Consider the following 130,223-nt stretch of genomic DNA (forward strand, 5'->3'; position numbering starts at 1 on the left):
ACATAGGATTAAGAAAATGGAAAACGAAACAGAAATATTCTAGAAGTGATTACTTTCGCTAAGAACAGTAAGATGAATAGATGAAAATCAAAGAACCTTAATCAGCATTTCAACATCATGTGTATCATGCATTGATGACTTGTGTAGCACTAAATAAGGTAGAGAAACCAACATTCCTCAATGTCAAGCTGGCCTTCATACAATTGAAAATATTGAAGCATAAGTTAAGATGAAACGCGTGATTAATTAGCAGGTGAAGACTTGTTCAGTGTTTTCCAACCATTGGTGGAACCGTAACTGAATTAGTCACCTTTAGAAGAAACAACGTTATCCCATAAGAAGAACCATGTTCCTTGGACTAAGATAACATAACATAACACAACACAACACAACACGCACCACTATAGCAGTATTGCAAGAAAACTGGATTCCAATATTTGTGGGTTTAGCATAAGAAAGGTCCACGCGTCGTTGCTTAGTTGGACTTATTTCTTGACTTCTTCACAATCACACACGCTTTCTGTCTTTATTTTTTACAGCTACTTTTACTTTTACTTATTCTTTCTTAGCTCTGTTTATAAATCTGAATGTGATCGAGGAATATATATATATAGTACAGAACCTTTAAGCAAGAAAAGCCAAAATTAAGTAGGAACAACAAATCAAAGATTTTCGAATTAAAGGATATGGTTGTAAAGCTTGGCGTAAAGTTGAATCAAATTAGTCCAGATACAGTGCCCGAATCAGAGGAAAAATCACTGATTGGAAACAGCTTTATATGCCATGAAAATAAACAATTAACTTGCTAAAAACACTGTGGAGTTTGTAGAGAACACCAACTTAATTTTATTGTAACTAATCATCAGATATGAGAAACAGAAAAGTTACACAAAAAAAATTCAGTGTGTAGCTGTAGGTTTCTGAAGCAAAGCAAAGCACACAAATTTCCACAAATAGAAGTGACATCTTTTCCATATCCTGCTCCCTCATGGTCATGGGATTCTCCTATAACGAATTATTTAATCTTTTCAGTTTCACATTTTTTGCTAGAAAAGTTACTATATAAACAAATTATGGTTGGATAGCACTTGTATGTATGCAGTGTCCTGCCCCCATTTCCCATGATGCCATTATCTCTATCTGGTTTCATACGAGAGGTTTGTGAGATTATGCGAAGGAAAAAATTGGATCTTTATCGTGTAGAAGTAAAAGGGTGTGAGCAGAATAAGATTGCAGGTTTGGATAAGAGTGATTGAGAATTGGGATGAATGATGGAAGGACTTTAATGCAGTAGTAGTACTGATAAAGATTGGGTTGGTTAAAGCAGAGGAATGATTGGGTTGTGATGCCTTGAGCACTAGGTCAAACAATAAGACAGTGTACCTTAAAATGGATATTAAAATTAAAAATGATGGTGAGAGAATATTAGTGCAGTTGGAAGCAAAGGAAGTAGGGCTTGATGTTAGGGCATATTGGAGACACTGATGCTCACTTTAAAATTATTTAGAAGCTTTCTGAGAAAGGGTTTTCCAAGTGGGAGAGTGTTGGTGTCCCCAGTTTGACAAACTCTAGATTCTCTTCTTTCTCATTCTGCATATTGTTCTCATTAACAATCTCTCCCTGTCCACATGAAATTAATTATAACATCTAAATATCTTTTTTGTGGGACACAAGGCAGAATCTAAAACATAATGTCATTCATTGTGTTGCTAATTAAACAATTCTAACATCTTAATCATTCATTTTACTGCATACTTACCCTCAAAAAACGTGCTGCAATGTTGGTGTTTGTGTTGTGGATATATGATATGTACGTAGAGATTGAGAAAGAAATAATGAAAGGGTTCATTCATCTGATGATAAACGGGAGAGAGAGAGAGAGAGAGAGAGAGAGAGAGAAATGAGTGATTCCAACCACAAGTTTATAAATGATTACCGACATTAAGTAGCTTTTTCCCTTTCTTACAAAGGAAGTGAACCTAAATCATTGAAGGTTATAAAAAGAGGTTAAAGTTTATAAATTTGCAAGCCAGAAAGCCCAATATTCTGGGTTTGTGATTGCTTGCAAATGCTAAATGATTCAAGATTTGTGTCTGATTACTGGGTCCAAAAATAATATTCCATCGGAATCTAATAACAGTGATTTGAGCCCCAAATAAAGCATCGTACATAAAATTTTGCCACTTTTTTCCTATTAAAGGTTGCCATACCTCATTAAAGGCCCAAACTAATCCAGCTTTTCTCTGTAATGAAAATCATTAACATAAACAATTAAATATGCAGAAGAAAGAGCAAAGTTTAGCTTTCGGATGGCAATGGACTATCATCAAAAGTATCTATCTCATGGATGATGATGGATGCTCTTATAACTAATTTTGTCACATCAAATCAAAACACTTGACTACTTAAAGGCCTAAAGGGAAAGCTAGGGAGTTAAGATTCCAAATGAAGTGTTCTTGGCATAAATGAGGGAAAACTTTATACATAAACAACAGAAAAAGAATAAAGATTCCTTTTTTCATCCATTCTTTCACCATCTGTTTTTTTTCTTTCCCTTGTTTATCATCATCCACTGTTCCATTATATCCTTCTCATTGATTTAATGTGTATTTTGGATATATCATATATCAGTTTTCAACTTGGTTTTCGCACATTTTTAATCAGAATTGATATGATCTCATGCTACACAGCCAGAAACAGATCATTGTGATTCTGTTTTAGAGAAGTAATAACTTTTGTGAGCTAGCTTCTAGAAAGGACTTAACAAAATTTTCAAAATTAATCCTAACCTAACGTGCTAGTTACCATTTTTACCTTCTGCAGTTGCATTTCACAATAACATGCAAGAAGAGAATAATGATTATCAATAATTAATCAACTTTTACCTCATCTCTTTGTACCTCAACAATTCCCAAGGAATCTAAATTTCTACCTGCCTCCCAAACGTTGTTTTAGGATGCAAACCCCACCAACAACTGAGTTCAACAGTTAAAAAGTAAAGTTGGATGAAAAATAATAACTTTATGTTCAATTTTAACCGAGTTTAAGATATTGGTTCGGTTAAATTTGTAACCTCTTCTCGGTTCTAGATATCCTAGTAAATTCACATTTTTGAGGTTTTACCAGTGAAATGATAATGTTTCTAAGGTAAGTTGGACCACCTTAATAAAGAGTGATTTCTAAAAGAGAACAATATATATAAAAACAATGAAGTTTACTATGTATTATGTGAGAGTTTATGCATATTATTAACTGATGTGTAGATTAATTTTAATTTATGAAAAAGTTTATTTAACTTTATTTTAGAAGTTCTCATGAAGAAAGTTGTCCAAATCTAATCTTAATATTTACCTGGCTGAAATTATTCAATTCGGACTAACCCAATTTCTTTATTAGTTTGGACTATACTCCATATGCACCGCGCCTACTATTAAGGAATTGAGACAAAAAATTAATTTTGAGAAAGTCACTTGCGTAGTTGCAAGACGGCCATTTCTCTCTACATTTCCATAATTTTATCCGGTGTTTCTATAATTTTTTTTATAATTTTTTTATAGGTTTAATTAGTAATTTAATTTTTATTTTTAAATCTTTGATTCATTATGGTTGCTATGTTTTTTTTTCTTAGTCAAATCTCTATTTTTTTAAAAAAAATACTTGATTGAATTTTTATTTTTGTAAAATAAACTTAATATAGTCTCTTAGATTAAATTGATATTAACGACATTTTAAAATGTCGTAGATCACATGTCAAAATCAGAATTTCAAAGCATAAAGTAATCCAGATATTTTTAAACAGAGCAGACAAAGATTTTGTATATGAACGTTAATTTTACATAAGAGATCACATTAAAATTCTTACTCAATTAAATAATATATATAAAACATGTTTTGTAGTAACCAAAACTGTTGCAATAATGGTATAATTACACTAATTCAGGGTCCCCCTTTCTAGCATACACTTATTATCCTGGTCATAGTAATATCTGATGCCTTGTAGTAACTTCTAACATCATCATCATCCCCTAGATTATTAAGATCATGCAAAACGTAGTCTTCAAGTGATTGGTTTGTTATGGGAATAAGGATATTACCCAAGCAAACTCAGTTAAGCCTCTTTTACTACATTTTGCAGGAAAAACTTGTGAAACCATGATATCAAAATGAGCATGCTAACTTGTATACATGATATATTTGAACATAAAAACATGTTTAAGCAAAATGTTCAAAACATCAACGACAGAATTTAAAATAAAGAATCCTCCAAGCCTTGTCTACAGTTGCTGAAAATATTTACCAACCACGTTTATAAATTTATTTAGACAGTTAGTGATTAACATAGCAATCAGGGTGAGAAATATAAAACGAAGCATCATATTAGTTAATCATAAGAATAAAACAGTCATCATTTAGTATGCATAATAAAATGCTTGAGCAGTGAATATCATAAGTACATAACGATGTGTACTTTCATAGCTAAACGACCACCAAAATGGTCGTTTACAATTATATTTTTACATCAGTAATATTGTGAAAAAGACATCAACAAGGCAGGCAAAACCATATATAGTTAAACAATAAAAAAAAAGCTTAAAATTTCTCTTAAATATTTCTTCCAAAACCCCATGTTAAATTCCTTTCCATTTAGGTATATGGGAATAGATGAAGACCCTGGTATAAGTTAACAATTCAACTAAACGCAAGGCTCAAAATACTGTAAAGCGAAAGAACAAATTGAGATAGACAGGCATGAAGTGAAGATAAAAATAAGATTCTGTACAAATTTAGAAAACCATAAATAATTATTTCAATTAAGTAAACAAAACAAATAATGATTAAACACTAATTTTTAACCTAATGACAGTAAGAGGTGGTGTTATAATTAAAGAGTGCATATATCAGTTCTTGTTTCAAAGAAACAAGTTTAGGCTACAAAAGAGTAAGCCGAAAGACAAGCCCAATATAGTCAAAGAGGAAATCAAATTTAGAAATATTGGTCCAACATGATCCAGCAGAGTGACATAAATCAGCAAGAAGACACGAGCAAGTGAATTTAATATGGTAAAATAATTGGCAATATACATTGATAAAAGTTATAACTTATAGGCCAACAAAATTGTCACTGATCAAAGAAGGAAAAAATTTAAAAAGTTGCTGGCAATACCAAGCAGCGGTTCAAAGAAAACCATGTTTTTGATCCATTCCAAATAATGCAATCAGACACACAAAAAGTGTTTCACATGCACCTTATGGTTAGAAATGAAGTATTAAAGCCAAAGCATATAAAATTGAGTGAGTCTTCAAAGAAATAATTTCAATTCAATTATTTACATAGATTGGATCCAGTTATGGGAGCGTTTGGAAGAACTCATGGAGTTTCTTCGGGTTTTTAAAAGTAGTCTATGACCATACAAACTCCAATTTAGCTTATGCAAATTCACAATTAAACTTAGGATACGAGCCTTCGAATTATATACCTATTGAATAAGTACTAATTAAGTTGTTTACCTAAACACACCCTATGACTTATTAACTTCTTGTCATGGAAGAAGGAAACAGTATGAGTAGTACAGTGAAACTGATAAAATTAAATTCCAAAATGCTGCACAAAATCAGATGCACAAACTACAACGGGAATGCCTGTCAGCATTTTACTCACATGTGAACATCAAAATTAGGGATCAGTTTTCAAACACATAGAAGTTCTCTCCTTTAACTTCTAAAAGAACTAAAGCGCAGAGATAGATTTCAGCTTACGGAAGAAAATTCAATTGTTTCCTTCCCTTATAAGTATATATGAAAAACTTTATCCAAACAGGGCCTATGGCCTTCTTATAAGTTCTTTTTAAGCTTATGTGAGTAACTCATGATACAGGCTCTTGTGATAAACTCATTAAAAAGTATTAATTAAATTGTTTACCTAAACACATCATATGTATTATCAACCTCTTCTTGTCACACATTTAACAGTAAATCAGGATACGTATATGGTAGTATAGGGAAACTGATAAACCCAATTCACATTCAATATATTGCACCAAAATCAGATGCAAAAACTACAACAGTAGTGCCCTTTTCGGCATTTTATCCACATATAAGCATAATTAGAACTAAGTTTCAACAAGTTTCACAGCAACAGCAACAGCAACTACATGACAGATTTGATGAAAACAGTGATATGTTAATGATTTGGGATGTTAGAAATTTTTTATTTTATTCTCATATGTGCTTCATCAATTTAGAGATATAATTCTTAAGAAAGTAGAATGTAAACCAAATTCAACATTGCAAACTTGCTTGGTAAGTTGAGGTTTAACCTACCTATACACTATAAGTTGGTCTTATCTCTAATTGTTGTAGGTTCTTCAACATACTTCATTACAATGAGGACTGAAAATTTCAGGCATAGGACTAAGCGGAACCCAATGATGGGTGACACAAAGTCTAACAAACTTGACCAGGATAGGTTCTAAATGACTCTCTAGTTGATATGGTCTCTTTGGCAATAATAAAAAATTTAACTTTATGCATCAATTCTGCACAAAGATCAAGAATGAAGAAGTTCACATCACTTAAGCGTAAAGAAAGAAATGCAAAGTCACCACTATAATCACTAGATTCACAAACAGAAGTGAAGGACATTTACACTGAAACTACATAACTTTTTTAGATTAGCAAATGTTAGCTTTTGTTAGCCTTTGTTAGCCGAGAGGGGTAGCTCAAACGAACCCAAGACTGTCCCTTTCTCTCTTCCACTTTTACTACCAAGTCAACCTTACATCTCTCCCTTCAGATAAGGAACAATATGTCTGAAACTGCATAATAACATAACAGAACAATATTTTATCAGCAAGCAATCAAACTCTCACAGGTACTAGTACAAATAAAACCAGGAACTAAATTAACATGAGAAGAACAAAGTTGAAGGGAGGGTCTTGATGTGAAATATGCTATGACAATTTGAATCTCCACTAATGTCATAGAGAATTCAACACTCTTAACATACTCAAAAAATCCTTTGTGCTGATTAACTAATTCTGGGAATTTACAGAATAAACAAACGCTATCTTTTGGCAGAACAAGTTAGAAGCCTTCTCTCACAACCTTTACTTACAAAATATATACCTCGCATATGACTCAACCCTGGGTGCCCCCTCATACTTACACCGTAGTCCACAATTTAACTCCCTGTACCTTCCACATACTTCCCCCTTACCACAAAAAATAAGATCCCACTACAGGTCTCGTTAAAAAATCAGACATAAATTAGAAGACTTACATGAAATTATTCAGTTTCATCATAACAGCACCTCTACAAGTGCTTCAGCATTATGGGCATTCCAAATCCAATGCCATCATAAATACATAGCCAATTTATTGTTTCAATTTGGTTGGGCAACCTTGGATACGCTTTTTCGCCTCTTCAAAAACCCATCCATTAACTTGATATACGTATATTTATTTAAACCAATTCCCTTCTCTTCTGACTCTTGAAATAGTTTCATTGCCTCCTTGTACTTTCCCTGGGTACACAAATCACTTATTTGCTCTGAGTACATAATATCACCTGAAGCATCAAGCTCTTGGGAAGTTTCATGAGGTTTCACATCTTGCCCTGCCTCTAAAAGTTTTGACATGAATTTCTCAGCTTCCTCAGTCCTACCGGCATGAGTAAGCGCATTAACAATGGCATTATATGTATACCGGTTAGGCTCCAATTTTTTCCCTTCCATTTCAGTTATAAGATCAAATGCTTCCTCCAGTCTCCCTTCTTTGCAAACTGCTGATATCAATGTGTTGTATGTAACTACATCAACGGAAGCCTCTTTGGAAACCAATGAGTTAAAGAGTTTAAAAGCTTTCTCCAGCATGCCCTCTCTGCAGAGTCCTCGAAGGAGAATATTACGTGTAAAGATATCTGGTTTGAAGGACTTCCCTATCATTTTGTTATGGAACTCAAACGCTTTCTCTACCATTCCCTCCCAGCAGTAACCATGAATAACGATGTTACATGTAGACTCGTCAGGGACCAAACCCTTCTCCAAAAGCTCATTCAATTTATCCACTGCTTGATCAGTTTTCCAAGACAGGCATAACCCTCTGATTAGAGTGTTGTAAGTGACAACACTAGGAAGAATCCCTCTTCCCTTCATCTCCTCCCAAAGCTTCAACGCTTTGTCTTCCTGCTCAGCCTTAAAGTACCCCATGATCAGAGTTCCATAGGTCACCTCATCAAGAATATAACCCCGCTTCCCAGCCTGCACAGTTAACTCATACGCCTCTTCAAGCTTCTTCTCCATACACAAAGTATGTAACACACTGTTAAGAGTAAAAACATCTGGCTTCAAACCCTTCCTTGCCATCTCATCCATCATCTTAAACGCCTCTCCCAACTTCCCTGCTTTACAATAACCATTAATCATAGTATTATAAGTAAAACGATCGGGATAAACCCCACTCTCCACCATCCGCACCACAGCATCACTCGCCTCATCAATCTTACCTTCCTTACATAACCACTTAACCACTATATTGTGAGTCACCACATTCATCTCAACCCCCCTCAACTTCATCTCCTCAATCAACCTAAACCCCTCAACGCTGCCACACCACTTAAAACACCCATCAATCAAAGTATTATAAGTAACAACATCCGGTATCAACTTCAAACTCACCATCTCATCTCTAACCCTAATAGCCTCATCAATCTTCCCCTCATCACACAACCCCCTAACCAAGGTATTATAAGTCCAAATGTCCGGCAAGACACCATCTTTAGTCATCAAGTCAATAACTTCAGCAGCCTCCTTCAACCACTTCAACCTGCAATACCCATGAACAAGGATATTATAAGTATTCCTATTGGGAACCAATCCGACATTCTTCATTTCCGTAAGCACATCCCTCACTTTACTCAACTGACCTTTCTTGCACAGGGCATCTAAAATGGTGTTGTAGGTGACGTTATCAGGGAAACACCCGAATTCGGGCATTTGCTGAACAAGCGCAAGGGCGTGATCAAACTTTTTATGGCGGCAGTAACCGTAGATGAGGATGTTGAAAGTGTTGGTGTTGGGCTTGACGCCGAGGGCGACGGCGTCGTGGAAGATGCCGGAGGCGAGAAGGGTGGAGTGGGAGGAAAGGGAGCGGACGAGGGAGTTGAGGAGGGTGTTGCAGGTGAGGAGGTTGGGAGTAAAACGCAATCGTTTCATTTTTTGGAAGAGGAGATAGGCGTGGTGGGTGTGGCCGGTGTGGACGTAGGCGCCGAGGGCGGTGTCAAGAAGGGGTTTGGAGAGGGAGCGGCGGGGGCGGAGGAGGAGCGCGTGGAGGGCGTGGGTGCGGTCGGATGAGATGAAGGAGATGAGGAGGGACTTGGCGTCGGAGAATTTGCGGCGGAGGAGGAGGGGAGGGAGAATGGAGAGAAGCGCGTGAGGGGAGGAGCGTAGCGGAGGTGGAGCGTGGGTTTGGAGGCAATTGAAGAAAGAGAGGAGCGTGGTGGGATTGGAGCAGAGAGTGTTGCATGAGAGAATGGAGTCGATGAGAGTGGGAGTGAGGTGAGGGATGAAACGTTGAAGTTTCTCTGATTCCAATTCTCCATTCTCCTTCTTCTGTTGCAGAATCCTCGTCACGCCTTCCACCACCTCTTCCTCCCTCATCTTCTCTTTCTCTCTGCCCGGGGTTTAGTTTAGGGTTTTTCCTCTGCATAACATCATAAACAACAACAAAGAGAAAACCTCATTTAATTTTACTAAATTTTACATCCACGGATTTTTTTGTTCTTTTTAATTTTTTGTAAGTGGAGATGTAGTTTATATTTTGTCTCGTCTATTATTATTGACGTACCTCTATATTATTAAAAATAAATATTTTTTTGTGATTTTATATTTAATTTAAATTATGATATTGAATTTAATATAAAATATTATTAGTTTTTATTGTTTTGATAACTATTTATTATTGATTTTTATTATTTTATTTTTTAAATAATAAAGCATTCTCGTGTAGTAAATGGTAATATGAAGAACAATTAAAGAATATAGCACTAATAGTAAAAAATTTAATAGAAAACACTTAAAATTTAATTATACTTTGTTTACTAACTGAGATTGTCTTTGATTAGGGAGATGTTGATAAAGAAAGACTCTAAACTAAACCATAAATTCATTATCTTGAAAAAATAATAATTGCATCACTTAATTAATAAAAAAAGTTAAATAATATTACAAAATGTTAAAATTTTAAATATTAATTTTTTTAAAAAAGAATACTTTAAAATATATAAGTTTATAATAAGTTTAGCAGTCAGCACAATTCATGGTATTTCTATTTAAACAAAGATCATTCCAAAAAAATTTGAACCGAACAAATAATACAAATTTTAAAATTCTGGCAAAAATAGAGAATAGAAAAGAGATAGCAGCGATTCTTACTCATCCCCAATTGTTGCGTGTGAGGCGGTGGTGAGTACGCAGACATAATCTGGAATGGAAGCGACGAAGGTAGTAACAGTGAAAGCAATGGAAGCAACTCCGTTAACTTTCAAAGACTACGGCCAGGTCGTCGAGGCTTCGCCGGACGGCGATGAATTTGGTCCACACGACGCTCAACTCGACCTTACCCATGGAACTCCCAGGTTTCATCTTTCATTCAACCTTCAATTTTTAGGGCTTTTCTCACCCTCCCTCTGTTTTTTGCCTCTTGTTAATTCCACTCGTATTATTATAGAATTGAATTTTAATGCCATCCAATAGGTGCAACTTACAGGTAAATTGAATGTCTTAAGTTGAAAAAAAAAAAAAAAAAACATACATGGACATTGAAATTTTTCTTACCAACTGTTATCAGTATCTGCGTAACTCCAAACAATCATGAAGTAGTTAGTAACTCGAATTCAGATGAGGTACTTTCCTTATAAACGGTAGAGTTGAACTAGTTATGCCACCGTTAAAATCAATGCTTCACATGTATAGAGTAATAAAAGCAACCTTGAATGCCAAAATAACCTTGGTTTCTCAATACTTTTTCCTCCAAACATGCAAAAGGGTTTGTTTCAGAGGAAAAAAAGTGAGAGTTACGTGCTCTCCCGGGTTATAATACTCAGTGCAATAGGGGTGAAAGCAAACCGTCTGGTAAATTCAGGGACCACTTTTCAAGTGCGGGATATTTTGGGGAGTAAATTGCTATTTTGGTCTTTTCTGAAGTGTAAAAGCCGCAGTCTGGTCATTAATGCCAGTATCACTAGGACTTATAATTGGTTTGTTGGGTTACATTTAATATTTTATTGATTAGTCTATGCTTTTGCCATATATAGTTTTGTAGAGATTAGTTGATTGTTTTATTTAGTGTTGCAGTATCATCTCTGCTGTTAGGATTATATTTCCTTTTTCTTCTTTCTTTTTGTATTCGTAGATAAATTTGAGGTATCTTGTGCTCTAACTAGCCAACATAATCTGGTTACCCCTGTAAACCTATAAATCAAAATTCATTGGCATAGAAACCATGGAATTCATTGTGGAATCTTTGCAAAAACAGCGTCAAATATGATTTTCTGTGCATATTTTGTCAGCTTTATTAAGCTTGTATAATTACTCAACTCTCTTATTTGGATTGGTATAAAGCTTATGTATTTGATAGGTTCTACATTATGCATCTTGAGAATCGCCCGCTCAAGTTTTCTAGTATTACACATCATGCAAGCGTGACTCAGTGCCTCGGATCTGTTGGTGGGCATGCCTGGTATCTTGGAGTGGCAAAGTCATCCATTGTTGATTCAAATGAAACAAAGGATGACACGGGCAAGAAGATTGTGCAGTCCCGTTGCGGTCATTCATACGTGCCTCCTGACATTGATGGTGTCCAAGTTTTCAAGGTTTCAGGTTCCAAATTTCTTAAGCTTAACCGAGGAACGTGGCATGCTGGCCCTCTATTTAAGGCAGATGCAATGGACTTCTACAATCTAGAGTTGAGCAATACAAACGTGAGTTCTTCTCCTATCTTTTTTCCAGGATAATTTGGCAGCTGTATGCATCCTAGTTCATTTGTAAGATTTTATGTTTTAGTGGATGTTGCTCTGGCTCACATGGCCTTTTATTCTACGAACAGGTGATTGATCATACCCAACACAACTTTAAGGACAATGGAGTGGTCTTTTTAGTTGAGGAGTAACTTCAGAATTTTATCTAGTTTCCAGCATTTCAACTATTTCTGTATATTGTTGGTCAATAAATGACAAATGTCATTTGTATATAATTTCTGGGAAGTTCAGCGTTCTGCATCATGTGTAAAAATTTCATGCAGTTTGAACAAAAAATACAACATTCATCTTCTGCATGTTTGAACAAAATATATCTAATGGCTTATTAGTAGAGTAAAAGGGGAACCACTAATTTCGGACCTAATGGTGGTGGGGTTTAGTTAGTTTACACAAAGTCCTAAACTGTAACTTTGGCAACTTCTTCTTGCACCTCCGTACATTTCTCCTTGCAACCCCATACATTTCTCCTTGCAACCCCATACATTTCTCCTTGCAACTCCACAGGTTAAGTGAAAAGACATTTTTGCCCTTATCTTCCTCCATCTTCATATATTCACTAGCATCCCTTCTTCTTCCTTCACCTCCACCTCCACCTCCACCGGCACCCATATCTTCTTCCTCCACCTTTACCAGCCGGCTCCACTCATCACCTTCCTCAGAAAGACATTTCAGATTGTGCAACATCAAATGCAAAATAAAAAATAATTGTGTTTTGAAATGTATAAGCTGAAATATATATTTAATTTTGTATTTCAGAATATGTAATTGGAATATAACATTTAAATTTCAGATTGTACATTTTAAAATATACTTAAAATATAGTTTTTATACATTTTAGATTATATTTAAAATGTATAAAATATAGATTTTTGTATTTTAAATTATACATTCCAAAATTAAAAATGAAAAGAAAGTAAAATTAAAATTTTTAAATGTATGAAGGTCTGGAAAGAAATTGTGGAGGTGCAGAATGGAAGTTGCCTGTAACTTTTAAGAGCTATATGATCTAAAAGTTAATTGAGAGTTATGTTTTAAATTAAGTAAATAAAATGAATTCAGTTTTTTTATTTATTTTATTTTAAACATTCATTTTATTCTATGTGAATGTTTAATAAACAAAATTATGATGAATGTATGGTGCTGATAAAAAAAAATGATGAATGTATGGCATGCAGTAATTTTGGAAGCTTAAAATACAAATGTGCTGAATAAATTTAAAAGATTTTATGACTTGAGGTTAGTTTCAATGAAAATTTTAATGTTTCAATTGATAGTTTCGAACAAATTTGGATAGCGTAATTGATTCAGTTCATAAAACTTTTGCGCAAAGGAAAATTTGACGGTTGGGTAGAATAAAAAGTCAAATGTGGAAGAGGACCTTAGTGGTTCCCCTTTTACTCTACTAATAAGCCATTAGATATATTTTGTTCAAACATACAGAAGATGAATAAATTCATTGATTTTATGGGTTTTAAAAAGAACTTCGGATGCGGCGTCCATTTATAGTATTGATCAAATGAAAAATTCAACAGGAAAAGTTTTGGTTCTCTGCAAGTCATTCCAACCTCGATTTTGCCAGAAAACGAAAAGCTAATAACAGTAATTTTACATAATTTTTTTCTTGAAAAGGGTACTACTTAACAAAATTTTGTTAAAAGCAATTTACAAATCATGAGATAACACAGACTTTGATCGATGAGGTGAAAAAATAAATTCAGAAGTATTTGACTGTTCTGTCGGAGTGGTTGATGTATCTCCGTATTGATTATCATTACTCAGCTCCCATCAACTGCATGAGGAATTAGCACAGAACTTAATTCATTGAGATTCTTATAAAACAGGTGGTTGGTTAATATTTGAACTGCAGAAAAGCATGAGTAGTCACCTTGAATATATCTCCAAACATCCCCATGGGGTTCTTTCGCTGTACTCCAAAGAACCTCTCCGCAGTATCATCTAGCATCTGAATCACAGTTTGTCACATCAAATGCAGCACATGGCTTGAAATTACAGTTTCGTGCAAAAACAAAAATAACCTCAATATAATCACAGAACAGTAGTTAGAATTTTCATTGGACAATACGGATACGCCCATATATTCATTTGCTACCAACAACAGAGAGGAAAACAGATCATGACTTGGTCTGGTAAGTTATCTGACCTCATTGAACGCAGGTTCCCTTTCAATGCTTGGCCTAAAATTTACTCTTAGCATATTAAAAAGTGGTAGAGCATCTCTCTCCAACCTGGCATAACAGAAAAAAAAGGCATTATTGGTTTGCAACAAAAATGGAGCTCTAGATATTTGAAACTACAATAATAGAATCCATTAAAAACATAATCAAGTAGTCTCCCTAAATATGATTCCTATTAAGTGGTAACCAATTAATTATGTCTCTGTTCCTGTCCTTACAGCACAATAAGGTAATTTTAGTTTGATTTCTTTTGTTCCTATCCATTGTCCATAACAAAGTGAAGTTTTCAAATCCTGTCATAGATGAAATTTAGAAACAAATAAAATACTAAATAATCTTGGAACTGAATCGCTTCCGGTCCCCTTAAAACCCTTAAAATTAAAGTAATGCAAAATGCCCCTTTTGTGTGTCAGCATTTAGAACAGAAATTGATCAATTTTTTTGTTTAAGTTGAACAACATAAAAAACTTACGTTCGCAGAAGATAATTAATGAATTGCATCAACTCTGACTTAGGAAACGTAGCCTCAGCTGATTCGACTTGCGTCTTTATCTCTTCCATTAGTATGCTCGCGTCTCTCAAATTGCCTACAGATAAATACCTATAGTGCAAGAAATGAGCAATTCATCAGTTTGAAACATTGTTTAAATAAGCAGGGAATTACAGCTGAAAGACACTAACCAAACAAAACATGGACTTTAAATTTAGGCTTAATTAGTCGGATGGTACCAACTTTTGTTCAGATATGTCAGTTTGGTACCTATTTTTAAAAAGATATCAATCGAGTCCCAACTTTTGAAAAAATGTCTCAAAATTAGGTCTCTTTCAGAAAAAAATTATTAATGCCGTTAATTTTATTCATGACTTTTACCACTAAATATTAATATAAATATCAATACTTAATTTTGTAAGTCATTTTAAATATCAATATCGTTAACAGTGGTAATATTTTTTTTTTTTCTGAGAGGGACCTAATTGAAACATCTTTTCAAAAGTTGGGACTCAATTGACACCTTTTTAAAAGCAGATACCAAACTGACACATCCGAAGAAGAGTGAGTACTATCCGACTAATTAAACCTTAAATTTAATAAGCATGTTAACATCATCGAAAACAGTGGATTCACGTCTTTACACTTCAATTGTCACATAGGATGCCCACCGAAAGGGCATTGGTAGAGAGGTCATGGGGTTAAGTAACTATGCATACATCAATGATGATTAGTAAAACTGAAGTGAAAATTTGCTTCATTATCGCTTAAACTAGAGATACCAAAACATGGAGTGGAGGATAGCTTTAAACTGATTCTATTATCGGTTTCTTTTAAGTTTGTTTTTATTAGCAAGAAACAATATCCTAATCTTACATTCTGTGATCTGAATAGGAAGTGGTTTTTTTGACAATAAAGTAGATGAAAACTTAGCGATAATACATACTGCCAGATACAAGAGAAATATCTATGCACTACAGTTGTAATGAAATAAGAAAAACATAAATTTCATCATGGTATAAATGCATGTATTCAGTAGTCAGAAACATAACTAGAGAGAATTACATACTAAAATGCTTTTACCTTAAAACTGCCCGAGCAATGGCCAAATCGTCTTCACCAGGGTAACACTACAACATTTGAAAAAACAATCAGTTTATCCTTCCCAAAACTATACCATAAGAAAAAAGTAAATTCATCAGCTATCTCCTCCATTTAAGTTTGAGAATAAAAATAATATAACAGTCATAAGCATAAATAAACATCAGAAAAGTCGATCAAAGCTTTAGCAGAAAAGTAGATCAAAATCGTCGGTATGCCTCCCACACAATATTGGAAAGCTGAGCCAAATAACAAGGAATAAAAACCTTAGGAGGCTGACCTTGCCCAAAAAACTGACGAGAGTAGTAGCAAACTTCTTTGGATTATTTCCTTTCACGTAATGATATGTAACTTTAGCCATATCCTGCATGTAAAATGCAAATGGAATTCACTCGCTACATAAAAATCATAAAATTTAAATCTTTTAAAGTCAAGCAAAGCTTCAAAGCATAAAGCTATTTCCATAGCAGCCCCAAAATTCAGATATATCACTTGATCCAAACAATCTATGCAACAATGTACTCTAACTTAAGTTTTTTTTCTTTTTTTTATCAAAAGTTCATGTTAGGCATCACTATATTCTTTGACATCTCAGTTATATTGACATCCCAAACACATCTATGATGGTCATCATCACATGAAAAATATTATTAAAAAATAAACAATCATGGGGCCAAACCAAACCCATGATCAAAGAATACATGGCACACTTTAAACCAAAACTAAGCTCCCCTATACATTGGAAGTTTATATCTGTTATGAAAAAATTCAAACTAATACTAGAATGTAAAACAGAATACCATTTAAATTTCTCTATTTACCAAATCCATATTAGCCAACTTATTAATATAATGATCTTTTTCCCTAAAAATACGTAAAACTTTAAACTATGTATCTCTACAAAGAGTTAGACATTTCCTCCATCTTCCTCTAAGAATCCAAGGAACTATATTTTAATTATCAAAAGTTTTACACACCAAACTGAGTCACGTTCCAACCAAAGATGTGGGAACTTCTCCTTCTGAGCACACTCTATAGCATAGATAACTCCCATAAGTTCCGCATGAAGACAATTTTGCAGGCCCAAAAAATCAGAAAAACTACTAACATATTCCCCTTTACTACCTCTAAAAATACCACCACAAGCAGCCATCAATATTTACTTTGATCAAATGTACTTTTGGGAATTCCCAAATCACTGAGATTAAAGGAGAAGGGGTATAAAGACCAAGTCGGAATATCAAAAAATTTTAACACCTTAAAATCAGATATATTATAAATAGATTTAAACAAAGAAGAACCAAATTTTATATCAGCATTGCCTAGTCTCATGTAAACTGAGATAAATTCAAGGAAATTAAGGGTACATATAAGATTAAAAAAGGAGGTCCCTTTACCCAGCCCTTAAAAGTATCAGCTTAAAACAGCTACCACTAGAGCAAACAAGAGAAATAAGGAGTCTCCAAGCCTGACCTCCAGCATATCTTTAAAACAAACATTTGCGACTAAAATCACTGAAAAAGTAGTAGCTGAGAGACATCCGATAATTTCATCATCTCTATCTAGTGCCTAACCCTTTCTAACAATAACACTGGTCTAGAAGCCATAGCTAACTCAAGCTTTTTCAAAACCAATTTGAAAATAAATCAAACGTTTTCAGAGAAATGAGAGGACCTGCTACAATTTGCAATTTATCCAATTCTAAACCCAGAGAACGTTGGCAATTTCTTCTCATCTCAGCCAATTTTCTATAATTTTAACAGCTACCTAATTTATATTCCACCTCAATAACTAACAATTTAATTTTCCAAACATTCATGACATGGCTTCCGAATTCTCTGTATCCTAATAGACACAATGCACCCAAAAATACCTAAATTTAGCCAACTAATCAATGTTTATGTTAATTTGTTAAACGTTGATCCAGAAAAGCTTTTACATATCTACACTCGTGTTTTTCTTCCACATAAAAATCAAAGATAAGATTCAAGAAAAAAGAGTGTGAAACTTACCACCTCCGGACTTTCAGAAAATATGTATTCAGCTAGCATGATGTGCAGCTCTGGAGATCCATTAATACCTGCTCCATTTTCGGCAGACCACCTGAGTAGAATAGCAGCAAAGAGAGAAGATATCAAACAAACAAATTATCATAATCTAGAATTTTTCCCAACAAGTAATTTAAATTTCTGCACACTCATTATAATTATGAGCACAAAAGTCTTATTAACAATAGATTTGGGAAATACGAATGCTTTTTCTTCTGTAATATTTCCATTTCAGAAATAATACACACTTCGTTTCCATTACTGAGATATGTTTTCCCTTTTAATCACAACTGATATTTCTGCTAAAATATTGGGAACTAAATCAACAAGCTAAATAATTTTGAAGTCAGCACCTGGATTTGAGATATGATGAGGATCAATCAAGTCAGAAACATAGATGAGAGGATCAATCATAAATCCTTTCACATCTTACGCCCTCAATTAACATTAGAAATTCTTAGTACTGATCAGTTAATTCAACAAACAAACAAAAAAAAAAACATAAATGCATGTGCAGGCAGAACAAGTCAAAACACTTTCCTCATATAGGATATTGCAAACTTTTCTCTAATATAGCTTGTAAATTGAAACAGATAAAAGTCACCTCGACTTATGATAAAATAGATTCTCAGTTAAAAATATTAATAAGATATCTAAATGCATTAATATCTTTCTGTAAACTGAACAATGAATTAAACTACATCTTTTAAGATAAACACAACAGTATTTGACCTTAATTCGCAAAGAAAAGAGACAGGAGAGTGTTAAATGTTAAATATAATCTAGAGAATTTTAATGTGTTGAGTCTCACCTGATAGCAGCTTTTAAGAATGAGGAACAGCCCTCAACACGTGTCTTTGCACTTCCAATGCTTTCAGAAAGCTGCTGCATGTCATCAACATCCCACAGGTGTTGTGGCAATGGAACCCGTGGAAATGACTTATAGATTTTCTTGAGACGTTCTACCATTAACATTTAAAAATAGTTAGTAATAAGAACCACTGTTTCATGGTTAAATAATATATGAATAGAATGAATGCTTATATGCAAGTCCATGATTAAGTAATAATTAAGAACAATTTACATCGCATCACAAATAAACCCACAAAAGAAATAATGACCCAAAAATAAAACTACATAAGAAAGGATAAAGAACGAACCAAGAATCTCCTCATCATATGGAACTTTCCCTTTTCCTAATATCTCCACAAACGATAAAGCTAATTCTGCTCCACAGGTTACCTTCGATGAATAGGAAATAACTGTTAAACTTTTCTGTTTGACAGGTCTACTGAATGTTTTAAATATAATGGAAAGGATCCTCTCTTTTTTTTCTGTTAGATATTCACTACTAACACTCTAAATGAATTTTTTAATCTTTTTAAATGCATGTGAAGAGAGAAATGGTATACATTTATGAGATGCAATCCTCTCATATCAATTAATACAGATACGAACATATATACATACAAACATAGGGATGGGCCTAAGCCCATATACAAAAAAGTATCTAACAGCATTTCAGATGTCTCAGATAGGCAAAAATACATGATCTAGATAGGAAAAGTAGCCAATCATGTTATATAATTCAAAGCCCAGCTCACATAACAGCAGACAAAGGAAAAATGAGGCAGAGACATGGTCTTTGAAGCCATCACAGCTCCTCCAGCCCCCCACCCACCCACAGAAAAAAGGCTGATAGTAGAACAGTAGAAATGAACAATATAAATTACAATAATATAACACTATAAAAATTATAAAACTGATAAATGCGTATCTTTAAAGACATTGAAATAGAAAATGTAGAACCTGCCCATTTGACAATTGAATGCACGTTCCTGAATGTAGGATATCTAATGCTTCGGAGTACCTCTGAGCAGATACATATCTGCAGCAAAGCATGTATGCTACATTAATGACTACACCTTATCTGATTAGTATGGATTAGCAAATGGAGTTGTAGACCAAAATAGTAAAGCTTGAACAAAAGAAAACCAAGGTTCATAACAAGATTGACCAAAAAAAGGGAAAGCATATTTACAGATAAATTAATTTGAATAGAGAACCAAAAAAGATGTTCCAATTTCAAGAGCAGAGGGTAAGATGCACCATAAAAGAAACCAGAAAATACAAACTAAAATGAAATAGCATTTAAAAAAGAATCCCATATGTTCTACACTAGAAAATATAACCTTGCCTTCTTTGCTCATAAAACTCAAGGGTGTGTTAGATAGAACAGCAAGAACAACTCAGGACAACCAATTAATTCAGAGCACAACTTTCTATCCTGTACGTTGTTTGATGAACAATGAATAAAACAAATTTAATAACACAGAGGACTTAGTCCTTCCAATGTGATTTTGGTTTGGGTTTTCATCTTCCGGTGAAATCTCATTGACCATGACAACTATGCCCTCCCAAGAACTCCTTTAGCAACCTCACACAATGTTCTCTTTTGAATATCCTTAACCACCTCTTTTTCTTCAATCTGTTACATTTCCTTTATATTTCTTTTTGTTTTTAATTGAATTATGCTCAACAACTAAGTTTTTCTAATTGGTATTTTAGTAGAATATTCACTACTCCCCTTTCTTAGTTTCTTATGTTGAAGATTGTGCCTCTTGACAACTTCATCTTGGCACTCTAACCCTTGAATTCAACTTTGTTAAAAAGGTGAGTAGGAGTGAACAGATGGGATAAGGATATGCGGGGAGAGACAGTGAGAAAGTTACATGCCAAAGGGAGTGGATTCCTTTTTGTTAAACTATATTTAAGACACACATTAAACTAAAACCATGTGTTTCTATGGCAGCATGAATGTTTCATTACATTGAGAAAACAAAATCAATATAATAAATTGAGGAATTTGATATCCTCTAAGAATAAAGATATGATACGAAAATAAATAAAAATATTCCTAATAATACGTGTATAATCTAGATATTCTTCAATATATAGGATTTCTATAATTATAATACTCCCCCCTCAAACTGGAGCATAAAAGTCTTATGTGCCTAGTTTGCTTCAAAATATGGTCGATCTTTAGTCAGCTTAGAGACTTATTGAATATGTCAGTCAACTCTTCACTAGCGGTGGTTTCTCCAAACTCCATTTTTTTCTCATATGAAACAACAATCTATCTCAATATGTTTGATCCTACCGTCTAAGACAACATTAGAGACATAGCACTTTTGAATAAAATATTTATTTTTGCGGGATAATACCGTCCTTACCATACATATGATAACAATGTCATCCACGTATGTAATGTGATAGATAAATATTTGGAGAGAATGATACTACGACAAACAATAAGTAACATAATTTGTATCATTCTAAATTGATAGATGACCATTCGAAAACATCCAAACCATGCATGGAGTGATTGCTTGAGACCATATGGAAACCTATGTAGATGACATATCATATCAAAATGACTCTCCCTATGAAACAAATTCAAGAGGATGCTCCATTTAAACTTCCTCATCTAGATCATCATGTAGAAATGCATTTTTTATGTCAAGCTGAAATAGAGTCAAATGATGAATGGCTACAATGGAAAAGAGAAGTCAAATAGACGTAATTTTGGCAACAGGAGATACAGTGCCATTAACCTTGGCCATAGATTTGTGTATCCTTAGGCAACCAAGCTAGCTTTATAGTGCTCACATTTTATCATTAGGTATCGTTTTAAGAGTATACAACCACCGATACCCAACAATTGATTGGCCAACTAGAAGAGGAACCAAGTCCCAGTACCACTACTTTGAAAGACACATCTCATTGACCATTGTTTGTCGCCACTCTGGGTGAGTTAAAGCTTCACCTGGAGACTTAGGATTAGTATGTATGTTGTATTATCCCTTACATTTTAGCAAATTAAACAGACCTTAAATCTATACAAACTTGGAATTCACCAAAACAAAACATTGCTTTAGATTACACTATCCAGCAACCCCAAAAAATAAGTATGTTATGAAAATTTATGGTATTGCTATCCTCTTCATCAATGATAAAAATTCCTTTTCAACAGCCCCAAATGATGAATGATGCCTCGCTATTTTAGTACTCTGTTATCCCTAGCTTGTAACTTCTACTACATAAACTAGTTTCGTAAAAAATGCACTAGTAGACGAAAGAAATAGCTATGCAAAAATTAATTACTTGCGCTTTAAAGTAGCAGTTCACGTTGAAGATCGCATAAAGAATATAAGGTAGACGGTGTACATTTCTCTTGAAGAATAAGTAACAAGAAGACACTGTACGAACCTGGCACTAATGGATTTGTACATTTGCTGAGCACCATAATAATTTCCCTCGTTCACAACCTTCTCCAATTTTTCAATATTCTGCACGTTGCAAACGCAAGAAACTTGATATGATACAAAAAAAAATGTAATGAAGCATAGAAAGAAAAAATTTCAGAAAGAAACCTCAAAAATAAAAAACAAATCAAAAGGAATAGAGAGTATAACCGTTAATTTTCAGACAATGCAACCGTTCATCGTCCAGGAAAAAAAAACATACAGTTTATTTATTATGAAAAATGAAAAATAAAAAAGATTTCGTTAAGAGGAATCTTGAAAAGGCAGAAGCAAAAAATCGAAGAATCGCAGATTTTGCTTACCTCTTGAGCGGGAGGTAGTTCGACTCTTCTGGATCTCTGTCGCGACATGACGACGACGCACTCTTCGTGCTTTTGCCAATGAAAAACTAAAATTGGGAAAAAGGAAAAAAAAAATGAGTATTTATAAAAGGACTATTAGGAGAATTTTGAGTTTCTCTAGGGACTAAAGTGAAAATAGAAAGTTTTGTTAAACAACCTTGGTGGTTAAGGGATAAGGAATAATAGGAAAATTGCGGTGTGAGGAAGATGAGTTGCAGAGGGTTTGTGAGAGGAGCTTCGTTAACTGCAAATGCAGTGTGGCATCGAAGAAGTTTCTTCCCAACGGTAACGGTTAGCGTCCACCACCGGAAGTTGTTAAAGTTTCAGAGCTTCTCTTCAACCACCACTTGTTCCTCTCTTCCGCCTCCGGATTTGCCTCGTTTGGCAAAAACTGCTCAAATTTCACTTACCCCAAACGAGGTTTTGCTTTGTTTTCTGTTATTTCATTTCCTTTCTAACTGTAAATATACTTTTCATCTGAATTTCAAACGTTAAAAAAATATGTTATTGCAGGTTGAAGAAATTGCCCCCAAAATTCAACAAGTTGTAGACTGGTAAGTCGAAACCCTCTATTTTGTAACAATATTTAATTGTATATTTCACTTCATATTAAGGAGATTCATTAGTAATTTTATGGCATTTAGTAAATTTTGATTGATAATATAGAATAACACTGATAGTTAAAAAGAATGTGATAGAGAGTGTGTTGCGAACCGGAAATTTGGATTCTGGAGGCTTTTTAGTTGGTTTTTGAGGACTAGCTGTTTGTTTCTAACTGCATATTTTGTTGTATTTGTGGAGATTATGCTTGCAGTGAACAAAACTTTTGAATTTGGATTGACTTGTATTGTGTGGCAGGTTTGGACAACTACAGGGTGTTGATCTTGAAAACGTTGAACCCTCCATCAGAGCAGGTTCTTTGTGAATACTTATCATTGCTTTCATCATCTATCCATGATTTCATATCCTTACATTGGATTTTCGGTACTGTTTGATTGCACCATATCTGGATGCCAAAAAAATGTTTCGAAATGCATAAGGCAAGTTCTTTCATCTTCCTTTTTTGTTGTGGATTTGGGAGGGTTGTTAATTGTGATTGCATTACATTCTTTCAGTAGAAAATGCATTGCATTGTTAGAGTGTTTTAGTTTGATAAAGTATGAGACCAGAATGAATGTGACAATGATATTGCTACCTTGTACTAAAGCTAATCAATACCTTGGCAAATGAACGGTATTATCCACTTTCTAGTCATTGATGTCTTATACTTCAACTTGGTCATGCTAGTCTCTTCAAATAATTGTGCTAATTGCCTGGGGTGGTTGTCTTTTGTCTATAACTTTTCATGAACAACCAGGAGGAAAACGCTATATCAATTGACATGTTAAAGTGATTTTCAGTTAATGTGTTTTCTACAACTTGTTATGTTCATTGGTTCTTTTACATGACTCGCAGAAAGCATCGTTTGCTCATTGGTTTGACTTCGCATTTTTTATTTGCTAATTATTTTTGTGTTATCTGTGTAGAAACTGAAAACAATTTGCGTGATAATGCTCCTGAAACATTTGACCATAGGTGAGTGGGTTGTTGTTCTTGTTCAGTATATGCCAATTGGACATAACTGGAAAACTAACGGTTCTAGCATGGTGTGTGCTTGACAGGGACGCCATGATCGCTTCTGTCCCGAGCTATGAAGAGCCTTATATCAAAGTTCCGAGGGTCTTAAGCATGGACTAAAGTTAAAATTGCTTACTTGAGTTATTTGGTATAAGGAAAAACACATTAAAATTGCTTTTTCTGTACTTTGAATCTCTTGGTTTCTTATTTGACCCAACTTTTCTTTTGGATTTTTCGAGAGAATTTAGTTCGGCCTGTGAACTCTGCACCTGCACTGAGTTAAAGTTATAGTCATGTGACTAGAATAAATATACTTATCCCATACCTACATGTATACTAATATACATTTACATTCATGTACAAATATAATTCCTTATACATGTAGGTTTTCAAAACAAAACAATGTATAACATGTTTATACCAGTAAATAGCTGGAGATACAGCATTTGATAAACATCTCCAAGAAAATACATCTCTAAGTCTAGCACTCTGTCTATCCAACATATGTATTATCATTGCTTGTTGTGTCAAAAATATTATCATTATTATAATTCAAACAATGACTCAAACATAACTAATCACTTTTAATTTTTCTTTCGAATTAGGTTTTTTTGTTTACAAAACTCAAACATAATACTTTAGTTAAAGAAATCAAAACCACTATCATCGAACTAAAGACTTGTTTATTTAATTATTACTTAATGTATTGACTAAATTTAGCCTCTAGAGTAAGATTTTTGAATACATTTAGGATCAAGAAAATGTAAAACACAAATGATGGTTTTTAATGAATTTCAATGATAAATACAAAATAAAGTAGTATATCAAATGAAAAGTGTTTGGGACGAAAAGATATGTTATTCATATATAGGATGTTTATGAAACATTTGAAAGAAAGAAAGAAATAATTAATTTGAATATGTTTGAAAGAAAAAAAGTTGTCCCTAAAGCATATTCTTTACTGATCTTCATTGGCTCTGTAAGTTTGAAAATATAAATTTTTCTTTCTTTTTTTCCCATACAATATTTTGTGATAATCTCTTTGGAAGAGAAAGTACCTTTCGTACTGCTATTTGCAAGCATTAGCTTCAAAGAAACATAAATGGCTGCTCCAATATAATCTTCATGCTTGAGAAGGACTCTAGTGATTGCAGATATTTGTAGTGCATTTCTGTGTGACAAAGTTTTCGATCATCACTTACTATAGTGCTATTGAACCGTCTTCTTCAATCACAATGATGCCTTTCACTCAACCAGAGTTAATATTCCATTAAAGTTTATTTCATAATTCTTTTTTAATTTTACTTACTGCATTTTTTTTTAGCAATTTTTACTTATTAGTGACATGATGGCTCAAGCTTTGTTTATGACCTATTGAACTCTTATTCTGTGATTATCAATGAAACTAAAATTGTGTCTTCAACTTAATAACAACTAAATCAACAGTATTTGTATTTATCTGTCTATAAAATGTTTTTTCGAGTAAGAAATGATGTTAATGTCAGCGCCAATTGATGATAGTGTCAATTTCTATTAGAGACTTATCTGCAACTGTAATGATGAAAAAAGGTGTAAGTATAATTTTAAAAAAATCCAAGAAATCTCATTCTATCTTAATCTTATCTTTTAATGGATGCTGATAAGAAGACTTTTGCATCTATTAGCTAAAGTTTTGTTTTTTATACAAAAAAAAAAGTATTTTTAATAAAATAAGTATTTATTATCACTTAAACTTATTAAAAAAAACAGAGTTTTGTGTTTTCTTTAGAAACAACTTAAAGTTGCTTCTCATAAAAGATCACATGAGTGAGAGATAAAATTTTAATCTAAAAAAAAAAAAAACTTTTTTCACGATCACAAATATCATTTGTTGCCCAAATAAAATGATGTAGAAATAAACAATTTTTAACCATCATTTATACTTTTAACATCAACAAGGAGACTCATTTTTCTGACTAAGACACAATCATCCATAATGCATCATCTTTCAAACAAAGATATCTTAATGAACATTTACATCTCTAAAGTTTTTTTTTTTTTATCTTTAGAATATTTTGAAACAAATAGATTATGTGTATTATTATATTAATGGCTTTAACGGAAAATTAGGTGTATGTTGGTAATGATAAAATGGAGGTGAGAACATAGATTTGTTTGGCAATAAGTTAGTGGGGAGTTAGTGGAAAGATATATGGCTAAAAATGATTCATGGCATGGCCATTTAAGATTTAAAAGTTGGAGTTCCTTGACTTAGTTATATATGCTGAAAGTGATTGCCATGATCGCTAAGATGAAGGAGAAACAATGATGCTTCTGTCTTTTTATGTTACAGAAAAAACGCCAAACCTAAACCTATGACATCGTGTGCTTTCTATAAAGCACTATACCATGAACGAAAGGGACAACATGTGAACATAATTTTTTCTTTCAGAAATTTAGTAAAGCCTATAACTGGATTTATCTTAATGTAGGATATTTTAATCAAATTGCAATAAAACTATGTGTATGGTGGTATTAATAATATATAGTACAAAAAATAAATCATTGAATGGCACGAGTTTATAAACTAAAAGTTATAGATATCTAAAATATCTTTATTATTAATAAAAAATTGTAAATCAAAATTTAAATTATTTTCTAACATTAAATAATAAGATTTTAGTTGCTTACTATTATTATAGTATAAATTAGCCTCTAAATTAGAAATGAACTAAGACTCTAATAATAATAAATATCTAATACATCAGTAACTACTATGTTAGAGACCTATTAATAATTTTGTTTAAAAATAATATTTAACTCAGTTAATATAGTATCTAATTATCTTTTATTTCAAAATTAGTTTCTGTTTAATGATTTTCTTGTAATAATGTATAAAAATATTAGTAAGAAAAAATTTATAATTGTAACATCTAATATAACACTAATTAATCTCTCATATATTGAACAAAATATTAAATAATTATTCTAAATGGAATATATGATATAATTTTAACTTGTGTTATTTCAAAAGTGTTATTAGACCTCTAAAAGAAATATTTTTTGTTTTCTTTAACGAACACTAAAGACAAAATATAATTATTTAAAATTTTGAGATAAAAAAAAAAGATTTCACATTTTATAAGAGTAAATGGAAGGATTTTTTAAGGATAAAGAATAAATAATTTTTTTAATGGGAACCAAAAATCAAAATCTCCTAATCTTGCTCATTAAGTTCGGTCTATTTTTACATTTTGTAAGAAATAATTTTGTTTGGAGAACTATAATCACACAACACAGATCTTATTTGAACATTTTTTTTTCCAACAAAAGATCAAATGTTTGATTTATCATTTGGTGATTCGTTAGATCCAATTTCCTTCGTCATCTATTTAATCTGTTTATTCATTTCTATTTTCTGACTTTTTTATGAAACATATGCTTATTGACATCGCTAAAGCATGTAGATAAATTTATCACTAATGAATAAATTTTAAAAAATCAGGAAAAAATTGATGGCCGTGATATATACAGATGAAATTATACGTCTAAGAAATAAAGATCATCGTTAGAATAAACTTTTTAAATATTATTTTAATATTATATTAAGGAGTGAACTTTAAATTTAATTTAACTCTCATAAAATTGTGAAGTTTGCATCTTTATTTATATATTTTAAAATTATTTTTTAATTTTTAATCAATATAAGACTTCCAAAATTAAAAGAGTGACGTAAAAGATTATAACAAATTTAGAAAGTAAAAACATAAAGAAAATTAATTGGTGTTGTGGAATTGAATTGAAGTAAGTTCCAATAAAGTTATTCTCTGTAGCATGCATCATGATCAGTTAGTTCCATGCAGTTTAATTTCTTATATTTACTAACAACAAAACACAGACAACACATCAAATTCATAAGCAAACCATGTCTAAAGAAAATAAACCATTTTATTTAACAAAAAGTTTTGCATCTTAAACTTCTACACTCACAACCTCTTAACCTCACACCATTAATTTTTTTTTTTCATATACCATAGTAACTATAGATATAGTAATGTTATAATATCACACTATGATGAAAGACACACATAGCTAGCTATATATTTCTTTATATATATAGCTCCATGTTACAATAATTTACCCATGGCTGTTTTTGCTCTTAGATGCTGATGGCATCCGATTATTATCACCGCCACCATTTCCTCCACCGTAGCCACCACCACCAGAGTTCCCAGCGCCACTTCCCGACCCATAACCACCGCCACGAGCACCACCACTACCCCATCCATATCCATACCCGGTACCAGACCCAGAACCGGATCCATATCCATATCCATATCCTCTGCCAAAACCAGTTGGAGAACGACCCGAGCCTGATCCAAACCCATAGCCGGTGCCGGGTCCGGAGCCCCACCCCCAGCTGTATTCCCAATTTGCACCACGGCCAGAACCACTTCCCCCTGTTGGGTTTCCGGAGGACGGTGCACCGCCGGTTGACATGTCGAAAAGGAGCTTCCTTCCGCCGGTTGCCGCTGTGGTGGAAGTGACGAAGAAGAAAAGAAAGAGAAGAAAGTGCTTCAGACTGTGATTGTGTGTTAACATTTTTGGGGTGGTGTTGTGTTATATGGTGTGATTAGGAGAAGTTTTTTTTTTTTTTTTTGTGGAGAAGTCTCTTGTTCTCTCACATCTACCTTAGAACTGTTTTTTATCAAGAAAGTGAGGTTAGGGTAGAGAAAGAGTGAGGGAATGTGATTCTTGTGAGGTTTGACGCGGGAATGCATTGTGCATGAAAGTGCTTATATAATGGGTTTCAAGAAGATGATGATGATGATGATGTTCTTAAATGAGATATGAGTCACAAGACTCACAACCCGTGATCTTCACTTAGTGCATTCTTTCACTTTTTCTTTTTATTTGCTTTTCGTTTTTTATTCAAGAGACAACAACTTTTTTCTTCGTTTATCTGAATATTGCAGTAACAATAATACACAGTGTGAGGAAAAAAACTGAGTGGTTGAAAAGGAGAAACATGAGGAGATTTCCACCACCGACTTTCGGGTAATTGATGATTCTAAATACAAGTTGTGGACGCTACCATTAGTGTTATATATATCGGAAAACCTGCATCATCTTTTTCAACCTTTTTCCCTTTCTATTCTGCTTCTGGTATATGGTATTTAGATGGCTACCAAAATCATCTTTTTTCATCTGTTTCAAATGTTAATCGTTGAATTTGACCTAATCAAGTGAAGATTGTCATTCCAATTACTTATGTTTGGCCACTTGCGCAAACTTCTTTTTATAGGCTAAGTGATGACATTGTGAAGCAGGTTTTGGTGGATGGGATCATTGCCAAATCTCAATCACTTTCAACTTTATTCTAACCAGTCATGCCATTTCAAACACAATCATGCTGTCAATTAAATTTTTTAAATCACTTTGTTAAGTTATTTTCTCTGTTCAAAGGATCATTTCTTTATTCCTGTTTTATAAATTAAGCAAAGATGTTGGTGGGACACTATTTATAAGATTTTCTTCAATCACAAAAATTACATAGAACTATATCACGTGTGTCAATTGTCTAAATAACAAATTGTTAATTTTGTTATACATACATATAATACTTTTTATTTATATTTTTCAACATATTTATTAATAAACCAAATATATGCTTTGCACAAGCCACCAATTGCATGGATTAGTTTTTATATAATGTGAAATTTTAAGTATTTGATCTGCTTTAAGAATTAAGTTTAATATATATAAGGGTATTTAATATGTTAGATTACTCTATGATTCAACCCAATTATATTTTGAGATTTATTTATAATTCAGACAAATTTTTGAACTAATCAAATCTAAATTAACTCAAATTTACGGGAGTTGATTGATAGATTTAGTATGGATGGTCTAATACTAATTACATATTCACTTTTATGATTTTATACTATGTACAAATTAAATCATTTTGTTTTATTATTTTTCTTTTATATCTTGGATTATTTTAAACAAATATGACTTATTAAATTACCTAAAAATTTTGAAAACATTGAATATTTTGATATAAAAAAAATGATATTATGACTTTCATTTTTTTTACTCTCACAAAAAAATGTACATAGGAAATGATTTTAGATAGAAAAGAGTGTGGTTAAGAAGTATTTTGATCCAAAAACAAAGACATCCTTGTCTTAAAAAGATAAAAGGTGATTTGAAAATCCTCTGACCCCTCAAACTTTATTATACCTTAAAATGAGAGTGTTGCTTTCTTCCTTTAATTGTTTTGTGAATTGTTGTGATCTTCTCAGGTTGGGTTGGAGGGATGTTATCCTTTGCATATAGGGCATGATGGCTACATGTAAATATGTTTGGACCCTCTCATATTATTCACACACTGCAAGTGCTAAATATCTGGTTAGAGACAGTTTAGATTTGTTTCTGGGTGGAGTTGTGGGGATACCCTTTATAGACGTGTTCCACCCACCACTACTGTCTCATAAATATCTGCTTCTGCTTACGCAACCATGTCCCAGTTTATTAGGCTAACTCACTATTTTCCAACATCTATGTTACATTTCGAATAAATAATGTTTTAGAGGATATAAGTGACTTCAAAATTAATCAACTCCAAATCCTCAGGTGCACTAATGTAACTTTAATGATCTTACCTTCTTCGAACTAGGTTAAATATATAACGAGGTTAAATAAGAGATTATGTAAGTAGAGACGAGAATGTGGAAAAGTCGGGCAGCCTCCTAAGAAAAAGTGCGGGTGAACTGAATTTTTAAATTTATTAGTTGTTTGTTTTGGTCTGTCTCGCATAATTTGCAATTTACAAAAATCTAACTATAACGTAGGCAGGTTGGGTCGGGCAGACCAACCAATATAAATTTAAATTATAAAGAAAAATTATATATATTTAATACTAAATGGAACGACAAATATTTTATTATGTAATTATTTATAATCATTAAGTGTGTGTATAAATATAAGGATTATTAATTAAATATTCATATTGATCTCTAACTATTAATAAATAAATTAATTAGAGATAACACTTCCCTACTAGATGATCTTAATTAGGAATGACAATGTGGAACAAGTCTTGTATACTCCTAAAAAAAAGTATGAGTGGACTAAAATTTTAAATTTGTTAGTTTGTTTTGACCTATCTCGCATAATCGGCAGGAGTCAATTATAGCACAGGACGGGTCAGCCAACATAAATTTAAATTACAAAAAGAATTATGTATGTTTAATATTAAATGAAAAAGTAAATAATTCATTATACAATAAGAGTGACTTGTAATCATTAAATGTGTGTATAAATATAAGGGTTATTAATCAAGTATTCAGATTAATCTCTAATTATTATGGTTAATAATGCTTACAAATGAAAAAATATATAATTATTATTTTGTTTTTAACAAATATTTCATTTGTTACATTTAAACTACTTTTTGTTTTATTCCTTTGAACGAATGTATTATGCTTCTTAATTTAAAATAAAAAAATTAAAAAAGCATGATGTTAGCTTGTATTTATTATGTGGGGTGACCTGCTTTAATCCACTTTGATGTTAGCTAAAATAAGACGGATCGACTTACATTTACATTGTCATTAATATATTTATAAAAGCATGATGTATAAATATAAGATTAATTTTTTAAAACTTTAATATCTAAAAAATATACTTGTCAAATAGATGAAAATGAAAACTTTTATGAGTTTTTTATAAGACGTTACTCAAGACTAGATCCAATTATCGTTGGTGTATGTTCTGTATACACATTGTAGTGTTTATTTTTTAATATATATTTTTTTATTTAGTGAGTGAGTGCCTATTGGTCACATGGAAGCATGTGAGCGACAAAGTTGGGCTACTTTTTTGAGACAGGCCCACTTTAACAAGTTGATCCATGTTTTGACTTTTAGGTGTCCTTGGGCCCATTTCCACTGCCAAGTGCAACAACTTACTTATGCCAGTTGCAAGATTCTTCAATCCACTCCCCAAGTGGACCCAGATGGAGAACATGGCCCAAACCACGTGCACCAGTTCAAGATATTTTCTAAGGGAACGTTACTTCAGAAGATGTCTTAAATTTTTTTTTTCACTACTTCCTGCTTTTGACGAAATAATTCACATTTACTATATTGAAAATAATTAATATCTATTATTAACATAAAATTGTCAGAATTCATAACTACTACTTTTAGAAATTTGGAAAAGACTATTCACAATTAAGAAATAAAAAAAATTATTATTACTTATATTTTTTCTAATTTTCTATGAAAATGAATGTTTCTAAAAGTATTTATTTTCTATTGTTTTACGTGATTTCACTCTATCAAATAAATAAGTATTCTTTTTTTAAACTACTTTTTATTTATTTATTGGAAATTAAACATACTATAGTTTTGGATAGGATACATAAGAGTCATGTCGGTGATGATTGGCACATTTGTGGCACTTGCCCATGATTCACAACATGTGTGCATTGTGGTGTATGGGAATGTATTGGTTTGATTCGTGAAATGGTTAAAGGTGGAAATAAAAGATAAATTAATGATACTAAAATATCTTTAAAGATTTAGATTCATGATAAAATAATATTTAATTAAAAATACAATTCATGTGTAATTTTCCAATGTGAAAAGGGAAAAGTAAAAAGTAATTCATAGACCCGTATTAAGTTTGTTCTTGAACCCTAGAATAATGGAGCACTAAACTATTTGTATAATATTCCTAAATGTATTTGGATGATTATCATCATCTTATAATTGAAGTAACCAACATGTGTTAGTCTTTTTTATGGTTTGAAACTCGAGATTCATGAAATTAAAATTAAAAGATTCAATAGAATTATAAGGCAGTTGCTAAAAGTTGGAGATTTTAATTAGCTTTTTCTTTAATCAATCTTTGTCGGTGGTCGAATCTTAATTCTTTAAAGCTCAAAATATCAAATCCATGTTTAATTTCGGAACCTAAAAAAAAATTAAGGAATCAAATTATATTTGTTCAAATTCATTATATGTAATTCTTAAAATTTTATATAATTGTTTTTTGTAGTTTTTAATTTTTTTATTTTCATAAAACTTTTCAAGTTTAATTGATGTACATGCATCACAGGTCTCTTCTTAAAAAAAATCAATTATTGTATTATTTATCATAATTTTTTTAATATAAATTTATTTAGAGAAATATGAATTTGTCACCACCTAACGGTACATTTCTATTCTTTATCATAATTTTTCTAATATAAATTTATCACATTTCATCTATTTAAAAAAAATATGAATTTGTCACCACCTAACGATATTCAATAAATAAGTTTATCACATGTAAGAGAAAAATAAATATTTAAAAAATTCAAAAGAATAAATTAATTGATTTAAAATATTTTTTAACTCATCAATTTTATGGTGGTGCAATTTTACTTAGAAAAAAAAGTGATATTGAAGATAAAAATTAAAATAAAAAAGAAGAGATGAAAATACAAAAAAAAAAGAGAAAATATGTATGAGATTTAAAAAAAAACTTAAAAAGATTAATATAATAATATATAAATAATTTAAATATATAAAAAATTAAATGAAAAAAAAGGAGTGTGGTAACTCCCATGTGTCATTGAAAAGATCTGCCACTATCCTATTAGATGGAAATTTTACATCCACAAAATTATGTTTAGATAAAAAATTTCAAGTAAATTTTGTAAATGTTAAATAAATTTAAATGAGTTTATTGATAAATTATTTTATAAAGGAATTATATAGTTTTTTTTAACATGTGTATAAACTTAATCTAGCTTATGAAAAAATATGCCTTTTTTTACTAAAAGTTCGTGTTAACGAACTTTAAAGCTTTAATATTAGAAAATCAAATCGAAGGAGATTAGTTAAGATATTCATTATAAAGATAAAATTAAAATTCAAAATGGGATAATAACGCTTACGAACATTATTTATGTGAAATTAATAGTTTTAAAAATGATGGTTTAGTAAATAACGTTAACATTTCTGGTATCTATTTAAAAAGAAAATTAAAAATTAATTACGTTTAAGAATTAAACTTAAAAGTTGCGTATTTATAAATGAAATAGAATTTGAAGATCAGTTCAAATTTCTTAAGAAAAAAGTGAAATTAAATACTTCCCTTTTCAAAGTAATTTTTCATTCATTTTTATTCTTTTTCATATTTTGATGTTATTTAATAATTTAAAAAGTTTCATTTAAAAAATATATAATTTATTATTGAAAAAACCAAGTTCATTTATCCAGTAATTTTTTTTTAAATATCATTATAATTGAAAAGAACTTTAGGAAAATAAAGCAAAGCTGTGTTAGGTTTGTGTATCTCCATAACTTTCTACCTTCACTCCCATGAAGGTTGCTTCTTCCTGCACTTCCATAATTTATTCCTGCACCTGTATACATTTTAAAATTTTAACTTTACTCTTTGAAATCCAGGTAAATATTTATACCATACGAAGAGTATATAGATTATAGATTTTAAAATATAAATTTGATTTAATTATGTTTCAGATATATGATAAATTTAGAAGCTTTTTTCATAAATTTTGTAGTGTATATTGAGTATTTAATAAATTTTAATATTTCAATTAAATCAGTATTATGTTAATTTAACATATGAATGTTATGATGAGATAAGTTGTCGCCACATAATTTTATTATTTTAAAATTTTATAAATTAAAATTTTATAACTTTATAATTTTATAAATTTATAATTTTAAACTTTTACAGTTTAATAATTTTAAGATTTTAAAATTTCATAGTTTTTTATTATTCTACCTGACATTAATAATAAGTATCGTCTATATTTGTTACCATTCACGATACATATATTTGTATAAATTAAATTTGAGATACTTAAGTAAGTTTTATGTTAAATTTTATTCGATTCAGTATTGTACGCTCAAATTTTACTAAAGTCTAATTGCACACTGAAATTGAAAAATTTAAATTTTTTGAAAAATTTAACTTTTATTAATACCAATAAACTATAAAAATTTATTATATCCAAAATAAAAATTACATTTTAAATACAAAATTTATATTCTTAATTATATATCCTAAGTATAAAATTTGTATTTTGAATTATTTGATTTAAAATATATTTTTATTTTATATTTCAAATTACATAATTTAGAATTCAAAATTTATATTTCAAATTACATAATTCATGATACAAATTTTATATTTCAAAATATATAATCTAAAGAAACACATTCAAAAATTGTATAATACAAAATGCTTATTCATGAAGAAAATAATATTTCAGTGAAAGAAAAGAGGTAGGGTAAACATTCTAAAGTTTTTAGATTATATAACTTGGAAATCAAAATGATTTCTAAATTGTTAACAAGATGTGAAGGAAAAAAAAAAATGCAATACCAGTTCTTTGTCCACACCTTCATTTCGGCACCTCCCAAAAAAAAGTTTAAAACACTTCTTAGATGAGGGAGGTATGAATTCTACATTAAATCGCATGTAAAGAAAGAGAAAATTAGATCTACATTAAATCTCAAATCTCTCTGAACTACATTAAATCTCTGAACGGTTCAAACAGAAAAATTACATCGCAATTATTAAGATCTCACTCTACCACTGAACTAATAGCCGTGCAGACCTCTGTCAGGCTCGTTATGTCAAAAGCAAGAAATTAAAGAAAAAATATACAATTAAAAAGAAACACAAATATTAATACGAAATTATACCAGTTTCTAAAACCATATGTGGACTGAGGTTATAACATTAGATCCAAAAACATAATTATACCAGTTTCTAAAATTTTCAGTTTAAATTTTCATGTTTTTTAATTAGCTAAATTGATTGACACTTCAATAAACTACAAATTTATTTGCCTAACAATAAACCTACTTCCTTAAAAAATACATTAAAATTGCTTCATGTTAAATGTTACAAAGCAAAATTTGTTTGGCCCCATAAATGGCAAAACAATAATAAATGAAAAAAGCTCCTAAACAAAATAAAAACAAAAAAAATATATAATTGAAAGTGCATCGTCTACACGAAAAATTGGTAAAAACAATCACAATTTACCATATTTCTTAGCAATGAGAAGGTAGACCTAAAGTTCCATAAAGAAAAACTAATACTTAGTGTTCTAGGCTCTTTTTGATGAAAGGAGCATTATTGACAACTACGAGGGAAAGACATTAATATAATGAAGAATGTTTGATACTCTTTCTTATCTTACTAATAAAATCCCAGGCAACATGTGGGACGGTAGCATTGAACTTAGCAAACATGAATTGAAGGGTCTTTTTACTTATTTGGGAAGAGCATGATGCCAGTCTCAGCAACAGCCATTTTACACAAGCCAAACTTTTAATCAAGCCTACGAGGAAGGGAATCACCAAGAATAGTGCCGTGAATTGAAACAACAATCTCATCTTCTAAGCTTTTTTCTATTCGTTTTTTATACTATTTATCTATCACCTGAAGTGTTTTAGCAAGTCCAAGAAGACGATCTTTTAATAACTGGTTTCATTTGTTTGTCTTCTTCAAGAGAAATCATCCCCAAGTGAGACGGGTCCTCCAGCATCATCTTTGCCACCAGATAACCTGCGATAGACCATGTTTGGTATTTTCTTGCCTGTTTCCCAATATATCTTCCAAGTTTACCGTCGTAATATTCAGGCCACCCATCCTTCAGTAAACGATTCTCTGCAAGCTCAATTGCACGTCTTGCTATCTGCGGTCTCCCCGTTTTGATGCAAGCAGCTGTTACTAGCCAAAGGAGCACTGCATTCCAGCCCCAAACATACCAAAGTGAATAGTTAAAAAAGAAAAAAGAACACCAAATTAAGTTTATAACTTACTTCTTAAAAGTCATTTCTTTTTAAATATGATCAATCTTTAGAAAAAACATATTTCAGAAGCTATTTTGAATGCTTTCTTTGGAAGAAAAATGGTGTAGTTACACTACTTGTCTTTTTTTTTTTCTTTTAACTATAACTAAAAAAATTGCTTTTAATGAAATCCCTACAAAAATAAATCAACTACTATGCATCATTAAATCTCTCTTTTTCAAAATCTCAAATAAACGAGCACCAACACATTTGTAAAGTTACCAACATTCAAACAAAAGAGTGTTCCACACATCCTGCCTTTCTGTTGTTGATGACAGACATATTATCATCGTAAATATGGCGACACAAAAGGTGTATATCCGTTTGAAAATTGAGCTACTAAGCTCTATGAGGGTATATATTTTTGAAACCTGTGGTATTTGTGGCAAAATCTTAGTCGATGCCTAAAGCACACCTAGTGAGGTTACCCAATTAACTGGCATGTATATCAGAAGTATAACCACTACCAAACCCCATTATAAATGCATTATGAAGTTTGAATAAATAAGCAGAAAGGAAGAACCTGGCCAAGATCCTCCGTTATGGTAACTCCATCTGGTATTTTTGGGATCACAGCCAGTAACTATTCGCCATTCGTGGCTCTCTATTGCTGGATAAGATATTTTTAAGGGCATTTCTCCAACTAACTCATCCCAACGAGCTTCAATAAGATCCATGATAGCCATCGATTGCTCTGGAGTTGCCAAAGAAGATAAAATTGCAACACAATTGCCTAAAGCAAACCATCGAAAATCCATCCTAGCTGGACTGACATTTCCAATAAAGTAGCCCCCACGATTTGGCATAAACTCAAATACCCAATCTGGGATAGAATCAGGAATAACATTAAACTTATTTACTGCAGTATGTGAGTACTCTTCAGTCTTATACCGATAAATGTCATTTAGTTGTTGGAAGTCAAGCCAAAAGTAACTTCTCATGTGATAACTTAGTGCGTGCAATCGTTTCACAATGCGCTCTACACATTCTTTCCCTTCGGCATCATCCTGTTTCAGCATTGACAAAGCAGACCTCAATGCCATAAAGAAAAGTGCTTGTATCTCTATAGGATAACCATAAATACCCTGCAAGAAAAAAGAAAGGAAGAAGAAACAATTAATACAGTATTACAGTTCTTCAAAATCAACTAAATACGAATGAATCTTAACTAAATGGACTTGAGAGTAAACTTCAGAAAATTTTTTAAATGTGATAACTGATCAGTGTAAAAACATACTTGTCCGTGTAAGAAAAAAATTCAACACTACCCATCAATACCATTCTTATACAAGCTGGATAACAGAAGCAACATTAATTATCTTAACATAATGAGAAACAACCACAAATATGTCTTACCATTCTTCGGTCAACCATGCAGCATCCATCAGCACAAAGCAGAGTTGGAAATGTATCAAACCCCTCTGACAAGCATAGAGTCAATATAAGTTTCATTCCCTTTTGACAAGATGCTGATTCAGCCAGAGATAAATCTCCTGTAGACTTTGTGTAAGCACGAAGCAAAATGATCCACCAGAATCCAGAGTCAACTGGAGCAACTCTTCCAATAGCACTCTCACCAAAATCTGCAATAAGCGTATCTGTTTTCCTAATGGGATCATGGAGGACTTTGAAACTAGCTGGCATCACACCTTCCCCAAGCTTAAATCGATCTACCCTTTTTTCCCACCCCTGAAGATGAAGTGTCTTCAACAAGAAGTTCTTAACTATATCTGGTTCACCGTTCATCAAAAAGGCTAGAGCACTGGGCACAAAATCTCGAACAAAAACCTGTAAAAAGAATATTTAATTATATCCATTCGTAGATGATTACCATCAGTGTGACGATAAAAATAGCTTTCAGGATTATGGGGAGAGGGGAACTATTAACACAAAACCTCAGATTCTTCTCTTAATCAATAACCTTTCAAAGGAAAAGAATAGATTTGCATGTTTAGACTAATAAGGCCTAAAAAAGTAACTATAAGTCTAATTGCTAAAAATAAATGACACCTATAGGAACATGAAATTAAGGTCGTTGAGAACTAATGTCTTAAGGTGCCCAAACTGTATGCAACTACATTTATCAAGCCAGTTTGGTTCTTTGCATAGCAAGATTTTTCATTAATATTCATCCAAGCATTGTCATTACCAAACTGTATGTAAAACAAATGAATTGTCCGGCACAATCAAACATTCAACATCAACAACATTCATTTCTGTAAATTTTAAGGAATGACGGGACTTCCAAAATATTGTCAACTCAAGAGTTCAGTGGAAATACAATAGAGAATCTGTTTTATATGTCGCAGTACTATTAAATTCATTCCGTTCAAGCTCTTTAATAAATATAGTCCAAACAAATGGTATCATGTTTCGTTATCATAGACCAGATGTCTCATAAATTTTGCGGTAACCACAAAATTGTTTGATGTTTCAAGTTCAAATTGCCTCAGAAAACTAGTAAATAATAAAAGGGTTTTCGGTAGTTTGAAATTAAATGTACGTTGCACGCAAATGTGCTGGAGTATTTCTATTTTCAAATCAAAGTAATAAAGAAGTATGTTAATGACAACTTAATTCATAACAGTTCTATAGCACACAATAAGTTTCCATAGCTTGCGCATTTAAAAAAGATCTGTACACACCCCAAGAACGGAATGACATTTCCGTATTGTTTGAGGAGTTCACCTGGTCATAGTTTAGAACTTCCTCTGATTGATGATCAACAGCTGCAATTGTGCCAACCGGTTGACCTCTGAAGTGGACAAGAGATTTTCTGAGGGATTCCCAGGCATCAGCAACCATGGGATGGGGCTCAAATGAATTCCGCGTAGATGAAGCAGGTGTGTTAAAGCCAGATCTTCCACCAGGCGAATAAGTGTCATAGTTTTCCAAGCCAGCTCTCCCAAGACCAATGGACAGTTCACTGAGTGACCTCTCGTCAAATGATCTCTGTCTCTCAATATTCAATCTTGGTTTGTCAAGCAGACGTGAGAGATCAAAGTCATCCATCTCGGATATGGAGCAGTGAGAGCTGATTTTCCTCATTCCCAAATGGCCGTCCATTTTCTCAACTTCTCTAATAACCCAACGAATGTATCAGAAACGGATACCACTACACAACCAGAAAAACAATGTTCTAAGGTAAAAACCGAAACAAGCATATTCCTACAACCAAATCGGAAAAAAACCAAGTGTATATATAAAAAACACATGGCGAATGACGGAATCAGAACCACAGAGCACAATCACAAGTCACAATCAAAACAATCAAATTGATTAAAACTATAATATAATCAACCCTCCGTAAAGATTAAAATCCAGAAATAGGAAGAGAACCAGAATATAAATTTTAAAAAATATCTCAGTACAAATTCAGCAACACGAAAAATCACCTTCACCTCCACCAATTGCATCATCAATTTCGAAAAGCCGGACACAATTTCGAAAAGACAAGTGGCGCATTAAAGAAATATAAGTAACAGATCAAGATCCTGGGAATAAAAAACGGAGGAATCACCATTATTAAACGATTTAAACAAGACACTAAACCCAAAAAATAAATCAGGCACGCGAGGTAAATTCAGAAGGTGTGAGTTGGAAATGAGGAGAATTCATGGTTGCACAGAAAAAGAGACAGATCTGAGAGGAAGAAAGGGAAATAAACGACGTCGAGATGTGAAGCAAGGAGAAAACCTGAGGGAGAGAGAACGGCGCCGCGAAGAGATATTGCCCGGCAGAAACGACGGTTACTAGCCGGCGACTTCGCCGGAAAACAGTGATAAAAGAGAATGGCGAAGAAGAGAGAAAGAGAAAAGAAAAAATGAGGCGGAGGTGGATAGGCGATATTTATAGAGGGGGACGAACGGTATAAAGCGAGTCCCGGAGTAAGTGGAAACAACGGACCGTACCGTCCTACCCCGTTTTTCTTTTTCCTTTTTTATTATTTTTTATTCCTAACAATTTGATTCCGTGATAGAGCGTTACCGGAAGCAGCCGGTGGTAGGGCGAGGGGTTTAGGAGGAGTGTCCACGTGGCCGAAACGTTGCCGTTTGTGGCGTTGAGATCTCTCCCACACCTTCTCTTCCTCTTTCCTCTGTTCCCGTGAATTCAAAATTGGAAATGGGAAGATTGAGTTGTATCTTATCGTAGCATGTGTATTTATATTTTCTCACGAGATATTATTTTATTATTTTATAATTTATTAATTGGGTAGGTGGGTTGATTTGGGGATTTTCTTTTCTCTCTTCCGAGATAGCTACATTTCAACTTCAATTTCACTTTTCCTTCTTCTAAAATAAATAAATGCGGAAACAAATTGACTTTTGATATAGGAATTCGGATGTTAAGGTGTGATGCTGTGCATCATGCTGTAACAATATTCAAAACAAGTTTATACCATCTTATATCATACTAATTACAATTAAATATATTAATAATTGTGGCTCATTATTAAATTAATATTTTTTTTAATCCTCCCTCTCGTCATAATAGGTTGTTTCACGTACATGAAAAAAACTAATATTTTAACATATGCATATTTTTTTAAAATATTTAAGTTAATTTATACAACTTGAAATATATAAACATATTTAATACATTTGTATTTCAAATTTATGTTTAAAAAATTATATTGTGATGTGTTGTTACTTTTAATAATTACCCATTTCTTATAAATATGAATAATTAAAATTGATAAAGAGATAAGAACATTTAAGAATTTTTATTAAGAAAACTTTTAAAAGCCCCCATCGAAAATTAATTCGAAAAATTCAAAGATCGAGAAACTTTTTACCATATGTAATGAATGCTAAAGTTAATGTTAAATAGTACTCCCTCTAATCACCATTATATACGATATTTTACAGTTTTAATGAGCTTGAGTATTTTTCATAATATGTCTATTAAATATATGACTATTTCTGTTGCTGATGATAAATAATGAAAAAAAAATAATTTAAAAATCAGTATGAAAGTCAAAATTTTGGAAAATATCAAATGAATTAATTATTTTTCTTAATCCGTGTCATTTTTTTCCAAGCGTGTTACAATAATGACCGTATTTTTCAACCTATGTCGAGATACACAAATGTATACCTGGAATTTTTTTCAAAACATAAACTATTTAATTTTTATAGATACATATATTTTGCTTCATGCAAATGCTAGGTGGCAACATCTCATCTACTTTTTCTATTACGATCTAAATTACGAGTTGGGTTGAAATAATGCAAAATTCATTGAAATATATTTGGAAATAATTAAATTAAGATTATTCTTTTTCTTTCTTTTTTTCTCTAGATAACCAAGTTTAATATTGTTTTTTTCAACAAGATCGAACCATTAAAAATTATAGTAAATAATAATGTCTCTTCCGTCACTCATCTCGGCGAATTACCTCTTTTCATTTAATAAATGAAATATTAGAATGATGATAGCCATGCTAGGTGCACTATTCATTTTTTAATATAATATATAACAAGTTTTAATGTCTGCTTCTTAAAACCTTCACTGTATAAATACTTCACTTCACACCATTTGCAATGTTCTATTTTATTCTTAGTTTTAAATGTGTAGTGATTTTTTTTTTTCATTTTCATTGAAAACGAGAAAAAAAAAACAAAGCCGTTCAAATTTAACATTTTTAAATTTCATTGAAGCTATAAAATGATCTATCAAACACAAAATGAAGATAAATGTGGGGACAAATACTTTATAAATATGTATATAGAGGCATGAAAATATTATTATTGATGAAATTTTGAACCATTCATTTCGCAATTTGTCCATAAAGATATTGTAAGTCAAGAATGAAAATCATAACCCATAAGTTATTTCAATTTAAATCATGTAAATAAGTCATAAAATAAAATGATGAAGTTTTGTAGTTTTTTTACTATGATTGAAAAGGACAATTAGATTGATAGAGGAAGTTGATAAGATGTGTTTCGTATATCTTGAAGGGTTCTTAATTATCTAAATAACTCGCGTGATTGTCTTACGCATACGCATTGTCTCTGAGTGACACAAATATTGTTTTATTCTTCCAGGCACATTATTATAAATATAAAAATGTGACTCAAATAACTCTTTTTATATTATTATTATTAATTATTATTCACTTTTACCACGTTTTCCATCTGCTGCTAATCTCTGGTTTCATGAAAGACCATTTTGCAAACAGTAAAAATCGTTGAATAAAATTTTGGAGTTTATGTTAAATCTAACATATATTGATCCTTGTTTCAACGTTCCGTGTCATTGAGAGATCAATTTGGTGTATCATAATATTAAATCAATGTATTTATTTGAAAAAACTCTTTAATTAATTAACATGCATAACACGAGAATGAAACTTGAAGAAGTAGATAATTCCAAAGGTTTTAAAGTAGCACGAGATTCTTGATACAGTGTGTTAATATTACATTGCCAGAGAATCATTTAATACTTGTAGATTTTCTGGTTGACAATTTTTGGTTAAAAATATGTGCATGTAAAATATTTTTTCAAAAATAACGTCTAGATCTTTCTTAAATTTCCGCTGTAAATACATGTGAATTTTCCCCTATAAAATTATCAATAAAAAAAATTTAAATAGTTTTAAAATTACCTATGTATATATCAGATTTATAATTATATAATTCATTTTAAACATACAATAAAAAACATTAAAAATTACAAATATTTTTAGCAAATTTTCTTTGTAAATATGAATCTGCAGATAAAAATGCAGTTTTTTTTTTTTAAATATTCTCCACATATATAAAATTTGTGTGAAATATTTTATTAATAAATATATAAAATTGAAATAAATTAAATAATATAATTTTTCTCTCAATTAAATTTTAAGAGTTTATAAAATGTTTTGTTCTAGTAATGTGTTTCACTCTTACTCTTAGTTTCTTTCTTTTTCTTGTTTGATTGAATTCTAATTTTCCTCATACTTTTTCTTGCTTTCTCGTACATAATATCTTTTGTAGTTATTGTGTTTGTAAATAGGAATGTCAATGGACGGGTAAGGTACGGGTAGTAACATCCCGTACCCTACCCGTTAGATAAATATTTATCTCGTACATGTATTCGTATCTGTACGGATATACATTATGTGGGTACACGCATATTTTTTTAATATTCATGGATACTCGTAGGTATTTACAAAAGCAAATTTTAATATTTAACAACATATTTCAACCATAAATTCAAATAAAAATACAATGCAAAAATTTATAAATTTCAAACAAAGCGCAAATAACCTATTTGAATAGTGTTGAATGACAATTAATCAAGAAATGAAGATTTTTTAAAATCAATGGATAAAAAATAACTCATTCAAAATCAATGGGTTAATATTTTAGTCATTTTTTTTAATTTAAATTAGAGTATAGCATATACGAGTATCCATGGGTACGAATACTATGATACCCGTACTCGTCCCGTTAACATACAGATATAAAAAATACCCGTACCCGTTATCCGTGGATAACCATTTACAATATTTATTTCCTAACTGTTACAGATTTTATCTGCAGATACCCGCGAATATGGATTTTTTTCACATCCTTACTTGTAAATCACATTAGTATTGGTTGCGATTTTCATAGACTTGGTAGGAGTTTTTATTTGTTTTTTGTTTTCAATTTTACTTTTTATTTTATTTTTTATTTTGTGTGTATATTTAGTCTTTGGGGGACACAAGTTCTAAGGTTACTCTATTAATTAAACACTGTTACTTTTCTCAGGTGCATTTGTAATTTTGTATATATGAAGAACATCGTGTATTGAGTTAATTAATATTTTATGCGTAAGATGGACTTGAGTTGTGTGATGTTTACTACTTTGGTCATGTCTAATTCAATAGAGTAGAGAGTCTTTAATATTAAACTTAAAACTTTGGCGTGATTCAACTGCAAATTTAGTTACGTGAATATGACCATATAGAATAAAAGGATAAATTGAATTTCAGGTTCTACATTATTGAAGTATAAGAAATTTGCAATTGTGATTCAATATGCATCTAATTAAGTCTATAAGCAATTGAAGGCATAAGTTGTGTTTGCGATGAACTGAAGTTGCTTCATATGTTTTTATCCTTTTGTAAATGTATACATCAAATTATTTTTGTTACATAATTATTGTTTTGAGGAAAATAAATTACCTTTAATCACTATCTATTTATTTGTTTACATGTATGTGACTATTATTGTTGTAGAAGATGTAATAAGTGAACTCACCTAAATTTATTTTTGTTTACATATCTTATTGTTTGTACTTTTTTAGGGTGAGTTTAGATTGGGGAGAGGATTTGAGAAAGAGTGAGTAGATGAATTTGAAGAAATAGTGTGATTTGTTTGGATTAAGAGAAAAATTGTGTGATTTGAGTGGATTTAAGATGAAAGTTTGTGTAAGATGTAATGAGTATGATAGATTAAAAAAATATTTTAATAGATAAAATTAGATAAATACCATTTTATCCTTAAAGATAAATGTAATATAAATTTAAATGTAAGTAGTAAAAATGATATTAAAAATTGAAATTACTATTTAAAATTACAAAAATATAATTTTTTATTATTATTATAATAATAACAATAATTATTATAATAATAATAATTAATACAATTAATATAATAATAATTATTATTATTATTATTATACATTATATATTATATTAAATATTATATTAAGCAGCTTTTTCCACTCATGTGTTCTTGTTCATCCTTCGGTTTACAAATCAGGATTCCACTAGGACACCTCCACCACGAAGCATCATCAAGGCGCCTCCCTCACCAATGTCCACGCACCACACTCACCTAGCAGGAGTGACCAAACCAAAGCAAAGGGCATTTTGTAATTTACATCTTCATCCTCTCAAATCTTCTCAATTTTGAGAGGATGTTTCTTACCCTTCCTCCCGCAAACCAGCATCCACAATCTCTTACAAACCAATTGAAACAAATAGGAGTCATCCACTCTTCTACTTTCTTGCCAACCGTACTTATCCTGATATATATATATATATATATATATTTGTAAACCCAAAATATGAAACTAAAAAACTTTAATTCATTACTTAATAATAATATTAATATTCTAAGTCTCATACATGTCCGTGTAGAATAAGTTTAAAGGTTATTAGAATCCTTTAACAATATATTTCAAAATAACATTTTTTAAACATCTCAAAATTTTAGAGTATGATATATAAGTTCGATACAAATTTTTAAAAGAAAGATAAAAATTTTATTTTCTAAACTATCATTATCCCAAACTATCAAAATTTTAGAGTATGATATATAAGTTCGATACAAATTTTTAAAAGAAAGATAAAAATTTTATTTTCTAAACTATCATTATCCCAAACTATCATGACTGGTTCTAATTCCCGAACTACTAGTTCTACTCACATATTAATATATAATCATTGCATACAAAAATAACAAACAACACAAGACATCACACAGAACACAAGAGTAAGCTAATGCATTTAAAATAAGTGTAGAAAAAAGTAAATCATATTATAAAAGGTATGAGAATAATTTTAAAAGTCAAACATGTAATAAAGTTTAAACAAAAAATAACTTTCATATGCTTATATGAAGACCAAAAATTTTGTGTACAATTGAATTTTGTACAACTTGAAAATTATACACTATTAATTTTGTTAGATGCTTACACAGTTTTTTAAAAAAAAAACAAGTGTATTATTGAATGGACTCGTAAAAGTCTATATTTGTCATGCTTACTCCCAAGTCCTCAAATAATTTTCTAACTTTTAAGACCAAATGACTTAAACCAAACCATGACAGGATTAATTCCACTAGCTCCATAAATATGATCATCTTTCATGTCATGGCATTTGTCTTGTGGAGCCTACTTCGACTCACACGACCTAGATATCACACTCTATGATGTGAGTGAGATACTAGTTGAGTCAGGATACTCTCATCCCCGAAATCCCCTTTCAATACATTTTGACATCCTAAACAATATTATTTTCCCTTAAAAATAGCTACTGAGAACCAAACTTATTATTTCAAAGCTAAACTAAACATAAACAATTTAAACATAATATCATATTCAACTTATCAACTCTATTATTTACAAGAATATCAACCTCTTAAAGTTTTCACTTTTCAACAATTTCAACATCACATCTAAATATCACAATTGGTTGTAATCAACACAAAAACCCAGAAAAGCTTAACATAGAGTTTTTTTTTATCAATTCAATGTTTCTCATTCTACGACAAGGAATTCATACAACTATCCTTTCACCAAGAGTCATTTTCTTCAAGATATGTTTGCCCCATATTTTTTTATTTATTTTTAAAAATTACCATCTCACCAACATCATTACTACAACACATAGCACCAAAACTCTCACAATTTCACTAAATCAAATTTCACCAAATCATTTACATGTTCTCCAATTATCAATTCTCATTTTAAAGGAATTTTAAATTATCAGTTTCCTTACTATAAGGATTCTTATCACAACACTTATCTTCTCACAACTTCACCACTTATCATCCTATTTTCAAAGATCAAACATAGTTTAAGGAAATGACTATATGAAAATGTCTCTATATAACAAAAAAGCTACATGTAGCTAAGGACAATTGCATGCACCGAAACAAAATCACATTTACTCTCTAAAAAGAGTATATTTGAAGCTACCAAAATAATTAAATTTATCTAAATGTATAGTAAGATTCTTCGCAATAATTGTTTCTATGATTTTGGATCTTCAAAAATTAAAGAAGGAGATCAAACCTACTTAAAGAAGTTGTGTAAATAACATCTGATTTTGTAAAAAAAAAAAACCTCTTTTAAAACCTTTGACTTTTATAATACATTCATAATAAAAAAACATATATATATATATATATATATATATATATATATATATATAATTTTCTTACTCAAGAAAAATCCGTAAGATCTTTTAGGGAATAAAATATTTTACAAAACAATTTTAACTTAGGCATCGGTTAAACATTGGTTAAAGTAGAATAATTATATGAATATTCTAATTTTAAGTTATAAACGAACATTTTTTTTTTTTGTCTGAATGTATGTATAAAAAAACGTGTTTAAACCTACTTCTAAAATAAGCATGACTATTTCTTTTGTTTTTTTTTTCCTTGTATTTTTGTTTATCTTTAAGTTACCTCTTATGGGTTAATTGACGTATGATGTCTTCTTAATCTATTTAATCGTTAAAAAAGACTTGAATTACAATAACTTGATTCACTTGAATTTCTTTTTATTTTAATATTAATATCATTATCACCAGAATTATTAATTATCACTACTGTTCTTTCCATATATATGTATGATGCGTTAATTGAAGTGAGACACCTAATTAACTTAATATATCAAATTGAGACATTTAAGTAATGACAAGTTGTGGTTCTTAATTTCTTTTCTTGACGACAATACTATTTATTATCAAAACTAATAATAATTATTTTATTAAAATTATTCATAGAGACAAGATTAACCGAAATACCATGACTTATTAATAAATAAATTAATTAGAGACAACACTTCCCTACTAGATGATCTTAATTTCTTTTTTAAATCAAATTAGTATTGTTTTTCAAAATAAAACAAAATTAATTTAGGTATTATACTTCATCAATGCAACATTTTAATGAGTCAAGCCCAAGTCATAAAAATTGACATCATTATAGTATTTCTGAATTTGAGTTCTTATGCTTTAGCATAAACAATAATAATAAAAATTAAATAAATTAATCTACCACGCAAACAACAGGCTACAAGCTATGTTTCTTAGTGATTGTTTTTAGCACTTTCCGAATAATGAATCTATAATGCACTGTTAGTTACTTAATATATCAATATTTTAACACTAAATGGTTTGAATGGTCTTCGTTTCATCACCAACTTTTTTTTTCTATGATTATTTATGCGGTAATTATTATTTGAAGCCGCTCCATAATCAATTTTCGGTAGCAAATTATAAATGCTACAACATTATTGACTTGAAAATGAAGCAGCCACATGTGTGTTAACTTTGACTAATTAAAAAGATTGCAAGAGATTCTTCGACCACTGTGCCTCAAACTTTTACATTTATCTATTGCTGCCGATCAATCAATGGAATAGCGTCGCAGAAGATGTCTCTGAAATCTGATATATAAAACTTTTGTTCTTAAAAAAACTAAAAATTTATCCTTCCAAAACACTAAATAGAAAACAGCTAAAAAACATTTGGTGGCTTCTGGTTAAGCTATGGTGTCACCAACTTTTATATTACAAATTGCTACCAATAAATTAATTACTGAAAAAAGTGATGCAGAAATTGTCTCCGAAACATTACATATAAGTTTAGTGCCATGAAACACTCAAAAGGTATCATCCCCGAGAAAAAAAAAATAGAAAACATTTGTGGCTTTACAATAAGTTAAGGGTGTCACCTAATGTGATCTATATTCACATCAATCAAGCAATATGTCGACAAATGTGTTTAATCCAAGTACATGAATGTATTGAACATCAATGAATAGAATTATTTCAGATTTTTTTATCTTATCTTTAGCTTCTTTGTTAACATCAATGAAATCGATTGGAATAAAAAAAATAGGAAAGAAAATACAAAGGAGTGTTTAAGTTTACTTGAATTAAATCCAAAAGATAATATAAAAAAAACATAAATACTAAACTTTAATGTTTTAGATTGAGTATAGGGTTATAATATTTTATATGGACAATTTATACACAACAATCATGAGACATGAGTCTAACCCACACATAAGAGATTGACATCATAATTTTATTGGTTCTTCTCAATGTGAAACTTACACTCACACTTGGACTCATAACTCACTATCAGAAAAACTTTCAATACAAGATTTCGTTTAAGTCGGCCACCACATAAACCAGGCTCTGATACTACCGTTGGATCTTGATCTTTATATGATGCTCAACTTTCTCAGTTTTACTTAATGTGAGACTTAGACTCACACTTAGATTTCAAACATAACTCAATCTCACAAAATCGTCTTGTAAAGTGAGATTTGTCTTAATTTATATACTATGAAATCACCTTATCATTAGTCAATGTGAGACTTTCAACAAATATAAAAATTCAATGTAATGATTATATTATTTAGTTATAATTAGTGATTTAGTCTTCTAATTTATTGGTTTAGTTTATTTAGGTCCCTTATTATTTTTAGGTTCAATTTAGTCCTCAAACCTTTTTGAAAGGTTCAATTTGGTCCTCTAATTTAAAAAGGTTAAAATTTTTAAAATTTTTTGATTTAATCTCTCTATTTAAAATTTTGATTCAATTTAGTTCTTTTATTTTTTAAGATGTTGATTCAATATTAAAAAAACAAAATTATTCAATATTAAAAAAAATCAATTTATTCTCTTTATTTAAGATGTTGATTCAATTTAGTATTCTTATTTTCTAAAACAATTTAATTTTGCTCTTCCTAATTTGAGAACAAATTAGTAATTAAACTTTATTACTGCTTATATATACATGTTATTTTTTTTTATAATTCATACATCAAATCATTCTTCCTAACTACTAAAATTATTTAATTTTTTACCCTCGGTTTAAATATTCAATTTTTTTTTTCATTTAGGTGGAGTGATTTGATATATAAATTCTAAAAAAAAATGTATATATAAGTTGTAATTAAGTTTAATTACTAATTTGATCTCAAATTAGGAAGAGCAAAATTAAATTGTTTTAGAAGATAAGAATACTAAATTGAATCAACATCTTAAATAAAGAGAATAAATTGATTTTTTTTTTACATTGAACCTTTTTAAAAATTTGATCACCAAATTTAATCTTTTTTAAAAATTGAAGGACTAAATTAAATCAAAAATAATAGGGAGACCAAAATTAACCAAACCAATAAATTAAATGACTAAATACTTGATTATACCTATTGTTTAATTCCTCTTAGTATTGCACTCGTAATTCATATCTCCTTTTTCACATTAATCTTCTCAATATATTGCAAATTATTCTATCTCATGAGTTTTGTGCACATACAACACTTTTCACGGGATTTTTTTATCAGCAATAAAGAATATGAATTGAAAAAGAGGATAATAAAGTCCTCAACCCTCATACAAAAAAAAAATACTTCTTTCCACTTTCAAAACGAACCTGCAATAGCAAGCTTTAAAACACTAGAAAAATGTGTTGTTTTGTATCAACCCTTATCCGTTAAACAAACGAAGAAACTCAGAGCATCATTCACCATTTTCTTGTTTTGCTTATTTAAAGGATGAGTAGACATTTAAAGAATGAGTAGACATTTAAAAAATGAGCAGGCATGTGATTATTGGATCACAATGAATATCAATTATTGGATCAATCAATCCAGTATATATCTTTATAAGAATCAGTAAGTAACTCGAAAAATTTAGATATTGACGAGTCTTACTAAATAAATACTTTGAAAAGACAGTTTCAAAATAATATTTTTCTTAGTATTTTTTTAATTTCATTTTAATCAAACTATTTATTGCTTTTATTTCTTAATCAATTTGTTCTACTTTCCACTCTCTATATATTTCCTCTTTTATTTATTTTTTTCGTTACAGAGTTAGTTTTACAATACACGGTTTTAGTTTTATAATAATTATTAGATTTGAATAATCTTTTTATTTCTTAACTATGAAAATATTTTAATTTTATTTTTTATTTTGAACGATATCAATTGAATTATATTAAAAAAATAAAATATAATCATTTACATCAAATTTGTATTAATATGATTGCAAATATCATATATTTATTTACATTATGAATTATATTTATTAACAAATAAATTTTGAACGATAAAATGTCATTTGAATAATATTGTTAATATTATATCTAATAAAAATACTATATTATTTTATTTTAAAGTAAAGTGCATCAAGTTAGCAGCATTCAAACACAACATTTAAAAGAAAACCCATCATGACAGTGAAAAAAAAAAACATAACCCATAATTATAAAAAAAATAAAACATTCAACTCTTTTTTCTAATAATATGATATTGTTATTTAATTTTTATATTTATATATAGAGATGGTATTTTTGTTGGTTTTATAAGGAGGAAACAAAAAGGGGTTGTGAGTGATCCAATCCAAGGTTGTTGGAGTAGCACAGTTTGTACATGTTGGCAAAGCACAGCAGTAGTAGCTGTAAGGAAAACGTGTCCTTTTCAATCACACACTGCAATTAATATGCCAACTTGGCAACAGTACAATTACCGGTTGCATTCTGTACTAACCGGTAACCTAACTTAAAAATCTTTTTTTTAATATTTTTTAATTCACCAACTTGCAATAAACTTTACTTCACTGTCATTTTTGGACTGGACTTAAAATAGGTTTTTAATAGGAAACATTTTTAAGCTGTTATTTTAGAGTTTGTTTTCATGAATTACAATAATTTTATATTTAATAGAAAGAGTTTGATGTGAATCAAGTAATTGACTCATTAAGCTAAAATTAAAATTTTAACAAATTTATTATTTACAGAGAAGATATGAACTTGTGTTCATGGTGTGGATTTAGAATTGGTGATTTTTCGTAGTTTGGTAAAAAAGTTTAGTGGACTTCATACTGTAAGTCGTTATCCTTAAATTGTGGAGATATGTGAAGAAAATCAAATATAACGTTCTGATTGTTGCTCGACACACACCGGATGGGTCACTAAAGTTGAAGCTCGATGCACCACGAATTTGTAGTGGATTCATATGCCTATGAATGTTTTGCTTTATTAGATTATTTTATATATTTATTGTAGTATAATTAAAATAAATTGACTTAACTTTATTTTAAAACAGTATAATTAAAGCGTTTATATATTTTATCCAATATTATTGTAAAGATATGGATAATTATTGATTTGCTTTCTAAATTTGTTGAGTATGATTAATTTGGTCTCTGAGATTTTGAAAGTTTTAATTTGGTATCCATATTTGTTAAAGTCGATCGTTTTAGTACCTCCCGTTATATTCTAGTTAATGCCGTTTGTATAATGGTGAACTGTCATTGTGCAACAAATTAAACAACTCATCTTAATACCATACTGAATACACTTGATTAAGGAAACATTAAAAGAGATACTAGAAAGATGTTAACTACATCCAACAAACAAACTAACACAATCAACAACTTCACCCACGTTTCTATTGCATAGTGACAACTCACCGGTACACAAACAATATTAACTGTAATATAACGGGAGATATTAAACTGAACCACTTTAAAAAATAAGGGTACCAAATTGAACCTTCAAAAAACTCGGGGACCAAATTAAACCTTGTAAAAACTTGGGGACCAAATTGAACCAACTCAAAAAATTGGGAGACCAAATCAATAATTATACCTATAAAGATATTAGTTGAAAATTAAAGTATGGTTTAACATAATTAGACAAATGTGGTGGTAGGTCCAAAACCGATTGAGTTATTGGACCAAAAGATGTTCAAGTTTTAGGTTTTAATCTGATTGGATCATTGAACTTATGATGTGTTTGGATCTGCATGAATACTTTTCATGCAGATGGAAAGTGAGTTGCAGACGTGTTTGGTTCTACTGATTTGCACTGATTTGAGAGCGCAAATTTGCACGAGCTGCAGATTTTAACACTCTCTAAAATGAAAAAAATGTAGAAAAAGATAACTCATCGTGTTAAAATGACTTCATTGTCCACGTGTTTAACAATTTAATTTAATTTACTTATATTTACTACTATCTTATATATATATATATATATATATATATATATATATATATATATATATATATTGACAAGACTTTTTCAATGACATAGGACAGCCATGACTCCCCCTTTTCTTCATTTAAATTTTCACACACACACACACACACGCACACGCACACGCACACACACACACACACGCACGCCCGCGCACGTGCGCGCACACACACACACGCGTGCACGTGCGCACGCACACACATATATATAAATTTAAATTATTTATTTATATATTATTATATTATTTATATTAACTTTTTAAGATTTTTTTTTAAATCTCATATATACTTTCTCCTCTTTTTTTTTTTTTTCATTTCTCTATTTTGTATTTCCATCTCTTTTTTAACTCTTCCTTTTTATCTCAATTTTTACCTTCAATATCACTTTTTTTTCAAAATAAAATTGCACCATGGTAAAATTGATGAGTTAAAGAACATTTTAGATTAATTAATTTATTCTTCTGAATTGGTTTATTTTGTACCTTTTTTTAAAACATATGTTTTCCTCTTACATGTAGTAACTTTTACTGTGTACCGCTAGGCGATGAGAAGTTCATATTTTTCTTAATAGGTGAGAGGTGATAAATTTATATTAGAAAAAATATGATAAGAGTAAATGTGTTCTACTAGATGGTGACAAATTCATATTTTTTTTCTAAATAAGTGAGATGTGAAATTTATATTAAAAAAATTATGATAAAGAGTAAAATAATTTTTTTTTTCAAGAAGAAAACTTGTGCTGCAAGTACATCAATTAAACTTGAAAAATTTCATGAGAATCCAAAAATTAAAGACTACGAAAAACAACTATCTAAAGTTCTTAGAATTATATATAATGAATTTGAAAAATATAATTTGACATCTCTAAATTTTTTTCCAATTCTGCCAAAATATATATATATATATATATATATATATATATATATATATATAATAATCATATATTAATTATATATAATAATAATAATTATACGTATATATAAATAATAACTATAATAATAATTATTATTATATAATAGAATATATATAATAATTATATATTAATTATACGTATATTATGATAAACCGTATATTATAATATAATTACATATATATATATATATATGTATATTTATATATATATATATATATATATATTATAATAATTATACATATATATTTAATTACTATTTTTTAAATATTAATAATAATTATTATAATTATTATAATAATTAGTATTTTATAATAATAATAATAATATTATTATTATTTAAATAAATATCTTTTGTAAATGAATTAATTATATAAAATAAAAAAATTTAAATAAATGTGAAGATATCAATTAAATTGTCTATATTATAAATTATTTTAAGTTATCATTGAGAATAATAATAATTTATTTAAGTTATTAATGATAATATTAATAAATTATATTTTCTAATTTTAAATAACATTTTTAATTTTATTTTAATACTATTTTTTTATTTAGGGTAAAGTGGTAATCATACAATTTATTAAATTTTATGAATTATGCCGTGTTTGGATCTGCATGAATATTTTACATGCAGATGGAAAGTGAGTTGCATACGTGTTTGGTTATATTGATTTGCACTGATTTGAGAGCGCAAATTTGCACGAGTTGCAAATTTTAACACTCTCTAAAATAAAATAAAAATGCATGAAAAGATAACTCATCGTGTTAAAATGACTTCATTATCCATCTGTTTAACAATTTAATTTAATTTACTTATATTTATTACTTTCTTTTATATATATATATTGACAAGACTTTTTCAATGACATAGGAGAGTCACGATTCCCCCTTTTTTTCATTTAAATTTTCATATATATATATATATAAATTTAAATTATTTATTTATATATTATTATATTATTTATATTAAGTTTTTAAGGTTTTTTTTAAATCTCATACATATTTTCTCCTCTTTTTCTCTTTTTTTTTTCATTTCTCTATTTTGTATCTCCATCTCTTTTTTAACTCTTCCTTTTTATCTCAATTTTTACTTTCAATATCACTTCTTTTTCAAAATAAAATTGCACCTTAGTAAAATTGATGAGTTAAAGAATATTTTAGATTAATTAATTTATTCTTTTCAATTGGTTTATTTTGTACCCTTTTTTAAAGCATATGTTTTTCTCTTACATGTGGTAACTTTTAATGTGTACCGCTAGGCGATGAGAAGTTCATATTTTTCTTAATAGGTGGCAGGTGGCGAATTTATATTAGAAAAATTATGAAAATTATGATAAAGAGTAAATGTGTACTGCTAGATGGTGACAAATTATTTTTTTTAAAAATAAGTGAGATGTGGTAATTTATATTAGAAAAAATATGATAAAGAGTAAAATAATTTTTTTTTCAAGAAAAAGACTTGTGCTGCAAGTACATCAATTAAACTTTTCATGAGAATCCAAAAATTAAAGACTATGAAAAATAACTATCTAAAGTTCTTAGAATTACATATAATGAATTTGAAAAAATATAATTTGACATCTCTAAATTTTTTTCCAATTCTGATATATATATATATATATATATATATATATATATATATATATATATATATATATATATATATATATATAATAATTATATATTAATTATATCTTATAATAATAATAATTATACGTATATATAAATAATAACTATAATTATAATAATAATAATAATTATTATTATTATATAATAGAATATTAATAATAAATATATATTAATTATACGTATATTATGATAAACCGTATATTATAATATATATATATATATATATATATATATATATTATAATAATTATACATATATATTTAATTACTATTTTTTTAAATATTAATAATTATTATTATAATTATTATAATAATTAGTATTTTATAATAATAATAATATTATTATTATTTAAATAAATATCTTTTGTAAATGAATTAATTATATAAAATAAAATAAATTTAAATAAATGTGAAGATATCAATTAAATAGTCTATATTATAAATTATTTTAAGTTATCATTGAGAATAATAATAATTTATTTAAGTTATTAATGATAATATTAATAAATTATATTTTCTAATTTTAAATAACATTTTTAATTTAATTTTAATAATATTTTTTTATTTAGGGTAAAGAAGTAATCATACAATTTATTTTATTAAAAATTATAATTTATTAAATTTTATGAATTATATCATACATAAACTTTTATGAATTTTTACATATATTCATCCAAATCATACCATCTTTCCCTTAATCCAAACAATCTCATTTTTACCTACAAATTAACTAAAATCAATCCAAATTCACTCTACTAAATTCACACATCACTCCAAACACAACATTAAAGACCTTAGAGAGCATAAAGATTGCACATAAATACACATTTAAAGTGAGACATTGGATTTAATAAAAGCATTAAAGAGGGAAGAGAGCTTTAAAGAAACTTAAAAGTTGACAGATTGGAAACTAGAGAAGGGACCAACCTACATAAAGAAATAAAAACTAATGATACTCAATCCAAACACAACATTAAAGACTTTAGAGAGCATAAAGATCGCATATGAATATGCATTTAAAGTGAGACATTGGATTTAATGAAAACATTAAAAGAGAGAAGAGATCTTTAAAGAAACTTAAAAGTTGGCAGGTTGAAAACTACGGAAGGAGCCAACCAACCTACATAAAGAAATAAGAACTGATGATAAAGAGAGATCACATTGAATACTAATACTCGTTGAGAGGTCTCCTACCTCCTAGCTAAAATAATAAACAAATAAATTAAACATTAAAACTATTCAAACATCATTATAGTATTTAAAAAGATTAAATTGTCCACTAATACAGTTTTTTTTTTTGGAATAACAATAACAAATAAAATTTAAGGGAGACAATAGCAACTAACAAATGGTCGTTGTTGGTGGATTGTGAGTTGACTACCTAAACCCAGCTCGAATCCATTTAACTTGATTAAGTAAATTAAATTTGACTAAAATTTAAAAAAAAAGGTTTAATTACTCTTTTGGTTTATATTTTTTCCAAAAATATTACGTTGATGCTTTAGTTTTTTTCTGTCTCGATTTGGTCTTAATTTTTGAAAAATCGATACAATTTGATCATTTTTGGTAAATTTTTTGAAGCGATTCAAGAATTTTTCATCAAAATTGACACTAGGATTACATTAATTACACCAACAAAAAAAATAATATTTATTAACAACTTTAATTTTGATGAAAAAAAAAATCATAATTCGATTTAAAAAATTCAACAAAAATATTAAATTGCATTAATTTTTCATAAATAAAAAACTAATTAAAGCTAAAAAAAAAGTTAGAAACCAACTCGAATATAATATAAAAATAAGATTCTTAACTCTATTATCTTAAAATTTTAGGACTATCACGATTAATGTTTTTATTTTAAATTTGAATGTATTAATCATAATTATATGTTTTCTTAAAACGTACTTATCTGGATGGACCAAATGGTGTCTCCTTTTGATTTTAAAAAAACTATGAACATAAATTGTACACAGAGACCAAACCAACTAAGAGTATATTCCGTATCCCCAAAAACACGCGTAAGCAAGCTTCATTTTCCAACGTAAGGATGATGTTTTGATTTTGTTGAAAAAGGGGGAGTTGGAGTTCTTATCCATTGATGATTCATTAGTGCGTGGCAAATAGGTATTATGATATGAGCATGTCTCTCAATTCTTCAACACCCAAAATGAAGCGTTTAAGAAAGGGCAAAAGTTAGGGAAAAATAAGCTTTGAGTATACGAAAGTGTTGACTTTTGCTTTGATCGGAAAAGAAAAGGAAGGAACGTGGGTATGTATTTTTGGGTACCCCACTTGGTGTACCATCCTTGAATGGAATGGTTCAACAAAGGTGACCCACTGTTGAATAATTTGTGTGTGTGTTTGTGTTTGAGTAAGTCTCACATCATTGCACGTTTTATGAAGTATGTTTATATAATGTCTTGTGACTTGTGAGCAACTACTGCTCATTTTGCAACTTTGCATGTGTGCCCCATCATCAGGTACCCTCCCACTACACAAAACAAGTCATAGATTAATCTTTATGTTGTTGGGGTACACGGAGTTTTCATTTGTATATAAATAGAATTACACATCAATGCTTTGTTTTGGATTCTGATTAGAGCCCAACAAAGAAGGGGAAAATAGTGAAAAGTAGACTTTTTAGATGAGAGAGAAGAAAGTAAGAAAGAAAGGAGAGTAAGTAAAATGTTTGTAATTGATTTTGTTGATGTAGTAAAATAAATTGTTTTATTTATTTATTATAATATTTTATAGTAATTATTTATTATATTATAATGGAAAAACGTAAACATTTTATTATATTTACTATATATATTGTTAATTTTATCTTATACATAAATATATTTTTTTAAAATCTTTTCAAAAAAATAGTGTCAAATGTTTTTTTATTTTAAAGTTGTTTTCTGGAATTTTTTTCTTCATTTTTGGCTTATCATGTCCTCCTAATTCCTCATTTGGAAAGAAATAACATAAATGTATTGATGTGGTAGATTGCCGATGTTAGTGGATCCTTAATGGACTGAATGGTGTGTCTTAAGTCAGGGGGCTTTCTTCATGCATTTTCAAAACTTTTCTGTTTCTCCAAAAAATTTTTCAAATTCCAAAAATATACTTTATATATATATATATATATATATATATATATATATATATATATATATATATATATATATATATATATATATTCCGGTCTGGTTATATAATTTTTTTAATTGGATTTGATATCCAGTACTATCACTTTTAAGAGTGCAGACCCTAAACTTTTATACAGGTCAAAGTTAAAAGGGTATTTTAGATAATTTTTAAAATTTGAGGGTCTAAAGAAATTGTTGGCGGTGCAGGAAAAAACAGCCGAAGTTAATTATTTACTTCGGGTAAGATCTTTCGCATTCAATTGGTTTTTGTGAATATAAAGTAAAAATAAAATTATGACAAATAAGTTAGGTGGATCTTCACTAGAGAAATTATATATGTTAAATTTTACATGTTAATTAGAAATTATGATCAGTAATAAGATATGTAACAAACTTTATACACTGATGAGGGAAATATATATTGTGCAGAGATTGAGTTAATCCAATATCAGGGTTATGAATCTTGCTTAAGTCCAATTTATAACAATCAGTGAATGATTTTTGGAAGGTTAGACAAAATACATAATATTTGAATCAATATTTAAATATACAATACTAGTTATGATTTTTTTAAGTTCATGAAATCCTTTAATTAATTGTAAATCTATACAAATCCTTTTAAAAATTAAAATTTCATATATAATAAAAAAATTTAACATTTAAATAACAAAAATATTAATTATAAAAGACTTCTTTAAAAGGGATGTTATATATATATATATATATATATATATATATATATATATATATATATATATATATATATATATATTTTTACAAAAATTTTCAAAATTTATCTTTTTTTCATGTAAGTTTCTAAAATAGTCCCACTTAAATACATAATATTTGAAATGGGATATTTTTATATTATAAATTTTTTAGGAAATAATTATTAAATATTCTTTTGAAACATAACCGACATTGAAAAATGAACAAACGAAAATACAGAAGTTGAAAACAGTGAAAGAGCAGCACGACAATGGTAACAGATTTGTATTAGTGGCAACATTTAAAACTAATTTAGAAAATGTTTTCAGCGAGCAATTTGAAAAAAGACCAGATCAACAACACAACAAAATCGAAGGAAATATATATATATATATATATATATATATATATATATATATATATATATATATATATATATATATATATTTCCAACTTCTGTTATTGTATTAAAACAATTATAATAGGATATACTCATAAGCATAAAATAAAATAAAAATGAAAAAATTATGATTATATATTTAATGACAAATTTATATAGAAATAATTCTACTGCTATAGAAAACGTCATGACATTCACATGACAAATATAAGAAATGCTATTTATTTAATTAATTTATTAATAATTATAAAAACTCAAATTTTACTTTATTATCCTTTTCAATTATTTATGCAAAAAAAAAACAGCAAAATTATTTGCAACACTTACACAGTGTTAAAAATTAAAAAATTAAAGCAATAAAACAACATTTTAACAAATATTAACAAAAGGATAAAAGAATATTTTCTCAAGCTAAACATATCTTTCCGCGCTTTCTTTGGGGTAAAATTCTGAAGCTAAATTGTTTCTTCTGCCATTCATATTTACTCTGCAAAAGAAACAAATCAGATAATGCATAATTTTGTAATCAAACTGCAAATGAGATGTGCACCATAGGAATGTGGGAGTTCAAATAAAACTCACTCATGGGACAGAAATACACAACGACCCTTTCCTTCTTTTAGCATAAATCAGGTAAGAGAACAAAGGCACCTTGCAACTTTTTTGGGTTGAAATCCTCATTTCTAATGCAATGAAGAAAGTAAAATAAAGTTACTGGCACTAATGAGCCAATAGTCGTGGTGCAGTGGACCTTCTCAGCATGGCAAAACAATGTGAGCACCCAAGAACATACAAATCAAAATTGATTCCCTTCAAGAATCCCACAATTTAAAAGAGTAAAAACGTAACAAACCATAATACTAGATCCCAAGTGAGTAAAAACATTCCAAAATGAAAATAGTGTTCCATCACGGAAAGTTTTTTAGTTTCCGTGTTGTGTCAATCTGCGTAGCTTACATACGAACAAAATTACAAATTTCATTGGCATAAAGGAAAACCAAGTAACAGTTTGCTTCTATTCGTAAGGAAACAATCAATACAGAAATTTAGATGATGAAATGTTACAAACCACATCACACTACAACCAAAGCTGAAAGAAATGCAAGCGAAAAGATAGCACTAGTTGATTTGAGTTCAACCTACAGAACTAAATATTTCCTCACTACTGAGAAAACTACAAACATTAAGTTCACAAGCACCAACCCACCTTGAGAGTGAAATAAATAGGTATACGTACAACAATGGCATTTTTTGAAGCATATCTATTCTACTAAATATTGAATATTTCCCATTTACATTCTATTATCGCTTATGACTAATATTTAATCAAAGATTAGTCTGTCACTTCACTGATCTTCGGAAATATTTAGTAATATGGGTAAGAGATTGGGCTACTTCTATCAAAGCGGCGTGACCTATTACGGCTAATGCTATCCAATGTTGCCCCAAAAGCTCTCCTGCTGTATTCATAATTGTTGCCACTATAGTGAGATCCATTCCCACTAGTTACACGAATAGGAGGAACTGGCATTGGAATTAAAACAAAAAACAAAATTGCTCAGCAAAAGTTATGTTTTAGTAACATTCTTCTACTGTCAGTAAAATATCAATCTAGGCGTGAAATTTTTTTAGCAGGTTAGTAAGACTACAATACACTACCTTGGGAATAATTTACTGCATAATCTGAATATCGGTCAGAAGTTGATAGCCTGGCAGGGTGCTGAAAATTTTCTGAATTATTTATTGGGGCTGCATGTGGCCTTGGTCTTTGAGAAGAATTTGATGTGGGGGTAGTTGCTGTAGAGCCATTAAGGGTAGTTTTGTCTCTACCAGATATCTGTTTATAGGCGGACAGTGCATGTCATAAACAAAGCTAAATACCAGGACAAAATTTACGGGTAAAAGAAAACAAAAACATGAAATGTGCAAGGAAAACATCCAAACTCTGAAAAAATTGGAATATTTCATTAATCAGTAAAAAGAGCCATGGAAGCTTGTGCGAAGAAATGTTTGAAAATAAAAAAGAACCAGGAAAAAAATGCACGCGAACAAAAAATAAGATATGGTAGAGATTTAATGGTTAGAGCATCCATTTAACCTAAAGAGGGCATCCATTTAACCAAAAGACCTACTGTAACAAAATGTAGAAATAAGGGACCAACGGAAAGGAAATTAAGTTGATGGCGTCTATTGCCCATAAAGCTTAGAATGAATGTACACACAATTTCCTATGTTATTTTGAAAGAACAAAACACAGAATAAATCCATGTTTCCATACCATTCAAACACATCTACCAAATACACCCAAAAAGTTAAAAGAGGTGCATCCATGATCCTATAAACCCAGTTACAGCCAAATACTACAAGGCTGCATATTTTGCAAACTTCCACTCAATGCTAAATTTTCAATTAACAATTTAAAATTAAGACTAAAACATAAATAGTTCTTAACAGGCTGAAAGCAAAGATGTTGAGAACATACTGCAAACTTGAGTGTTCTGTTATAGAGAGTCACAAGGCCCGAGAAAAGTCGGACAGCATAGTCTGCACTCTCCTCAGTTTCATATTCTGCAAAGGCATAGCCTTTCGGTTTCTCAGTTTCCTTATCTTTAGGAATGTGCAAATCTACCACTCGTCCTGCTTGGATTAATATATCATACAAGACCCTCTCTGTCACCCTCTCATCTAGATTGCCTGAGTCAAATAGAAGTAACCAAATCAGCACCCTGCTATTATCTATATACTTGTGCATAAATCCAGTTATCCAGAAGCAATTAAAAACTTATATTTACAAAAATAATAAACATCTAAATCAACCGAATTGAAATCCAGTTAAAGAATCCCCTGATAATAATAACATAAATGCCAGTTTGGATAGACAAGTAAAAGTACAACTTTAGGCTGTAAAGACAACTGAGAGTAAAATGAAATACAATCTACCATGGTAGTAGTGAAACATCAGATCATGTTAATATTACTACGCACATTTATCAAAGAATAACTTCTATCAATTAAACCTTCCACAAAAAAGAGATTATCATGTAGTACTTTCCTTCTTTCCTCTTCAATTTAAGTTTTATATTCAATTAGAATAAAAGCTATTGGTAGAATGCTTTATTTGTTGGTGTATGATGTCCCCAGTAGCTAGAAAGAAATGTTCAAGCTTTCAAGGGAGTACCTGAACTCGCAGGTATGCTTTGGGCCATATCATTAGTTAATTTCTACATTCTACAGTGTAGTCACATCGGTAGATTTAGAATAAGTATAGTAATATTTTTAACTGATGATATTGTTCGATTCCCTTTATTTCCTTAGTTAATTATCCCTATAAATTAGTCTAAGGTCTTTCTTTTCCTTCCTATGTACACTCCTTGACTTTCCTTCCAACAAAATCTTCTACCACAACAAAAAATCCTATCAGTACATGTTCTCTAAAATAATATAGCATACAGAAAATGTGATGAATCAACTTAATCTTCAACTTCTCCCCCTTCAAAAACATATCACCATACAAAGTATCACAATTCACTCTATTTCTCACAAAATTTAAACATAACCTTTGTTTCAAACAAGTTAAGAACACATCATACGTATCAACCACTTTGTTTCAAACACATGTGAAAGATATTGAAAACGGCAAATATGTTCTGCAATGCTCCTAATACATTCAATACTCTTCCCAAACTACAAACGAAGAAAATTGCTTTACTCCAGTTAAGGTAACAGAAAATCTTCAATGGTGACTACAATCAGCAGTACAAGTTGTAACATGCTACCCAAAAACACAGACCGAGGAAAGCAGGAGAAAGCAAAACAAAAGATTTTGAAAAAATAAAAAATTAAAGATACCCTAAACGAAATTCTAAACCACTCACAATTTCCACTAAAGTTGACATTTGACATGTTAATTCGCGACAAACTGAAGTAGACCTTTCTATGACATGCATAAGCTATAAACATCACACACAAAATACAGACACTGAGAATCACATGCTAAAACCCTAATTTATCTCTCTTAGTTGGCGAATGCCTCCTTAAAATGTTTAAATTCAGGTCATCTAATTGAATATTTCAGAGAAAACACATAACTATGTAACAATATTGAATAGACAAAAAAACTGTACAAAACTCTAAAGAGACTGAAAGTAAAAAAAAGTGAGTTTACCTATGTAAACACTGCAATTGGAGTTGCCAGACATAGTCGTATCTGGATCTGACGAAGTTCAATCCCCAGAGGACGGTGCAGAAAGTCTTCTTCAACTTCCGGGGAGGAAGATCAAGTTAACGAGAAAGAGAGAAAGGTTTGTGCTCTGACTACAGCAAGCACGGGTAGTTGAAGAGAGAAGGGATTAGAGCAAATAAAAACACTTATCTCAAAATTGGTGGTGAATTGGTGAAGCCCATGCCAGAAATTATTCAATAATCTAAGATAATAATTTCAGATTTATTAAAATGGTAAATTGGGTGATATGCACAATTATCTAAAATATATTATTCAATCACTAATTATTTTCAAACCATGTGTGATTGATGAGAAACACTGGGGAGAATAAATTCTTAAATATCTCTTACTAATTTATCTAAATTTCAGTAGATGTTTTTTTATCTATATTTATTATAAAGATTAGGACTAATGAAAATAATACATGTCATTCAGTAAAATATGATAAAAAGATTGAATGATACTTTATGATTTCTTTTTATATTTTTTATTTATTTTATAATTTATAACATATTCATTTATATATATATATATATATATATATATATATATATATATATATATATATATAAACACAAGTACTGTATACGTGTGTTATATTTGTTAATTGTAAATAAATAATTAATTTAATTTTTAAAAATAACTAAATTAAAATAATTAATGATTTAAAATAGTAATTGTCTGTTCTTTTGTGCAGATAAATTTACATGAAGAGATTTGTGATATTTTAATTGTTCTTTTCTAACAATTTGTGAATGAGTGAGCAAGAAAATTTACGGATAAACTTTTTATCAAATGAAAAGATTTATGGGACTAAACAGAATTTTTATCATAATATCTCTAATTTCAAATTCACGTGCTACATTCTAACAAATTCATGTATCATATATTTGTTTCTAAATAATAATTAAGCAAAGGATAGTAAAACTTTGACATTGCCAATTTTTTTTTAATTCCATTTAACACTTAAAAAACTATTATTTTATTATAAAAGTCAAAATTAAAAAGGTGTCAAAATAACTTTTTTTTCTTAAGTAAATCAGTATATATATATATATATATATATATATATATATATATATATATATATATTAATAATAATAATAATGTAATGATTGTATTAAATAATAAGAATAATATAATAAATATAATATATAATAGTAATAATAATATGATTAAATATAATAATAAATAATAAAATCATATATAGTAAATAATAATATTTTTAAATAATAGAAATTATTATAAAAATAATAAAATTTAATAAAATTTATTTATTTTATTAAAATTTATTAAATAATATTTTTAAAATTTGATATTTTTAACAAATCCAAAAATCATTTAATATATTTTTATCATCAAGAGTTTTAGTAACTTTCAAATTTTATTTATCACAAATTTTTATAAATTAGCAAGACAAGTTATTTCGATATAATTTATTGTTATTTACCGATGATCAGCGGCAAAAAATTATGTAGCTAATTTGCAAGTAAAATTAGCGAGAGAAATTATTTTTCACTAATTTGTCACAATTTAATGAGAGATCAACAACAAAAATAATCTATAACAAATTTATGAAGGTAATTAATGAGACAAACTATTTCTCACTAATTTCTCCCTATTTAGTGAGGTATCAATAACAAAAAAAATTCGTAGTTAATTAGTGATGACAAAACTTTTTTAAAATATTCTTAATCTTAAAAGTTTATTTAATAAAAATTATATAACCTTGCATTATATTTTAAATATTTCTACTAAAAATGATCATAAACTATAAAATTTGTTATGACTCAATTAGAGATTAGTTAGAGATAAAATTTGTTAAGGATCAATTAAGTATTAGTTAGGGATAAAATTAATTGTAAATTAACTAGGGATCACCAAGGAAACAAGTTTGATAGGAATCAACAAAGAATAAAATTTGCTATGGATCAGTTAAGGATTAACTATGGATAAAATTTGTTATGAATAACCCAAAAATTAACTAGGAATATCAACGAGGGAATTTCTCTCACAATTTAACTACCTATAATATAACTATGTAAAACTACTTAACTAATTCATTGAATTAGTGAGGGTAACTAGAAAATGTAAAACTACTTAACTAATCCACTGAATCAGTAAGGGTAACTAGAAATTTTTTCGTCACAAATACATTATTTATACATTATTTTCTTGTAATGTGTGTTTTTTTCTTAACGTTAAAGTCAAAACATTAATGGAATGTTTAGAAAAAGAAACTAATTAAGTCTTACAAATCATTATAATAAATACATAATTATGATCAACATTAAACGAAAAAAAAATCTTTAATGACATGAAAAGAAGTTATGATAAAAAAATACTGCCACTATTAATTAAAAAAGTTATCAATATTTCTATTTCTAAGTCATTATCAATTTTTTCCCATTTGGCATTAATTAAAATATTTGCATCTTTTATTGATTAAAAGTGACTACTACTATTGATTAAAACAGTTTTTATTCTAAAATTAGGATAAAATAAGCTAACTCTTTAATTTCCAATTTGCAGCTTGCGGATCAACTTAGTCTTATAGCCTTTTACTCTTCAATCAATTAAATTAATTAAATATTGTTTAAGATCATATAAATTCATACTAATTTTTTTTATCAGCAAATAATTATATAAAAACACTTGTACTCTGATCCTTTTACAAAAAAGGAACTTAACTTGTATAATAAAATTTAAAAGTTTAACATTAAAACAGGAAATAAAAAAAAAAAAAAAACTCATTCATATTAGAAAAATATCCTTAATGAACAGGCGTCTGAACTAACAGCAACAAAAGCCAGAACCTCTTCTGCAATGTCATTATTACAGCATAACCAGAACATAGGCATAGATATGAACTAAGCAAAAGAGAATGCAATGATTATACATTAAGACAAAAGAAATACTAATGTCGTTATATATATATATATATTAGTTTTACTTTTGAAAGAGAATATATATATATGCACACGTTACATCATCACATGAAAATGGAAAGTGGACAAGAAAGTGGTACCCACACCTCACATGAAGGTCTTTAATGTTTGATCTCCACACTTTTATCTTAAAATCGTGCACTATTATTAACCTACTTGTAGAATTCCATCACTCCCGGCCCAGAGGAGGCACGACAAGCAACATGGAAATTTGAAAAACCAGCGAGCTTGCACAAATTCTCGTACTGTTTCTCAGTTCTTTCCTTTCCACCTGCTGTGATAAACATAAGGTTGTCCAGGGACGAAAAAAGCTGAGATTCTTCGGTTGCTTCTGGTTCTTCTGGCATTATGATCTCCAGAACAATCACTTTCCCATTTCGAGACAGTGCTTTGTGACAATTGCTTAAAATTTCTACGCACTTCTCATCAGACCAGTTGTGCAACACAACCTAAACCAACATCATAAAACACAGAAAAAGATTTAGAATCTTATTAAATTATTTACAAGACTAATTTATTTATTTTAAAATTTTAAAATTCTTTTAAAGAAAATAATATGTTTGGATGAGAAAAAAATGAAATTGAGAAATTTTAAAAAAGTATTTTAAATAACTAAAATAGTAGAATTTGAAATTTATTAAGAAGAAAATTGAAATAAGTTACATAATTTATTCGTTAGCACAAAAAGAGTCTACACGTCCAAAAAGTTGAATTGGGTCGAGCATAAGGTCAAACTGAGTTAAAGGACAAGTCAGGCCAGTACGGACTAAAGTTGAACCGTGCCAATTCGGGTCAAAAGTCGAGTCGTGCCTACACATGCCAAAAGTCAAGCCAGGCATACTAGGCCAAACCAAAGGTCGAGTAGGGCCAAGTTAGGTCTTGCCAAAGGTCGAGTCGGGCCAATTCAGATCGGGCTAAAGGTCGAGCCAGATCGAAAGTTAAACCAGGTTGGCCCGAGAATGTCGTACCGAATCAAACTAGTTTGAAGGTTGAGCTAGACCAAGTCGGATCAAAGGTCCAACAGGACCGACCTAAGTTAGGCCAAAGGTCAAGATAGACCAGGCTCCGCCAAAGGTCAAGCTAAACCGAAGGTGAAGCGGGTCAAACCTCGACTTAAATCGAAAGTCAAGATGAGTTGTACTGAATTAAAGGTCAAACTAAGTTAAGTTGGACTCAAAAATATAATTGAGTTCTTCTTATAATAGAAATGGAATACTTTATAAAAAAATTAAAAATTAAAATATTTTAATTACTTTATCAAAACTAATTATTTAATAAATTAGAAAAATTAAATTATAAATAGTTCAATTATCCGGTATTAAATTTCTTAAAATTATTGAAAGGTAAAAATGAAATTAGATTAATTCAATATTTGTATATAGTAACCTTTAGTGTCATGGCGTCACCCTCTGGAACTCTTGCAAACATATCTCCTCCAACATGCTCAAGCCCTTAACAAAACTTGGAAGTTTAGAATGGAAATTATATCATTCTATAACCCTTTTGATATATGACAAAACATTGAATATGTCAGGCTACCTGATAGCAGTGGTGCATTCTCAATGACTTGGGGCAGATCAAAATTAATTCCTTTAATGGAAGGGTATTTGGAGATTATCATTTTGAGGTTTTGTCCATTTCCACCTCCTACATCAACCAACCTTGATATTCCCTCAAATCCAGTATACATTTCAAGTACTCTAATCATATCTGTTGCACACAAATCTGCCATTGCCCTGATAAACATTTGGTTCATTTTTGGATCCTTTTCCATGTACTGGTACGTTGTTACCCCATGAACTTTCTTGAACAAATCAACGTCTGCATCAACCACTGCTTCCTTGAAATTCGACCTGAGAACAAGAGTTAAAACCATTGGAGCAAAGTCAGCTTTCGTTCTTATTATTTAGAGTTTATGAAAAAAGTGTATAATATTTACCAAAGTTGTGAGAGTGCAGGGCAAGAGAGATAGGATGCGAACGAAGCGAAGTAGCCCGTAGTTGCACCAGTGGCATAGTATTGTCCAATATGTGAGAGTCCATAAACTGTCTCTGTGGCACCATGCTGTGTGGTGCGTGTTGAACTGGTAAGAAGAGAGTAACTAGCAAGCAAACGCAGCATGCGATCGAGCCTATCAGGCAAATCAGGGTGCTGGTTTGGGAGCTTGGAAGCGATTTCATGAGATGACATGAACGAACCATGTGGTGTTACCTTGGCTATGATCTCAAACAGGTTGAGCTCAATAGCAGCATTCAGAACTGCAGGGTACACCACAGCAGTACTAAGCAGCATTGCAGATACACGAGCACCTTCATCACTTAGTTTAGGAGAAGTTGTAATGAGGTTATTATTGGTAACAACATTGGATTCACCCATTCTTGATAATCTTTGGTTTTTGGTTTGGTTACAATGTGTCTGCTTAATTGGTATGAGTGTGCTCTTTTTATAGCTGTTTGTAGTGTAGATGGAAGACTTTGCCTTGTCCACTTGTAATTTTTCTTTGGGGCAACGGAATATTGACCCGGTTTCCATTCATTTGACATCATTTTTTTATAATGAAAAAAGTAAACAATAACGAGTCTTTGTCTTGTTGGTTTAATTTTTTAGCGTGGTGTGTGCATATAAGCAAGGCTGTTAGGAGAAATTCATTTAAATCAATTTCCTTATTCATTATACATGCTTTCAAACAGGAAAAAAAAAATTAAACACATTTTGTTAAGGAGTTGAGTATGCATATATATATATATATATATATATATATATATATATATATATATATATATATATATATATACCTTTGTCCCCGGCCTTATTCAGGTATCAAATTTGTATCTGTTTTTATTTTAAATTGTTAAAACATTTATAATCAAAATACTTATAATAAATTTTCTTTACACTTTATTTTCGTAACTTAGTTACAGTACGTACATTTAATTATATTTACTCTTTTTATAATTAATTGACCTTCAAAAATTATCATTTAATATTTATATACTTTAAATATAATATTAAATATTTGATAAAATTAATTTTTTATTGTGTTTTTTATTTTTGATAAAAAAATTATTTAATAAATATTTAAGTTCAAATATTCTATTTGTTATATTTTTGTACCAAAATTTCAAATAGGACTCCAAATCTTGATTAGTCTCAATTGAATCCATATTTTAGAAAATAAATTATAATTAGATCATTTCTGTTAATAGGATACTAACAATGTTAAATATATATCATGTCTCAACTCCTCATTCTTTTTATTTTTTATTTTTTTATTTTTATTTTAATTTTAAAATTTTAAAAATTTAGGGACCTATTTGAAATTTTAATAAAAAATATATCAAAGAGTATTTTAACAAAATATTTAAAAGAGTAATTATATATGTATAGATGCATATCAAAGTTTATTAGTTGACGATGCAAATTGACAAAAGAAGTTTTATTCGTTATATATAAAAATGGAACCATGACGAAGAATTCTTAATTCTTAATATGGAATTGACATAATCAAAGATGCATCCCTCTCCACCATTTGTCATCCTGCAAATGAGTTATTTTAATAAGTAAAAATAGGTATTTTAAAATAAGCAGTTTTGTATACTTTATAATTATTTACTCTTATTTTAGGAGTGAAAAACAAATTAATCCGTCCATGATTAATTCGTCAAAAACAATGTAGAATGGACCGGTCATTGTAGTAAAACGATACGAAACTCATGCATGATTCATCCTGTAATTTTTATTTTTCGGTTTTTAACTTATATATATATATATATATATATATATATATATATATATATATATATAATATTTAATCATTGTTTTTTTTAAGTAACAATACAAATAGATACTTGCATAATTAAAATAATAGAATAAAAAATATATTTTAAATTATTTTATATTTTAATGTTTAATTAAATAAATTATTAATCTATTTTAATTTAACCTGATTCTGGCCAAGCGGTTGTAAACTTGACTAATACCAAAATATTATTTGTTTGATAAGGCTTGACTGTAGTAATTTTAATATATTTTTATAAATATTAGCGAAGGTTTTTTTTTTTTTTTATATTAAAGTACATCATGTTTATTTTCTAACGGATTGGTATTAGACTAAAATTATTTTCCCATTAACACTAGTTAGGTTTCTTTTGTCAATTTTAAAAATATTTATCGGAGTAATGTTGAACAATTCCTTTTCAATTTATTAGTTAAAATTATTTTAGGATAAGTTAATTATAATTTGTTCAACTAATACCAATTAGATATATTGTTTTCGGTAACGTAAGTTAGAATTTTTTTTTAGTAATGTTACTTAAGATTTTTCTATTTTTTGACTGATATTGATTAGAGTTTCTTTGATAATATTGATGAAAATTATTATTTTTATTTATAGTATTATAATTATTTTTATTGTTGTTGTTCTTTTATTAAACCAAATTGTCCTAAGAAGTCTTGTTTATTTATGCTGAAATGTCTGAGATATCCTTGAACCTACTCCTTGATTAGATAGAATGAGGTGGTACCTGTAGTTGCTCAAATGTTCAAGTTAGTGATGAAAAAACATATAATGATTTTAATAAGAATAGATTTCTTAATATACCCTTTACGTAAATATATTTGAGTTATCTTTATAGTTATTTTAGAAACAAATTCTTAGCAACATTTTTATAGTTTTATAAGTTTGTATATTTATTTATAATAAATTACTATATTAAAAATTTATAATTTTTTATAAACTCATGTGGATATAAATTTAATTTAATATTTATAAGTTAATGGGGAATAAAAAATTCGAAAAGTGATAATAGTAAATAAGTTAATTTAAATATATTGTAATTATGATAATAGAAAAATTATCATAATAAAATATTAAAATTATTGTTATTTTTTGTAAAATTAATTTTGATATGTGTATATTTATTTGGTTAACATATTTTATATAATAATTTTTCGTGTAATAAGTTAGAAATTAAAATAAAATAATAATATGATCTTAGGTGGATATATTTTGACATGTTTTTATAAGTACTCTTTCCACTAGAGATGTAAAAGTGGGTTCCAATCCATAAACTAATTCGGTTCACCACAGGTTCGAGTCAGGTTGGGTTGATAAAATTTTATTTTTTTAGAAAGTGGGTTTAGTTGGACCCGGTTCACATAGCTCACAAGTTAAATGGGTTCGAGTCAGGTTGAAGGTGGATTGACCCACTTAACCCACCAACCATTTCTTACAATTTTTTTAATTTTCTTTTGTTATAATTATTTACTACTTATAATTATAATATAGGTTCACAATTTCATATTTTTAAATACTACAATATTGTTCTATAATTGTTTGATTGTTTGATTTATTTGTCTGTGAAATTATATACATTGATACTTTAATAACTACTATATTTATAATAATACTTCGAGCATTAAGTGGACACTTTGATTCCACTATTATACAAAATAAATTGAGTTGATTCACTCTCATTATTAGGAATGTTAACGGGGTAGGTAGGGTACAGATAGTAACTCCCTCGTACCCTATCCATTGGATAAATATCCGCTCTGCACTCGTACCTATATCTGTTTAGGGTATCCGTTCTACGGGTATCCGCATATTTTTTTAATATTCACATATATCCACGAGTACCCGTGGATATTTACAAAAAGAAAAAAAATTAATTTAACAACAAATTTTAATCATAAATTCAAATAAAAATACAATGCATAACATTTATAAATTTCAAACAAAGTGCAAATAACCCATTTAAAGTGTTGAATGACAGTTTACAAATAAATGGGGATTTTTTAAAACCAATTGATAAAAAATAACTCATTCAAAACCAATATGTTAATGTTTTAATCATTTTTTTAATTTTTAATTTAAATTAGAGTGTAGTGGGTACGAGTATCCACGTGTACGGATACTATGATACTTGTACCCCTCGTTAACATGCGGGTATAAACAATACCCGTATCCATTTTAAATATTCATTTCCTACCTGTTATGGGTTGTATCTGCAGATACAAATTTTTTTTACATCCCTACTTTTTATAATGCAATAAATTTTATAAAATAAGTTGTAAAAAAAAATCGTAAGTGAGCTAACTAATTAACCCACTAATATGTGATAAATTGGACTCAATTACAAAAAAGTAAGCCCAATTGAATTGTTCTTTTTTTTAACTCAATCCATAATGGACTAACCGTGTGAGCCGAATTGACTCATTTTGACCCCTACTTTCCACCGATAATCACATATATAACACTTTATGCTAGAATATTATTCCATGCAATCGATTATGACCTGTTTTTTTTTTTTTTTTCAAGTTTAAAAGTGAAGAAAAATATTGTTATATGTATACAAGAAAAAACAATATTTATATTTACGGTTTAATATTATAAAGTAATACATTCTAAATTTATGTTTATTTAGATGAAGTACATTATTTATTTATTTAAAAATATAAATATTTATAAGATGAATATATATTTTAAAAAATAATGTTTTATTAAAATTAATTAAGATAAAAATAATAAAAAATAATTAAGAATTGTTTTATTTGCAATTTTATTCATAAGAGTCAACACCCAAATTTGTCTCCTTAAATATAATTTGTTAAACAAAACTTCAATAGTAGACTCTAAACAAAAAATTTGAGATAAAAAATTAAAAAAATCAAAAGAAAATAAAAATAAAAAGTAAAAATTTATTAACTTTTTTCAAATTTTTTTTTATTAATTAGTAATTCTTTTTCTAATTATTAACTTTAATTTAAGTAACAAACAACTTCAACAAATAATTATCTAATTTGAATTTAAATTTAAATTTGAATTTTTGAATTTTATACTTTTTTATTTTAAATGTTTTATAAAATTCTATTAAAAATTTATATATATATATATATATATATATATATATATATATATACTTTTTCAATATTTTTTAAAATAATATTTTTACAAATAAATATAAATGTTTTACATTCATATTACTAATATTCAAATTTACATTAAATTTCTTTCCAATTATTTTCATTTGTAACCATGTTATTATTTAATTTTATTTTTCTAACTTATTGCACACAAAAAATGATTACATAAATTATTTTAACCCAGTAAATATACATTTAATAAAATTAATGTTAAAAAAGAAGTCAGAATTGCAATATTTTATTATGATAATATTTATATTACCATAATTATAATATATTTAAATTATTCTTTTTATTATAATCATTATTAAAACATTTTATTTCTAATTAATTTTTAAATTTTAAATTAAATATATTTTTAAATTTATATTCACATGAGTTTATAAAAAATTATAATTTTTTAATGAAGTAATTTATTATAAATAGATATAAAAATCCATAAAATTAGAAGAAAATATTGCTAAAAATTTGTTGATCAAAGAACAGAATTCATGCAGCAAACAGCATGCAAAATTATAAAAAACATTATGAGAATTTAGTCTTTCGCAAAAAGAAATTGTACTTAACAATAAAATACTTTTTTTGGTTTAATTAATCGTATAGTACCTAGTTTGAGGCTAGTGTGTCAAATAGGTACCCGGTTTTAAAAAAATGTCAATTGCATTCCAACTTTTGAAAATTGCTTCAATTAGGTCCCTTTCAGACAGAGTTGACTAATACCATTAGTCAACGTGCCACGTGTCAATCTGTGGTTTTTTTGATTTTTTTTTTAAATTTTTAAATTTTTTTGAAAAAAAATTAAAAATGCCACGTGTCAAGTCCTTGTGTGTGTCACGTGGTATTGCCAGTGCCACGTGACATTGTAATGCCACGTGTCAGTGTCACTATTAGATGTCATTGTGTTGATTTCGATTTAGTCCCCCATATGTCTTTTTGTTTCAATTTAGTACCTAAGTATGTGTATCTGATTCAATTTTGTCCCAATTTTTTTTTAATAATTAAAATATTTTGGTAATCCATTTTTTATAAGATTAAAAATAATTAAGTATAAATATTTTTACAAAATTAAGTACTAATATTTATAATGCTTCTCTCAATTTCAGACCAAATTTATTATTTGTATAAATGTTATACTAATATTTTTTTATTAAAAACGACTTTTTAACATATTACTTTATTAATTATTTTTTTATTAAGTACTCATGTTTTGTTTTTTTTTTCAAAATAGAACAATATTGTCTCTTACTAATTTTAAATCAAAATTTCTATTGGTATGAATGTTATGCTATTTTTTTATTAAAAATGACTTAATAAAAAATGACTTTTACCACTAAATTTTAATATAAATATCAAATACTTAATTTTTTTAAAACTTTTATACTTAATTACTTTTAATTTTATTAAAAAATATTTTAATTATTAAAAATTATTAGGTCAAAATTGAATCAAATACACATAAGTAGGTACTAAATTGAAACGAAAAAAGATAAATGGGGATTAAATTGAATGTTTGTTTATGTGATTTGAATGTTTTGCTAACGAGGTTGAGATAAAAAAATATTTAAATTTTGCTAGGGATTGTCAAACTATTTATTAGAAGGGAAATACTAAAATGAATTGGTATAAAAATGGGTTATTTATAAGAATACTGTAATTTTTCATGTCGTGGTTTGTAAGAGGATTAATGCAGGAGATATTTTTAAGCTGTGTCATGATTATAAAGTTATCTCTTATCCAAATATGATTGAAGATTCTATTTTGTCTTTTTGTACTAATATTCATCTTCTAGTTATTAGTCTATTGTTGCTTCTTATATTCTTTTTCTAGTCACTGATGATGTAAATAATTTTTTGATTAAATGGTCTGATCTTGATGAGGTAAAACATGCAATTTTTCCTCTTAATGATGATAGAGCTTGTGGTCTAGATGGCTTTGGTGGATGTTTTTATCATTCTTTTTGGGATATTGTTGGTGTTGATTTTTGTCAAGTTGTACAACAATTATTTCGGCAAGGTTAAATCCTCCCTAGTATGAATTTGAATATTATTTCTATTATTCCTAAAGTTAATGGGGTAGAACATATAACTTATTTTTGTCCTACAACAATGGTTAATTTTTGTTTCAAAATCACTACAAAAGATTTAACTGATAGACTAAGTGATGATTTCTAGTAGGATTATTTTCCTTAATCAAAATGGTTTCATTAAAAGTAGAAGTGTTAAATATTATATTAGTTATGAAGTTCTTATATCTAAAGAGGTTAAGGATGGTAATGTAGCCATCAAGATTGATATAACCAAGGCTCTTGATATCATCAATTGACATTTCTTAATTCAAGTGTTGCACTGTATTGGTTTTCATGAATGTTGATAATGTTCATAATAAACTTGCTTCTTGGAAAGAGAAGTTGTGTAATATGATGGAAAAAATTTAGCTAGTAAATTCAGTAATTGTTGACTTATTGTCTTATAGTTTCAAGGTTTACAAATGGTCTATTAAGCTTCATCTTGAGGTGCAATAAGGATTCCGAATTTTGTTTAGAATGGAGAAACACAAAAATGGGGATTGTTTACTATTAAATGATCTATATTATGTGATTTTAAGGTGAATGGTGGTTTATAGGTTACTAATATTCAAACGGAGAACAAAACCTATATGCTACGTTTAGCTTGGGATTTTGCTTATGGCAAAATGACTTGAACCGAACTCAAGCATATTCAGTTTCTTAAGTATGAGTATAAGAAATATATGTTATTTAAATCGTCATCAATTTGGCATAGTATTTGTCACAATCGAGGTCGCAGTGGGACGATGAAAATAATTTGAAAAGTACAGAGGAGTCGTCACCATAGTTTATCATGGAAAAATATAGAAAAACCTTAAAAAAGAATGGTCTTCAAAACCAAATTTATATTTGGGGGTTGGTTACGTGTGGGGAAGGTATTAACACCCTGCAGTGCAATGCCCGTCTTAAGACAGTTCTCTCTTTAATTAAGTGTGCAAGATAGGAGTTGATGTTTAAAATATTTGTTGTCCCAAAAAATCAAACAAAATAAAAAAAGAAAACACATACAGAAATAATAAATATTAAAAACAAAATTATTTTTTTATTTTTTTTGACCCGACGATGATTGTACCTCGCTCCTATGGAAAATCATGGATAACGTAGTTCTTTATAAAAATATTTGTTGTTTGATATTATTTTTATTTTTTAAAATTTTAATTTTTAATATATATATATATATATATATATATATATATTTATTAATATCAAGAGAATCTGAGATTCAACATGATAAAAGATCTAATTATCAAGCAAATTCGAGACTTGACATGATATTCAAAAATAACTTTATAATTTTTATTTTTTATTATTATTATTTTTAATAAAAAAATTAAAAGCCTATGAATGAGTGTTATGATTATCAAGCAAGTCCAAGACTTGATATGATATTCAATACTTATATAAAAATAATAATATCATTTTTATTTTTTATTTATTTTTATAATTATAATTACCAAAATAATGGCATCCTAAATAAAAGAAAAGAGAAAGGTTGGACATATCAATGACGAACCCAAATCCAAAATCACCTAACATTCAAATCCCAAACACATTTAGCCATATGAGTTAATCAATCATACATTTGTTATTATAGCAGAATCTTAACAGGACATGAATAACATTAGGAGCAAAGAATTTAGAATTTACCTTTCAGGGTCACGAATAGAGCGAAACCGATTTAAAGGATAATAAGGTGACCCACTTTTGCGTGTGTGCTATAGTAATAAAAAAGGAAAGATATTTTTTTATTTTTTTTTGTCTGTGTCTTGCATGGGAGAGGTTTGTGCTTATATAGACACCTTGGGATATCACTGAAATCCTAGTCAATTATAATAAAATATACAAGGAAGGAATGATCCCGATGAAACATATTATAGAAATTAAATCGTCGCATAATATATAGGATATTGATTATAATTATTGTTAACAAAATATTGCTTGTAATTACTATAATCATATATTTACCGGTACATGAAGATCCTGATCAAATCATAAAATATTATTCATATAATTGATTCTAATTATTACCAAGAATATTCTCTTCCAATTATTAAAAATCGTACCGTTCTCTAAAAAACATTATTATCGGGAATATTTGCTTCTAATTATTAAAATAATATCTTCTCTGAATGAAAAAACTCGATGAGACACATCACATAACCATAAATTCAAGATATTTATTCGACTTATTACGAAGAATATTGCTTCTAATATTATACGCTCCTCTAAAAACAGAGATTATAAAATGTCCTTCCCTAACATGTCATATGTGGAGTGTAAATAGCAAACAATGGGGAAAAGGATGTACAAAACTTTTGGGCTAATGAAAAGGGTGTGATAATTAAAGACATATTAGATTCTCTCCTCTTTTTTTTTACTATGGTAGAATTATAAAGTTAAAATACCTACCATCAATCAAAAACATATTTTTGTTATTTTTTATTTTTTATTTTATTTTATTTATTTTTTATTTATTTTTTTTTAACAAAACAAATGTATTCACCCGGACGAAATTAGGTGTTGATAGTATTAAGGATGCATATAATGTCGTTCTTGAAAATACTTTTTGGACACTAGGTAAGAGTGATTGTATTAATTTTTGGAATGATTGTTGGTGTTCTGACATTTGTATATCTAAATTGGTTAGAACTCCTTATTTTGACAAAGTAAAGTTATACTATGTTGTTAGTTCGGCCTAAGAGGTACTCATTGAAACTTTCCTTATTTTGTTGCTAGTCTATGTAAATTTTCTACTTTAATGGTTAATGAAGATGATGATGTACCTAATACGATCCTGTATGATACTGGTGTGCTTTCTCAAAAAGTTGCAAAAGAGATTTATGCTTTTTGTATGGAATGTATGGATTGGGGAAAATTGATTTGGTTGGATGAGGTGTCACCAACTAAAACTTTGGTTTTTGGAAATTGTTGTATGATCGTTTACATATTGCTTTGAAGATTCAAAAGAAAGAGGTGGTTTTATGCTCTATGTGTTCTTTGTGTGGTAATAATATTGAATATTTCTCTCATTTGTTGTTTCATTATTCTATTGTTATATAGTTGTGAGCATGGTTGAAGGAAGCTTTTTAAGATTTGTAGTTTTCTTCTTTGGATTTATTGTTCAATTTATGAAATCTTCTTGTTGTCCTTTTCTTAAAATGATTAAAGTGGTTGTCATTACTATAATTATTTGAATGATTTGGAGGATGATATATTAGAGTATATTTCAGGATCCAATTACGATTCCTTTTACTATTTTTCAAATCAAGGAGTTAGTGCGTATGACGGAAAATAAATCTAAGAAGTATATGAGTAATAGTGTGTCTGTTTTTTTTTTTTGTTGAAAATTTTCAATATTCAAACTAGGGAAGGTAGTGTGATCTCATTTATGGAAGTAATATGACAAGTTCCATTTGTCAATTGGCTTAAGGTGAATATTGATGGAGTCGTTAGGGGTTGTTTTGATTTAGCTTCATGTGCTAGTATTTTCAAAGGAAGACAAAGTAGTTTTTCAGCTTTTCGAGTGCACAAACTTCTATTATGCCAAATTTATGGGTCTCATTTATGTATTGGAGCATGCTTGGAGGAAGGGATATAAAGACTTTTGTTGGAGAGTGATTCACATTTAGCGTGTCATGATTTTTGAATCAATGAGTGGTTCCTTGAAGTCTTAGAGGGAGATAACGTCAATACTTCATTTTTGTGGGCATATGGAGTTCAAAATTTCTCATGTTTTTCTAGAAGGAAATCATTGTGCTGAGCTTTGATTCATAGAGAACAATATAAGTGATTTAATCTCTTACCTTCATATATTTATTTAAATTTTTTTCATAATAAGCATAAATTGTTTATATTTCGTGAAGGATAACTTTTTATCATAGATTTGGTGTGATCTTGTATTCTTTTATATTTTTTTTCTTGTTAATACATTTTTATATGAAGACAAATTATTAATGGACTTTGGGACATTAGCATAACTACGATGTCAATATAAATGATATGTCAAAGTTCATAGTAATACTTAAAAATATTAATATTTTTATTTCTAAGTTATTAACAATTTTTGCTATTTTGGTATTAATTAAAACATTTAAAACTTTTATCGATTAGAAATGACTATCACTGTTGATTAACAATTTTTATTCTAAAATTAGGATAAAATAATCTAACTCACGACGTTATTTTCATTTCATATTTGCAACTTGTGCATCAACTTAGTCGTCTCGTTTAAATTTCTTTCAACTATTCGATCAGTTTGGTTATGCGTAAAAATATATTAAATATTGTTTAAGGCTATGATGCACCAATACTTTAACTTTGGTCATGTATCCGTGTCTGACACATATCTTGTTCGATACTTTAGGATACTTTAACAATACTTATCAATGAAATATCTACTTTATAAAGTCGTAGTACACAACAATAAAATCAATCTTTAAATAGTGAACACTTGTAGTGACAAAAAATAATTAGTTACTATATAATGATTAAATTGACAACTAAAATAGTTTCAAAAAATTATAATTGGTCTCTAAATTGATAATTTTTAAATGATTTTTAATGATTTTTAAATTGGTCACTAACATTAGCTACCAGGTGTTGGCTACCAAAATAGTTGGTCTCTAATTAAAAATTTTGGATTTACACATTAACAATCATATCTTTATTATATTTATGAAAATTATTGTATATTTTTCAATATTTATATATTATGTATCTATTATCGTATTATCGTATGTTATTATTTCAAAAATAAACATATCCACGTATGAGATACTATATTATGATACACATATTTTTGTGTATCCTTGGTTTAAAGTCATATAAGTTCATACTACTATCGTTATCGTAAGTATATATATATATATATAATATTATTAAACAGTTTTACTTTTGAAAGACATGAAATCCAAATTATTTTAACTGCACTGCAGACGTTACATCACATGAAAATGGAAGGCGGAGAAGAAAGTGGTCCCCACACCTCATCTGGAAGTCTTTATTGTTCGATCTTCACACTTCTACTCAAATTAACTTCCCCAATTATCGTCGATTAACTTATTTGTAGAATTCCATCACTCCCGGACCAGAGGAGGAACGACAAGCAACATGAAATTTTGAAAAACCAGCGAGCTTGCACAAATTCTCGTACTGTTTCTCAGTTCTTTCCTTTCCACCGGCTGAGATAAACATGAGGTTGTCCAGGCAGGAAATAAGCTGAGATTCTTCGGTTGCTTCTGGTTCTTCTGGCATTATGATCTCCAGAACAATCACCTTCCCATTTCCAGACAGTGCTTTGTGACAATTGCTTAAAATTTCTACGCACTTCTCATCAGACCAGTTGTGCAACACAACCTAAACCAACATCATAAAACACACAAAAAGATTTAGAACCTTAAAAATTAAATTAGATTAATTCAACATCTCTATATACTGACCTTTAGTATCATGGCGTCACCCTCTGGAACTCTTGCAAACATATCTCCTCCAACATGCTCAACCCCTTAACAAAATTTCACGGAGTTTAGAATTTAAATTATATAATTATATTAACCCTTTGATATATGACAAAACATCAGGTATATCAGGCTACCTGATAGCAGTGGTGCATTCTCAATGACTTGGGGCAGATCAAAATTAATTCCTTTAATGGAAGGGTATTTGGAGATTATCATTTTGAGGTTTTGTCCATTTCCTCCTCCTACATCAACCAACGTTGATATTCCCTCAAATCCAGCATATATTTCAAGTACTCTAATCATATCTGTTGCACACAAATCTGCCATTGCCCTGATAAACATTTGGTTCATTTTTGGATCCTTTTCCATGTACTGGAACGCTCCTATCCCATGAACTTTCTTGAACAAATCAACATCTGCATTAACCACTGCTTCCTTGAAACTCGGCCTGAGAAAAAGAGTTAAAACCATTGGAGCAAAGTAAGGTTTCCTTCTTAATATTTAGACTTTACGAAAAAAGTGTATAATATTTACCAAAGTTGTGAGAGTGCAGGGCAAGAGAGATAGGATGCGAATGAAGCGAAGTAGCCTGTAGTTGCACCGGTGGCATAGTATTGTCCAATTTGTGAGAGTCCATAAACTGTCTCAGTGGCACCATGCTGTGTGGTGCGTGTTGAACTGGTAAGAAGAGAATAACTAGCAAGCAAACGCAGCATGCGATCGAGCCTATCAGGCAAATCAGGGTGCTGGTTTGGGAGCTCGGAAGCAATTTCATGAGGTGACATGAATGAACCGTGTGGTGTTGCCTTGGCTATGATCTCAAACAGGTTGAGCTCAATAGCAGCATTCAGAACTGCAGGGTAAACCACAGCAGTACTGAGCAGCATTGCAGATACACGAGCACCTTCATCACTTTTTTGAGGAGAAGTTGTAATGAGGTCCCCCATTATTCTTGATTCTTAATTTAACTCTAATGATGTTTGGTTACAATGTGTCTGCTTAATTGGTCATCAGTGTGCTCTTTTTATAGCTGTTTGCAGTCGGTAAAGGAAGGCTTTGCCTTGCCCAGTTGCGATTTTTCTAAGGGGGAATGGAATACTGACACGGCGGCTCCATTCATTTGACTAATTTTTTATAATGAAAAAGTAAACAATAACGTCTCTGTGTGCTGTTGGTTGAATATTTTAGCGTGGTGTGTGCATATAAGCAAGGTCGTTGTCGGAAATTCATTATGATCAATTTCATTATATATGCTTTGAAATAATAAAAAAAAAAAACTAATTTTGTTAAGGGGTTGACTATAACGTCACAAATTTGTATATGTTTTTATTTGAAAGATAATGATATTTTGACTAATTTCTAACCTATCATTTTAATCATTTTTTAATTATTTATTTCAATTTTTGTAGTGGTATGATGTAATAATTGAATGATGATTAGAGTGGTGGATTAAAAGTATGTCAAAAAAATTGGTTAAAATATCATTATTTTCTTTAAAACTAGTTTTAAAGTTGTGGTATGAATGGGTTGATGTTCTTTTTGTGTGTTTTTATGTTAGTAAAGATAGATTATATTAATTTTTTTTAATAGATATTATATTAATTTTTAAATAGATTATATTATATTAAAACATATTTAGAGGTTAAAGAAAAAAAAATAATTTTAAATTTATAATTAATTTTTAAATATAATTAATGTGAAAAATTATTTATAGGTTTAGAAATTCAATATATGTGTAAAAATGTAAAGAGTAGATTTTGTAAACATACAAAGGATATAACATGTAAAAAATATAAAATAAACTCTAAAAAAATACAAAAGATAGACTATGAAAAAGTAAATAGAGTATATTCGTTATAAATAAAAATCGGTGTATGAACATATTGGTTGGTCTAATGCGTATTGCTAGACTCGTATGATCAAAACATCGACAGATTCATCTAATATCTAATGTTAGACTCGTCTAATTAGTGTATGAATGTACTTATCTAATGTGTATGGACAAAATTATTTAATGTGTATTGCATGACAAGTCTAATAAGGGGATGGATAGATTTGTTTAATGTATATTAATAGACTCATACAATATGTCTATAAACAAACTCCTCTAATGTATATTGTTAGACTCATTTAATGTATTGATAAATTCATCTAATGCATGTTGCATCAATGTATGGATAGACTCATCTGATGCATATTCTTAATCTCATTTAATTAATGCATGCAATGACTTGTTTTATGTTTTATGTACAATATACTTGTTTAATTAATGTAGGGATATACTCATATAATGTATATTGCTAAAGTTGTCTAATTAGTGTATGAATAGATTTGCCTAATGTATATTGCAAGATTCATATAATCCATGAAAGAACATATTTATCTAATGTGTATTAATAGACTCGTCTAATTAGTGTATGAAAAAGTTTATCTAATGTGTATGGTTAGACTTGTTTAATCAATATATTAATGACTTGTCTAATGTGTATTGCTAGATTGGTCTGATATATTTTTGTCATACTCTTCTAATATGTGTATGTAGAGTCTCGTCTAATTGTATTGTTAGACTAGTGTAATATTGTTTACGATACTTGTCTAATAAGTGTATGGAAAGACTTGTTTAATGTGTATTCCTGGACTCGTATAATCAATGCATCGATAAACTCTTCTAATATGTAGTATTAAACTTATCTCATAAGTATACAGACAAACTCGTATAACGTATAACGTGTACTACTAGACTCATCTAGTTAGTGTATGTTCAAACTCATTTAATGTGTATTGCAAGACTCGTCTAATCAGTGAGTGGACAAAGTCGTCTAACGTCTAATGTTTATATGGCAATATTTTTATATGACTATAAATAATATGTATTATTAAGAAATCTATAAACGGTATTATTTTGAGATATAAAACTAAGATATATTTTTTCTAAATTTAATTTAATTTGATTAAATAATTATAAAATATAATAATAGAATTAATATTTTAAATATAAGTTAATCATTAATAACTTATTAAATCATCAAGTAATTTTAAGTTATGAAAGGACAAAATTAATAACAAAAAAGATAGTATAAAACAAAGGAATTAATATTTTAAATATAAGTTATTTCTTAATAGTAAATATATTGAAAATATATTAGAAATTTTTTTCAGATTAAAATGTGTCTAAAAATGTGTCTAAGGGCACTCAATAAAGAAATCATTATTTACTTATTATAAAAATCAACAAATTCTTAGAATAGTTTTTAGAAATGTATATAATGAATTAAATTGATTAAAAAAATAATTCAAACTTTATACATAATTTTGGAGATTGATATGAAAATTTAAAATTTAGAGAAAATAATAATTTTTTTAAGAGCTAAAATAATAATGTATTTGATATTAAATGTTAGAGGTGAAATATATTGTTATTTTTACGGCAAATTAGATTAAAAACAAATAAAATGGATAGTATACGAAAATTAGTTTAAAAATAAAATAAATGAATAAAAAAGTACAATAAATTCTATACACATGTGGCATCAATATGAATATAAATTAATTAATTGAAAAATAAGATAAATTAATAAAAAGATAAAATGATTTTCATGCACATATAATCATATAATAACAAAATAAATATAAATGAAAATTTTTAAAATATCATATAATTAAAAAATTAACTTTAAAGACACTTATAAACAAAATAAAATAAATAATATAATAATTTTACCAGTATATACAAATGCAATAGTGTATGTGTATACGTATTTTTTAAATATACGTGATATTATATTAATAAATGATGATAATATAATGTTATTAAATTAATGTATAAAATAAAATTATTTTTATTAAAAATGAAGTGAAATATATGAAAAGAGGAGAGAGTAATTATTGATAAATAAATAAAAAATTATAAAAATAACGGTCAATTTTTAAAAATTTAATAAATAATTTTATTTTAAAAAATAAAATCGATATTTTCAAATGTGAAAAAAAAAATTCTCTTATATTCTTATAGATTTATTCTTATTTTTAAGTCACAAAACAAATTAATCTGTCCACAATTAATTCGTAAAAATAATGTAGAATGGAGTGGTCCATTGTAGTAAAACAGTAAGAAACTCATGGTTCCTCTATCAATTTTTTTTTAACATTTATATATATATATATATATATATATATATATATATATAAATTTCTTTTTTGAAATTTTAATTGATTAATCAATACCTTTAATTAAATAAATTAAAACGATTATTATATTTACATATTAAATTATTCTAATATAATTAATAATTAGAATTTAAATTCTAAAAATTACAATACATTTAAATATTTATATAATTAGAAATATATAATAAAAACATATTTTAAATTATTTTATATTTTAACTTTTAATTGAAAAATATTATCTTTTTTATTTAACATGATATTGGTCAAGTGCTTGTGCTCTTAACTAATACCAAAATATTATTATTTTAATAAGGCTTGACTGTAGTAATTTTAATATATTTTTATAAATATTAGCGAAGGCTTGTTTATATTAAAGTACATCCTGTTTATTTTCTAACCGATTGGTATTAGACTAAAATTATTTTCCCATCAACGCTAGTAGGTTTCTTTTGTTAATCTTAAAAATAATTTCCGGACTAATGTTGAAAATTTCGTTTTTAATTTATCAGTTAAATTATTTTTAGGTTAAGTTAATTACAATTTGTTCAACAAATATCAATTAGATATATTGTGTTCGGCAACATAAGTTATGTTTTTTTTATTAATGTTAGTTAAGATTTTTTATTTTTTTTATTAATAATGATTATAGTTTCTTGGTTATTTTTTATACAAAAAATTATTTTTATTTATATTATTATAATTATTTTTATTGTTGTTTTATATTATTGTTTTTGTAAGGAACCGAATTATCTTAAGAGGTCTTGTTTAGTCTGGTTGAAATGTTGGAAATATCCTTGTGCTGCTCTTTGATAAAATAGAAGAAAAATTTAGATTTTTTGTTGGGTTTTTATGTGTTGTTCTTTTGCTATGTCTTCACAATACACTAATTACCACTAAATTTAATGTCTTAAAATATATTAAAAAGATATTTAAAATATCAATAAAGTGTATCTTTAATGTTCAGTTGAGAACAATAAAAAAAATCAATAGAGAATCTGTATTTAAAATATAATAAAAATGGGTAACCGTTAGAGATGGCAAATAAATTCGTCTTTGTGGGTATTGTCCGAACCTGTCCCCGTTTTGACGGAGAATTCCCGTATTGACTGGGTATGGGTATGGGTATGTGTTGGGAAATCCCCGACTTTTTCGATTAGGTATGGGATGGTTATGGGGATGTACATATCCCCACCATAATATTTGTCTCTGCCATCTCTCCATCATCATTTAAATTATTAAAATATTCACAATTAATTAAGTAACACTATATATATATATATATATATATATGTATATATATTCAATTTTTTATTTCTTCTAATTATTTGGTTTGTTATGAAACTCATTCGTATCTCCAATATATTTTTCATCCTATCATAACATTTATGTAATTATGTTAAAATGATGTATGTCAATTAAAAAAAAATTTATGTCTCATATTTGAATATTTCTATTATTTTTAATATTTTTATTTATTGTATATTTTTCTTTCACATGAGTATGTTTAATACTCTCAATTGAAGTGTTTAAAAGCATAAACCTTTCATTTACTAGGTAATATAAAAAAATACTTATTTTTATTAATTTTTCTTTCATTTGAATACCTCTTTTGTTTAGCTAAAACAATTATTTCTCAACCATTGAGTATATATGTTGATATTTGAAAACGTTCTTAAATGTCTGAGGTATTTTTCATCTTATCATATCCTTAATTATACATTTATTTTTTTTGTGCGATTTCTTTCAATAGTTTCTAAGACATACATTTGTTAATTTTTTAATATTTTTATTTGTTGTTTATTTTCATCATGTAGAATACTATTTCAGTATATTTTATCTAATCATTTTTTATTTTCTAACTCATTATATCAAACATATTGTAATTTTTCACTATAATTGTATAAATAACTTTTATTTACTACAATATCAAAATTTAATGTAATTGTAATGAATATTTTTTTTATCATCATGCAACATATATTGGAGTTCAAAAGATACAATATCCATGTTAAATTTTTTTTATTATGTTTATTATTTGTTATTTGCGTCATTTTGATTAAGTGATGTATTATCATTTTTATTAGTGTATAAAAAAAAAGAGATTCATTAGAATTTAAAAAATTGAAGTAAACAAACATTTAAAATATATTTTAATTTGAATATTTGTTTTCCTTTACATTTTCTTAAAAATATTTTTAAATTTTATCAACTAGGTTTCATTAATGTTTGCAGTTTGCAAATTTAATAAATGTTTTAATTCTCGTGAAATTTTATTTGATATTCCAATATAAAATGTAAACAATTATAATTTATTTCAAAGTATTTGATATCGAAGATACAATCACCCTCTTAATATTTAATATTTGATAATATTATGTTTCCTTTACCGTAATTTTTTATTATTTTATAAAAATTAATTAAAATTTGTATTGAAGTAGTAAGAAAATGGGTATGGGTACGAGATTATACCCGTTATCCGATGAGGATAAAGATGGGATAAAACGTTGATACCCGTTGGGTTTGGGTATGAGGATGGGGATGAATTTTTTTTACGGGAATGGATATAGGATAGTGAATCTCGTCCCCGCCCCGTTGTCATCCCTAATAACGGTAGATATAGTCTAGATAATCTGACTAAAGTCGATGATGAGAAAACATAAATTCTAAGTTTTAGTAAGAATAGGTTTCTCTGATACTATTTACATGGAGATATACCTCACTCTCATTAATTCATTTGACTCATTTTAGGAAAGTTTATATCTTTCCATTAATCTATATCTATCTATAACAATATAGGAAATTCCTCTTTTTTGTATCCACATTTCATAATACCCGTTTTATCTTTAGTTATTTTAAAAATTAATTATTTTATAAATAATTTATTTTTAATCATTTTTCTACAAATCTCTTTTGAAATCTCTTTTGTCTTAAATTATTATTTAAATTTTCTTTTTACATATTTTTTTTTAAATTTTATATTTAATAATTATTTTAAAAATTATATATTTATTATTAATCTTAAATTTTTTAAAAATTAAAAAATACAAATACACAGACGCCACGACGCGACATCTGTCACGCGTGTTCGCTGGTGCTAATGAATGCTAATGTGTTGTTGAGGTTAATATGATCCCTGTTGGCACAAGACCTCATGTTGTCCCTGATCGAGATGTCCTAGTCATATAGCCGTTGGCTGGAATTTTCCTATATGATTATTGGCCTAAAATAAAAAAACCTAGTCAAGATACTTCGGCCTCATATAATTCATGTAATTATTGACAAGATGTACCTATTATATGCTCCCTCTTTTATAATAAATCTGACTCAGATGGTCTCGATTTTATATAGTACAATTACACTATTTTTTTATCTATATTAATTATTATTTTCTTAACTATTTGGAATACTATTTGTAGAAGATATGAATTGTTTTTTTTTTAATTTATTTTGTGTACTTTTGTAATGATTATTTATGTTATGAAGAATCAATGTTATTCATCGCTAATATTAGGTATATATTTTCTAATGTGGAATGAAAAATTTGGTACCTGCGTTTTTCAATGTTATCTGTGTTTCTTTTTCAAGGTCAAAATCAGTGGAAAGTTTAGAAATAAAAAACTAAGTCGTTCAAATCATTCTAATCAATACGTAATTGTGATCAATATTAAATGAAGACAACATTGAATGACGTGAAACGAAGTCGTGATAAATTTTGACCGAAAAATGAGACTTTCCCTGTTAAAAACTATTTTTTTTAATTTTATTGTCATGAGTCGGCTATTAAGGAGTTGTAATCACTCAGATCGAATTCTTGCAATTTTTTTATAGTATTATAGATTCGTATATTTATTTATAATAAATTATTTTATCAAAAATTTATAATTTTTAGTATAAATTTTAAAAAATAAATTTAATTTAATATTTATAAATCAATTAGAAATGAAAAATTTGAAGAATAATTATAATAGATAAAATAATTTAAATATATTGTAATTATAGTAACAGAAAAATTATCATAATAAAATATTGGAAATATGGTTGTTTTTTGTGATATTAATTTTGTTAAATATATATTTATTTGGTTAAAATAATTTATATAACAAAAAATTTTGGTGTAATGATTTAGAAAAATAAAATAAAATAATAATATTGATTGTAGTGAATATATTTCGCATTTTTTGTTCAGCACTATTTCCACCAATAATTACACATATAGACTCTACGTTAGAACATGAGTCGGAATTCCGTTTTCACGAAATTGAATTCTGAGCTGTTTTTTTTTAATGTGGATAAAAAATTACAAAAAAAAACTTGTTATATGTATATAAGATAAAATAATATTTATATTTAAATTTATATTTATGATTGAATGTTGTAAAGTAATACATTCTAAAAGTATTTTTATTTTGATAAAGTACAGTAAATATCAACTTAAATTTTCAAATTGATCTAAAGAGTTTAATACAAATTTAATTAGATATAGATTTATAGAATTTTAAGAGTTATATAAGAGATTTAGAAATTTTAGTTATTATGAAAATATGAGATATATGTTAAATATATAAGATATGTTATGCGAAGGATCTTGTGATTTTAATTTATTTGTATACTTTATTTATATATATATATATATATATATATATATATATATAAAAAATGTAATAGAATATAAAATATAAAATATTTATAATATCTTGATTTTCTAATTTTAAAATAATAACTAATTTTTAAAATTAAAATATATTTTAAAAACAAAATTATTTTCTAAACCTAATTTAAATAAAAAAGATATTAAGAACTCTTAACAACAAGTCATATAATAAATTTGAGAAGAGATCGAACAAATCATGAATGAGGTCATCTTTCCACAGCAGTTAGTGAATTTGACATTGGTCTAGACGAAGTTGAAGTTGACCAACCCAATGTTATCTTACAATCATTAGTGTCAATCTTGATGTCAATATGAGTCACTTGAAAAATTTTCCTTATTTATGATAAGATCATGTTTCAGGTGCGCTCTTCACCTTTTGTCACATTTTACAAAATGGTCAATAGACAATCACATGTGAATGAATCAAATATAGTCGCTAAATGACTTTACATGATTTTTTCTACAAATAAAGTCACACAATTATTAATTTGAAATTTTTTCATTTCCAAATACGAACTTAGGTGAGATCCAAACTTAAATAAGAATATACTAACATGACTTGAGTTAAAAAAATAACCAAATTTATATGGTGGATGTATATTTTTAATAATCTTTTATCGAAATAAATTGAGTTAAAAATAGTAAAAAAAAGTAATAATTGTTTTAGTTTTAATTTTCTTTGTAAGTATGTGGATAAATAAAATTAAAAAAACAAACTCCAAAAATAGATGTAAATAAAAAAATGTGAGAAAGAAGATGACAAAAATCAAAAGAAAACATTACCAGAAAATTTTTGATTAATGACCCATTTTAGTGACAAAAAAATAATTAGTCACTATAGTAGTCAATTTAGATACCCATTTATAAACTAAAAATTATCGGTAACTAAAATAATTTCAAAAAATTATAAATGGTCTCTAAATTTGCAACTAAACTAATTTCTATTATGAATTGATTTCTAAATTGGTCACTACTTAAATTTTGGCTACCAAAAGAATTTGTTCCTAAATTAGTTTTTAATTACGAAATTAATCTCTAAACTTTTTTTTCTTCATAAAATGTCATTATTTGATAATTGTGTTGTAGTGAAATAAATAAGAAGTAAAAATTTTACTAACTTTTTTCAAATTTTTTTTTATTACTAAGTAATTTATTTTTTTATAATTAATAACTTTAATTTAAATAACTAATAACTTTAACAAATAATTATCTAATTTGAGAATTTAAATTGAAAATTTGAATTTTATACCTTTTGTATTTTAATTTTCTTATAAAATTCTATTAAGAATTTTTATATTTTGCTTCACTTTAAATTTATATATTTTTTCTAAATATAACTTTTTTTAAAAAAATAAATTTATATTTTTTTAATCTTTTCTTTAAATATATATTTTTTATAAATAAACCTAAATGTTTTACATTCATATTACTAATTTTTAATTTTACATTAAATTTTTTTCACATATTTCCACCTACAATCATATTATTATCTTATTATATTTTCTAACTTATTACACACACAAAAAAATTATTACATAAATTATTTTAACTAAATAATATACATTTAATAAAATTAATTTTACAAACACCAACCAACCACAACTACAATATTTTATAATGATAATTTTTATATTACAATATTTGCAATATATTTAAATTATCTTCTTTATTATAATCATTCTTCAAACTTTTTATTTCCAATTAATTTATAAATATTGTTAAATATATTTTTTAAATTTATATTGAGACCAAAAAATTATAAAATTTTAATTAAGTAAATAAATAAATATACAAATCTATAAAATTAGAGAAAAATGTTGATAAAAATTAATCCTCAAATAGTAGAAATAAGTATAAAAAAACCTACAAAATTAGATAAAACATTATGATAATTTAGTCTTTCGAAAAAAGAAATTGTACTTTAACAGTAAAAGGCTTTCTTTCTAATATAATATTCAACAACAAATTTTGGATGTTTTTTCATCTTATTTAAATACTTTGCTAATTAATGAGGGTAAAACAACAAATTATTTAAATTTTGTATTTTTCTCTTGATTGTCGAATTGTTTATCGGAAAGGAAACTATTAAAATGAATTGGTTTAAAGATGGGAATAAGAATATAGCATTTTTTTTTATATTGTTGTTTGCAAGAGACATAATGCATCAGGTATTTTTAAGTTGAGTCATCATGATGAAGTTATATTGATCCACATATAATTGAAGATTTTGTTTTGTCTTTTTATAATAATTTATACGTTGTTGCTACCACTTTTATTGTTTATATTACTTTTATGTAGTTTTTTGTTGCTTCTTATATTCTTTTTCTAGTTATTGATAATGAAAATAATTTTTTAATTACATGTCCTTATCTTAGTGAGGTGAAACATGCAATTTTTTTCTCTTAATGGTGGTAGCGTTCCTGATTCAGATGACTTTGGTGGATGTTTTTATCATTCCCTTTGGAATATTGTTGTGTTGATCTTTGTAAAGTTGTCCAACAATTCTTTCGGTAAGGTTGGATCATCTCTAGTATAAATTTGAATATTATTTTTCTTATTCCTAACTGATTTTTTTCTTATAGCAATGGCTAATTTTCGTTTCAAAATTGTTACAAAACCTTTCACTGATAAACTTGCAATGATTGTTAGTACCAATATTTTTTCCTAATCAAAATAGTTTCATTAGAGGGGGAGTGGTAGAGCTCAAGATAGTTAAAAAGGAGATTATGTTTAAGATCGTTAAGGGTTTATATAATCGTAAATTGAGAGACCGTAACACGGATCATAGATTTTACTTTTTATACAAACATAATATATATCATCAACCACACATCCATGAAAATAAAATTAATCCCTTGTTAATACTTAATCAAACTTAAATTTAGTACAAAATTTATCCCTATGTGAGTTAAAAATTATTAGTTTTTAGTGATAGTAGAAATTAATCCAATTTTAACCTTTAAAATTTAAATAAAATACGAGAGATACAAGGAGAATTGAAATGAAATTAAAGAGGCAAAATAAGTTTGTGTGTATCCAAAAGTTGTGGCTGAAAAAAAATCAATTATGTTAATTTTTAATTAGGTGGTGCTGTGGTTTTGCGGTATTGTAGTTTTGTATTAACTTTTAATTGGAAATGAATTTTAACTAATTATATTAATTTTTAATTGGATGAAATGTGGTGACAAGACTATCTCTGATTTGTTGGTGTTGAAAATCTTCAATCTTCAAACGAGGGAAGGTAGGATGATCTCATTTACGGAAGTAATTAATATGACAAGTTCACAAGTTTCATATGTCAATTGACTTAAGGTGACTATTGCTGCAGCAGCTGGAGGTTATCTTGGTTTGACTTCATGTGCTAGTATTTTTAAAGGAAGTTGAGGTATTTTTTCAGCTTTTCTAGACGTACAAACTTCTATTTATGTCAAATTTATGGTGATCATTTATGCATTGGAACATGCTTAGAGGGAGGGCTATCAAAGACTTTGGTTGGAGAATGATTCTTTTTTAGTGTGTCATGATTTTTTGGATCAACAAGTAGTTCATTTGGAATCATAGTCTCATCGAGGGACATACTGTCAATGCTTGCATTTTTGTAAGCATATGCAGTTCAAAATTTCTCATGTTTTTTGTGAAGGGAATTATTGTACTAACAAGTTAATTAATTTAGTTTTAATTCATAAAGAACAATATAAATGGTTTACTGTTTTACCTATTTGTGTTTGTTTAGATTTTTTTTCATATTAGGTATAGTTTAACTATGTTTTTGTAAAGTGTAATTTTATCACAAATTCAGTGTGATTCTCCATATTTTGTATTGTTTAATTTCATTTATCTTTTTAATAATTTTTTATATAATAACAAATCATTAATAAACATTAGTATGTCGATATTGTCGATTCATAATAATACCTAACATGAACTATTTGAAATAATAAAATAATCTACATAGAAAAAAAAATTTGATGGTCTACTCACGTTATAAAGTTCAATAAAAATCTATAAGAGACAAAAAGTCCAAAAATGACTATCACGCTTAGGGATGGCAACGGGGCGGGACGGGGACGGGTTTCACTATCTCATACCCATCCCTGTAAAAAAAATTTATCCCCATCCTCATACCCAAACCCAACGGGTATCAAAGTTTTATTCCATCTCCATCCCCACCGGTTAACGGGTATAATCTCGTACCCATACCCGTACCCGTTTCCTTACTAACTTCAATATAAATTTTAATTAATTTTTATAAAATAATAAAAAATTACGGTAAAGGAAACATAATATTATCAAATATTCAATATTAGAAGGATGGTTCTTTCTTTGATATCAAATACTTTGAAATAGATTATAATTGTTTACATTTTAGATTGGAATACCAAATAAAATTTCATGAGAACAAAAACATTTATTAAATTTGCAAACTGCAAACATTAATGAAACCTAGTTGATAAAATTAAAAAATATTTTTAAAAAAATTTAAAGGAAAACAAATATTCAAATTAAAGTATATTTTAAATGTTTGTTTACTTCAATTTTTTAAATTCTAATTAATCTCTTTTTTTATACACTAATAAAAATGATAATACATCACTTAATCAAAATGACGCAAATAACAAATAATAAACATAATAAAACAAATTTAACATGATTATTGTATCTTTTGAACTCCAATATATGTTGGATGGTGATGAAAAAATATTCATGGCAATTACATTAAATTTTGATATTGTAGTAAATAAAAGTTATTTATACAATTATAGTGAAAAATTACTGTATGATTGATATAATGAGTTGAAAAATAAAAATAATTAGATAAAATATACTGAAATAGTATTCTACATGATGAAAATAAACAACAAATAAAAATATTAAAAAATTAATGAATGTATGTCTTAGAAACAATTTGAGAAACTATTGAAAGAAATCACACAAAGGAAAATAAATGTATAATTAAGGGTATGATAAGATGAAAATAACCTTAGACATCTAAGAACACTTTTCAAATATCAACATATATACTCAATGGTTGAAAAATAATTGCTTTAGCGAAACAAAAGAGTTTTTTCAAATGAAACAAAAATTAATAAAAATAAGTAAAGAATTTTTTTTATATTACCTAGTAAATGAAAGATTTAGGCTATTAAACACTTAAATTGAGAGTATTGAACATACTCATGTGAAAGGAAAATATACAATAAATAAAAATATTAAAAAATAATAGAAATATTCAAATATGAGATATAAAAAATTTGTAATTGACATACATAATTTTAACATAATTACATAAATGTTATGATAAGATGAAAAATATATTGGAGATGTGAATGAGTTTCATGACAACCCAAATAATTAGAAGAAATAAAAAATTGAGAAATAAATAAATAAATATATATATATATGTATATATATATATATATATATATATAAGGTTACTTAATTAATTATGAATATTTTAATAATTTAAATGATGACGGAGATATGGAGTGGACGGGTATTATGGCGGGGATATGTACATACAGGGATGGCAACGGGGCGGGGCGGGGACGGGTTTCGCTATCTGATAATGTTAATTTTTACCATTATCCAAGCTATATTTCATTAGCAAAATCATCTCTTCCAAAGCTTTTAACCTACTTAATCCTCAATTTTACCTTACTTTTGTAAATAAATACATTTTCGGTTACATTTATCTAAATATACCATTAATCCCTATTTTTTGTGTCCTTTTTGTAGATGGGAAGCTTTGTCCAAAAATCCAGATTAATGAGTGACCCGGAATAGCAAGGAGAAGAAGAAAAATGTCAACAGAAAGCGCCTGGCGACATGAAGCAAGCGCCAGGCGGAACAGACCGCTAGTCAAGCGCCAGCCAGGCGCCCCTGTTACGAACCGCCTGGCGGTAACTGGACACCGCCAGGCGGTAGCTGCCAGTTTTGCCCTCTGTTTGCTCGATACTGCCTGGCGGTGAGACCCTTCCGCCAGGCGCCAGTGTTCGCTGATGTGGCAAGTTGGCTCTTTTTCTTCTGTTTTCACGAGGAGAAACTGATCTTTGGCATTTTGGAGGCACGAAGAACACATTTGGAGAGCTTGGAAGAGTGCTAGGGCTTGTGGGAACAACTCCATCTTCCTCTTTGTATCTCTTTCTCTTCCATCTCTTCCATTTTTAAGCTTGAGCTTTCCATGGCAATGGAGAGCTAAACCCATTTTTGTTGGGGTTAGATGTAGCCACGAAACTCTTGTGTAAATGCAAATGTTTTGATTATATATATGACTCTTTCATTAATTGCTAGTCTTCTTATTTCTTCACTTAAAGCTTACATTGATTTAGCCATCTCTTGCATGATTTTTAGTTCATTGGGTGTGGAAATATCTTTTGAAACCTAGATTCGGAATAAGAAAACTCAATGGAGCTAGTACCTAGGAATGGGGCTTGACCCATTGGTTGTCTTAAACCTTTGTGCATAAAGCAAATTTGCTTATTAAGAGTTCAAGGAATTGGCTTTTAATAAGGAAATTTAGACTCAATCTATTAAGGAATTAGGGTTTGAGTAATATTGTGGGTTAGCATTAGCATATTAATGAAGAGGATGTTAAATTGTAGTTGCATGAGAGCATAGTTGGTGAATTCTAACCCCGGTAATATCAAGTCATATCATTTCTAATCTTTTCCATTCACTAAGTACCTTTAACTTCCAAAGTTCAATTTTAATTATTTATGCAAAGTTTAACTTCATACGTTGAAACTCAAAATATGGATTTATTCATTAGTTTAAATTAGTCACTAATTACGCAATTAATTAGTATACACGAGTCTCTTGGGAAACGATATCCCGGTCTTACCGGTTACTACTTGCGCGTCTTGGTACACTTGCCAAAGTCTTAACACTATCCCATACCCATCCCCGCATAAAAAATTCATCCCCATCCCCATACCCAAACCCAACGGGTATCAAACTTTTTTCCCATTCCCATCCCCACCGGGTAACGGGTATAATCTCGTACCCATACCCGTACCCGTGTTCTAACTACTTCAATATTAATTTTTATAAAAGAAATAATTACGGTAAAGAAAACATAATATTATGAAATATTCAATATTAGGAGGATTTTCTTCGATGCCAAATACCTTAAAATAAATTATAATTGTTTACATTTTATATTAGAATACCAAATAAAATTTCATGTGAACCAAAACATTTATTAAATTTGCAAATTACAACATTGATGAACGTAGTTGATAAAATTAAAAAATATTTCAAAAAAATATAAAAGGAAAACAAATATTCAAATTAAAATATATTTTAAATGTTTGTTTACTTCAATTTTTTAAATTCTAATGAATCTCTTTTTTATACACTAATAAAAGTTATAATATATCACTTGATCAAAATGATACAAAGAACAAATAATAAACATAATAATAAAAGGAAAACAAATATTCAAATTAAAATATATTTTAAATGTTTGTTTACTTCAATTTTTTAAATTATAATGAATCTCTTTTTTATACACTAATAAAAGTTAGAATACATCACTTGATCAAAATGACACAAAGAACAAATGATAAACATAATAATAAAATTTTGGCATAGATTTTGTATCTTTTGAACTTCAATATATGTTGGATAGTGACAAAAAAATATTCATAGCAATTACATTAAATTTTTATATTGTAGTAAATAAAAGTTATTTATACAATTAAAGTGAAAAAAATTACAGTATGATTAATAGTGAGTTATAAAATAACAAATAATTAGATAGAATATATCGAAATATTATTCTACATGATAAAAATAAACAATAAATAAAAATATTAAAAAACTAACAAATGTGTGTTTTAGAAATAATTTGAGAGACTATCGAAAGAAATTGCACAAAGAAAATCAAATGTATAATTAAGGTATGATAAAATGAAAAATACCTTAGAGAACTAATTATTAAATTATGTTTGAAGGGTTAAAATTAAATAGAAATATCATTAGTGACCAAAAAATTTGTCATTAAGTTGCAAATAAATTAGTAATTAAATTGGTCACTAAATCAAGTATCGATTCGATCATTGAATCAGTCACTAATTTAGTCATTGATTCAGACAGTAAATTAACTACTACCACCAATGACGAAAAATAGTGACTGATATGGGTTACTGACTAAATCAGTCACCATTTCATGTTTTTCTTGTAGTGAATTATCATATATTATTCCTAAATATCATTATATATATATATATATATATATATATATATATATATATATATATACATATATATATATATATATATATATATATATATATATATATATAATTTTAATCACTTCAAACAGAATTTAAAGTGAAAAAATTACATTATGATTAATAATGAGTTATAAAATAAAAAATAATTAGATAGAATATATCGAAATATTGTTCTACATAATGAAAATAAAAACAATAAATAAAAATATTAAAAAACTAACAAATGTGTGTTTTAGAAATAATTTGAGAGACTATCGAAAAAAATCACACAAAGGAAATCAAATGTATAACTAAGGTATGATAAGACGAAAAATATCTTAGAGAACTAAGAAAACTTTTCAAATATCAACATATTTACTTAATGGTTGAAAAATAACGAAAATTATTTTAATGAAACAAAAGAGTTCTTCAAATTAAACAAAAATTAATAATAATAATAATAAGTAAAGAATTTTTTTTATATTACCTTAAATTGAGAGTATAAACATTCTCATGTGAAAGGAAAATTTATAATAAATAAAAATATTAAAAAATAATATAAATATTTAAATGTGAGGCATAATATTTTTTTTATTAACATACATCATTTTAACATAATTACATAAAGGTTATGATAAGATAAAAAAATATATTGGAGATGAGAATGAGTTTCATGACAAATGAAATAATTAAAAGAAAAAAAAATAAAAAAAAAAAATAAAAAAAAAAAATATATATATATATATATATATATAGGAGTTACTTGATTAATTGTGAATATTTTAATAATTTAAACGAGAATGGAGATATGGCGGGGACGGGTATTATGGCGGGTATATGTACATCCCCATACCCATCCCCATACCCAACTGAAAAAGTCGGGATTCCCCATACCCATACCCATACCCAGTCAATGCGGGGATTCCCCGTCAAAACGGAGACGGGTTTGGGCAATACCCACGGGGACGGGTTTATTTGTCATCTCTATGTACATACCCATAACCATCCTCATACCCAATTGAAAAAGTCGGGGATTCCCCATACCCATACCTATACCCAGTCAATGCAGGGATTCCCCGTCAAAACGGGGACGGGTTCGAATAATACTCACGGAAACGAGTTTATTTGTCATCTCTAATCACGCTTGACTAAAAAGACTATCAATACTTTTATTTCCAAGTTATTAAAAAAAATTCAATTTTGCATTAATTAAAGCATCTGCAAGTTTTATTGTTTAAAAATGACTGCCACTGTTGATTAAAACAAATTTTATTTTATAAATTAGGATAAAATAATCTAACTCTGCAACTTGCGGATCAACTTAGTCTTATAGCCTTTAAAATTTCCTTCAACTCTTCAATCAATTTGATTATGTGTAAAAAATATATTAAATATTGTTTAAGGTCATATAACTTTATACTACTGTCGTTATCATAAATATAAATATATATATATATATATATATTAATTTTAGATTAAAATATTCCGTTAATATTCGTTTTTATTCGAAAATCTGAATTTTATCTTCATATTTGTATTATTCAAAATTAAGACATGAAATCCAAATTATTTTAAGTGCACTGCAGACAATACATCACATGAAAATGGAAAGCGGACAAGAATGTGGCCCCACACCTCACATGGAAGACTTTATTGTTTGATCTTCACACTTTACTCTAATTAACATCCTCAACTATTGTCAATTAACTTATTTGTAGAATTCCATCACTCCCGGACCAGAGGAGGCAGGACAAGCAACATGAAAATTTGAAAAACCAGCGAGCTTGCACAAATTCTCGTACTGTTTCTCAGTTCTTTCCTTTCCACCTGCTGTGATAAACATTAGGTTGTCGACGGAGGAAAAAAGCTTATATTCTTCGGTTGCTTCTGGTTCTTCTGGCATTATGATCTCCAGAACAATCACCTTCCCATTTCCAGACAGTGCTTTGTGACAATTGCTTAAAATTTCTACGCACTTCTCATCAGACCAGTTGTGCAACACAGACTAAAACAACATCATAAAAGACAGAAAAAGATTTAGAACCTTCAAAATGAAATTAGATTAATTCAACATCTCTATATACTGACCTTTAGTATCATGGCGTCACCCTCTGGAACTCTTGCAAACATATCTCCCCCAACATGCTCAACCCCTTAACAAAATTTCACAGAGTTTACAATTTAAATTAACCCTTTGATATATATATGATAAAACATTAGATATATCAGGCTACCTGATAGCAGTGGTGCATTCTCAATAACGTGGGGCAGATCAAAATTAATCCCTTTAATTGAAGGGTATTTGGAGATTATCATTTTGAGGCTTTGTCCATGTGCACCTCCTACATCAACCAACGTTGATATTCCCTCAAATCCAGTATATATTTCAAGTATTCTAATCATATCTGTTGCACACAAATCTGCCACAGTCCTGTTAAACATTTGGTTCATTTTTGGATCCTTTTCCATGTACTGGTACGTTGTTACCCCATGAACTTTCTTGAATAGATCAACGTCTGGATCAACCACTGCTTCCTTGAAATTCGGCCTGAGAAAAAGAGTTAAAAACCATATTGGAGCAATGTAAGCTTTCCTTCTTTTAGTCCCGTTGACGTAATATTTAGACTTTATGAATAAAGTGCTTAAGATTCTTCTTAAGAAAGCTACACATACCCTTTATGTCAACAAAAAACAATCTTAATTAAAGTGATAAATGAAAAGCTCATATTTAATACTATTCATATCATGATACAGTAAGAATATGCTTTTTTGTATTCGATGGTTTTTTTAACTTATTACAAAAATGGATCAGATGATTTTTCTTTTTGTAAAATAAAAACAAGTGTCAAAGTTGTCTTTCACCCTAATAATTTTTTTTTTATTAAAAAGTAAAACCACTGCAGACCATTTAAAAGAATTTTCCATAGCACTGGTGTATATATATATTATATATATATATATATATATATATATATATATAACAAATTAATTTATTTATGATTATTCACTTCAGTATATCTTATTTTAAAAGTCTTATTATAGAATCTAAAAGATGAAATCCTAACTTGTTATTGAAAAAAGAATAAGATATAAACATGTGTTCAAACTTGAAACAGAGAAAAAGCTACAGAATTATAGGGTGTGTGTAGGCATCCTGCTCCTTTCATGAAAAATGACCAAGTATCCTTCTTTAACCACCGCATTTAAAAATTATAACTATAACATAAAAAAAAATAAAAATGAAAAGTGAAGTCCTCGAGAACAATTTCACTATATATAATGATTTTGCTTTTTTTAAAAAAAATGAAATTGATGGGATGGAGGACTTCACAGTATAATGAAGACTTATTTCTATTTAAAAAAAAAAAGAATTCAACTGATTTATCTTTACAAATTCAAATGAAAAAAAGACCCTGAAATAAAAAAAAAAAAAGTAAGAATAAGGAGGACATGTGTAAGAGTTAAAATCATTTACCAAAGTGGTGAGAGTGCAGGACAAGAGAGAAAGGATGCGAATGAAGCGAAGTAGCCTGTAGCTGCATCAGGAGCATAGTATTGTCCAATTTGCGAGAGTCCATAAACTGTCTCGGTGGCACCGTGTTGTGTGGTGCGTGTGGAAGTGGTAAGAAGAGAATAACCAGCAAGCAGACGCAGCATGCGATCTAGCCTATTAGGCAAGTCAGGGTGTTGGTTTGGGAGCTTGGAAGCGATTTCATGAGATGACATGAACGAAGTGTGTGGTGTTGCCTTGGCTATGATCTCAAACAAGTTCAGCTCAATAGCAGCGTTCAGAACTGCAGGGTACACAACTGCAGTACTAAGCAGCATTGCAGATACACGAGCACCTTCGTCACTTTTTTTAGGAGAAGTTGTAATGAGGTTGTTCTTGGTAACAACATTGGATTCCTCCATTCTTGATTCTTAATTTAACTCTAATGATCTTTGGTTTCTGGTTTGGTTATAATGTGTCTGCTTAATTACTCATCGGTGTGCTCTTTTTATAGCTGTTTGTAGTCGTAGATGGAAGACTTTGCATTTTTTGTCTTGTTTCTGTCTTGGATGCTTTTTTTAGCGTGGTGTGTGCATGTAAGGAAGGTTGTTGTGATATATAAAAATTCATTCATATTATTTGTTTCGGGTGTAGGGACCAAGAGTCTACTAAGAACCTCTTCGACCTCACTCCTCTTCTTGAAATCTCCTCTTCTCACCACTGCAATAACTTCTTCTTCAAGAAATTCACTTCCTCGCTCGATCGGTCGAACAGACGATCAGGATACCTGTCTAAAAGGCTCCGATGCTTAAGTCAGTTAATGAACCGATCGGTGTATCAGTATAACTGCAGTAATAAATGCGAATTAAAGATCCTCACCAATCTACCTTTGGGCCCTATTTATAGTTTCCGGTGTGGGCCTGTGATTAGGGTTCCTTAATCACGGCCCAATGATCCTCTAATCAAGATTACTGACTTGCTTAACGTTAATTAATCCGATTGACTGGTGTTGTTTGGCCGTGCGACCGATGGCCGCTTGACTAGGCTGGTTATCTCCTGATTTTAACAAGTGAATAATTCATTTATAACTGATCGACCGATGGTCATATATAAAGTGCTACGCGAATTACTTAGGAGATTGACCGACCGATCGACCTGGTGGCTGATCAAATGATTGTCCTTTATAAGTTAAGGCGCTGTTCGTGTGGGACCGAACGACTGATGGTCCGTTGTGGAGTAGAGCGTAATTAATATGTAGGTCGATCGACCGATTGGTCTCTATAAGTTAATGTTACTCGTTTGTGATACCGATAGACCAATGACCCTTAACGTGGTTCGTTTGCGAGACCGATCGACCGATGGTCCTATACAGTTCATCCGTAAGGCCGTTCAACCGGTAGATATGTTTTATACACGAGTCTTCCCAACCTTGTTCGATGGACCTGAGGACTGGGCATGGCCGATAGACCGATGGGACATACAGTACATTATTTTTTTAAAAAATCAAATTTTTAACTTATGTATAAATTCTATAAGTGTTTGAGAAGAAATTTTGCTATCTAAATAATAATTCCCAATATGCTGTCTCCATCAAAATATGTTCAATTTCTCTATACTTTATCTATGTGACTTTGACTATTCAAAGATGATTAAAATGAGACATAAACTGAATTCATAATTATATTCGAGTGGATTAAGAACAATGCATTGAAAAAAACGTTGCATAATTTTTTATGGTAAAATGTCAAAATATGGATTTTAAGTTATTTGAGTATGAATGGGACTACTGTATAGAAAATAAATGCAGAGGATAAAATAGAAAAATATGAAAGAAGAGTTTGAACATTACGGGACTGCGTTTTTCTCTGGCTAGCTTTTGTTTAAGGAAAAATAACGTGACACCTTTCCACCACCATTTACACTTGTTTGTCAAACAATACGGCACTAAAAATAATTTAATCACTGCCTCAATTTATCGAAATTCCCCCAAGTGTTGGAAAGACAAATGGAAATAAATTTAAAGATAATGAGATCGCCATCTATATTCAATTTAATTTATTTTTTAAATTATTTTAAAAATTTATTTAAAAAAATGGTTCAAATATCGATTATAGGACTTTAACACATTTTTAATCTATCAATTTAAGGCCGTCTTTTTAACTTAATTTATCAAAATGAATTAATTTTCTTTTACATTTATGTATGGAAAGATGTTTGTTTCTAAAATAGTAGATAACAAGATAAATGTGAGGACGACTTAAAAAACTTTAAGTCGTACCAGTGACGACTTAATTGAATTAGATTTATGCCATCTTAAGTTGTATGAGGTGAAACCAGCTCTTTTTCCTTTAAAATGAAGTGGTCAAATATATGAAAACTTCCGTTGTAAACATTTTTTATAGTTAAAGTTGTATGTTATGACACAACTTTAGTTTTCTTTTGAAGTGAAATCCTCATTCCTATAAAGGCTTTAGTTACAATTTTTTTTTCTTTTATTGCTTAAGTCCACGGTGAACACAACTTTAACTCTTCATTTTTTTAAATATTTTTCATATTTTTTCAAGATTTTAAATTATTCAAAAATTTAATAAAATAATACTTTATTAATATTGTAATTATTTTTAATATTTTAATTCAATATAGTGATTTTGTATTAATAGAATGAATAATTGGAAAATTTATTAAAATAAGTATTAAATAAATTATATAAGTTAAAGTTGTCTCACTTCATATGACTTCAACTATAACAAAAAAAAATTAAATTACTCTTTTGATCTCTCTATTTATCATGAAATTTCAGTGTGGTCCTCATTTTCTTAAAAATGACTTAATTTGGTCTTCACCGTTAGTTTGACCAAACGGTGTTAAAGTCAACGTCACGTGTCAATTTCTGATTTTTTTGAATTTTTTAAATTTTTTTTGAATTTCTTTTTTTTTACACGTGTCACTTCACAGCTATGCCACGTGCCAACACTTGGCACAAATGTGAAGTGACCCGTGTAAAAAATTTAAAAAAATATTAAAAAAATTCAAAAAAAAAACAGAAATTGACATGTGGCGTTAACTTTAACACCATCTGATCAAAATTAACGGTAAGAATCAAATTGAGTCATTTTTAAGAAAATGAGGACCAAATTTAGACAACGAAAAACTTGAGAACCAAACTAAAATTTCATGACAAATAGAGGAATCAAAAGAGTAATTTAACAAAAAAAAATATATGTTTTTCACAGCAATATTCGTATATGTGACAACTTCGCTTAAAAACAAAAGAAAAAGCTAAAGTCATGCCATCATATAAGACTTAAGTTATGACAAAAACAATATTTTTAACCGAAGTCTTTATATGTAGGGCAACTTTAGGTGGAACAAATTTGACTTTTAGCTGAAGTCGTCCTAAGTGGTGCTATTTCAACTATTTAAGTCTTTATTCCAGACACGACTTCATCTTGTAAAATTTTAAATGATCAACATTTTTTCGTAGATGTAAAAGTAAATTAACCATTTTAGTAAATTAACCATCTTTTCTATCATTACAAAAGTTTCCCTCCAATTATTAAGAAAATGGTTAAATATGTTTTTGTCCTTTAATTTTTAGTGAAAAATGAAATTAATTTCTTTCGGAAATCTTTAACTAATTTAGTCCCTCAACTTTGTGAATGCATGAATTTAGTCATTTTAGCCAAATTTTATTAAGTTGATTTGACGTTTCAAACACATTTTATTATAGTATTTTAGTTTGTTTACAGCATTTGACACATATTCGATTCAATGTTAATTGAGAAACGCGTTCGAAACGTCAAATAAACTTTAAAAAATTGTTTAAAGGACTAAATCTACACATTTTTAAAGATAAGTGACCAAATTGATTGAAAGTTTTCAAGAGAAAATAATTTCAATTTTCACTAAAAATTAAAGGAGAAAAACATATTTAACCCTTTAAGGAAAAACATGTACTTTCCTTTTTTTTCAACTACCGATCAAACTCGAGAGTGAGCAATCTAATTGGTCGGGCATGAAAGTGTCTTAACCAGACCCCACCTGTTCACTATTTGTTTGGTCTGGGACACGTTCTTCGAAATCCCTCAAACTTTTCCTTAGATCAGTTATGGATGCGTTTCTCAAAATTCCATCGAAAAAAGATTTAAAAAAAAACAAATGGTTTAAAACGGTTCAAAAAGATAATAAAAATTAAAAAATTGACTAGTTCATTCTACCTTATTTTTGATAAATTAATATAAACATATTGATAAGTTTGTCACCCGTAAAATTAAGAATAACTAATTATAAAGTAAAAAAAGTGATTATTTTAAATAAGTTGTTATTCTAAAAGTTATTTACTTCCGAAACACCTATTTTTTACTTAATTAAAATAACTCCTTTGTAAGGATGAGAATGGTGGAGACGGATGCATCTTTGATTATGCCATTTCCATATTAAGAATTCATCATCATGGTTCATTAACATATCTAATGGGTAAAACGTTTTTGTCACATTTGCGTCATCTTTAGGTGAACTAGTAAACTTGCATGTGCATATCTCTATATATAATTACTCTTTTAAACATTTATTAAATATCTTTTTATCAAAAGTTAAAAACATAATAAAAATATAATATTATCAAATATTTAATATCATATTCAATTTTATATTAATTATTTAAATGTCAATTATTTATAAAAAAAATAAATTTATACTTAGATATAAAACAATTCTTTGTTTTAATATTCACATTTTTTAAAATTTTATCCTTAATTTTTTTTTAAGTTCCAATAATTTTTCTTTTTTATCTCTCTTTCTACGCTTACTCTATATCACGATTAATTAAAATGTTGATCCAAAAGTTATTTATTGTCGTGGATATTAAATAACATCAGCAAATTATTTTATTAATTTCTCAAGTTATCAAAATGGACCACTTGGCTCTGTTCATAATGGATTGTTCACTTAGTAAGTAAATTCAACTCGACTCACTTATTAGCGAGTCTAAAAAATTCAGATTTGGTCCAGCTCATCACGAAATAATGGATTAAACAGGTTGACTCAATTAATTTTAAAAAATTACTTTTTTTTCTTTAATCCTAAAAAAAAGAACTAAATTATAATTTTGATTAAAATCTAAATAAAGTTAAGAAATATTATTGATTCATGGGTTCACATAAGTTACCTTCAACTAAAGAAAATGTACTAAAAGCCAAAGGAAAATGACATTAAGTTGATAATTATAACTTTGGTGTATCATTTTACTTTTTGAAAATTTTTTTATACACTTTTACATAATTGAATGTGTTCTAAATATCTATATAAAGTTGTATAATTTATTTTAGGCAAAAAATGGATGGGTGACACTAGTTTAGAGAGAGAAAAATATATAGGATTTTCATTTTTTTAATATTTAAAATTTATAGATGGATTGGTGAGACAACCCGACTCACCATGAGTTCAACCCAGGTGAACCAAATATATTTTTGACCCGTATCGAAATTTATAATTTTTTTTAATTTAACCTAACCCAAACTCATGATAAGTCAAGTGAACTCGCAAATTATAGACTTGCAAGTTATAACCCATTTTGAGTTATTTCAACCCAGATTAGTCAAACCCTTTTATGGTCATAGTTTTATGTGTGCAATAATATACAATATCTTTAGGAATTTGGATTCTTTGTTGGATTTTTTTGTGTTGTCTATCTACTATGTCTTTAAAACACTTTGATGACCACAAATTTTAAAAATTTAAAATATATTAAAAAGATATTTAAAGTACCAACATAATATTTTTATAGTACTATGCAAAGAAGAACACTGAAAGATTCAATAGAGAATCTGACTCTATTTTTAGTTACTTTCTGTAACATAAAACTACACAAAAATATAACTTGAAAGATACACATCAATGTGTTAATAGAGAAACTCATGACCACCAATCTTACAAATTTTCTTTTGAACTATATATATATATATATATTAAATTACTCTAATATAATTAATAATTATTTTTACCTAAAACGAGAACACATGAACCCGACCACCTATCTTGTCAATTTTCTTTTGAACCTTATTTATTTATATATTTATATATATATATATATATTAAATTACTCTAATATAATTAATAATTATAATTTGTGAAATTACAGTACAATCACCTTTTTACATAATTGAAGGAATATAATAAAAAAATACATTTTTTTTAAATTATTTTTATTTTTATTTTTAATTGAAAAAAGACCTGTGATCCAATTTGTCCCATTTTTTTTTCGTTTACATCCAGCCAATTTGACGTCTTAGAGGAATTGAGCCAAAATGAATTGACATTGAAAATTTCATTCTAAACTATCAACTTTTAACACCTTGATCCACTTTATCATTTCTATTTGCGATTCTTAAGATTGATAAAAATTTAAGTCTTTTTCATTTTGTAGTTGCGAAGTTTAATCTAATCTATCAAAACATTGCTTCCTTTATTGTTTAATATTTTATATTATTTTCTATCAATATTTGTTAGTGTCAAGAAAAATTATCGAGAATCAGAAATAAAATAAATAAAAAGAAATATAAATAAAGTTTAATTAATCGTAAGGTACCCAGTTTGGTACTAGAGTGTCAAATTGGTACCCGCTTTTAAAAAAGTGTCAATTGCATCCCAACTTTTGAAAATTGCTTCAATTAGGTCCCTTTCAGACAGAGTTGACTAACGCCGTTAGTCAACGTGCCACGTGTCAATCTGTGGTTTTTTTGATTTTTTTTAAACATAATTTTAATTTTTTTTTAATTTTTTAATTTTTTTTTTAATTTAAAAAAAAAATTAAAAATGCCACGTGTCAAGTCCCTGTGTGTGACACGTGGCATTGTCAGTGCCACGTGGCATTGTAATGCCATGTGTCAGTGTCACTATCAGATGCCATTGTGATGATTTCGGTTTAGTCCCCATTTATGTTTTTTTGTTTCAATTTAGTACCTACTTATGTGTATTTGATTCAATTTTGACCTAATAATTTTTAATAATTAATATATTTTTTAATAAAATTAAAAGTAATTAAGTATAAAAGTTTAAAAAAAATTAAGTATTTGATATTTATATTAAAATTTAGTGGTAAAAGTCATTTTAGTACTTATAAATAGCATAACATTCATACAAATAATAAATTTGGTCTGAAATTGAGAGAAACATTATAAATATTAGTACTTAATTTTGTAAAAATATTTATACTTAATTATTTTTAATCTTATAAAAAATGGATTACAAAAATATTTTAATTATTAAAAAAAAATTGGGACAAAATTGAATCAGATACACATACTTAGGTACTAAATTGAAACAAAAAGCCATATGTGGGGACCAAATCGAAATCAACACAATGACATCTAATAGTGACACTGACACGTGGCATTTTTATTTTTATTTTTAAAAAATTTTAAAAAAAAAATTAATTTTTTTTAAAAAAAAAATCAAAAAAACCACAGATTGACACGTGGCACGTTGACTAACGGTGTTAGTCAACTCTGTCTGAAAGGGACCTAATTGAAACAATTTTCAAAAGTTGGGATGTAATTGACACTTTTTTAAAAGTGGGTACCAATTTGACACTCTAGTACCAAACTGGGTACCTTACGATTAATTAAACCTATAAATAACTATCCAATGTCTTTTGATCTAGAGTGTCCACACTCTCTAAAGCAAACATTATGAACTTAAATTCCATTATATAGTTAATAACATCTATCCCTTGATTTTCTTAGATGATGTAAAAATTTTCAAGATATTATTTTTATCAGCTTAACATTCTCCATCCTGATTAAAATAAATATATCTTTATTGCCTATACTAGCAATTATACTCCACCATGAGGAATATCACTTGAAATCAAGATTATTGTTGCAGGTTACACAATTGTCTCATGGTAAAGGCCCGGTAGGTCAAGTCACAATCCAAATAGGATTCCTAGTAGGACAATTGTTAAGGAGAGATTATTACAGGTTGCACAATTGTCCTACAGCGGAGGTCAGGTGAGTCAAGTGACAATTCAAGTAAGATTCCTAATAAGACAAGAAAATTATTGCAGGTGATATTAATTGTCCTATAAGAAAGACCAAATAGGTTAAGTCACAATCAATTGTGGTGCTTAAAATGTTACACTTTTAAAGTAAAAGAAATTGTAATTGACTATAAGTGTTGGCCTACAAACGTTCAATCCTAACGGTTGTTACGATCGAACCGTGTAGCTTGAAATTTTACGCTCGGTCCTTACGGTTATTTAGTCGGAAATTCAAGAGTTTCCTCGAAGACATAAAAAGTGAACAACCATTGGTAGTGTGAAATGCAAGACAATGGTCATGTGATATATATGAGCCATGTTTTATTCGTGTTACATTTTCTTTGTAAGAATACACATTCTTCACAGGTCACCAATGGCATTCCCCCATTTTCTCTGACAAAAAAGAACTCATTGGAATGGTTGAAAACATAAATCACAGTGAAAGGATTACGGAGCAATGGTGGTTCGTTAGATATTTTCAAGTTCCTGCCATTATTCTGTTTCTCTTCCTCATTCCTCCATTCATGGATGAACGATTCTGCATACCCGATTCAGCATCTTCTTCCAGCGCTTACTGGCTTCTTCTGCAAGTCCTCTCTCTCATCCCTCTCTGCCACTATCTTCTCCTTGCAGCGTTCATTTTCTTCTCCGTTCTCTACAACTTCCTCGAACTCCATTTCTTCCAAGATCTCTTCTCGGGATTCGCAGGCTCCCCTGTGCTTCTCTCCTACAACTCCTCCTCTCAAATCTACCACGACGTCGTTTCGAAGTGCGAGGTTCTTCGCGGAAGATATTTCGCCACGCCCTGGCTCTGCAGCCCTCATCTTCAGACTCTTTTCTTGAACTACTTCGGCACACCTCCCTTGCTGAAATACACCAGGTCAATTCAACCGTCCTTACCTAATCCCTATTTATTTGTTGAAGATTGTTGAAGATGGAAGACGCAATAATTAGTTTTGTTTCAGGGAACTGTTTAGGACTGCTGATGCTGGAACCATTGCCTTGGATTGGCTGTTCAGTTCTCATGGTAAGTTTAATTAAAGTGTTCTGTTATGGTTTATGGACAAACATGCGTACTTGATGTAGTAATTTGGTGATAGTTGTCGAAGTCGAAGGTTCATCCATCTTTCTGTCTTTTCTATGACTGCTCATTTTACAGTTTCGGATAATGTTGATTATGAAGATGAATCTGTTCCCATTGTTGTAGTTATTCCGGGCCTCACAAGTGACTCTTCATCTCAAGTAAGTGTTTCTATTTACTTTTGATTTTAATACACCCTTCGATGTCAACCAATTAAAAATCACTGCATTACTTTTACAGTAGACCACGTTTTATCCTTGCTCTGTCGGCAGCTCCTTGTCTGCTACTAGATCAGGGCTTGTAATGTTATTTTATTATTATCCTTGTCCTAGTACCATCTGAACTTCTCTAGCTTAGTATGCAAAGTCTTGCGTTATGAAACCATTATTGTTGTTTTAACTTTTTTAACAGTTTAGTGTGCAGCTGCAATATATTTACCTTTTGTTTTGCATTACATAATGTGTTAGGAATTTAAGGTGAGTTAGAAATTTCATGTCGGGTAAAAATGAGTAAGATACTAATATACCTGTTGCTTAAAGGTTAAGTTGAAAGTGATTTCCTTGTCTCCTATATAGCTTGCTCACGTATAGCAGTTGACAAAATGGGAAAGTGAATTGGACACTATTGTTTTATTAGTTTATTCTTTCGTGAAAAAAGAACAATAAATGTTTCCTTGTATCCTTATGAACGTCCCCTAGTTTTCATATGCATTTATACACTACACTGATATCTCAGTTTTATTTTTTCCTTCTCTTTTCTTGCTTTCATGTTGACAGTATATCAAACATCTCGCGTATCACACTGCAAAGCGTGGATGGAACGTTGTTGTCTGTAACCACCGAGGTTTTGGAGGTGTTTCAATCACGGTTAGTTTTTTCTGCAAGCTTTAAATAAATAGAACAAAGGGTTGCTACAGTTTTAAAGCATAACTTGAATCCTGTTGATTATAATGTGGTATTATTTTGCACTGTATCAATCTCATCTCATGTTCTTGTGTTAATAGTTTCTTGATCTTGTTTTTCTTTTTAAAATCATTTCAGTCTGACATTTCCTACAATGCTGGATGGACCGAAGATGTCCGAACAGTGGTTAATTATCTCCATAAAGAGAGATCCAAGGCACCACTGTTTGTTGTTGGAACTAGTATTGGAGCTAATATTCTGGTATGTTAAACTTGAGCCTTCTGAAATGGTTATAATAAATGTTGCCTTTTTTACGTCAAAAATAATTTAAATTACTATCAATATTATAATTTTTTTGAAAGGACATACATTTTAGGTGCCACTTGCAGGAAGGGCCAATGAAAAAATTATTTAAGTTTGTGTATGACATTTCTATTTTCTCGAAAATTTGACCTCTGTTATCAAATATAAAAGAATTTCTGGTTATAGCTATATAAAAGAATTTCACTTTCTCGTATTATATATCTTATTAGGACTGATACTGAAATTCATTATGATGTTTCTCATCATTGATACGTTTTTCTATTTGCCTTTCAAACTATACCAAAACTGCACGAAATTATCTTATTATCACTTATGCGAGGAGCTGTGTTTGCACTGCATTTTTTTATTCAATGATTGTTTATAGGTTAAATATCTTGGTGAGGATGGTGAGAATATTCCTGTTGCTGGAGCTGTTGCTGTTTGCTCTCCTTGGGACCTTTTGGTTAGTATTTTGATTTTAAAGTGACTTGTTTTAAATTTTGAATTTCAAAAGACTTCGGTCAATATGCTATGAAAAATCACTACAATCTTTCATTTGAATTTGTTCTCACTTCTCGGTTTAATTGCTAGATGGTTTAATTGAAGAAAAGAAATTAGTTTTGTACGAAACAGAAAATAATACAAATTGAATGAAATAATTGAGAATAATATATTTTGAAAATTGGAGTTTATGATTACATGCCTTAAAAATCAAGTCGTAGAAGTGGTGAAGGAAACAATAATAAAAGGTCAAATTGTCCATTCATAAGTGTTCTTTTATCAAAAAGTGTATGTGAATAATCAAAAACTATTTTGAATGCGATTGGTGGTTCAAATTGAGTTTTGGATCTGTTTTAAATTATTTAATGTAATACTTTTGGAATTATCAAAATAGTGTACTGAATTTAATTTCCTCTTCAATATTCTCGTATATGTTGGAATCGATCTTCATTTTACCTTTTATTAAACTTCGCGAAGTTATATTACTTGTTTATCGTTGTAGATAGAGGACAGATACTTGCGCCGGGGGCGTGTGCAGAAAATTTATGATAAAGCACTTGCATTTGGACTTAAAGATTATGCAAAATTGTAAGTCTGCATTTTTTTTTTCAGTTGAATTTAACTATCGTCTTCATAATCTATAAAATCTATTCAAAGTGCAGACAAAGTGGAAACATCAAGAACTTTTGTCCATTGTTCGTTTCTTGACTTAATTTTATATTTTTGCCAACATTCATTGCAGACACCGGTCTCACTTTTCTCGCAATGCTAATTGGGAAGGAATAGAAAAGGTGGCCTTACTCGTTATTGTTTTATTTTCATTTGATTACCTTAATTTCATTTATTTTCCAATGGTAAAATAAGGCTGTTTTTGTCGTGTTATATATGGTAAAATTGAAAGTGATGTCGTAATTTGTTATGGACGTATTTTCAATGTCTCCCCTAAAAAACCTCGCAACTCATTTAGCTGTGTTTGGGTTAACTTTTTCTTGGCCTAATTATTCTAATTCTAATACCTATAACATTCTTAAATGTTGTTGTCTTATTCAACGTTAGTTTTTAAATTTTCATCAAACATGTGTGCATGTGCTTTTTTTGCTTCGCAGTCACTTTCTGTCCGCGATTTTGATGATCACGCCACTCGTGTAGTTGGGAAGTACGAGGTACTTGTGTATGGCCTAAATATGTAATATTTTATCTCTTTTTCTGTCTCGTTTTATTAGTTAATCAAAACCAACTCTTTTTCTTCTTAGAGTGTGGATACGTACTATAGACGCTGCAGTAGTTCCACTTATGTGCATTCTGTTTCCGTTCCGCTTCTGTGTATTAGTGCTCTTGACGATCCAATATGTACAACAGAAGCCATTCCCTGGGATGAATGCAAGTATGCTCCTCCATTGTTTCATTGCTTCTTATTTATTTTCGTTCTCTTCTATTACTTTAGCTCATATTAATGCACTACTCTTTTGGTAGGGCAAATAAAAACATTGTGTTGGCTACTCTAAAGCATGGAGGACATCTGGCCTTCTTTGAAGGGCTAACGGCATCTCGTCTTTGGTACACAATTGTTCTTTTATCGACATATAAGTGTGTCTAAATTTCATATTAACTAGAAAAAAAAATTGAAAACTTATAAATACATGTTTTATCAAGATGTATTTAGTATTAATAGGTGAATTTTAAATCTAACCCAAATTTTGCATCCATATATATATATATATATATATTTTTATCTTATCTCTAATTGATATCTCTAATTGATATGAAATTTTTTAATCTTGTTAGAGACAATTTTTGGTGATTAAACTAATTTTCAATCATTGGTACATTTTTAATTTTCCCCTCTTGCAGGTGGGTAAGAGCTCTAAATGAATTCCTTGGTGTTCTACACAGCAGCAATTACATGCAAGGAGAAAGGTAAAATCTGGTGTGATATTGTTCATGGGGAAATAAGCAGAAATTTTGTGTTGGCTGAATTTTGATTTTTCTTTGCTACCTGTCGTGTAGATTTGTCAACCAAAAATTCCATTGACTCGTGAATTGATCATCGCACTTATGAATGTGCCTGAACAATCAATGACCTCGGAAACGATGTGGAAGAAACAGGTTTAGTCCAGTATATGTATTAATGACAGTCATAACACGGTTCCACAAGAAAATGTTCATTAAATGATGAGCTTGTGACTAACCAATGGAAAGAGTTGACGAATTCTCTGCTATTTGACCCAAGTTATTTTCAATACTGTGCCTCGTGATTTACGAAGCCACAGAGGATAAAAGTCTTCTATAATATTTTGGATTGAAAATTTGAAGAAGCTAATTTAATTTTAGACAGTTTAAACGCTTTATAAAAGATATAGTCTGAACAAAGAATTTTACAATTTTATAAAAATAGTTAGATTAATTAAATTTAGAAAATTTTAAATTTTACAACAAAAAAAAATCATTAATCTCTTTTTAATTTAACCTTCAAGTGGTTGTCACTAATACCAAAATTAGTTTGATAAGGCTTGACTATAGTAATTTTAATATATTTCATATATATTAGAAGGTTTGTTTATATTAAATTTGTTCGGTGTTAGATTAATATCATTTAGTTATGATATTTTTTATTGTAATTTTTATTTGCTATAAAATAATACTTAAATTAATATTTAGAACAATAAAAAAAACAAGTATCGATAAAGATGGATAATATATGAGGATAAAGATGATTTTTTGTTCTAAAATTAGGATAAAATAATTAAACCCATGACTTTATTTTCATTCTCCATTTGCAACTTGCGGATCAACTGCTATCATTATCATAAGTAAATATATATATATATATATATATATATATATATATATATATATATATATATATATATATATATTAGTTTTACTTTTTAAGAGAATATATATCGACGACGAAATCCAATTATTTAAGTGCAAACGTTACATCACATGAAAAATGGAAAGTGGACAAGAAAGTGGTACCCCACACCTCACTTGGAAGTCTTTATTGTTTTATCTCCACATTTTTACCTTAAAATACTTATTTGTAGAATTCCATCACTCCTGGCCCAGAGGAGGCATGACAAGCAACATGAAATTTTGAAAAACCAGCGAGCTTGCACAAATTCTCGTACTGTTTCTCAGTTCTTTCTTTTCCACCGGCTGTGATAAACATAAGGTTGTCCAGGCTGGAAACAAGCTGAGATTGTTCAGTTGCTTCTGGTTCTTCTGGCATTATGAACTCCAGAACAACCACCTTCCCATTTTCAGCCAGTGCTTTGTGACAATTGATTAAAATTTCTACGCACTTCTCATCAGACCAGTTGTGCAATACAGCCTAAAACAACATCATAAAACACATAAAAAAGGATTTAGAACCTTCAAAATTAAATTAGATTTATTTAATGAATTAGGTGTTTATTCTATCAAGTACCTTCAGTGTCATGGCGTCACCCTCTGGAACTCTTGCAAACATATCTCCTCCAACATGCTCAACCCCTTAACAAAATTTCACAGAGTTTAGAATTTAAATTAACCCTTTGATATATATGATTAAACATTAGATATATCAGGCTACCTGATAGCACTGGTGCATTCTCAATGACTTGGGGCAGATCAAAATTAATTGCTTTAATTGAAGGGTGTTTCGAGATTATCATTTTGAGGTTTTGTCCATTTCCACCTCCTACATCAACCAACCTTGATATTCCCTCAAATCCAGTATATATGTCAAGTATTCTATTCATATCATTCACACACAAATCTGCCATAGACTTGTTAAAAATTTGGTTCATTTTGGGATCCTTTTCCATGTACTGGTACGTTGTTACCCCATGAACTTTCTTGAACAAATCAACGTCTGCATCGACCACTGCCTCCTTGAAATTCAGCCTGAGGAAAATAGTTAAAAACATTGGAGCAAAGTAAGCATTCCTTCTTGGAAAAATGGGAATTAGGGCTGCACTTTTAGTCACGTTGACGTAATGTATGAAAAAAGTGTTTAAGATTCTTCTCATAATACTGCACACACCCTTTATGTCTACAAAAAACAACCTCATACTTAATAGTCCACTTAACTAAACTAAACTAAAATAACTTCATACCAGTTTCATTCACATCATGATACAGTAATGATAAGAAAACATGCATAAGAGTTAAAATCATTTACCAAAGTGGTGAGAGTGCAGGACAAGAGAGAAAGGATGCGAATGAAGCGAAGTAGCCTGTAGCTGCATCAGGAGCATAGTATTGTCCAATTTGTGAGAGTCCATAAACTGTCTCGGTGGCACCATGTTGTGTGGTTCGTGTGGAAGTGGTAAGAAGAGAATAACTAGCAAGCAAACGCAGCATGCGATCGAGCCTATCAGGCAAATCAGGGTGCTGGTTTGGGAGCTTGGAAGCAATTTCGTGAGATGACATGAACGAACCGTGTGGTGTTGCCTTGGCTATGATCTCAAACAGGTTGAGCTCAATAGCAGCATTCAGAACTGCAGGGTAAACCACAGCAGTACTAAGCAGCATTCCAGATAGACGAGCACCTTCAGTGTTTTTGGGACAAGTTGTAAGGAGGTTATTGTGGGTAGCAACATTGGATTCCCCCATTCTTGCTTCTTTGAATTCCAATGATCTTTAGTTTTCTGGTTTGGTTACAAATGTGTCTGCTTAATTGCTCTTCAGTGTGCTCCTTTTATAGGTGTTTGTGGTCGTAGATGGAAGGCTTTACCTTGATTTTTCCTTGTCTTGTTGGTTGATTTTTTTAGCGGTGGGTACCTAAGCAACGCTTGTGGTGAGAGATTTATTTCAATTTCCTTGACTTACGTGTAAACTCTATAAATGTTTGAGAATAAATTTTGCTATTTACATAACAATTCCCGATTTACTCTCTTAATCAAAAATATGTTCAGTTTCTCTACTTATCTGTGTAACTTTGACTATTCAAAGATAAAGATGATTATACTTTTAAAATGAGAGATAAATTTAAATCATAATAAACTTGAAGACTAATTACGAACAATACATTAAAGAAAAAGTTGCATAATTTTTTATGGTAAAATGTCAAGATATGGACGTTAAGTTACTTGATTGAGTATGAATGGGACTCCTGCATAGAAAATAAATGCAGAGGAGAAAATAGAAAAGTATGAAGGAAGAGTTTGAACATTATGAGGTTGCGTTTTTCTCTGGTTACCTTTTCTTTTATTTTGCTTTTCTTATATCTATCTCTCTTTAAGGTTTTATTTTTCGTATATACGGTGCGAATCAAATACAAAAGATAATTTAATCACTTCGTCAATTTATCGAGTTCTGTAAGTCTTAGAAGAGACAATGAAAATAAATTTAAATATAATGATAGCGCCATCAATATTTAATTTATTTATTTTAAAATATTTTAAAACATTTTTTAAAATATATTTATCTTTTTTAAAATATCTTAAAAGTTATTTATTAAAAAATATTTTTATTTTATTTTATTTTTAAAAAAATAAATACCTTTTCAATATATCAATTTGAGACACTTTTTAGCATAGAAATAGTTGCCCTCTAATTATATAAAAGAAAAGGTAGTTTCCATTTTTCAACATTGCTAGAATTGCTCCTTAAGTGGAACATAAACCGTCACTCATCAATTAGGATTAGTGGATTACTATATAAAATAATAAAATATGTTGACAAATATAATGAGATGATGTTTTTGATTGTGCATATCTCATTGATTGCTTCATTATTTATTGTTGAATGGTAAGCATGAATCAGCAATAAAGATGACATTAGTTAAGTTTTGACAGAAAGGATTAGAAGGAGAGGGGGAGATGGGAAGGATTAGAAGGTAAAGTTGATGTTGTTCTTTTTAAGGAATTAGGAGGTGATTTTAGAGTAGATTAAAATATGAAATTCGTGAAAGTTTATGATTAAATTGAGTGATGTGACATATTAAAAAAATAATTTAATAAATAAAAAAAGGAGATTACCAAAATATCTCTGATGTTAAAAGTAATATAAAATGCTATATAAATCATTTAGAGTAATTTATTTAATTTATATTAATTGTGTGAAATAATAAAAATATATTTATAAAAAAATAATAATCAAATTTATTTGGTACGAAATTAAATTTGACATTTATCAATTTAATGTTTACATGAAAAATAATTTATTTGTTATATATTTTTTGTTTTTAAGTCTTTGAAATATAAAATTTTTTGTTTATTTGATATGAACATATTTTTTAATTTGATTATGTTTGTTAATAATATAGGTAATATTTTTTAATAATTTTTTTCCTTTTTTTCAAATTTTATAGAATTATATATTGTTTATATATTTTTAATTTTTAGATTTTTAGATGTTCATTAATAATAAAATTTTATTTATTTATATTAATAAATTAAAACTAAAATTACATATATTTATTTGTTAAAAATTTTAAATTGATAAATATTAATAAATTAAGTAATATAAAATTTTTAAAATAAATGATATTTTCACATGGCACGTAGAAAAAAACATACCAAAATTGAAAGACTAGAATAAATAAAAATCATTTTTTTACTATTTCATTAAAAACATAATTTTATTGGAAAATTTATTAACAAAATAATTTAAGATTAAAAGATAAATTTATGGATAAATTACAAAATTAAACATACAAATAGTTTTTGATATATTAAACACGATTAAAATAAATTGTAAAATAGATTTAAACATACAAATTAATTTAAACACAAAAATGATGAGGATAAAAAACATAAATAAATATAACGAAGATAAAATGGTAATTTTAAATCAATCACCTTCCAATCTCTTCAAAAGTAGAGGGATGGAATTTTTTAATCATCCCTCTATTCCATCTTTGTCATTCCCTTGCATCACCCTAAAATGAACAAAATAATCATCTTCTATACCTTCCTCTCCAATCCTCTTAAAAAGTACATCCCCTCAAAAAAATAAGGCCTAAGTTTATAATCGATCATATAAGTGAACTAAAATTATATTTCATTTGTTTCACATATAATTTATTATTCATTCTCTTAAATCATAATTTGATAAAAAATAATAATTATATTTTGAGTGCATGACAAATTTAAACCTTTCAAAATTCTTATATATTAAATTTATATGATTTATTGAATTTTTAAAATATTAAAACTTTTTAATTGAATATTTATATTTAAATTTTATTGTTAGTTATTTGACGTGGCCGTTACCTTATATCATTATTCTGTTTAAATGTTGCAATATAATGAATTTCCATAAAATATTTACTGTATTTAATGAAAATTATTTTAAAAAAATTAAAAATATATAATTAAAATAATTTTATTTATTTTACCCCTAATAAAAAAATAGTATATTATTATTGGGTGGATGTTTATTTTGACGAGAGAACCTAGCTATTCAAGGAGATTACTATTATAGGGAAGACTATTCGTTTTTGTAGTTCGTACATTTTTGTGAATCTTTCAACCCATAATTCTATTTACTTCTATATTCAACGCAGTACAGAAAGTGACTATAAGAAAGTGACTAAAACACTATTATTGCAAGCATAAAAGTATGACCATAAAAGTGTTTGACTAATCTGTGTTGAAGTAGAAAATAACCTGAGAAATTAATAAAAATAATTTGCTGATGTTATTTCATATCCACATCAACTAATGAATAACTTTTAGATTAACATTTTAATTAATCACGGTATATAGAGTAAGCGAAGAAAAAGAGATAGAGAATAAAAAATGAGAGATGATTTGGTTGAACAGGAAAAAAGCCTGAAAAGTTGGAAGAAACAAACTATAATAATTTATGTTTTGTATTTTAGCTATATTTTACGTTAAACATGATCAAATGTGAGTTTTGTATTTTTTTTTTCCAAATTCTTTTTAATGTAACAAATTAATAAAATAATAAGATTATATTATAATAAAAATAAATTCCTCCTTTCTCTTTAATTTAATTATAAATATTTTTTCCATATTATATTTCACGTGTTTTTTTTTCTTTTTTTTTCCTCTATTTATTTCAACTCTATCTTTAATTAATGAGTTTACCATTTCGTAGTGTCTTTCTTCTTTGAAGGGTATACTTGAATTCAACAATTGTGTAAATTAAGTTATGTGTCACTCATCAAACAAAAATCAAAATGCAAAGACCATGGTAAAAGAAATTCCCTTTCCTAGATTTCTTCTTACAACATTGAAAGCTTATTTTATGGTTTTAAGTACCTGTTATTATAGAGTATTGCAGACTAGTTTTTGGATTACGTAACAAAATTACTATTTTAATCTTGTCTTCTTGTATGTGTTAGTTTGATAAAGTAAAACATTAACTCATATTGTTTGGAATGAATATATAAATGTTAAAGTCTTTATATTCTTCTTTTTTTTACGTTTTATTAATGATAAGTTTATAATAGGTTAAAATATTTATCTTGTCCACATTTTTTATAAAAATTTCAAATAGATCTTCAAAATATTTTTTTAATTTTAATTTTTAATTTCTTTTTATTTCGTGTCACGTCTCTATCGTGACACATGTCAAGTTAGTATAGTGACACGTGTTAGGTCATTATCTCAATCTCAATTTAGTTTTTATATTTGTTATTTTGATTTTATTCTATTCCTATTTTTTTAAATATTTCAATTTCATCCCTTACAAATTGAAATCAAATTTAATTTTTATATAAATGTTATAATGATATTTTTATTAACATTGATATTTTATTAAATATTTTAATAATATTAAGTTTATTTAAATTTATATTTTACATTAAAATTTATTTATATTTTGTTTTAAAGTTTTAATCATATTTATTTTAACCTATTATAATTTTTTTTTATTTTACCTTTAAATTTATAAAATTGTTATTTTTAAACCAACTCTAACATTTGTACAAATTATTGATATATAATATTATACAAGTATTTGAAATACAAATTTATCGATCTATATATCTAAAATTTTAAAATAAAGTTTAAGGTAAAATATAAATTTAAATATATTTAATATTGTTACAAATATCACTTTTAATAAAAATATCACTGTAACATTTATATAAAATTTATATTTAATCTCAATTTGGAGAAGATGAAATTAATTTTTTTTATTAGATATGGGATTAAAATTGAATGAAAATAAAAATTATATGGACAAAATTGAGATGGGAGGCAATGAATTGACACGTGATATCATACTAACTTGATATGTGACACGAAAAAAAAAATTAAAATAATTAAAAAAAAAAGACAAACTAACATGTAATACATACTTAATATTATTAGTACCATACTAACTATTAATGGGATAAACTTAATTGTTACACATTTTTTAAAATGTGGTAATTGAGATTAATAAAAATCTTGAATTTTGGTATAGAAACTATGACCAATTAAGTATTTTAATTTTTATAATATTTTAATTATTGTTATTTTACGACTATTATGTAAAGTCATTGGTATACACCAACACTACTTCATCAGCTTATTCTCACTTTTGAAGAAAAAAAAGTATGTTGCTTATAGAAAAAATAAAAAATTGGTATCCGTGACATTGTTGAAGAGTTAGATAAAGGGAATGACGAACAAAATGATGATGTTGTTCAAGTGAATTTGACTCAATCAATTATGTGAATCACTCACTAAAAAAAAAACGAAAATAAAAGATGACCTAGTCCTATTAAAAAAAAAAAGTTACGCAAATTTTAATGATAATTGTAATCTGAATTAGGATCATGTTTTAAAGAGTGGTTGATATGAGCTCAAGTATGCTAATCAAAGTTGTGAATAATATTGACAAAAATGAGTTTGATTGACAAAAATGTTTTAAATAACTTTTTGTATGCATATTTTATTATAATTAAAAAATTAATAATACATTTTTTTCTGATAATTTTAGCAAAAATGAATAATTTCCTCATTTCATAATACATATCCAGCGTTATTGGGTTTATTATCTAGTGCACATTAAACATTTTAATATAATTAAAGGTCATCGTTGTCGTGTAATACATATATATATTAATATAAGTTTGACCACTGAATCTAAATAGGCGGCAGTGTATTAGAAATTTGATAATATTTGTAATTTATGCAATTTTGGGGATCACAAAGGATACGTGAATTTGTTATATATATATATATATATATATATATATATATATATATATATATATATATATATATATATATATATATATATATATATATATATATATATTCTTTAAGTCTAATTCAAATTTCATAAAATTGATTTATATTATAAGATAAGATTTGTATCTATTTATATAAAATTATTTTATTTGTAGTTGATGTAAGACTTCTAATAAAATATAAATGACAAATAAATTTATTTTCATAAATATTATTTGAACATGTTTCTTTGACATAAGTTTTACATTGAATAAGTACTAGTATAAATATAAATAATATTTGACTCTTTTATTTGGATGTGGAGACAAAGATGAGTATGTACATATTCGTCCTCGTTCCCATTATATTTTCATATTTATTATAATATCTATCATGGTCTTCCCAGCTCAAATTTTATTTATGTAATTATTTTTCTAATATAAAATATTTGATAATATCATATTTTATTTACAATAATTTTTATTTTTTATAAAAATTAATTAATGATATCGAAAGTATAAGAAAGAGAATACGATTCTTACTATGGATATATTCATTATCTATTATATAGATGTTGGGTATGACACGAGGATAAAAATAAATTTATTCTTTAAGAATGAATATATGAAATTCATCATCCATCCCATTATCATTGTCACTCCTATAAAATGGCATTCATAAAATAAAATAAATGGATTGGATAAAATTTAATTTTTAAAGAACTCAGCTCATTTAATATAAATCTAATTCAATTAATTTGTTAAGTTATTTTTACAAATGAGTATTTGACTGATCCATAAAATAAATTTTTAAAATACATTAAAATAAAATTATAAATTATATATTTAAAAATAATAAAAGATAAATTTTGTAAGAAAATATTTGAAACATATTTTTATTCTAGAAGAACTAAATTAAAAAAAAATATATGAAGAAATTAAATATTAATAAGAAAGTCTATTGAATTTTTAATAATATTAAATGATTTACAAGCTATTTATAAATCAAACATTTGAATTTAATTTATTTCTATTTGTGTGCAAAACATTAGTCGAATGTAAATTGTTTCTAGATAGACCCTACTCACAATAATTGTTAATGCTATTTTTTTTGTGCGGTGGAGAAAGAATTCAGAAAGTGTGTGACAATAACGGGTCAAAATGGGTGTTTGAAATATTAACAAGAGATTTCAATGGTTTGGTTTAGGTTGGAATTTTTAGTTCAAATGTACCCTTATTTGACTTCAACTTTCTATGCTTCAACTGTAACCATACAATCACTATTACATATCCATAAAGTTATGAGCTTTTCAAAAAAAAAAGAAAAAGTATCTTTTAAGATACTATCACTCTCTTTCAAAAGTATCCAGAAATGGAAGATTACAAAATTGAAACTATTTTTTCTAAATCGGTGAACTTGACATGGTAGACCAATATCTCAAAAATAAAAATGTTATTTTTATATAAAAGAAATTAACAAAGTTATTTGGTTTTAAATATAGTAATTTAAAATTTGCAAAACAACAACAACGGGCGAGAAAAGTAGATGACTGTTGAAGATAGATAAATATTATCCGAATATTTTCGCTAAAAGCAGATTATAACCATATGCACAATAAAAATTATGGAAAAATTCAAATAGTTATCTAAATAAATAATTAATTAAGATTAACACATAATTACTTTCTTCTATTTCAAAGAGCGGACCTAAAAAAAATTAAGATGATTTGAGTTTTTCTAATTTTATTGTCAAATTTACAACTTTAAACATTGTTTTTTTAGAACATATGTGATTAAAAATTGTGACTATGCCACCCGTAAATATTCAATTATGATAAGATGAGTCAAAATTCACATAAAAAAGTTGAAATTGAAATTATAAGATTGATTTAGTGAAAAATTGAAAGGGATGGTGGGAATAAAAAAGTTATGGGTTTAACTCTTTTTAATTATAAAATTAGTTTAAAAAGTTTGGATTATAAAATTGTTTCCAAATATTTGAAAAGGAGAGCGAAAAAAAAAACTTGAAATCATTTTTAATTATCAATATTACAACAATATTTTATTTATTTTAAAATCTTAAAATAATGAGTCTATAAATTTTTTCTTTTTTATAGGTGTTCTGTTTTCTCATCTTTAACTTCAACTAACACTTACTTTTACAGCAAAATAATAATTTTAAAAACAGAAAAAGTTTATTAATCTTCCTTACGTAGGTAAATAGTCGAAGATTAAATATTAAAATTATACTTTATTTTTTATAATATTATTTTAGCTCTCAAATTAATTAATTAAAATCCACCACTTATATTTAAAATTTTAAATAATAAACAAAAATTATTTAACAAAATATAATAGAAAAATGTAATTATTAAAGCCGCATTCTAAAAAGTTAATATATAGTAGATATTTACCTAATCGTTCAAAACGAGTCTCCAAACTACGAAAGACAAACATGTTAAGATCGAGCGCTTATCACTAGGTCAAAAGTTATAACCATTACGGGACGAAACTCTTTCTACTTAAGAGTGTAACACAAGCTCAAGCGCCACAATTCGAATGTTACCGGGCTCACTTGGCTTCTGCTATGGGACAATTGATACCACCTACAATAACCTCCCATTCAACAATTGTCGTATTAGGAATCTCAAACTCATGACATTAGCTCTGATACCAATTGTTAGATGTATACAAGTTCTAGCGTCACAATTCGATTATGACTTGACCCACTTGACCTCTGCTACTGGACAATTGATGCCACCTGCAACAAAACATGATTATCTACTTTCATTTCATATTTTTTCCTGTCGTTTGGGTTTTTTCTATTGCTTAAATATCTTTTTGTTTCAATTTTCATAAAGTTTTATCAAATCCGTCTTAATTTTATTTTTTTGTTCAAATAGATTACAATTTTCATCAATTTTATTCAATTTGGTCTTTTTTGCTAACATCGTTTAAATCATTAACGGTAATAAACAGTGACGCTCACGTGTCACTTCATGACTTTTTTTTTCTTTTAATATGTTTTTTTAAATGTCCACGTGTCAACCCAACAATGTGCCACGTGTAAGAGTTAATGTTTGTTTTATATTCAATTTGATCCTATATTTGTTATTTTTGTTCAGTTTAGCCCCAATTTTTTTTAAATGAAGTAATTTTGTCCCTCTCTAGATTGAGACCAAATTTAGTTTTTATATTAAAATTCACATTTTTATTGAATATTTTTATTTAGGGTTACAATTAGTTTAAAATTATAACGAAAATTGTAGGGATAAAGACTAATTTTAAAAATTTTATATCAATGATGTTAGTTTTTATCCTTAAAATTCTCATTCTAATTTTAAACTAATTGTAACCTTAAAATAATAATGTTTAATAAAAATATGAATTTTAATAAAAACATCATTATAACTTTTATATAAAATTAACTTTGATCTCAATTTCGAGAGACACACAAAATTGGTCAATTTTAATCAAAATTGAGACTAAATTAAACAAAATTAATAAATATAAGGATTAAATTGAGTATAAAATATAGACTCTGATACGTGATCCGTTGTTGAGTTGACACATGAACATTTTTTCAAAAATTAAAATATATATAAAGAAAACTACAAAGTGGCATGTGACGATCACGATTAATAATTTAAACGGTGTTAGCAACAAATGACCAAATCAAACAAAATTGATAAAAATAAAAAATAAAAAGGTATTTTAGCTTTTTCTATTTTGATTTTTTTTAATTTGCACATATATTTTCCTCGTGGAATTATTTGTAGTTTCATTTGTTGAATTTTAATCTTTGAAAATACTCGAACACTTGCTCCACAAGTGATGAATGCCTTCTTCTATTGTTTTCAAAAGTCCTACAACGTGTTTACTACAGACGCTCTTTTTCAAGGTTGTTCATTCTCAACTTTGTTTGTATTCAAAGACTTTAATATCCAAGTCTAAAATTGTATTCTGGTAAAATCATAAATTAAGTATTACATTTATTTAATTAACTTAAAAGTTTATATTTACTGTTTAAAAGTAGTCTACTTTATAATAACTTCCTATTTTATAAACTACTTAAATTAACTTTTAATTTATAATTTAATTTAATTTATTTTATTATTATCTCTTATATGTTAATATATTTTTTATTGTTCTAATTTTTTTTACTAAAATTTCATGTATGTATAATTATTTAATTATCTTTATTTTTTTCTACAATTCAAATTTAAAAATTAATATTATAACTAAAATAAAAAATATTTCATTATATGATATAATGTAAACACGAAATTCAATGGAACACTAGTTTGAATTAAGAAATCAAAAACTCTAAATTTATTAAATAAAAAAGAAAAAATTAATTAATACTCATTACATATATTTAAATAAAAAAATTTATCAAATATTAAAAAAATTTAAAAAGTAAAAGTGCTAAAAAAATAATTATTTAAAAGGTATATAAAATTATAATTCTATAACAATATATATTTTTTGTAAACACAAATTTTATTTATGTATTAAAACTTATTTAGTTATAATTTTATGTTTATTACCTACTTGTTACCTAATTTATCAAACATTTTTAATCTAATAAACTGATTAGTTCAAACTTATGAATTAGAAACTAATTTATCACTTAATTTTGCTAAATACACTCACAATACTTTATAGAATATATCCAAGTAAAAAATACACACAGAAAAACTACATATTAAGAAATTAAGGATAGTTTTATACGTTAAAATACAAATAATTTACTATATACGTCAATGAAAACCAATAAGTTACGTATGTTCAAAATCATATTCATATTTGCATTTTTTGTTTTAAGAATATGCAATTAAGATTTCTCATTTTTTTTTAAAGAAAAATCATTGTACCGTTAAGTTGATTCATTTAACTTTAATTTATAAATAACAATATAAATGTGTTTAATGCTTTACCTACATATATTTTTTGTCTTTTATATTTTTTTATTATAAATATAATTTAATTTTTATTATAGATTGATATGATCTCTTATATTTTTTATTTTAATAAATTTTTATGTGATGATAAATAATTAATGATTTTAATATGTCAAAATTTTTAATAATACTCAACATTCTATTATTTCAAAAAAGAAATGATATATTCGTATTTAAGCAATTATTGAAAAGGAAAGGTACAAGAAAATATGTCATGATTTCAGGAAAAAACTGTTTTTAATTTTTTAATTTCAGGACTGAACTCTGCTTCTTTTATTTTTAATTTAGTCTCTCCTATTTATAAAAATATATTTAGTTCTATAAATGTTAAATTTGAGAAATTAAAATATTTTTTAAAACTATTTTTAATGACTCAACAATATATTTAAAGAAATAAAATAATTTTCAATACTTTTTCAGTATCTAAACAACTAGTTTTAAAGCTAAAATCATGTTTTAAAATAAATAATTAAAATAAATTTTACATTTAAAATAAATAATGAAAACAAAAGACATTTTTTTAATAATGGTGTGATAGTGATGGATTTATTATTATATACAAGGAATGTGAGGGTAAAGGACCCACATAGTCTATCTTTTGTGCCTTAATTTAACATAGGTTGGACACTTGAAGTTCCAAGGCAAAATATATTTGCTCACAATGATAGTTCCCTAATACCTAAATATCAAGGTCACTAGAATTATATTATGACCCACTTCATGACATTTTCCATGACACGGGATAAACAACAAGAAATAAGAGTACCAATAAAGCAAATAAATTCTAGTTAGGGTTCTCATAGTGACCAATGAACATACACATAACACTATTCCAAATAGGGATGACAAAAATACTCGTGCCCCGCGGATATCCGCAGATAAAATCCGCGGTGGATAGTTAGTACCCGCGGGTAGCAGGTATTTTAATACCCGCTTATAAACGGGTCGGGTATAAGTATCATATTATTCGTACCCGTGGGTACCCATTACCCGCAAAAAATTAAAATTAAAATTTAATTTATATTTTATTAAGTTAAATTTAATTAAAATAAAAATTAATAGTATATTTTGTTATATCAAATTTAATTATAGTTAAAATTTAATTTAATTTACTTATTTTTTATAATTTTATATTAAAAAAATTATAAAATATATATTTTTAAATATTTGCGAATATCGGGTATCCACAGGTATTCGCGGGTTTTAAAAATATCTGCAGGTATTTTTTAAGCAGATACCCGGTGGGTAAACAGGCGGATAACGGGCAAATTTTTTTTTTTTGCGAGTCGGGTTGCGGGTAAGCACTATCCGTGCCCGACCTGACCTGTTGCCATCCCTAATTCCAAATATAAAAAAGAGATAGATACCTAAATAGAAGAAAGAGAAAAAAAAGGGAAAGAAAAAATGTGAAAAAAAACCACATCAATTTTGCACATCCAAATAAATGACCTAACTCTCTAGCATCTCTCTAACATCCCCATTAGAGTCGTCATTTGTCACAACCGAGAGCATTGGTTGAGGAAGATCTTCAGGTCTTAAGAATTGCCCAATGTAATGAAGTAGAGGAAATTAGAAGACGGTGATAGATTTAATTGGAAA

General features: G+C 28.2%; 12 protein-coding genes across 19 annotated transcripts; 3 read left to right on the forward strand and 9 right to left on the reverse strand.

The window, feature by feature from the left end:
• Nucleotides 1-6,262: 6,262 nt before the first annotated feature.
• On the reverse strand, nt 6,263-10,562 carry LOC114191977 (Pentatricopeptide repeat (PPR) superfamily protein). 2 transcript variants are annotated; one of them, XR_014983876.1, is made up of 3 exons: nt 10,431-10,562; nt 7,280-9,699; nt 6,263-6,815 (listed from the first exon to the last, which is right to left on the reverse strand). XR_014983876.1 is itself a non-coding variant. In XM_085665064.1 (2 exons), the coding sequence occupies exon 2, from the start codon at nt 9,654-9,656 to the stop codon at nt 7,383-7,385; it is 2,274 nt and encodes a 757-aa protein (XP_085521190.1). In that variant the 5' UTR covers nt 9,657-9,699; nt 10,431-10,562; the 3' UTR covers nt 6,928-7,382. The 2 variants fall into 2 exon arrangements, 1 of the variants encoding a protein (XP_085521190.1); XM_085665064.1 differs by lacking the exon at nt 6,263-6,815 and having other exon boundaries at nt 6,928-9,699.
• LOC114190294 (uncharacterized) lies at nt 10,399-12,343 on the forward strand. 2 transcript variants are annotated; one of them, XM_028079123.2, is made up of 3 exons: nt 10,399-10,633; nt 11,635-11,977; nt 12,103-12,343. In XM_028079123.2, the coding sequence occupies exons 1-3, from the start codon at nt 10,485-10,487 to the stop codon at nt 12,163-12,165; spliced, it is 555 nt and encodes a 184-aa protein (XP_027934924.1). In that variant the 5' UTR covers nt 10,399-10,484; the 3' UTR covers nt 12,166-12,343. The 2 variants fall into 2 exon arrangements, with proteins under 2 accessions (XP_027934924.1, XP_027934925.1); XM_028079124.2 differs by having other exon boundaries at nt 10,430-10,633; nt 11,619-11,977.
• A 1,160-nt stretch (nt 12,344-13,503) lies between these two features.
• On the reverse strand, nt 13,504-22,826 carry LOC114192160 (golgi-to-ER traffic-like protein). The gene is made up of 13 exons (XM_028081784.2): nt 22,692-22,826; nt 22,496-22,581; nt 22,138-22,217; nt 19,678-19,756; nt 19,029-19,110; nt 18,680-18,830; nt 17,833-17,923; nt 16,101-16,184; nt 15,803-15,849; nt 14,702-14,830; nt 14,196-14,280; nt 13,920-13,997; nt 13,504-13,823 (listed from the first exon to the last, which is right to left on the reverse strand). Exons 2-13 carry the CDS (start codon nt 22,541-22,543, stop codon nt 13,806-13,808), a joined length of 972 nt encoding a protein of 323 aa, XP_027937585.1. The 5' UTR covers nt 22,544-22,581; nt 22,692-22,826; the 3' UTR covers nt 13,504-13,805.
• Nucleotides 22,695-24,475, forward strand: LOC114192161 (glutamyl-tRNA(Gln) amidotransferase subunit C). Its single transcript, XM_028081785.2, has 5 exons — nt 22,695-22,954; nt 23,048-23,088; nt 23,393-23,448; nt 24,061-24,109; nt 24,196-24,475. Exons 1-5 carry the CDS (start codon nt 22,742-22,744, stop codon nt 24,269-24,271), a joined length of 435 nt encoding a protein of 144 aa, XP_027937586.1. The 5' UTR covers nt 22,695-22,741; the 3' UTR covers nt 24,272-24,475.
• Nucleotides 24,476-28,060: 3,585 nt separating this feature from the next.
• Nucleotides 28,061-28,990, reverse strand: LOC114189893 (uncharacterized). The gene has a single exon (XM_028078617.2). The coding sequence runs from the start codon at nt 28,730-28,732 to the stop codon at nt 28,268-28,270; it is 465 nt and encodes a 154-aa protein (XP_027934418.1). The 5' UTR covers nt 28,733-28,990; the 3' UTR covers nt 28,061-28,267.
• A 7,343-nt stretch (nt 28,991-36,333) lies between these two features.
• LOC114190660 (putative alkaline/neutral invertase D) lies at nt 36,334-41,156 on the reverse strand. 6 transcript variants are annotated; one of them, XM_028079634.2, is made up of 6 exons: nt 40,720-40,900; nt 40,419-40,517; nt 39,712-40,102; nt 38,380-38,811; nt 37,547-38,108; nt 36,334-36,916 (listed from the first exon to the last, which is right to left on the reverse strand). In XM_028079634.2, the coding sequence occupies exons 3-6, from the start codon at nt 40,087-40,089 to the stop codon at nt 36,621-36,623; spliced, it is 1,668 nt and encodes a 555-aa protein (XP_027935435.1). In that variant the 5' UTR covers nt 40,090-40,102; nt 40,419-40,517; nt 40,720-40,900; the 3' UTR covers nt 36,334-36,620. The 6 variants fall into 6 exon arrangements, with proteins under 6 accessions (XP_027935435.1, XP_027935433.1, XP_027935434.1 ...); XM_028079632.2 differs by having other exon boundaries at nt 39,712-40,138; XM_028079633.2 differs by lacking the exons at nt 40,419-40,517; nt 40,720-40,900 and adding an exon at nt 41,011-41,156.
• Nucleotides 41,157-61,534: 20,378 nt separating this feature from the next.
• LOC114189922 (RNA-binding (RRM/RBD/RNP motifs) family protein) lies at nt 61,535-65,072 on the reverse strand. Its single transcript, XM_028078649.2, has 4 exons — nt 64,742-65,072; nt 63,059-63,270; nt 62,236-62,413; nt 61,535-62,100 (listed from the first exon to the last, which is right to left on the reverse strand). The coding sequence occupies exons 1-4, from the start codon at nt 64,773-64,775 to the stop codon at nt 61,943-61,945; spliced, it is 582 nt and encodes a 193-aa protein (XP_027934450.1). The 5' UTR covers nt 64,776-65,072; the 3' UTR covers nt 61,535-61,942.
• Nucleotides 65,073-67,691: 2,619 nt separating this feature from the next.
• On the reverse strand, nt 67,692-70,149 carry LOC114192433 (isoliquiritigenin 2'-O-methyltransferase-like). The gene is made up of 4 exons (XM_028082150.2): nt 69,686-70,149; nt 69,286-69,599; nt 69,133-69,197; nt 67,692-68,195 (listed from the first exon to the last, which is right to left on the reverse strand). Exons 1-4 carry the CDS (start codon nt 70,120-70,122, stop codon nt 67,899-67,901), a joined length of 1,113 nt encoding a protein of 370 aa, XP_027937951.2. The 5' UTR covers nt 70,123-70,149; the 3' UTR covers nt 67,692-67,898.
• Nucleotides 70,150-81,620: 11,471 nt separating this feature from the next.
• LOC114190466 (isoliquiritigenin 2'-O-methyltransferase-like) lies at nt 81,621-83,195 on the reverse strand. Its single transcript, XM_028079361.2, has 4 exons — nt 82,729-83,195; nt 82,329-82,642; nt 82,174-82,238; nt 81,621-82,090 (listed from the first exon to the last, which is right to left on the reverse strand). Exons 1-4 carry the CDS (start codon nt 83,139-83,141, stop codon nt 81,794-81,796), a joined length of 1,089 nt encoding a protein of 362 aa, XP_027935162.1. The 5' UTR covers nt 83,142-83,195; the 3' UTR covers nt 81,621-81,793.
• A 17,531-nt stretch (nt 83,196-100,726) lies between these two features.
• Nucleotides 100,727-103,187, reverse strand: LOC114192264 (isoliquiritigenin 2'-O-methyltransferase-like). Its single transcript, XM_028081926.2, has 4 exons — nt 102,704-103,187; nt 101,463-101,776; nt 101,317-101,381; nt 100,727-101,233 (listed from the first exon to the last, which is right to left on the reverse strand). Exons 1-4 carry the CDS (start codon nt 103,138-103,140, stop codon nt 100,937-100,939), a joined length of 1,113 nt encoding a protein of 370 aa, XP_027937727.2. The 5' UTR covers nt 103,141-103,187; the 3' UTR covers nt 100,727-100,936.
• A 7,851-nt stretch (nt 103,188-111,038) lies between these two features.
• On the forward strand, nt 111,039-115,849 carry LOC114192263 (embryogenesis-associated protein EMB8-like). Its single transcript, XM_028081924.2, has 13 exons — nt 111,039-111,636; nt 111,722-111,783; nt 111,916-111,998; nt 112,614-112,703; nt 112,878-113,000; nt 113,428-113,505; nt 114,046-114,131; nt 114,286-114,334; nt 114,650-114,706; nt 114,797-114,927; nt 115,017-115,100; nt 115,395-115,460; nt 115,551-115,849. Exons 1-13 carry the CDS (start codon nt 111,173-111,175, stop codon nt 115,573-115,575), a joined length of 1,398 nt encoding a protein of 465 aa, XP_027937725.1. The 5' UTR covers nt 111,039-111,172; the 3' UTR covers nt 115,576-115,849.
• A 595-nt stretch (nt 115,850-116,444) lies between these two features.
• Nucleotides 116,445-118,214, reverse strand: LOC114192266 (isoliquiritigenin 2'-O-methyltransferase-like). Its single transcript, XM_028081927.2, has 4 exons — nt 117,709-118,214; nt 117,118-117,431; nt 116,974-117,038; nt 116,445-116,877 (listed from the first exon to the last, which is right to left on the reverse strand). Exons 1-4 carry the CDS (start codon nt 118,140-118,142, stop codon nt 116,581-116,583), a joined length of 1,110 nt encoding a protein of 369 aa, XP_027937728.1. The 5' UTR covers nt 118,143-118,214; the 3' UTR covers nt 116,445-116,580.
• Between the last annotated feature and the right edge of the window lie 12,009 nt (nt 118,215-130,223).

Source organism: Vigna unguiculata, chromosome 7 (assembly GCF_037176805.1).
Source record: "Vigna unguiculata cultivar grain cowpea cultivar isolate G323 ecotype 2 chromosome 7, ASM3717680v1, whole genome shotgun sequence".
NCBI lineage: Eukaryota > Viridiplantae > Streptophyta > Magnoliopsida > Fabales > Fabaceae > Vigna > Vigna unguiculata.

Bases quoted from the DNA above. Each gene is read 5' to 3' on its own strand.
- LOC114189922 (XM_028078649.2), bottom strand. From the start codon at position 64,775: ATGTCTGGCAACTCCAATTGCAGTGTTTACATAG. The intron at 63,271-64,741 runs GTAAACTCACTT...TATTTGACTCAG, and splicing joins CAATTGCAGTGTTTACATAG to GCAATCTAGATGAGAGGGTG. The intron at 62,101-62,235 runs GTAGTGTATTGT...TTCCAATGCCAG, and splicing joins TGCAGTAAATTATTCCCAAG to TTCCTCCTATTCGTGTAACT.
- LOC114191977 (XM_085665064.1), bottom strand. From the start codon at position 9,656: ATGAGGGAGGAAGAGGTGGTGGAAGGCGTGACGAGGATTCTGCAACAG.
- LOC114190466 (XM_028079361.2), bottom strand. From the start codon at position 83,141: ATGGGGGACCTCATTACAACTTCTCCTCAAAAAAGTGATGAAGGTGCT. The intron at 82,239-82,328 runs GTAGCCTGATAT...AATTTTGTTAAG, and splicing joins GAATGCACCACTGCTATCAG to GGGTTGAGCATGTTGGAGGA. The intron at 82,091-82,173 runs GTCAGTATATAG...ATGTTGGTTTAG, and splicing joins GTGACGCCATGATACTAAAG to GTTGTGTTGCACAACTGGTC.
- LOC114192263 (XM_028081924.2), top strand. From the start codon at position 111,173: ATGGTTGAAAACATAAATCACAGTGAAAGGATTACGGAGCAATGGTGG. The intron at 113,001-113,427 runs GTATGTTAAACT...GATTGTTTATAG, and splicing joins GTATTGGAGCTAATATTCTG to GTTAAATATCTTGGTGAGGA. The intron at 114,707-114,796 runs GTACTTGTGTAT...TTTTCTTCTTAG, and splicing joins GTGTAGTTGGGAAGTACGAG to AGTGTGGATACGTACTATAG.
- LOC114192160 (XM_028081784.2), bottom strand. From the start codon at position 22,543: ATGTCGCGACAGAGATCCAGAAGAGTCGAACTACCTCCCGCTCAAGAG. The intron at 19,111-19,677 runs GTTCTACATTTT...TATTCATCGAAG, and splicing joins TTCAATTGTCAAATGGGCAG to GTAACCTGTGGAGCAGAATT. The intron at 14,831-15,802 runs GTAAAAGCATTT...CTTGCACTATAG, and splicing joins ATTGCTCGGGCAGTTTTAAG to GTATTTATCTGTAGGCAATT.
- LOC114192264 (XM_028081926.2), bottom strand. From the start codon at position 103,140: ATGGAGGAATCCAATGTTGTTACCAAGAACAACCTCATTACAACTTCT. The intron at 101,382-101,462 runs GTAGCCTGATAT...AATTTTGTTAAG, and splicing joins GAATGCACCACTGCTATCAG to GGGTTGAGCATGTTGGGGGA. The intron at 101,234-101,316 runs GTCAGTATATAG...ATGTTGTTTTAG, and splicing joins GTGACGCCATGATACTAAAG to TCTGTGTTGCACAACTGGTC.
- LOC114189893 (XM_028078617.2), bottom strand. From the start codon at position 28,732: ATGTTAACACACAATCACAGTCTGAAGCACTTTCTTCTCTTTCTTTTC.
- LOC114190660 (XM_028079633.2), bottom strand. From the start codon at position 40,089: ATGGACGGCCATTTGGGAATGAGGAAAATCAGCTCTCACTGCTCCATA. The intron at 38,812-39,711 runs GTGAACTCCTCA...TTCTTTTTACAG, and splicing joins AAGTTCTAAACTATGACCAG to GTTTTTGTTCGAGATTTTGT. The intron at 38,109-38,379 runs GTAAGACATATT...TTTTTCTTGCAG, and splicing joins GCATGGTTGACCGAAGAATG to GGTATTTATGGTTATCCTAT.
- LOC114192161 (XM_028081785.2), top strand. From the start codon at position 22,742: ATGAGTTGCAGAGGGTTTGTGAGAGGAGCTTCGTTAACTGCAAATGCA. The intron at 23,089-23,392 runs GTAAGTCGAAAC...ATTGTGTGGCAG, and splicing joins ATTCAACAAGTTGTAGACTG to GTTTGGACAACTACAGGGTG. The intron at 23,449-24,060 runs GTTCTTTGTGAA...TTATCTGTGTAG, and splicing joins TGAACCCTCCATCAGAGCAG to AAACTGAAAACAATTTGCGT.
- LOC114192433 (XM_028082150.2), bottom strand. From the start codon at position 70,122: ATGGGTGAATCCAATGTTGTTACCAATAATAACCTCATTACAACTTCT. The intron at 69,600-69,685 runs GTAAATATTATA...TCTTGTTCTCAG, and splicing joins CCTGCACTCTCACAACTTTG to GTCGAATTTCAAGGAAGCAG. The intron at 68,196-69,132 runs GTTACTATATAC...ATGTTGGTTTAG, and splicing joins GTGACGCCATGACACTAAAG to GTTGTGTTGCACAACTGGTC.
- LOC114190294 (XM_028079123.2), top strand. From the start codon at position 10,485: ATGGAAGCGACGAAGGTAGTAACAGTGAAAGCAATGGAAGCAACTCCG. The intron at 10,634-11,634 runs GTTTCATCTTTC...TGTATTTGATAG, and splicing joins CTTACCCATGGAACTCCCAG to GTTCTACATTATGCATCTTG. The intron at 11,978-12,102 runs GTGAGTTCTTCT...TTCTACGAACAG, and splicing joins TAGAGTTGAGCAATACAAAC to GTGATTGATCATACCCAACA.
- LOC114192266 (XM_028081927.2), bottom strand. From the start codon at position 118,142: ATGGGGGAATCCAATGTTGCTACCCACAATAACCTCCTTACAACTTGT. The intron at 117,432-117,708 runs GTAAATGATTTT...TATTTTCCTCAG, and splicing joins CCTGCACTCTCACCACTTTG to GCTGAATTTCAAGGAGGCAG. The intron at 116,878-116,973 runs GTACTTGATAGA...ATGTTGTTTTAG, and splicing joins GTGACGCCATGACACTGAAG to GCTGTATTGCACAACTGGTC.